This window comes from Homo sapiens, chromosome 9, assembly GCF_000001405.40.
Source record: "Homo sapiens chromosome 9, GRCh38.p14 Primary Assembly".
NCBI classification, from domain to species: Eukaryota; Metazoa; Chordata; class Mammalia; order Primates; family Hominidae; genus Homo; species Homo sapiens.
In genome coordinates, this window is record NC_000009.12 from 74,924,788 (window position 1) to 75,057,112 (window position 132,325).

The following is a 132,325-nucleotide window of genomic DNA, read 5'->3' on the forward strand; positions in this document are numbered from 1 at the left end:
CCATTTGTTTTATTTAGCTGATCCCTCAAGAACTAGAAAAGTGCCTGGTACATAAATAAATGTTTGTTAACTGAGAAATAAATGAAGCATAATACCTACCTCAAATGATTATTATGAGGATAATAAGATAGCACACATAAAGCATTTAACACAGTACTTTAAATAAAGTACCAAAATTATTTGATTCTAATTTAGTTATTTTTCAATAATAAGATGGATGAATACATTGTGGTAAATTCATACTGTAGAATTCTATGAAGCCGTGGAAATAAATATTTATATGAATTAATATGGATACATCTCAGTAACATAATGTTGGGTAAAAGAAGCAATGCAAAATAAAATTATATATATATATATTTGTGTGTGTGTATGAGTATATGTATATATTTAACACACAAAAACTAATCTAGACCAATGGACATCAGAATATTAATTACCTTTGTAGGTGGGAGGAGAGTGAGAGAATGCACGAAGCCGGCATCTGGGGTGCTCAAATGTTCAATTACTTAATCTGGGTGGTGCTTACACAACATTTTCACTGCTTAAGAATTCATTGAATTATATACCCATGATTTGTATGCTTTTTGTGTATACGTTATATTTCAATTAAAATGTTTTCTTTAAAAATGAGAAAATGGTCTTTATGCTAGGAAACACTAAGCATAATTGAGGAGAGAGAAATTAATTGAAAGTTTATGTAATAAATGTCAAAACTACCAGTCTTCCTTTTTTTTTTTTTTTTTTTTTTTAAATGGAGTCTCACCCTGTTACCCAGGCTGGGGTGCAGTGGTGCAATCTTGGCTCATTGCAACCTCCGCCTCCTGGGTTCAAGAGATCCTCCTGCTTCAGCCTCCCGAGTAGCTGGGACACAGGCACATGCCATTATGCCCAGCTAATTTTTTGTATTTTTAGTGGAGACGAGGTTTCACCATGTTAGTCAGGATGGTCTTGATTTCCTGACCTCGTGATCTGCCCGCCTCAGCCTCCCAAAGTGCAGGGATTACAGGCGTGAGCCACCGCGCCCGGCCCAGGCTTCCTTTTACTTGAATCCCAGAACTTAGTCAGCCAGGGCTTTCCCCTCCAGACAGGTTAGGTGATTCTTCTCTGGAGACTTTGACAAACTAGGAAAAAAGATTTGATATTACGGTCAGGCGCTGTGGCTCACACCTGTAATCCCAGCGCTTTGGGAGACCGAGGTGGGCGGATCACCTGAGGTCAGGAGTTTGAGACCAACTCAGCCAACATGGTGAAACCCCATCTCTACTAAAAATACAAACATTAGTCAGGCATGGTGGCAGGCACCTATAATCCCAGCTACTCAGGAGGCTGAGACAGGAGAATTGCTTGAACCCAGGAGGCAGAGGTTGCAGTGAGCTGAGATCGCGCCATTGCACTCCAGCCTGGGCAACAAGAGCAAGACTCTGTCTCAAAAAAAAAAATAAAAGACTTGATATTAGGAGAGGAGTTCTCCAACATAAGGCTTAGCAGATCACTCTGTAATGAAGGCTCCAGCTGACAAGCCTCACACATGCACACAGCATTAATTAGCTTTTGTTTTTTGTTTTCTGTTTTTGCTTTTTTGACACAGACTCACTCTGTTGCCCAGGCTGGAGTGCTTGAGTGGGGTGATCTCAGCTTAATGCAACCTCTGTCTCCCAGGTTCAGGTGAGTCTTGTGCCTCAGCCTCCGGAGTAGCTAGGACTATAGGAATGCACCACCACGCCGGGCTAATTTTTTTTTTTTTTTGTATTTTTAGTAGAGACGGGGTTTTGCACTGTTGGCCAGGCTGGTCTCGAACTCCTGGCCTCAAGTGATCCACCCACCCTGGCCTTCCAAATAATTTGCTTTTTAATGTGCAAATCTTAAATATGCTCAGATAGCCAAAGGCTACTGGATATTTTAGAAAAAATTTAATATGAAGTAAAGAAAACAAAGCAGGGAGGAAAAAATTGTCAAAAAATACATCATTCCTGTGAGACTACATCAAACAAAAAGCTTCTGCAGAGCAAAGGAAACAATCAACAAAATGAAAAGGTAACCTATTGATCAGGAGAAAATATGTGTGAACCATATATCTGATGAGTTAATATCCAAAATATATAAGGAACCCACACAACTCAATAGCAAAATAATAATAATCATAACCTAATTTAAAAATGGGCAAAGACCTGAATAGACATTTCTCCAATGAAGACGTAAAAATGTCCAACAGGTAGGAAAATGCAAATCAAAACCACAATGAGATATCACTTCACACCTGTTAAGATGGTCATTACCAAAAAGGCAAAAGATAACAAGTGTTGGTGAGGATGAGGAAGTAAGGGACCGCTTCCACACTGTTGATAAGAATGTAAACTGTAAAAATGTAAATTTTTACATTTTACATAAAAATGTAAAAATGTAAATTTTTAAGTAGTTTTGTAGAGACTCGATCTCACTATGTTGCCCAGGCTTGTTTCAAACTCCCGTCCTCAAGGGATCCTCTCACTTCTGCATCCCAAAGTGTTAGGATTGGAGGCGTGAGCCAAGTGCTCAGCCTATGTGGAATCTCAAAAGAGTTGAATACATAGAAACACAGAGTAGAACGGTGGTTCCCAGGGGCAGAGGAAGTAGACTGGAAATAGGGTGATGTCGATTGTTTTGAAAACACTCCCGAACCGGTTTTCCCTCTGCTCTCCCCCGACAACAATCAACACAGACGAGTTCTGTGACCCCAAAACATGCGGAGATTTCTCCCCACCTGCAAGCAAGCAAGCAAGCAAGCAAGCAAGCAATCATTTCAGCAGCAGACACCAGCTGGGTGTCCCCCAGTTGAGTTCTGACACGGTCTTCCTGGAGATAGCGTCAGATCCCACAGGTTGAGGGCTCTCCCCGCAAGACTGTCCGTCCCCTCCTTCCCTCCAGTTACAAGTCCGGGCCTTCGGAACTTCTGACTGACTAGCTTCAAGTTGGAGTTCCTATGAGTCCCTCTTTGGGTTAATTTGCTAGAGCGACTCACAGAACTCAGGGAAATACTTACCTTCACCAGTTTATTACAAAGTAGATTTTAAAAGATACAAATAAACAGCCAGATAACGACATACACAGGGCCAGCTCTGAAAGGGTCCTGAGTGCAAGAGCTTCTGTCCCTGTGGAGTTGGGGTGTGCCACCCTCCCAGCACACGAATGAGTTCTTCTTCACCTTCCTGTTGGCCTCCAAGTGTTCAGTTCCCCGGAAGCTCTCTGAACTCCCTCGTTTGGGCCTATTACGGAGACTTCATTGGTTGTTCATGGTTGAAGCACGAACAATCGTGGCGAAATGTGATTGGATAGCCGGGCGCGGTGGCTCAGGCCTGTAATCCCAGCACTTTGGGAGGCCGAGGCGGGTGGATTGCTTGAGGTGAGTAGTTTGAAACTGGCCTAACATGGTGAAACCCTGTCTCAACTAAAAATATAAAAATTAGCTGGGCATAGTGGCTGGCGCCTGTAATCCCAGCTACTCGGGAGGCTGAGGCAGGAGAATCGCTTGAACCCGGGAAGCAGAGGTTGTAGTGAGCTGAGACCACGCCACTGCACTCCAGCCCAGCAACAAAGCAAGATTTCGTCTAAAAAAAAAATTAAAAAATAAAAATAATTGATTGCACAAAAAGGGTGTGATCTAAACCCAGCAAGGTCTGTCTGTTCAGTTCAGATTCTTCTTGCTCTCCGTGCAGCATTCCTTCCTCCAGAGTATGCAGCAAGACCGTATCTGGAATGAGGGTCTTACGACCCACAATCAGATTCGAGTGCTGCCTTGGGACTCTAATGAAAAGAGGGCAGGAGAAGGTCAGAGGGAGTGATTCTGTCACTTGAGGCCTACTTATGAGTCTTAACAAAAGACCGTAACAAGGGCTATGGGAGTTATGAGCCAGGAACTGTGGATGAAAACATATATACATATTAGGCTGGTGCAAAAGTAATTGCAGTGTTTAAGTTCTGTGAGCTGCACAGTGGCTTGCACCTATATTCCCAGTGCTTTGGGAGGCCAAGGTGAAAGGCTTACTTGAGGCCAGGAATTCGAGACTAGCCTGGGCAACATAGCGAGACTCCTGTCTCCACGGATAATGAAAAAATTAGCCAGACATGGTGGTTTGCACCTGTAGTCCTAGCTACTCAGCAGGCTGAGGCAGGAGGACTGCTTGAGTCCAGGAGTTCAAGGTTGCAGTGAGCTATGATTGTGCCATTGCACTTTAGCCTGGGTGATGGCATGACCCTGTCTTAAAAAAAAAATTAATTAATTTAATTAATTAATCTTCCAGAAAAATCTTCCAGAAAGTAGGGCAAAAGACAATAATTTGAAAAATAAATGGAAAAGCTATGAAAACTTGTAGACCAGCCCAAGAGTCCTAAGATAGAGAGAAGGGAAAAAACAGAGTCAAGGATATTATCAAGAAATTGATTCAAGAAAATTTCCCAGCATATAAGTCTAAATTCTAAATTGAGCATCCATCACAATGGATGAAAAGGAATTCAAATTATTGTGAAAGTCTACAACAGTGGGAAAAAAAAAAGCCCCTATAAGCTTTTGTGATAAAAATGTCATACAAAACTGAAGAATCAGAAAAGTATTGGATAACTCAATGGCAACATTGGAAACTAGGAGACAATGGTCCAGTGGCATCAAAAGTTTGAGGAAAAATTATTTCCAATGTAGAGTAACACATTCAGCTAGACAATAAAATGCAAAAGTGAATAAAAATATTTTCAGGTGTTCAGAACCTGAGATTTTCCTAACATTCTCACCTCTTAAGATTTACTAGAGGACTGGCTCCACAAAAACAATGGAATAAACTGAAAATGGAAAGTATGGTGTTCAGGGAACAGGGGAGCCAATATGAGAAAAAGTAAAAAGAATCCACAGGGTGAGAGGGAAAGGAGGCCCCAAAACAAGGGCTGTGCAGTAGGTGCAATGAGCAACTAGACAGAATTGAGCAGGCATGGAGAATGTGGGGAGATTTTCTTCAATAAGTTGCAAATGATAAAATACCTAGAACATGTTGAAAATAATTTACTAATCGGGGTGGGGGGAGATTGGGCTTGAAATACTAGAAAATACATAGACAACTAAGCAAGTTAAAAAAAAAAAAAACTAATTCCAGGAAAAGAATAATCATGGTGATATGGGTTGGCTGTGTCCCCACCCAAATCTCATCTTGAATTGTAGTTCCCATAATCCCCACATATCGTGGGAGGGACACAGTGGGAGATAATTGAATTACGGGGGCGGTTACCTCCATGGTGTTCTTGTGAGAGTGAGTGGGTTCTCAAAAGATCTGATGGTTTTATAAGGGTTTTCCCCTCTTTTGCTTGGCACTTCTTGCTGCCACCATGTGAAGAAGGACATGTTTGCTTCCCTTCCACCATGATAGTGAGTTTCCTGAGACCTCCCCAGCTCTGTGGAACTGTGAGTCAATTAAACCTCTTTCTTTTATAAATTACCCAGCCTCAGGTATGTCTGTAACGGCATGATAACAGACTAATACACATAGTATATTACAATTTCCTATTCTGTGCGGATAAGGAATCTTAGTATACTACGTATTCTCCTGTGAGTAGCATTTTCATAATACTGAAAATCCTGAATACGGAACTAGCCAAGGTTACAATATATCTATATGGAGAAATGTATGTGTGCGTATGTGTGGTGGGGGTGGCAAAAGGAGCTAAATTCTCAGCTTCCATGGTGAGTTATCAAAACAAAATACCTGAAGCTAACCAAGAAATAACAATAAAAACATGTTATTGAGGGATATAGAGCCATAAAATAAAATAATCAGCTGAAGGAATTGAACCTTGAACAAGCCAAGCAACACATATAAAAATGAACTTTAAAAAATAACAGTGAGCCGGGTGCAGTGGCTCACGCCTGTAATCCCAGCACTTTGGGAGGCTGAGGCAGGTGGGTCACGAGGTCAAGAGATTGAGACCATCCTGGCCAAAATGGTGAAACCCCGTCTCTACTGAAAACACAAAAATTAGCCGGGCGTGGTGGCAAGTGCCTGTAGTCCCAGCTACTCGGGAAGCTGAGGCAGGAGAATCACTTGAACCCGGGAGGCAGAGGTTGCAGTGAGCTGAGATTGCACCACTGCACTCCAGCCTGGTGACAGAGTGAGACTCCGTCTCAAAAAAAAACAAACAAAAAAAACTACACAGCAATGAAATCAGCCAGCCAGGAGATGAATTTTTTAAAATTGTGGGCCGGGTGTGGTGGCTCACACCTGTAATCCCAGCACTTTGGGAGGCCAAGGCGGGTGGATCATCTGAGATCAGGAGTTTGAGACCAGTCTGACCAACATGGAGAAATCCCATCTTTACTAAAAATACAAAATTAGTCAGGCATGGTGGTGCATGCCTGTAATCCCAGCTACTCGGGAGGCTGAGGCAGGAGAATGATTTGAACCCAGGAGGAGGAGGTTGCAGTGAGCCAAGATCACACCGCTGCACTCCAGCCTGGGCGACAGAGTAAGACTCTGTCTCAAAAAAAAAAAAAAAAAAAGTGTTTAAAAAAGAAACATCCTTGGAACACTAGAGGGCATTGGAAAATAAGAAATAAATACAAATTTAAAAGAGAAACATCTTGAGGTTTAGCAGTTTCTTCTATTTTATTTCAATTTCTTACCTTCTATTAAATTCAAGTAAAATTGCATGTAATACCTTTTATTTTAAGTGGCTTATTGCATGATAAGCCAATAAGCATTTTACAAAATTCTTTCTGTCTACCTTTCCTCTATGCATCTATATATTTCAATTCACCAATCCCTCTGTCCATCAAGAAGTTCTAGATGTGATGCTCATCTAGTGTTACTAAACATTACTTCTAAATTACAGTGATATCATAAAATTCTTTTTTGTATTTATCTGTGTTGCTTAAATTTTTACAAGTATGTTTCTTTTCAGTAAAGTCAAAGCCATTCTATTTTAAAATATTAAGAGATTTCAAGCTCACAAAAGGTCACAAGAGTATGTTAAAACAACACAAGAGTGTTCTAAACAACGTCATACTGAACAGGCAAAAACTGGAAGCATTCCACCTGAGAACTGGAACAAGGCAAGGATGCCCACTCTCATCACTCCTATTTCAAGTAGTACTAGAAGTGCTAGCCAGAGCAATAAGGCAAGAGAAAGATAAAAGGCATTCAAATAGGAAAAGAATTCAAACCATCTCTCTTTATGGAAAATGTGATCCTATAGCTAGAAAATCCTGAAGATTCTGCCAAAAGGCTCCTGGAACTGATAAAAACTTCAGTAAAGTTTCAGGATACAAAATCAATGTACAAAATAAATAGCATTTCTATATACCAGTTACGTTCAAGCTGAGAGCCAGAGGAAGAATGCAATCCCATTTAAAATAGCCACAGGCACAAAATAAAATACCTAGGGACACATCTAACCAAGGAGGTGAAAGATCTCTCCAAGGAGAACTAGAAAACACTGCTGAAAGATGTAAAACGTGGCATAAACAAATGGAAAAACACTTCATTTCTAATGAATTGGAAGAATTAGTATCATTAAAATAGCTGTATTGCCCAGAGCAATCTACAAATTCAACACTATTCCTATCAAACTACCAACATCTTTTTGCAGAACTAGAAAAAACTATTCTCAAATTCACAAGGAACCAAAAAAGTCCCCAAATAACCATAGCAATCCTAAGCAAAAAGAACAAAGCTGGAGGCATCACATTACCCATCTTCAAAGTACACTATAAGGATTAGGTAAACAAAACAGCGTGGTACTGGTACAAAAACAGACACATAGACCAATTGAACAGCATAGAAAACCTAGAAATAAAGCCACAACATTGGATCTTTGATAAAGCTGACCAAAATAAGCAATGGGGAAAGGACTTCCTATTTAATAAATGGTGCTGGGATAGTGGGCTAGCTACATGCAGAATGAAACTGGACCCCTACCTTTTACCATATACAAAAATTAACTCAAGATAGATTAAGATTTAAATGTAAGACCTCAAACTATAAGAATCCTAGAAAAAAACATAGGAAACACCATTCTAGACATCAGCCTTGGGAAAGAATTTATGGTGACTAAGTCTTCAAAAGCAATTGCAACAAAAACAAAAATTGACAGGTGGAACCTAATTAAACTAAAGAGCTTCTGCAGAGCAAAAGAAACTATCAACAGAGTAAACAGACAACCTACTGAATGGGACAAAATATTCACAAACTATGCATCCAACAGAGGTGTAATATCCAGAATCTATAAGGAACTTAATTGAACAAACAAAAAACAAATAAACCCATTTAAAAATGTGCAAAAGACATGAACAGACGTTTCTCAAAAGAAGACACACAAGTGGCCAACAAACATGAAAAAATGCTCCACATCACTAATCATCAGAGAAATTCAAATCAAAACCACAATGAGATACCATCTCATGCCAGTCAGTAGGGCTATTATTAAAAAGTCAAGGTCAAGTTCAGTGGCTCACACCTGTAGTCCCAGCACTTTGGGAGGCCAAGGCAGGTGGATCACGAGGTCAAGAGATCGAGACCATCCTGGCCAACATGGTGAAACCCTGTGTCTACTAAAAATACAAAAATTAGCTGGGTGTGGTGGCACGCAGCTGTAGTCCCAGCTACTTGGGAGGCTGAGGCAGGAGAATCACTTGAAGCTGGGAGGCACAGGTTGCAGTGAGCCGAGATCACGCCACTGTACTCCAGCCTGGCGACACAGAGACTCCGTCTCAAAAAAAAAAAAAAAAAAGTCAAAAAACGACCTGGTGCAGTGGCTCACGCCTGTAATCCTAGCACTTCAGGAGGCCAAGGTGGGTGGATTGCCTGAGCTCAGGAGTTTGAGACTAGCCTGGGCAACATGGCGAAACCCTGTCTCTACTAAAAATACAAAAAATTAGGCAGGCATAGTGGCACATGCCTGTAGTCCCAGCTACTCGGGAGGCTGAGGCACAAGAACTGCTTGAACCTGGGAGGTTACAGTGAGCTGAGATCGTGCCACTGCACTCCAGCCTGGGCGACAGACAGAGCGAGACTCTGTCTCCACACACACACACACACACACACACACACACACACAAAAGTCAAAAAACAACAGATGCTTGGCAAGGCTGCAAAGAAAAGGGAACACATATACATTGCTGGTGGGAATGTAAATTAGTTCAGCCAGTGTAGAAAGCAATTTGGAGATTTCTCAAAGAACTCGGAACTACCAATCAGCCGAGCAATCTCATTAGGGTATATATCCAAAAGAAAACAAATCTGTCTACCAGACAGACACATGCACTTGCATGTTCTTTGCAGGACTATTCACAATAGCAAAGACACAGAATCAACCTAGGTGCCCATCAATAGTGACTTGGATAAAGAAAATGTGGTACATATACACCATGGAATACCATGCAGCCATAAAAAAGAATTAAATCATATCCTTTTCAGCAAGATGGATGCAGCTGGAGGCCATTATTCTAAGGGAATTAATGCAGGAACAGAAAACCAAATACCACGTTTTCACTTATAAGTGGGAGCTAAACACTGGGTACTTAGGGATATAAAGATGGCACAGTGGAAACTGAGGACCTCTTGGGGGAGGGGAGGCAAGGGGCAAGGGGCAAGAGTTGAATAACTGTTGGGTTATATGTTCAGTACCTGGGTGATGGACTCATTTGCACCCCAGATCTCAGCATCATGCAATATACCCAGGTAACCTGCACATGTAGCCCCTGAATCTAAAAAAAAAATTAAAGAAAAAAAAAGGAGTGCTCTAAAAATCATGTGAATTTGGAAAAAAATAAATACAGGTTTAGCCACTTTCAAATATTAGTTCGATTTAACAAAAAAAATGATGAATTCAAATATATGTGTATACCTGTAGGTAAGAAGCAATAAGCCAAAATAATAACTGTGGTTGTCTCTGGGAAATGAGATTTTGATTTTTTCTATATCGTTTTGTGCCTTTGTAAATTTCCACAATGGGCACATATCATTTAAATAATCATAAAAACAGTATTCATTATATAAAAAATTAATAAATAGATTAGTTAAGTACAGATAGAGAGTTATGTACTAGGTTAACAACTTTGCCTGCTAGACTTTACAAATGCTTGTTTAACAATGGAACACAGTAATCAAAGAATACCCAGAAAGCTTAGGGTGGGAATGCTTTTAGACACTATTGAATACACCCACACTTTTGCACCTGCAGTTTTACAGGCTCAAATGAGAAAACCTATCATGTTAATAAAAATAAAAATATTGGAGGGAGCGCCCTTCCAGGAGAGGGGGTGGCTGCCGTAGTGACAGCCTGGTGCTGCGGCTCTTTCCCTGCAGTCCTGCTGAGGAAGCGTGCATCCCTGGTGCTTCCTTCTCTTCAGGCGGAGAACTTGGGATGTGGTAATGCCAGCCATACTTCTCAGAGCCGTGGCCAGATCTCACCGTATATTATCAAAAGCACATCAGTGCAGAAGAATTGGTCATCTAATGTTAAAACCACTTAAGGAATTTGAAAATACCACATGCAGCACACTGACAATATGTCAAAACTTGGATTTGTTCCTTCCTGATAAAACAGCTGGTGGTTTGAATAAATCTCAGATCCTCGAAATGAACCAAAAAAAAAAAAAAAAAGATCAAATACTAGCATGCTCTCTCCATTAAATGCTGCTTGTTGCCAAGATGAAAAAGCACACCTTCCAACCAGGAAATCCTTTGGTACTCACAGGAGAGTGACCCACAAACCAAATCTATTGGGTTCTAAATGGTTTATTAAAATATTAAAGAGGCATTTCTTATCTGTATCAATGGAAACATTTGTTCCAAAACAAGACTTTCCACAGATCAAGAGACCACTAAAAGCATCCAGGACCAGGCAGCCATCCAGGACCAACCTTCCCGTTCTGTCTGTGAACGAGGTAAAGTGGGGGTGGCCGCGGCTCTTGTGCTTAGTGATCATTGCCCACGCTAAACCAGTGTGCGTTTGCACCCCAGCCTTACCACCAACATAAGAGAAATGGCAGTCAACTCAGACTTCTTCATCAAGATCTTTGAAGCATAATAAATATTCAAAGGGATTCAAAATCTTAATTTTTAAGAATTAATGATACATATAAAAACAAAATACAGGCAATAAAACATGAAAATATAGTTTATAAAAGATTTAGTTATTGGTCTAAGGAAACTGAAAAAGAGGACTAGTATTAAGTCCAGTCTAAGAATGGAACTGTAAAAAAACAACACAAAACCCATTAGAAAAAAAAAAACTAGAAATTCTTCATCAAATTTAAAAAAAAAATAGTAACTCTGCAGACAGATAAGCCTTTATTAGCCTGTGGCAACTGTGTGTGAGGCGGTGAAATGACACACTAGGATAGACTCCAAAAGCAGCAGGGGAAGAGGGCCTTGCTTTTTTATCCTCTTAAGGTTTAAGGGGGTATTTTTTATTCATCTGCAAGGGGTTTATGGGAATTTTTCTGCTACAATTTGCATTTCTCCTTTAATAGTAATTTAAGGGTCAAAATCAAGCCCCTGGTAACCTTTGTATCTTGCATAATACCTAGAACTGTGCCTTGTACTTAAATGTTTATTAAATTGGAAAAGATCGGAAAGAGGCAAGAGGATCTTTAATGTCGATAGTCATCAACATTAAAGATATTTTAAACTTGATGAAGACTTCTGAATCTATCAGAAAACAGGTTAGAATGTCTGTCTTCAAGTCTTGATTCTGAAACGTAACCCCTGAGCCTGTTTAATTTTGGCTGTGTTTTTATTATGGTGTAGCTGACACCCCTTAGAAAGGTATACATACGTTTACTCATCCTCAGATCCTGAAGCTAGGAATTAACAAATGGTTTTTGTGTTGGATTCTGGAATGGTTTCAATTCTTGTATGGTTTCTGTGAACCCAGGATGTGAAGGATGGAAGCATTGTGCAAGTATTGTTCCCCCTTTCCTTTTGCTGGAGCTTTGGGGTAACCTGGGAAATTCAGTATTTAAGTGTCCAAGATGACATTAAGTGTAAAAACCTGAATTTATGGCAGATCCAAAAAAGAGAAAGCTCAACTCATTTTGTTCTTTTGTTACATCTAGCAGCACAGTGCATCAGGTTTCTTAGGAAGGAGCTGATACAGCCAGAGAATTCCCTAGGCTCTGTTTCTTTGGGCCATCCCTTAGACTTGGAAGCAATTTTCCTAAATACCATTTCTTATTTTTCTTTAGGATTTTTTTTTTCTACTTCCTTCCAGGAAAGGATTTGAAGTAATTTTCAACATTCAACATAGTTTCAAATGAGATAATAAATACTATCACATATTAGTCAAAGCAAATAGTTGACATGAACAGAGAAATAAATGTTATAAAATACCTGAAATGAATAATCTAGTCGAATGTTTTGTTTTGAGAGGCCCAGTAATTAAAAGAGGAAATCGTCCTGGGATTTATTGTTTGCTGTTTATTGTTGTGGGGGAGGGCAGAGTAAAAACATAAAAATATCTTAAGAGAAATAATTTTTTCCGGCGCTGAAATTAAGGAGTCAGTTATTTCGTGGGTCCTGTTATAGAAGATATTATATAACACGATAGACAATGACTTCAGTCGGAGTTTGGCAAAAAGAAGCCTATGCTGTCTTTCGGAAAGCACAGGAAAATAATAGAAAATCATATGTTTCTGGCTGGGTGGTGGCTCACGCCTGTAATCCCAACACTTTGGGAGGCCGAAGCAGATTACTTGAGGTCAGGAGTTCAAGACCAGCCTGGCCAACATGTTGAAACCCCATCTCTACAAAAATACAAAAATTAGCCAGGCATGGTGGTGGTGTGTGTCTGTAATCCCAGCTGTTTGGGAGGCTGAGGCAGGAGAATCTCTTGAACCCAGGAGGCAGAGGTTGCAGTGAGCCAAGATCAGGCCACTGCACTCTAGCCTGGGTGACAGAGCGAGACTCTGTCAAAGAAGAAGGAGAAGGAGGAGAAGGAGAGGGACATATGTTTCTAAAGTGACCTGAGATAACTTGAAGATTTTACTTTTCATAGAGAAAGCAGTCTTGGCATGACTAGGTAATATGTCCCCAGGACCAAGACTGACTTTCATCTGCCCCAAATTGAGGGCCACTCCATTTTCATACGGCCACCATAGTGCTGGTAAATCCTTTATACAACTCTTGACTGAGACAAGGAAAAGACTCTGCTTTGTGTCAGAAAGCATGTGGACTTTGTTTTGTTCCCATAGTTGCACCAAACTCATTTTGTTTAGCCCTGCAGAACAGCATGCATCTGGAGTTGGCTGAATGAGGTTTCAGTGATGCTCTCTGTCAAAATTAAATCTTTACCTGGCCTCATTTTCAGAGATCATAAACTGAGATATTCAACCCACATCCCATTGGCTTACAATTCCTAAAAGCAATAGTGGGTGCAGTGGCTCATGCCTATAATTTCAGTGCTTTGGGAGGCTGATGCAGGAGCACCGCTTGAGGCCAGGAGTTGAAGACCAGCCTGGCAACACAGCAAGACTCCCGTTTCTAAAAGACTTTTTTAAAAAAAATTAGCTGGGTGTGGTGGTGTGCACCTATAGTCCTAGCTACTCAAGAGGCTGAGGTGGGAGGATCGCTTGAACTCAGGGGTTCCAAGCTGCAGTGAGCCATGACTGTACCTAACTCCATCCAGCCTGGGCAACAGAGTGAGACTCTATCACTAAACAAACAAACAAAAAAACAATAATAGCAGTACTTCTTGTTAATGTCTAGTCTTTGAAGAGAACAGCAGAGGATGGGAAAGGCAGGTCTGAGTGGCGTAGAGCCTGACACCAGGGAGAGAGTTTCCAGGCTAATAGCACAGGGTGTTACAAAATCACTAGTGAATTGTTAACCATTTTTTTGAAAAATGAAATAGAATAGAAAATAACAGAATACACTGCTCATGATAAAGGTAAATATTGGTTTGTGAAGCTTTTGTGGCAATTATTGGTGTGTAAGCATATATGTGTATATGTACTGTATATAATTATTTCTTATCATAGGTTGTAGTAAAAAAAACTTACAAGGTAAAGCATAATACTGGTAATGTAAAAATATAAAAAATAAAAATATTGTCTTCAATTTTTAATAAGCATTACAGAATTTTGTATTAATGCTCTCTGTAATTCTGATAGTCACCATCTTTCATTTAAAGAGCAAGCCAATGTATTTTAATCAGTTGATTAAAAATATGAACTACTAGATGGAATAAGCTATGAATTCAATTGTTAAAATAAACATAGGACTGTTTAGGTTATCATTTGTTTCTTTAATATGTCTTGGCAGTTTCCACCTTTAAAAAAATTTGTCCACTTGATCTAAGTACTCAAATACTATTTTTAAAATTCTAAATGTTAAAAGCAATACTATTTTTAAAATTCTAAGTGTTCAAAAGACTCATTAAGCCTTAGAAATATTCTAATAAAATGTCCAGGAATAAGAAAATCTTGGACTAAAAACCAAAATGAGCAGGCAAACAAAAAACAGAATTAGCTTATTATAAGGACAAAATAATAATGTTTATATGTATTACACTTATTCTAGTAGTCCAGAGAGGGATACATATATTTTTATATACTGTCCTTTTCATATATTGTTAGATTTGTCAATATTTTGTAGAGGATCTGTGTGTTTATGTTCATGAGGGATATTGTATTGATCTATAGTCTTCTTCTTCTTCTTCTTCTCCTTCTCCTTTTTTTGAGACAGAGTCTCCCTCTGTCACCCAAGCTGGAGTGCAATGGCGCCCAAGCTGGAGTGCAATTGACTCAACCTCCGCCTCCCAGGTTCAAGCGATTCTCCTGCCTCAGCCTCCTGAGTAGCTGGGATTACAGGCACACGCCACCACGCCCAGCTAATTTTTGTATTTTTAGTTAGAGACGGGGTTTCACCATTTTGGTTAGGCTGGTCTCAAACTTCTGATCTCATGATCCGCCCGCCTTGGCCTCCCAAAGTGCTGGGATTACAGGAGTGAGCCACCGCGCCCGGCCGCTTTCTTCTTCTTGTAATATGTTTGTCTGGATTTGGTATCAAAGTAATGCTGGTTTCCCGAAGTGAACTAGAAAGTAATTCCTACTATTTTTCTGAGAAATAGTACATTTCCTCCTCAAATGTTTGGTGGAATTTTCCAGTGAAATTATATGAGTCTGGAGTTTTATTGTTAGAAGATTTTAAGCTATGAATTCAATTTTTAAAATAAACATAGGACTGTTCAAGTTATCTATTTGTTTCTTTAATAAGTCTTGGCAGTTTACACCTTTAAAGAAGTTTGTCCACTCAAATTTATAGGAATAAAGTTGTTTGTAATATCTGGGACACCAATGACATGAATATTGTACATTTTGATATTGTCTTAAAGGTTGATGAGGGTCTGTTCATTTTTAAATCTTTTTTCTTCCTGTTTTTCAAATGGTTTTCAAATAATTTCTACTGGCCTATTTTCAAGTTCACCGATTTTTCCTGTCTTCCTAATTCTGCTGTTTAGCACATGTACTGCATGTACTGAATCTTTTACCTATTGTAATTTTTTCTTCTCAAATTGCCATTTGATTTTTTCTTATAGTTGATTTTTCTGAAAAATCATATCTTTTCATTAAGTTTATTTTCTTTATGGATTATAAATCGCTTTAAAATCTTTGATAATTCTAACATTTGTGTCATCTTGAGTTTGGCATCTATTGATTGCCTTTTCCCTTGAAAACTAGTCACATTCTCCTAATTCTTTGTGTGTCAAGTATTTTGGATTTTGTCCTGGACATTTTGAATATTATGTTGTGAGAATCTGGGTCTTTTTAAAATCCTCTGGAGAATATCGATTTTTAAATGAGTAATCAGCCCAGTTAGGTTCAGGCTTTAAGTTCTGTCTGTTCTTCTGTGAACACGGTTCTAACGTCACTTAAGTTTTCAAAGCCTTGGCTATGCTGCCTTGGGACTGTCCCACACATGTATCACCCTCTGGCGTTAGTATGGAGCTTGGGCAGAAGTTTATATTGCAGTTTAGTTCTCAAAGGCTTTGCTAGGTGGCTTTCAATCTGTCTCCTGTATCTGTACCTCAGGGATGAGGCTGGGACCATTGCCAGTTTATAGACAGAATCATGGGACCCGTAATCCAGTCCTCTCTGCTCCAGAATTCCTCCTGCTCTCTCTTGCTCAAAGTAGTTCCCCCTTTCTTGGTCTCCTGGCCAAAAAAGATAGGTTTTTATCAATTTCTGCTGTTCATACTGCCCACTGCATTTCTGCTAGATGCTCACTCTTGCTTCAGAGCTGGGAGAGACAGGAAAAAAAATGAAACCAGAAAACTGAACTCTACATGAGTTTCTTTGCCCAGTTCGACTTCCATTCCCAATCCAATAATGCTTTCATTTACTTTTCAGAGACTACTGGTGTACTCTAGCCAGAGCTTTTACTTGTTTTTGTTGTTGTTGTTGTTGTTGTTGTTTGTTTGTTTGTTTTTATTGAGACAGAGTCTTGCTCTGTTGCCCTGGCTAGAGTGCAGTGGTGCAGTCTTGGCTCACTGCAACCACTGCCTCCTGGGTTCAAGTGATTCTCGTGCCTCAGCCTCCCAAGTAGCTGGGATTACAAGCTGCGCTACCACACCCGGCTAATTTTTGTAAGTTTAGTAGAGACAGAGTTTCACCATGTTAGCCAGGCTGGTCTTGAACTCCTGACCTCAAGTGATCCACCTACCCTGGCCTCCCAAAGTGCTGGGATTACAGGTTTGAGCCACTGTGCCCGGCCACTTTTACTTGTAAGTGGAGAGACACATGGGGTATAGTAACTTACTTGATCAACACTGAAAGTCCTTTTTTCACACTTATTTTTAAGCATTTTTCTATACCATTAAAATTTTTAAGAATACCATCTTATCATTTCATTATATTCCACTATATGTATTTTAATTATGCATCGATTCTCTTAAACCATTTTTGTTGTTGTTGTTTTTTGTTTGTTTTTGTTTTTTTGAGACCCAGTCTCACACTGTCACCCAGGCTGGAGTGCTATGGCACAATCACAACTCACTGCATCCCTGACCTTCTAGGCCCAAGTGATCCTCCCACCTCAGCCTCCCCAGTAGCTGGGACCACAGGCATGTGCCACCATGCCCAGCTAATTTATTATTATTATTATTTTGTAGAGACGGGGTTTCCCTATGTTGCTCAGGCTGGTTTCAAACTCCTGGGTTCAAGCAGTTGTCCCACCTCGGCCTCCCAAAGTGCTGGGATTACAGGAGGGAGCCACCATGCACAGCCCAAAAGCTATTTTTGTTTACTTCTAATATATTACTATTATATATAACACTGTGACATAAATTTGCATCTTGTTTTCTGATTATTTAACATATATTTTTAGATACAGAATTACTAGTTCAAAGATCACAAAGATGGGCTGGGTTCAGTGGTTTATGCCTGTAATCTCAGTGTTTGGGGAGGCTGAGGCAGGAGGATTACTTGAGGTCAGGAGTTTGAGACCAACCTGGGCCTGTCTACAGAAAAAAAAAAAAACATAGCCGGGCACGGTGGTGCATACCTGTGGTCCTGTGGCTACTCAGGAGGCTGAGGCAGGAGGATGGCTTGAGCCCAGGAGTTCCAGCTGCAGTGAGTTATGATGGGACCACTGCACTCGAGCTTAGGTGGCAGAGTGAAACTGTTTTTGTCTTTGATTTCCCTTGAGTTGGCCAGACTCTGTCTCTTAAGGAAAAAAAAGTCACAAAGCTGAAATTAAAGCACCAGCTAGTTTGTGTTCTTTTCTGGAGCCTCTTGAGAAGAATACACTTTCAAGTTCATTTATTTTATTGGCTGAATCTAGATCTTTGAAATTGTAGGGCTGAAGTTCCTGTTTCTTTGCTGACTGGCCGCTAGGAATCTCTCAGCTCCTAGAAACCACTCTCAGGTTTTTGTCCCCTGGCTCCTTCCATCTTCAAAGCCAGCAGGGGAATTACTTTCACATCAAATCCCTTGCACATTGTGCCTCTCCCTGTCTTCCTGTCTCTGACCACTCCATCCTTATTGAAAGGGCTCATGTGATTAGATTAGATCCACCTGGATAATCTCCCTATCTGAAGGTCAACTGGTTTGGGACAGTAGTTAGTCCATTCTTGCACTGCTATAACGAAATACCTGAGACTGGGTAATTTATAAGGAAAAGAGGTTTAATTGGCTCACAGTTCCACAGGGTATACAGGAAGCATAGCAGCTTCTGCTACTGGGGAGGCCTCAGGAAACTTATAGTCACGGCGGAAGGCAAAGGGGGAGTGAGTCATTTCACATGACAGGAGCAGAAGGAAGTGGGGTGGGAGGTGCCACACACTTTTAAACAACCAGATCTCATGAGAACTCACTATCATGACAGCTCCAAGGGGGATGGTGTTAAACCATGAAACCACCCCCATGATTTAATTACCTCCCACCAGGCCCCACCTCCAGCATTGGGGATTATATTTCAACATGAGATTTGGGTGGGGACACAGATCCAAACAGTATCAGGGACTTTAATTACATCTGCAAAATTCTTCACAGTAATGCCTCAACTAGCATTTGATTAAATAAGTGGATGTTACACCAGGGAAAGGGAATCATCCCTTAGGGACGATCTTAGGATTCTGCCACTACAGAGTCACATCAGAAAGACACAAGATACAACAATCAATACATATAAATTGCTAGAGTATTATTGTTTAGGTCTGTGGACTCAAGAGACTCCAATAGCTAAACCTCTTTAAAAGTGACCTTAATCAGAATGTTTGCCTCGGTTCACATCAGGTTTTGCCAGACATCACTAATAGTTATCTGTCAATCATACATCTATCAGAGATATAGCAAATACATACATTCCAAGTGCTACAGAGAAGGAAGAGGGGCCTGAAATGTTATTTAGTGTCCACTGAGTTCCCAACAGCCATCAGGTCATTCCATCCCCATTCTGCTTCTAAGATGGGTATCAGTGTCCTCATTTTCTGAGAATTCCGAGGCTCAAATTGTTTAGTGAATGACAGTGTTGCACAGCCAATACTGATTTCCAGCCATGAAACATGTAAACATTAAAGTCCACTGTCAACGTTAACCAGTATTCACACAATAAATAATAAAATATATTGAAAAGTGGGGCAAGGAGGAACAAGAGGCAACTTGAAGGGCCTCCAACAGCTAAATCTGGGATCTGTGCCACAAAATGATAGCAATGGATAACTCAGAATAAATTATTGCCCATTAGTCTATATTGGTATCAATAAATACCTGAATAAAGAAATGGGTGAAAGGAAAGCTCTTCCTTTATAGCAGGGGTCCCGAACCCCTGGGCCACAGGCCACTACTAGTCCATGGCCTGTTAGAACCCGGGATGCACAGCAGGAGGTGAGTGGTGGGCAAGTGATCAAAGCTTCATCTGTATTTATAGCCGCTCTCCATCGCTTGCATTACTGCCTGAGCTCTGCTTCCTGTCAGATTAGCAGCAGCATTACGTTCTCATAGGATTGCTAACCCTATTGTGAACTGTGCATGCAAGGGATCTAGGTTGCAGGCTCCTTATGAGTATCTAATGCCTGATTATCTGTCACTGTCTCCCATCACCCCTAGATGGGACCATCTAGTTGCAGGAAAACAAGCTCAGGGCTCCCACTGATTCTACATTATAGTGAGTTGTATAATTTTTTCATTATATATTACAATGTAATAATAATAAAGTGCAAAATAAATATAATGCACTTGAATCATCCCAAAACCATCCCCCACCCCCAGGACTGTGGGAAAATTGTCTTCCATGAAACTGGTCTCTGGTGCCAGAAAGGTTGTAGACCACTGCTTTACAGAATTCCAATTAATGTAGAAGTCATAATAAAAATAAAAAATTTTTCCTGATTTCCTCCCTCCTCCCACCCTCCACCTTCCAATACACCTCTGTGCATCATTCCCCTCTGTGTCCATGTATTCTCATCATTTAGCTCCCACTTATAAGTAAGAACACGTGGTGTTTGGTTTTCTGTTCCTGTGTTAGTTTGCTAAGGATAATAGCCTCCAGCTCCTGGATACTAGGCTTAATACCTGGGTGAAATGAAGTAATTCTGTACAACAAACCCCTATGACCCGTGTTTACCTATGTAACAAACCTGCATATCCTGCACATGTACCCCTGCAATTAAAAGTTAAAAAAAAATTTTTTTTATCAGCATGCAAGAAGAATAGAGTATCTTTCTTTTCTCTTTTTTTTCTGAGATGGACTGTTGCTCTGTCACCCATGTTGAGGTGCAGTGGCACAATCTCAGCTCACTGCAACCTCTACCTCCCGGGTTCAAGCAATTCTCCTGCCTCAGCCTCCCAAGTAGCTGAGACTACAGGCACACACCACCACATCTGGCTAATTTTTGAGTTTTTAGTAGAAACGGGGTTTCACCATATTAGTCAGGCTGGTCTCAAACTCCTGACCTCAGGCGATCCACCTGCCTCAGCCTCCCAAAGTGCTGGGATTACAGGCATGAGCCACCACACCCGGCCAGAATAGAGTATCTTTCTATACTCCTATAGACAAAGATATTACAAAATTATCATCCTATGAAAAGATAATTAGAGAGTAATCAGCCAAAATAGGTAAGGAGAGAAAGCATTATAGAGATCTGTCAGGTAGTTATATAATTTTTAAGTAAGCTATTTTTCTAAATTAAAAAAAAAATAGGAAATTACCATTTGACATATACCAGAGCAGTAAGGCAGTAAGGCAAGACTCATCAATCCTAAAATTTGTGGGCAGAGTATAAGAAATGGAGTATTTACTGTCTCAAAATATTTTCCCAGAAGGTAATAATTAATTACAAAAGGGAAAACAGTAACTTTACAAAAGAGAAACCTGGCAGACACCATCTTAACCAAGTAATCAATGTTATGATTACTGATCAGACAAGCTGAGATTCTTGTGCCTGTTGACATGATGCACTGATACATCAACATCACTTCCATGGAGTTCTTACCAAAAGGCATATTTTTAAGAAATATCAGACAAACCAAAATCGAGGGCTATCCTATGAAATACCTGAGCAGTGCTCTTCAAAAGGTACCTAGGTCATGAAAAGCAAAGAAATTCTGTTTTTAGATTAAAGACGACTAAGGAGATATTATAACTAAATATAACATGTGAACCTGAATTTGACGCTGGGCTAGAAAAAGAATAGGACAATGGTGAAAGTCGAATAGTCCATACATTTTATAATTGTTTTAGGTTTTTGACATATATCCTCTAAGAGTTGTCTGAAGTCATTCTTTCCATGTCCTCAAAATCACACAAGAGAATTTTATCAATGTTAATTTCCTGATTTTCATAAGTGTACTGTGGTAATTTAAGATGTTACATTAGGGAATTGGGGTGAAGGGTTATAACACATTTAAAAACCCACATTTTACCTCAATTTATCCACAATGAAATTTTGCTGTTACCTCAAGTTTACTTAGTAAACAACTTTTTTAAAGGACGGAATTATTTTAACTCTTTCTGTTTTCTATATATAGACTGCCCCTGACTTGATGGTTTGACAGGATTTTTCAGCTTTACCACAGTGTGAAAGTGATATAAATTTAGTACATTTAACTAACCATGGGGTTATGTCCTGATAAACCCATCGTAAGTTGAAAATATCATAAGCTGAAAGTTTCAATTCCAATTTCTATCCTGAAACTTCTAGAGGCAGTTAAAACTTTAACTATAGGCAGCATGTTTATTCTAATGATTTTTTTTAACCTACCTTAAGGTTATTATGAGAACTAAACAAGATGATGCAAGTAAAGTACTTATAACATTGCTTGACAATAAACAGTCTCTCTGAGGTAGATACTATTTATTATTTCTCATTTTACAGGTGAGAAATTTGAGGCTTGGAGATGAAAAATAACTGGCTTAAAGATACATAGGTAGGAAGTGGCAGTACAAGACTTTGAACCATGTCTGACCACAATGCAATACAGTTTGTCTTCTGTTCTAAAGCATTCTTATTAATGTCAACCCATTCTTAAATCCTTCATTACACAAAAAAAATCAAGTTTTTCTCTTTCCCTCTCAATGGCATTTACCATTTGTCTTGAATTTTGGATCTAATGTCATCAACAACAAAAAATGCAAGCAAGAACCAGTTACTCAATTGCAAAACCAACATTCTGGATGCAGTACAAAAGTTAGTTAACTTAATCACTGATACTCACATCACAAATTGCTTACTTTATTTCTTTAACAATGAAATAGTAATAACACAATAATTCAGTTGTAACAAAGCCACCAACAGAGCAAAACAAAAACAAAGCTAATTAAGAAGCATTGCTTCAGCTCAAATTAGTTATCTCCTTTAAACAGGAAAAACGACCATTAGTCTACTGGTTCTCAACCCTGTCTGCACATGAGAGGAATGGAGGGAAACAGGACAGGTGTTTAAAAAAATAGTTATATCCAAGACCCACCTCAGAACTATTAAATGAGAATCTCTCAAGAGTGAGGCCCAGGCAAAGATTTTTAAAGTGCTGTCAGTGTTGAAAACTACAGGTCTAAAGTAATAAGGAATAAAACCATGCCTCGAAGCAATTCAAAACCAAGAAGCTGATTATACAATAAATTTTTTCCTCTAATCCTGGGAAAACAGGGGGAAGCAGGCACCGATTCAGTTTTCATTTTTCTTTATCCATCTTCAGTTGCCCATAGTAGAGCTTAACCAACATCAAATATTGGAAGCTTTGCAAACACGCTACCCAAATTGAAATTATCACTACTTTACATTTAGAAAGCTCTTTTAAAACAATAGCTTTTACAACAATCCCGCCCATCTTAAGTTTGCATAGATGTTCAAGTCAGCTATTTGTTCAACTAACAGAGTCAATAGAATGTATTAGAAAGTACTTTATTAACAAGTTATTATAAAACAATATTCATTTTATATACCACAAATAAACTTTTTGGTGCAGATAGGAGGAATATTTGAGTTTTTCCCACCTATTTCTAAAACTGCTAGAATTTCTTTTTATAAGATCAGTACCTTCAATTCTAGAATTTAAACAAAACTTTTTGCTCTAAGAATGCATACATAAAATACTTCCCCTACAACTGTACTCTATCCTTGACAAATCCTTATTAAGAGGTTCAGTAGTAACTGTAGGTATTTAATGTCAGAACAATCTTTCTTCATTTCTCAGGTTTGGAAATATAACTTCAAGTATGGAAAATAACTTTTCCCTTAAGAATACGAGAATTCACTTAGAGACATCTCCTCAAATCAGCCAATCCCACTGCTTCGGCTCCTTACATCAGGACTCCATGTCAACCTCAGCCCCTTCATTCCTGCCCTGAAGTGTTGCTTCTGTCAGGGTGTCTTCACTTAAATCTTCAATGTCTGCCAGATCAATAGGAGGCAAAGGATTCCTCCAGTACTGGAAGGTATTATACTGCCAAAATTCTTCATTGTGCTTTAGAGAAAAAAGAGAGATCAAAGAGCATCAATAGCTTAGAAAAAATTAAGTTTTTTTCAGAAAACAAATTTGTTTTAAAGGCAAACTCATATAAGATTTTGTAATCTTCTATTTTGTATTTTTAACAAATATACATTTTAAATTTTGTCTCATCTAAGTACTTCATGTACTCGATGAAATCTGTGCATTTTAATATTTACAATTTGTGAAAGTATTTGTTAAATTTAAAGGAATTTCCTCCAAGAGCATCTCTTTCCACAGTTTTTCTCCCATTTTTCACCTAAAGAAAATTATCTAAAAAGTCTTAAAATTTTTTATCTTTCAAGAAGGAAAAGAAGAATTTATTTTAAAAATACAAACACAGACACACTCCTTATAACTTACTTTTGGTCTTGTTCTTAAGGTCTGGTATTTTAGGAGATTTACTTTACATAGGCCAAAATATTTTGAAATCTTCCAAAAAGTATTAGGTTATAAACATGACGAATAGCAAGAAAATGTTAAACTGATCATTTTATTAAAGATAAAAAAAAAATCAATGCTCAGTAGCCACATGACCTAGTGGCTACTGTGCTGGACAGCACAGGTCTGTAAGAAAGTCTCATTAGGAAGTTCACTGTCTTCTATGCTGAGCCTTAAAGAATTAAGTTTTGGGGGAATTTCTTAATATTGGGATAAACACACAATAAGTCAAAAGATATTAAGAAAAATTTCACTTTAATATTTTGGAAAATCTACTGTACAAATTATCTACTTATAAACATGGACCAAAAAAAGGTCTTTTAATTATGTTAGTAAAACATAGTGACTAAGGGCACACAAACTTTGCCACCAGACAGACCTGGGTTTGCAAGATAACTCCACCGCCCACTAACTCTGATCTTGACCTTATTGATAAAATGGAGGACTGTTGTAAAAATTCAGGCTTGGCATAGTAATTGCTCAATATTGCTAGGTATTATATCCCAATAAGCCTATGAATCATTAATCACTGTCTCCTTAGAGCATTTCTGCTTACTTTCTGTTAAGAATATCTAACAGTTGGCTGGGCATGATTACACCTGTAATCCCAGCACTTTGGGAGGCAGAAGGATCGCTTGAGCCCCAGAGTTTGAGACCAGCCCTGGCAACAAAGCAAGACTCCATCTCAATTTATGAAAAACAAACAAATAAACAAGAAACTAACAGTTAACACTGACAGAGCAGTGAATCTACATAGTGACACTAACATGAAAAAAATACATGAATATTTAATGAATACCTGATTTTATTTCTGTAGTCAAAAAACATCTGAAACAGGAAATACCCTGAAGTTCCGGGACAGAAATGACGTAACATTATCCTGCCTAGATTGTATTCTCAATGTAGAAAAAAGGTATTTGAGGTAGTATTTCCTAAATGAAGTCCCAAGGGTGAGGGCTGGGACTTAAGCCCTATTCTGAGCACAAAAGAAACCAGGCATTTACTGTATTGAACTGTTTACTTCTTTTTGTTATATTCAATTTTCCCTTGGTAATCAGGTATAAAATCCTTAAAACAAAAAGCCTGTGTCTTTGGAGGCAGGAAGGAGAAACAGAAGCTGGAGAGAGCATGATTGTAAAAGAGAAGCGCCTCCAGAACAAATCTAACAAAAAGAAGGAATAGGAGTGTTACTGGGCTTTCCTCAAAAGAGGGCCTGACAGTGGCTCACGCCTGTAATCCCAGCTATTTGGTAGGCAGAGGCGGGAGGATCACTTGAGCCCAGCCTGGGTAACATGGCAAAACCCCATCTCCACAAAAAAAAAAAAATTAGTCCAGCGTGGTGGTGTGCACCTGCAGTCCCAACTATTCAGGAAGCTAAGGTTGCAGTGAGCTGGGATGGTGCCACTGCACTCCAGCCTGGGCATGGGAGCGAGACCCCAAGACCCTTTTTTAAAAAACAACAAAGAGAACAAGGGTAGTCTTGGTGAAGAAAGAACCCCTGGAGCCAACCTTTTTCCCTGTCATGCGCTTGCAGCGACTATAGGAAGTAGAGAGCTGCCAGATCTAGTTACTGCTGTGGGGGAAAAGAGTTGAGTCTAAGACTAAGCAAGCATCACCGTTTCAGGCTACTAGAGAACTCTTACGCTTTGCCTACTGCCATTTCCATATTTCCCTCTTATCACTGTGTGGCATAGTATAGACAGTGTATTCTGTATTCTGGTAGGAGACAAGCCTATGCATGAGTGGAGTACTAAAATGGTCTGAAGAGCTTTCAAAAAGTTTTCAAACTACACAGTCCCTAATCTCCATATCCATTATGGATGGATGGTTTAGAAGACTATCCATCTGTTTTCAGTTGATTTTGAATATCTGAGAGCAATCTGAAGAAAAAGTTTAAATAAGGCTCATGTTTCAACCATAGGAAAAAAAAAAAAAAAGTCTTTCCCAACTATAAAACTCTCGTTATTTTATTGGATTTTTCACATGAACAAGTCATGCCTAAGAAATTTCATTTATTTTTTTGGAAAGGTATTTGAAAACCCTGACATAAGATACTTGAGAAAATAGAAAAACGTTGGGAGGATGCTATCAGACAGCTGAAGAGAATTTGGTGAATTCTGAGAAACCTGTACTTGGTTCTTCATCTCCCAAGTCCCCTGCCATTCAGGATTGTGAAAAAGTAGTATGAATTCCTAAGTCTAGACCAAAGCTGTCCAATAAATATATAATGCTCCAAAAACATAATTTAAAATTTTCTAGTAGCTGTATTTAAAAAGTAAAAGAAACTTCTGGTATTAATTTTAATATATTTTCTTCAATATAGCCAAGTTATTTCATGTGTAATCAATATAAAATTGAGCTATTTTATCTTCATTTATTAAATCCACGAAATTTCGTGTATATTTTAAACTTAGAGCACATTTCCATTTGGACTAGTCACGTTTCAAGTGTTCTTACCGGCTAGCGGCCGGGCAGCAGAGATCTAGGCAAACCGAGGCATACCTAGATCTTCTCAGGATTCTTACATGCAGAGATGAGGCAGGCTCATGTCTTGAATAAAAACCCGCCAATGATTCTCATATACGCCTTAAGGCCCAAATTAATTTTCTTTTTTCTTTCTTTTCTTTTCTTTTTTTTTGAGACAGCGTCTCACTCTGTGGCCCAGGCTGGAGTGCACTGGCCCAATCTCAGCTCACTGCAACCGCCATCTCCCAGGTTAAAGTGATTCTTGTGCCTCAGCCTCCCGAGTAGCTGTGATTACGGGCATACACCACCACACCCAGCTAGTTTTTGTGTTTTAATAGAGACAGAGTTTCACCCTATTGGCCAGGCTGGTCTCGAACTCCCGACCTCAGGTGATCCACCCGCCGTGGCCTCCCAAAGTCCTGGGATTCCAGGCGTGAGACACCACGCCCCGCCCCCAAATTAATTTTCAATGATACTTTTGCCTAGGATCAGATTTAACACTATGAGTTAAAACAAAGCTTTGACCAAGGTACGGTGGTCCATCCTTTTCTCCAGAAGCTGTACCAGCCGGTAGGACGTTCAATTAATCAATGGCTACCACACTGGTCTCCCTCTAGAAAAAGAACTCTATCCCGAATTCTAGACTAATCATCGTTAAACCCAGGAAGGCCCTCTACACCTTTATCTGTCGTTTGTCTTTGGGCTGAACCTATGCCCTGACGGTCTGCGTTCTCGCCATGCTCACAGCCCGCCACGACCCACGGTCCCGTTTCCCTTTTACGGAGCGCGGCGCTGACGCCGCAAGGCCACTTCTATCGCTCCCGACCACGGTCTGTTTCCCCCTCGCCCAGCCCAGTGCTTTCTGCCCATCGGACTCTCGGGGTGTGCTTCTGGCGGTCGGCGTCCTCTCCCGGAGCGGTGACCCCTTCTTTCAACCCCCTCAGGCGTCTTAACCTACACAAGTCATGAGTGGGAACCGGGGCGTTTTGTGTGTGTGGGGAAAAGGCAAGCCCCTTCGCCCCTCAGCCCACCCGCCCCCAGCCCCTACCTGGCGCGATGCGACCCCCCAGTCTCCCCGCGGGGGTCCTGCGCGCCCCGCCCCGTCGTCGCCACCGCCCCCCGGGAGCCGGGCGCCCGGGAGCTCCTCCCCCGGCCCCGGCAGTACGGGCGGCGGCGGCAGCGGCGGATCGCCTGTCTCCAGACCGTGGTCCTCACGCTCCTGGCCGCTCGGGGCGCTGTTGTCCCCGCTGTCACGGCGCTTGCTGGGCGAAGCCGAGGGCTCTGCCATGGTCCCTGCGTCGATTTTGCGCTTTCGGTGCTGCTCTGGGACGCCGAGGAGCTGCCCAGCATGCGCGACCCCGGGCGGCCGGATCCAGAGAGGCGGTGGCGGCGGCTGCTCAGCGAAGTCGCAAAGCAGGAGCCGCTTCCAAGGCACGTGGAACGTCACCGGCTCGGCCGCACGCCGCTTGGCCATGGGCCCAGAGGCTCGGGCGGAGCCCGCCAGGCGCGGGAGACCGAGTGCCGATAGCTGCGGGGGGCGAAGAGCGAGGACTGAGCGCGTGAGAGAGGGACAGGCCGAAGTCGGGCGAGGAGGCGACAGGACGCTGGAGGGGGTAGGGCGGGGCAGCTCGCGCAGGGCCTAGGGCTGGGGCTCCGGCTCGGAGGCAGCTCCCGCGCTCAGCCCTCGCCGCCGCCGAGATGCGGCCCGGACGTTGAGAAGCAACCGCGAAGCGGCGGAGATTCGAACCTGCGCACAACGTGCGCGCGCGCACTCTGTCTGGCCAGGCGGAGCCGCTGGTTGGTGGAGGCTCGCGGGGCGCGCTCCCGAGCGCCCTCGCGACCGGAAGTGCGCGCTCGGGGGTAGGCGGGAAGGCCGCGGCGGGATTAATTAAAGACCCGATCAAGCGGCCCGCAGAGGGGCGTGACCTTGTTTCCTCAGGAGTGTGGCGGTGGTCTTACTACTATGTTCGTTATAGCGCGGTACGTTCTAGACCCTTCTATAGGAAATTTAAAACCTTTAAAATGTGTATTTCCTTCCTCCAGTCAGTGACCACGGGGGCGTCTCCATGAGATTAAGACAAAGATTATAATAGAGTTCCAGACTATCCTGGGCAACATAGCAAGACCTCGTCTCTACAAAAAATCAAAAATAGGCCAGGCTTGTTGGCCTGCCCCTGTGGTCCCAGCTACTCGGGAGGCTGAGGAGGAAGATTCACTTGAGCCTGGGAGGTGGAGGCTGTAGTGAGCCAGAGATCGCACCACTACACTGCAGCCTGGGCAACAGAGCGAGATGCCGTCTCAAAAAAAAAAAAAAAAAAAAGGAAAAGGATAATACAAGCTTTAAATAAAACTAGTGTTTAAGAAGCTTCACAGTAGGTTGTTATTCAAAACAAAAGACTGAAGGGAGTCTGGGCTGAGGGAAGTAGCTAAAGCTAACAGAAAACACAAATCGAAGTGTATGTTTTGCATGTTTTGCGCAGCTGCTGTGGAAGGTGAAGCAGGCCCTACATTCCTGGAAGATCTCTTGATTAAAAACTTATGGAGGAAGTTACAGACAAAATGTGCAGCTCATCCAAAATAGCTGAGTAGTTGGCAAGAACCAAGCCTGAAGCGCAGCTGTCCTTTCTAACTGAAACCTAAAATTGTTGGGCTCTTAATTAATGTTGGAAGGCTGAGTTCCCTGCTTACTATGGGCGGTGGTCAGATCAAGATTCTATGGCCATTACAGCAAAATAGTGTTGTCAGGTGAAGTGAGGTGGAGACAATTGCAGTATATTTACTATTTTATTATTTTTATTTTTTATTTTGTTTGAGACAGGGTCTCTCTCGGCCACCTAGGCGGGAGTGCAGTGGTGCCATCACGGCTCACTGCAGCCGGGCCCCACTGAGCTCAAGCGATCTCCTGTCTGGGCCTCCCAAAGTGCTTGGTTTATAGGTGTGAGCCACCGCATCTGGTCGTATTTACTATTTTAATAGTTTGATAAAGACAGTAACCAAGTAAGCAGAAATGGAAGGAAGAAAATAAGACTATTACCAGTGCTTTGAAGGGAAAAACTATCATCCTCTGTAGAAAAAGTGTGCAAGAAAGATAATTCTATTTTAGTGCTAGGTACTATCTCAGTACTAATTTACCCTGTACCCCTGCATCTCAAGGTGGTTGTGAGAGGACAAGTTAATTATTAGTTATTAACAAGCACAGAAATGTACCAAGTTAGGGTAGTAAGCAATAGCTTTTCTGTTTGGTTTTTACTTTTCTTGTTTGAAATTGGTAACCGGCCGGGTGCGGTGGCTCACGTCTTTAATCCCAGCACTTTTGGGAAGATGAGGTGCACAGATCACCTGAGCCCAGGAGTTCCATACCAGCCTGGCCAACATGGTGAAACCCCATCTCTACAGAAAATACAAAAATTAGCCAGAGGTGGTGCCTTGCACCTGTAGTCCCAGGGAGGCTGAGGTGGGAGGATCGCTTGAACCCTGGAGGCAGAGGCCAAGATTGCACCACTGTACTTCCAGCCTGGGTGACAGTGTGAGACCCTGTCTCCAAAAAAAAAAAAATAAATTGAAAACCCGTCTGTCTCAAACAGAGGAAGAGTTTTGCCATTTTTAAATCAGCAGGAAAGATCTTAATCGTAGTCATCAAGTGCTGTTTGAAAGGTTTTGAGTACCCCCAAAATAATAAGTTTAGCTAATGGTTGGTTCTTTTGTGTTCCTCTTTACAAACGCTCATTTTTTCAAAATTGTGAAACTTATCATATATGCAAAAGGTTGTATAAAATACACATGTAGTTAAAAGAATGATAGTAAGACATACAGCATTCTGTTTCAGAAATAGAATACTACCTATACTAGAACATGACAAGCTCCCTATGCGTCCCTTCCCCACTGGCACATACCCTTCCCTTTCCCTCACTCCCGGTAATTACCGTTTTACATGTTGAGTTAATCATTCCTTTGCTTTTTAACTCTTCCATTTGTATGTCTGTATGTATATTGCTAAATAACTTTTTTTTTTTTTTTTTTGAAACGGGGCTTGCTCTGTTGCCCTGGCTGGAGAGCAGTGATATGATTACAGCTCACTGCAGCCCTGACCTCTCAGGGGCAAGCAGTCCTCCCACCTCAGCCTCCTGAGTAGCTGAGACTACAGGTGTACATCACCACACCCAGCTAATTTTTAAAATTTTTTTGTAGAGCCAGGGTTTTGCCACGTTGCCCAGACTTGTCTCAAAGTCCTGAACTCAAACAATCTGCCTGCCCTGGCCTCCCAAAGTGTTGGGATTACAGGCATGAGCCACCACACCCAGCTTAATATATTTTCTGAGACCAGGTCTTGCTCTGTTGCCCAGGCTGGAATGTAGTGGCGTGATCACTGCTCACTGCAGCTTCAACTTCCTGGCCTCAAGCAATCCTCCTGCCTCAGCCTCCCAAGTAGCTGGGCCCATGGCTTGTGCCACCACACCCAGCTAATTTTTTATTTTTAGTAGCAACAAGGTCTCACTATGTTGCCCAGGCTTGTTTTGCCGGGCTTTTTTTTGTTTTTGTTTTTAAAACAGCTTTACCTAGGTCTAAATGACACACAATAATGTGCATATAAAGTGTACAATTTGACATTCATACACCTGTGAAACCATAACCACCATCAAGATGATCAAAGTTTTGAGAGCAGTCTTTGACATCTTGTTCTTTAGGAGTGTGTCAACTATACTTGGCCCTTTGTTCTTCCATAATAGCATCCTCTGTAACATTTAGTTACCCTTTTGGAATTTTGGTTATAATTGCATTGAGATTATAGATCAATTTGGGAAGAATTATTATCTTTACAATACCAAGCTCATTTCCTGTTCAAGAATATAACTATTTAAGTTTTTAAAAATCTTTCAATAAAGTTTTATATTTCTCAACATAAAGAGCTTATATCTTTGTTAAGTTTATCCCTAGGCACTTTATAATTTTTGTAGACAATATTCTTTTTCTTTTTAAATAACATTTTCTGAGTTTTTGTTGCTGCTCTGGGTTCTTTTTTTTTTAAGGCCCCAGAAGTAGAATTTGAAATTAGTTTACCCTAAGTTGTAAGTAGTACCAGATCCACTTGTTCAAGGAATTTGTCCATTTCATTCATCACATTTGTTGGAATATTTTCTTAGTTTCTCTTTTTCCCATTTCATTGGCTTCTACTAAATTTGGATTTACTTTGCTCTTCTTTCTCTAGCTTCTTCTAATAGAACCTAGGTCACTGATTGTAGTCTTTGTTAGTTTCTTTTTGGAGACAGAGTCACTCTGGCTGGAGTGAAGTGGCACGATCTTGGCTCACTGCAGCCTCTGCCTCCCAGGTTCAAGCGATTCTCCTGCCTCAGCCTCCCGAGTAGCTGGGACTACAGGTGCATGCCACCGCACCTGGCTAATTTTTGCATTTTTAGTAGAGGTGGGGTTTCACCATGCTAGCCAGCTTGGTCTCAAACTCCTGACTTCAGGTGATCCACCCACCTCGGCCTCCCAAAGTGCTGGGATTACAGGCGTGAGCCACCGTGCCCAGCCGTCTTTGTTAGTTTCTAAAATAAACACTTAAAGCTGTAACTTTCCCTGTAGCACTGCTTGGGCTACATCCTACAAATTTTGGTATGTTGTATTTTTATTATCTTTCAGTTTGAAATACTTTCAAAATTTCCTTTCTTGTTACTCTACCTCCTTCCTATCGTTATGAATTTCATTTTAAGTTAACCTATTGGTATTTACTTAGCTATACCTCTTTGAATTAATAATGTGGTTGCCATAAGGACTGTTCATATACATCTTTATTTTTTCACAGTCTAGTTCGAGCTAACATTGTACCACTTTATGTAAAACATAAATACCTTGCACCCCTCCCCCTGCCCTATCTAAATGCATTTTTTATTGATGTAATAGGATCTTCTACCTATTCTACATATCCCATAATTTTGTGGATAATAACTCAGAAGTCATTAGTTACAACAAAACAACAAAGAAGGGAAACTTTTTTTCTTCTTACTGAAAAAGGAATACACACAAACTTATTCTGCTTATCTTTAAACTTGTGTGTTTCAGACTAACTGAAGCCTCACAGCAGTGTAGGGTGGGGAAGTAGTTTAAAATTTTTTAATTGCCAGAACTTTTACATATCTCATTTGATCCCAAAAACTTTGGGGCAGATTATTGCCAGTTTAACAGATAAACCTCTCCTCTGAGCATCAGATCCATGTGACTTCTCATGAGTCTACCTTAACCACCTTATTTAAAATTGCAACTCACTCTACATTTCTCCTGACTCTTGATTCCCCTCTTTTCCCATAGCATGATTACTTTCTAATCTATTATATATTTCACTTACTTATTACTCTTATTGTCTCCCTTTCTAGAAAGTAAGCTTGTTGAAGGTAGGGTTCCAGTTTGTTTTTTGGGTTTTGTCCCCAGTCATATACTCAAAGTGACTAGCATGGTAGGTGCTCAGTAAATATTCGTTGCCTGAATGAGTGTCCATTATTTCCATCTGGGTGTTCTGTAGGCATCTCATATTCCATCCTCCAGTGTCATCAGTCATCTATACAGGTACCCATACCAGAAATATAACTGTATTCTTTCATAATCACATTCACTCAATTTATTCTTTGAATACATATTTTAAGCATCTGCTACAGACCAGGCACTGGGTTACAACAGTAAAACAAAAATCCCTACCCCATGACTGTCCAAGGAATCTTGGGGGAGACAGACAATAAATAAGCACATCTATCAGGTGGTGCTGAGGAAAAATAAAAATAAGGCAGGATAAAAGGTCAAGATGGGCATCTCTGACAAGACTTTTGGGCCAAGACCTGAGGAAAGTGAGGGGGGGCAAATCATGTGATCCTAGTCAGATGTAATAGCAAGTATGAATGTCCAAAAGTGTAAAATAGCAAAAGCATGAGCAAAGGATGGCAAAAAAACAAAAACAAAACAAAACAAAACAAAAACCCAGTGCTGCCTTTTCCTCAATGTTTTGTTTTGGGTAGTGTCTGTTTCTTCAAGTTCACTAGTTCGTTCTCTTGTACCTTATCTGCTGTTAACCCCACACACTATTTTTTCATCCTACACAATGTACTTTTCATCTCTAGTTCCATTTGGGTCTTTTTTTCTATCTTCCAAATCTAGGTAACTTTTTGAACATATGGAATACAGTTATTCTGTTTTAATGCTCTCTGCTAATTCTGACATCTGTGTCAGGTCTGGTTTGGGTTCACCTGATCTTTCTCCTCTCTATGGGTCGTGTTATCCAGCATACCTGGTATTGTGTTTGTCAGCATACCTGGTAGTTTCTGATCAGACACCAGATATTTTTTTACTTTGTTGGGTGCTATTTTTGTATTTCAATAAGTATTCTTGAGATTTATTCTAGGATGCTGTTAAGTACATAGACATAGTTTGACCCATTTGGATCTTGCTTACAAGATTTGTCAAGTGGGACCTGAGCTTTTTTAATCTAGGGCTAATGACTCCACATTACCAAGGCAAGACTTCTCTGTACCACACCTAGTGCCCTACACATTTTGAGGTTTTATAGTCTGGGTGTGAGAACAAACACTCTGGCCCTGTGTGGGCCCTGGCTACTGTTCTGATACTTCAGGTGCTTTTTTTCTCTGGCCATGGTTTGTTTTCTCACACATGCACTGATCAGTAGTACTCTGAAGATTACTCAAGGGGCACTGTCCTCATATCTCCAGTGTTCTATGTGCAGCTACCAATGTTTGTATCATATTGGTTATTAAAATTTTAATAAGTGATTTTGTGTGGATAAGGATATGCAGAAACAGATGCTCTCTTTGTTTTAAAGTGTAAGTTAGTATAACCTTTTAAGAGAGCAATCTGGGCAGGGTGTGGTGGCTCATGCCTGTAATCCCAGCACTTTGGGAGGCCAAGCCGGGTGGATCACTTGAGGTCAGGAGTTTGAGACCAGTCTGACCAATGTGGTGAAACCCCATCTCTACTAAAAAATACAAAATTAGCCAGGCGTGGGGGCATGCGGCTGTAATCCCAGCTACTTGGGAGACTGAGGCAGGAGAATTGCTTGAACCCGGGAGGCGGAGGTTGCAGTAAGCCAAGATCGCACCATTGCCACTACAGCCTGGGCAGCAACAAGAGCGAAATTCCATCTCAAAAAAAAAAAAAAAAGAGCAATCTGACAATATCTGTAAAAATTAAAAAATACACACACACATTCTGAAACTGTAACTCTAGGAACTTATACTCCAGATATACTACTGACAATAGACATAAACAACTATGTACAGGATTATTACATTGTGGCATAATGCTACATAGCAAAAGATTGAAAACAACCGAATGTTACTTATTAGTAAAGTATGGCCTATATTATGTATTATATTAATAATATTAGTATAATACATATAATATGGATTTTATGTATAATGGAATGCTTTTTTTTTTTTTTTTTTTGAGTCAGAGTCTTGCTCTGTCACCCAGGCTGGAGTGCAGTGGCGCGCGATCTCGGTTCACTGCAATCTCTGCCTCCTGGGTTCAAGCAATTCTCCTGCCTCAGCTTCCCAAATAGCTGGGATTACAGGCATGCACCTCCACGCCTGACTAATTTTTGTATTTTTAGTAGAGATGGGTTTCACCATGTTGGCCAGGCTGGTCTTGAACTCCTGACCTCAGGTGATCTGCCTGCCTCGGCCTCCTAAATTGTTGGGATTACAGGCGTGAGCCACCATGCCCAGCCTGTGCTTTTTAACTGAAGTAAATTTGTATTTATGGGTATAGAATAATTGTCAAAATGTAATAAAAAAGGTGCACAGTAGACTCTATTGGTCACAAATATATAGGCATTTCTCACAGATACTGCATGTTCAGTTCCAGACCAACACAATAAAGCAATTATCATAATAAAGTGAGTCTCACAAATTTTTTGGTTTCCCAGTGCAAATAAAAGTTATGCTGGCCGGGTACAGTAGCTTATGCCTGTAATCCCAGCATAAGGGAGGCTGAGGTGGGTGGATCAGTTGAGCTCAGGAGTTTGAGACCAGCCTGGGCAACACGGTGAAATCCTGTCTCTACTAAAATACAAAAAAAAAAAAAAAAAAAAAAAAGCCGGGCATGGCAGTGTGCACCTGTAATCCCAACTACTCAGGAGGCTGAGACAGGAGAATTCCTTGAACCCAGGAGGCGGAGGTTGCAGTGAGCCGAGATTGTGCCATTGCACTCCAGCCTAGGTGACAGAGCAAGACTCCATCTCAAACAAAACAAAACAAAAAAACACAAAAATTAGCTGGGCTTGGTGGTGCACACCTGTAATTTCAGCTACTCAGGAGGCTGAGGCAGGAGGATCGCTTTAACCCAGGAGGTAGAGACTGCAGTGAGCCGAGATGGTGCCACTGCACTCCAGCCTGGGCGCTAGAGCAAAATCCTGTCTCAAAAAATAAAAAGTGATGCTTACACTATACTATAGTCTATTAAGCGTATAATAGCATATCAAAAAAAGTATATACTGTAACTTACAAGTAACTTATTGCTACAAGATGCTAACAGTTATCTGAACCTGCAGTGAGCCGTAGTCTTTTTGCTCATGGAAGATGTTGCCTCAATGTTGATAGCTGTTGACTCATCAGGGTGGTGGCTGCTGAAGGTTGGAGTTGTTGTGCAATTTCTTAAGACAACAATGAAGTTTGCTGCATCAATTGATTCATCCTTTCACAGAAGTATCTGATGCTGTTTGATAGCATTCTACCCACAGAAGAACTTTTTCAAAACAGTAGTCAGTCTTCAAACCCTACCACTGCTTTATTGACTACATTTAAGTATTATTCTAAATTACTTGTTGTTATGTCAATAGTGTTCACAGCATCTTTATCAGGAATAGATTCCATCAAGAATTTCTTTGCTTAACTATAAGAAGCAACTCTTCACCTTTCAAGTTTTACCATAAGATTGTAGCAGTCCAGTCATATCTTCACTCGTAAGCTTTTTTCATGTCATTCCATTGGGTGCTCAAGAAGGGTGGGGGCATACATAGCAGGAGTCTGCTGTGATCCCCCCTGTAAAGCAAAGATATATAGTATAGCTGCCCCTGAGGTGGGGATAGGCACAAAAACCCACCTGTTTCCCTGGTTCATTTTCTGCCGAAAACGGAAGCCTTAAGCCACTGATGGAGGGTTAACAGACATTTTCTCAGGGCAGAAAATGCTTTTGTGGGAGGAACAGAGGCAAAACGTCTCTGCCTCAGAAGGAAGGACAAAGGCAAAGATCTTTCATTTAAGGAGAAAAAGTAGAAGCACAAATCTTAGTTTAGAGGAGAGAGACAGAAAATAGTTTGGGGCCTAGCATCCTCCACTGATACTACTGGGAGAGGAGTAGGAAATTCCTGCTGAAGACCAGTCATAAATACAGGGATAGGAATGCTAAGAAGGACACAATTCTGAGGCCAGGTGTGCAAAGCCTGCCTATGACTGAGGCTGAGCTAAGACAACAAAGATTCCTTATTGTCTCTACCATGAGCCTAGCACAGACTAACAAGAAAATGCAGTCTACCTCTGAGGGAGGGGCAAGAGCATGGAGAGAGAATGTCTTGGGAGCAAAGGCATACAGAGACAGCTGGAAGGTGGAGAGGGAGCTGAAACATTGAGGAAAATACCCTCTGGCATCCTGTCCTTTAAGCGCACAGGAAAAGCTCACTGCTAGAGGAATTTGAAATCTGTGATGTGCTGCAGATAACAGTAAGAAAACATAAACTCAGTTTCTTACAATACTGACTCAACCTCCCATACCAGCCTAACAGGCATGTATTTATAGCCAGACATAAATACTGTTTACCTCAGTTTCTGTTTTTTTCTACACACGATAAATGAAATTCAATATTATAAGACTCAAGGGAAAAAAAGAAAAAAAAAAACACCTTGTCAAGAGATAAAGCAATTAATAGAACAAGACTTGGAGGTGACTCAGATAAAATTTGAATTATCAGTTAAGGACTAACATTAATATACTATATTGAAGGATATAGTGAAATAGGTGGACAACACATTGACGCAGGGTGTTTTAGCAGAGATGAAAACTATAAAAAATAAATGGAAATGCTAGAAATAAAAAGCATGATATCAGAGATGAAAATCCCTTCAACAGGTTCATTAGTAGAATGGAGATAGCTGAGGAAAGATTCAATGTATTGGAAGATACATTTAAAAAGTCATTCTGAAACACTAAGAAAAAAATTACAAAAAAAAAAAAGCCCAGCGTGGTGGCTCACACCTGTAATCCCAGCACTTTGCGGGAGCAAGACGGGCAGATCACTTGAGGTCAGGAGTTGGAGACCAGCCTGGCCAACATGGCAAAACCCCATCTCTACTAAAAATACAAAAATGAGCCGGGCATGGTGGCAGGTGCTGGGAATCCCAGCTACTTGGGAGGCTGAGGCAGGAGAATTGCTTGAACCCAGGAGGCGGAGGTTGCAGTGAGCTGAGATCCCGCCATTGCGCTCCAGCCTGGGTGACAAGAGTGAAACTCCGCTTCCAAAACAAACAAAAACAAACAATAAAAACAGTGCCCAGGAGCTATGGAATAATAACAAGCAGTCTAACATACATGTAATAAAAGTCTCAGAAGGAGAAGAGAAAACAGGAAAGAATATTTTAGGAGATAATGGCAAGGAATTTTTCAGAAATAATAACAAAACATCAAACCACAGATCTAACCAGTTTAGAGAACCCCAAACAGGATAAATACCAAAACCAATTAAAGCAGCCAGAGGAAAAAAGAAACAGAAGGACAAAGTTAAGAATTATAGTGGAGTACTCATCAAAACAACAGTGACATTTAAATAAATAAATCAACCCCCAATTTTGTATTCTGTGAATAAATCTTTGAAAAATAAAAGAGAAATAAAGACTTTTTAGACAAAAGCTGAAAGAATTCACTGTCAGCAGACTATGATATAAAGTAAGTTCTCTAGGAAGAAGTGTGATGGCAGATAGAAACTTGGATGCGTACAAAGAAATGACTAGTGCTTTATAACAAGTTATCCCCAAACTTAAGTGAGTTAAAACAACATTTTCTCAAGTCTGTGGGTTAGAAATTCACCATCAGTTTGGCTGGGTGTTACAGTGTCGCTCATGTGGTTACAATTATGTGGTTGGCTGGGTGTGTGATTATAGGAAGGCTTGCCTGGGGTGGAGGATCCACTTCCAAGCTCATTCAATTCATATGACTCTTTGGAGGAGGCCTAACTTCTTCACCAAGTGGGATTCTCCATAGGGGTATTTCAGTATCTTCATGACATGTCATCTGACTTCCCCCAGTGCCAGAGATCTGAGAGAAAATGGAAGGTGCCATGTCCTTTATGACCTAGCCTTGGAATCACACATTTCTACGACATTCTATTCATTTAGTAAATTAGTACAGCCCACAATCAAGGGAACGGGAATTAGGCTGTTCCCAAGGTAGGAGTATCGAAGAATCTGTGGACATATTTTTAAAGCAACCCACACCAGAAACTATTCAAAAATGATGATAAATATAAAAGATTTTTTTTGTTAAAGAATTTAGTCTAAAGCAAAAATATTACCACTGTATTCTGGGGTTTATTACACACATAAAATTAAGATGTATGACAACAGCATAAATGATGCAAGAGAAATTGGAAGTATATTGTTGTAAGGTTCTTCTAACTATACATGAAGTGGTACACCATTTGAGGTTTGTATAAGTTGAACATGCATATTTTAAAACCTGGAGAAGCCACTGAAACCTTTTTTTAAATAAAGAGCTGTAACTAATAAGCCAATAATGGAGATAAAATCAAGAAAATACTCAATCCAAAAGAAAGTGAGAAAAAAGAAAATGGGACAAGTAGAAAATAGCAAAATGGCGAGATTACATTCAACCACATCCATAATTACTGTAAACTAATTTCCAATTAAAAGACATCAGATTGAATTAAAAAACAAGACCCATCGGTCTTCAAGATGGCTGATTAGAAGCATCTGGTACTCACCTTCTCCATAAAGAACCAAAATAGTGAATAGATAATCACAGTTCGAATAGATTATCTAGGAGAGAACACTAAAATTCAACAGAGAAGTGAACAGGAAACACCTAAAACAAGGAAGGAGAGGGAAGTGAGGCAGCCTGCTCAGCTGGGATTGGCTGGGAGCCTGTAGAGACTTCCCAATGAAGGGAAAGGGTAAGGGATAGACCCCCCAGCAGTCCACATTTTTATTGCAGACTCCTACAATCCTAACCACAGGAGAGCCCCCTCAATCCTTGTGGGCCCTGAGACTAACATAGGGAGCTGCTGGAAGACCATCTGATGGTATTGCTCCAGAAAGGGAGCTAAGGCTGAGTCTTGCATACCCTGAGTTCTAAGCAGCTACAGCAAGGTCCCATTTTGAGAGCCAGCACCTCCATGCGCCACCAGGCAGCCTGGGGACAGGTTTGCCTAGACTGGCTCTGTACCCCCTAGTCCCCGAGCACACTGTCAGGGGCCCTGGGGATTGCCCAGCTCAGCCCACCGCCATTGACGCCTGAGCACTCCTCCCAGGATCCTGAGGTCATCAGGCCCACCCAACCTGCCACTACCATCACAGATGTCACCCACCTGTATATGCCACCCTGTGAGCCTAGGGACTGGCCCTCCCAGCCTGTCACAGCCACTGCCAATGCTAGCATGGACCACTCGGGAACCAGAGAACTGTCCCACCAGTGCTACTGCCTTGGCTTATGCCATGCTGACTATCCAGGGGCCTGACAAACTGCCTACCTGCTCAGCCCACCATTGTCACTACCCAGCACCCAAGCAAGCCAACTGGAGGGCCAAGAATCTGCCCATCTGAACCTGCTAATATACCAGTGACAGCATACCCCACCCGGGGGCCCAAGGACAGGCATGCTCAGCCCACTCGTGCCATCACCGAGAACTGAGGACCAGCCCACCTATGTCCCTGTCCGCAGCAAAACTTCACCACAGCCTCCACTAAATGGACCCTAAGCCACTGAGAAAATCACAGACACCATTGACACTATTTATACCTAAAGAAAACATACAGAGACTACACTACTGCACACACTGAGAATCAAAGCCACAGTGCCCTACCCAACCAACACCACATATACATCTTCAGGAAAAAGTCCTCCACTATGAAAGCAAATCCAAAAAAATTCGAAGAAGTTACTGTTAGAACAGATGTGCCGAGAAAAATGTAAGGACACAACAAACATGAAAAAGCAGGGAAATATAACACCTTCAAGGGCACACAATAATTCTCCAGCAACAGATTCCAATGAAAAAGAAATTTATGAAGTACCAGAAAAAGAATTCAAAATAATGATATTAAAGAAGCTCAGTGAGATAGAAGAGCACACAACAAATACAAAAAATAATGAGAAATTTACCAAAGACGCAACGATCATGAAAAAAAAAAAACACCAAATTTTGGAACTGATGAATTCACTGAATGAAACACAATATACATTTAAAAGCTTCAAAAATAGATCAAGCAGAACAAAGAATTGCAGAACTTGCAGACAGGTCTTTTGAAATAACCCAGTCAGACAAAAATAAAGAAAAAAGAATGAACAAAGCCTACATGACATATGGGACACCATAAAATGACCAATATTCAAATTTTTGGTGTTCCAGAATGCAAAGAGAAAAGGGATAGAAAATCCATTTAATGAAACAGTAGCTGAAAACTTCCCTGGTCTAGTAAGAGATTTAAAGATCCAATACAGGAAGTTTAGAGATCCCCAAACAGATGCAATTCAAAGAGGTCTTCACGACACATGGTCGTCAAATTTCAAAGACAGAGAATTCCAAAAACAGCAAGAGGATAGTGTCTAGTCACTTATAAGGGATCCCCCAACTGACTAAGCAGAATTCTCAATGGAAACCCTACAGGCCAGGAAAGAATGGGATGGTATAGACAATGAGCTGAGAGAAAAAACTGCCAGCCAAGGACGCTACACCCAGCAAAGTTATCCATCATAAATGAATGAGAAGTAGTCTTTCCCAGACAAGCAACAGTTGAGGGAATTCATCACACTAGGTGAGCCCTACAAGAAATGTTTAAGAGAGTCCTGGAAGGAAAACAATGATACACACCACCACAAAAACACAAAATTACAAACCCCACTGGTAGAGCAAAGACACAAATGAGAAAGGACTCAAACACTACCACTACAGAAAACCACCAAATCACAATAATAAATAAGAGAGAAAGGGAGGAACAAGGGATATATAAAACAAGTAGCTATCAAGTAATAAAATGACAGGAATTAGCTCTTACGTATCAATAATAACCTTGAATGTAAACAGATTAAACTTTTCACTTGAAAGTTACAGGCTGGCCAAATGGATTTAAAAAAAAACGTGGCCCATCCGTAAGCTGCCTAAAAGAAACTCGTCTCACTTGTAAGAACATATACAGACAAATGAAAGACATGGAAAAAGAGATTCCAATCAAATGGTAATCAAAAAAAGCAGGGGTAGCTATACTAATGTTAGATAAAACAGACTTTAAGTCAAAAACTGTTAAAAGAGACAAAGAAGGTCACTATATAATGATAAGTGGATTAACAGAGCAAGAGGATATAACAATTATAAATAAATATGTACCCAACATTAGAGCACCCAGATATATAAAGCAAATATTAGATCTAAAGAGAGAGATGGACTGTAACATAGAGTTTGGGACTTCAACATACCACTTTCAGAATTAGACCAACTATATGGAAAATTAACAAACATTTACACTGCACTTTAGACCTAATGGACCTAAACAGAACATTTCATCCTACAGCTATAGAATACACTTTCTCCTAATCAGCACATGAAGCATTTTCCAGCACAGACCATATGTTAAGCCACAAAACAAGTCTCAACAAATTTTTAAAATAGAAATCACATCAATTATCTTCGCAGACCACCATGGGATAAAACAATAAATAAGTAGCATGGGCTGGGCGTGGTGGCTCATGCCTGTAATCTCAGCACTTTGGGAGGCCGAAGCAGGCGGATCACCTGAGGTCAGGAGTTCGAGACCAGCCTGGCCGGCATGGTGAAACCCCGTCTCTACTAAAAATACAAAAAATTGGCCGGGCATGGTTGCGTGCACCTGTAATCCCAGCCACTCGGGAGGCTGAGGCAGGAGAATTGCTTGAACCCAGGAGGCAGAGGTTGCAGTGAGCTGAGATGGTGCCACTGCACTCCAGCATAGGCGACAGAGTGAGACTCCGTCTCAGAAAAAAAAAAGAAGAAGAAAAAAAAAAGAAGTAGCATGAGGAACTTCGGAAACTGTACAAATACACAGATATTAAATAATATGTTCCTGAATGACCACTGGGCAAGGAAGGAGTTAATGAGGAAATTAAAAAGAAAACTTTTTTTGCAACAGGATCTCGCTCTGTTGCCTAGGCTGCAGAGCAGTAGTACGAACATAGCTCACTGCAGCCTCAACCTCCCAGGATCAAGTGGTTCTCCAGCATCAACCTCCTTAGTAGCTGGGACCACAGCTGTGTGTCACTATGCCCAGCTAATTTTTAATTTTTTGTAGAGATGGGGTGTTGCCATGTTGCTCAGCCTGGTCTCGGCTCCTGGGCTCAAGTGATCCTCTTGCCTCAGCTTCCCAAAGTGCTAGGACTATAGGCGTGAGCCACCACACATGGCCAAAAAGTCTCTCGAAACAAATAAAAATTAAAACACAACATATTGGCTGGACACAGTGGCTCATGCCTGTAATCCCAGTTCTTTGGGAGGCTGAGGCAGAGGATCACTTGAGGTCAGTAGTTTAAGATCAGCCTATGCAACATAGCAAGACTACATCTCTACAAACAACATTTTTTAAATTAGCTGGGCATGGTGGTGTGCACCTGTAGTCCTAGCTACTTGGGAGGCTGAGGCGGGAGTTCAAGGTTAAAGTGAGCTACAATCACACGACTGCACTCCAGCCAGAGTGATAGAGCAAGTCCCTGTCTCTAAAACAGCAACATACAAAAACCTATGAGATACAGCAAAAACAATGCTAAGAAGGGAGTTTATAGCAGTAAACACATCAAAAAAGTAGAAAGATTTCAAACAATCTATTGATGCACTTCAAGGAACCAGGAAGGCAACAAACCAAACCCCAAATTAGTAGAAGTTAAGAAATAATAAAGGTCAGAGGAGAACTAAACAAGCAGATAAAAGAGTAAGGCACAGTGGTGCAAGCCTGTATACCAGCTAATCTGGAGGCTGAGGAGGGAGGATTGTTTTCACTCAGGAGTTTGAGACCAGCCTGGGTAACATAGCAAGACCCCATCTTAAAAAACAAAACAAAACAAACAAACCTGGCCAGAGTAATCAGACAAGAGAAAGAAGTAAAGGGCATTGAAATTGGAAAAGAGAAAGTCAAACCATCGACGTTCATTGATGATATGATTGTATACCTAGAAAACCCTAAAGACTCATCCAAAAAGCTCCTAGATCTGATAAACAAACTCAGTAAAGTCTCAGGATACAAAATCAATGTACACCAATCCGTAGCACTGCTATATGCCAACAACGATCGAGCTGAGAATCAAATCAAGAACTCAATCCCTTTTAAAATAGCTGCAAAAAATAAAATAAAATACCTAGGAATATACTTAACCAAGGAGGTGAAAGATCTTTATAAGGAAGACTACAAAACACTGCTGAAAGAAATAATAGATGACACAAATGGAAACACATTCCATGATCATGGATGGGTAGAATCAATATTGTGAAAATGACTACACTGCCTAAAGCATTCTACAGATTCAATGCAATTCCCATAAAAATATCATCATCATTCTTCACAGAATGAGAAAAAACTCCTATAATTTATATGGAAGCCAAAGTGAGCCTGTGCAGCCAAAGCAATACTAAGCAAAAAGAACAAATCTGAAGGCATCACATTACCCCACTTTGACTGTACTATAAGGCTATAGCTACCAAAATAGCATGAGACCAGTATAAAAACAGGCACATAGACCAATGCAACAGAATAGAGAGCACAGAAATAAAACGAAATACTTACACCTACCTGATCGTTGACGAAGCATACAAAAACATAAATTGAGGAAGGGATACCCTATTCAATAACTGGTACTGGAAAAATTGGCAAGCCACATGTAGAAGAATGAAACTGGATCCTCATCTCTCACCTTATACAAAAATCAGCTTAAGATGGATCAAAGACTTAAATCTAAGACCTGAAACCATAAAAATTCTAGAACATCAGAAAAACTGTTCTGGACATTAGCTTAGGCAAACACTCATGACTAAGGCCCCAAAAGCAAATGCAACAAAAATAAAAATAAATAAATGGGACCTAATTAAACTAAAAAGCTTCTGCACAGCAAAAGAAATAGCAGAGATAACACACAGTGGGAGAAAATATTTGCAAACTATACATCTGAAAAAGGACTAATATCCAGAATCTACATTTGGATATTTGAACAAATTTGAACAAATCAGCAAGAAAAAAAAAACAAATAATCCCATCAAAAAGTGGGCAAAGGACACAAATAGACAATTTTCAACAGAAGATACACAGCCAACAAACATATGAAAAATGCTTAACATCATTAATTATCAGAGGAATGCAAATTAAAACCACAATGATACCACTTTACTCCTGCAAAAATAGTCGTAATTAAAAAGTCAAAAAACAATAGATATTGGTGTGGATTTGGTGAAAAGGGCATATTTTTACACTACTGGTGGGAATGTAAACTAGTACAACCACTATGGAAAACAGTATGGAGATTCCTAAAGGTAGAATTACCATCTGATCCAGCAATCCCACTATTTGGTATCTACCCAAAGGAAAAGAAGTTATTATATGAAAAAGACACGTGCACACACATGCATGTTTATAGCAGCACAGTTCACAATTGCAAAGATAATGGAACCAACCTAAGTAACCCACCAACCAACAAGTGGATAAAGAAAATGTGGTATATATACACCATGGAATACTACTCAGCCACAGAAAGGAAAAAAATAATGTCTTTTGCAGCAAGTTGAATGGAGCCGGAGGCCATTATTCTAAGTGAGGTCATCAGGAATGGAAAACCAAATATGGCATGTTCTCACTTATAAGTGGGAGCTAAGCTATGAGGATGCAAAGCAGAAGAATGATATAATGCACTTTGGGGATTTGGAGGGGGTGGTGAGGGATAAAAGACTACATATTGGGATAAAAGCAGTGTACATTGCTTGGGTGATGGGTGTGCCAAAATCTCAGAAATCACCACTGAAGAACTTATCCATGTAACCATGGATACTTTTGGTTACTTTTCCATGTAACCAAAAACCACCTGTACCCCAAAAACTATTGAAATAAAGAAAAGTTGGCTTTTAAAAGAGGATAAACAAAATGGATACTGTTAGCTAGACTAACCAAGAAAAAAAGAGACAACCTAAATAGAATAAGAAATGAAAAAGGAGACATTACAACTGATACCACAGAAATATAAAAGATTATCAGATATTATTAACAAGTAAACACTAATAAACTGAAAAACCTAGTGGAAATGAATAAATTCCTGAAAATATACAACCTACCAAGATTGAATAAAAAAGACAGAAAACCTAAACAGACCAGTAACAAGTAATGAAGCTGAAACAGTAATTTAAAAAATCTTCCAACAAAGAAATGTGCAAGACTGGATGGCTTAATTGCCAAATTCTACCAAACTTTCTAAGAACTAACACCAATTCTCCTCAAACTATTCCAAAAAATTAAAGAAGGAATTCTCCATAACTCATTTTATAAGGCCAGCATTACCTTGATACTAAAACCAGACAGAGACTCAAAAAAAAGTACAGGCCAACATCTCTGAAGAACATGCACACAAAACTCCTCAATAAGGCTGGGCGGGTGGCTCACACCTGTAATCCCAGCACTTTGGGAGGCCGAGGCGAGTGGATCATGAAGTTAGGAGATCAGGACCATCTTGGCCAATATGATGAAACCACGTCTCTACTAAAAATACAAAAATTAGCACCTGTAGTCCCAGCTACTCAGGAGGCTGAGGCAGGAGAATCACCTGAAGCCGGGAGGTGGAGGTTGCAGTGAGCCAAGATTGCACCACTGCACTCCATCCTGGGTGAAAGAGAGAGACTCCATCTCAAAAAAACAAACAAACAAACAAAAAACTCCTCAACAAATACTAGGAAACCCAATCCAACAGCATATCAATCCAACAGCATACCAACCATGATCAACTAAGATTTATCCCAGGGATTCAAGGATGATTCAACATATGCAAATCAATAAACGTGCTACATCACATCAACAGAATGAAGGACAAATACTGTATGACCATCTCAATAGATGCAGAAAAAGGATTTAATAAAATTCAACATCGCTTCATGATAAAAATTCTCAACTAGACATAGAAGAAATGTGTGTCAACATAGTAAAGGTCATATATAACACACAGTTAACATCATACAGAATGAGGAACAGCTGAACGCTTTTCCACTAAGAATTGGAACAAGACAGGGATGACTACTTTCAGCACTCCTAGTCAACACAGTACTGGAAATCCCAGCCACAGCAATCAAGTGAATGAAAGAAATAAAACACATCCAGCCTTATTGGCAATTTATATGCCTTATTGGCTCCATTAAACTTTTTAAAAACTTTAAATAAATAAATAAAAGCAATCCACATTGAAAAAGGGGAGGTCAAATTGTACCTCTTTGCAGATGATATAATCTTGTATCTAGAAGAACCTAAAGACTCCACCAAAAAAATGATTAGATCCGATGAATAAATTTGGTAAAGTTGTAAGATACAAAATCAGCATACAAAAATCAGTAGTGTTTTGGTTTTTTAAACTAGAGATGGGGTCTCGCTATGTTGCCTAGGCTGGTCTTGGACTTCTGGGCTCAAGTGATCCCCCCATCTTGGCCTCCCAAAGTGCTGGGATTACAGGCATGAGCCACAGTGCCCAGCCTCAAAAATCGGTAGTGTTTCTACACACCAATAATACACTAGCTGAGAAAGAAGTCAAGAAGGCAATCCCACTTAAAATAGTTACAAAAAAATTTAAATACCTAGGAATAAATTTAACCAAGGAAGTGAAAGACCTCTACAAGGAAAACTGCCAAACATTGATAAAAGAAACTGAAAAGGACACAAACTAATGGAAAGACATCCCAAGCATGTGGATCAGAAGAATTAATATTATTAAAATGACCATACTGCCCAAAGCATTCTACAGACTGAATACAACCTGTATCAAAATACCAATGCAATTTTTCACATAAATAGGAAAAAACACTCCTAAAATTCATATGGAACCAAAAAGAGCCCAAATAGCCAAAGGAATCCAGAGCAAAAAGAAAAGAGCTTGAGGCATCTGATTCTTCTCTTTTCGCCTTTATTAGTCTTGCTAGCGGTCTATCAATTTTGTTGATCTTTTCAAAAAACTAGCTCTGAGATTCACTGATATTTTTGAAGGGTTTTTTATGTCTCTTTCAGTTCTGCTTAGTTATTTCTTGCCTTCTGCTAGCTTTTGATTGTGTTTGCTCTTGCTTCTCTAGTTCTTTTAATTGTGATGTTAGGGTGTCAATTTTAGATCTTTCCTGCTTTCTCTTGTGGGCATTTAGTGCTATAAATTTCCCTCTACACACTGCTTTAAATGTGTCCCAGAGATTCTGGTACGGTCTTTGTTCTCATTGGTTTCAAAGAACATCTTTATTTCTGCCTTCATTTTGTTATTTACCCAGTACTCATGCAGGAGCAAGTTGTTCAGTTTCCATGTAGTTGTGCGGTTTTGAGTGAGTTTCTTAATCCTGAGTTCTAATTTGATTGCACTGTGGTCTGAGAGACAGTTTGTTGTGATTTCTGTTCTTTTACATTTGCTGAGGAGTGCTTTACTTCCAATTATGTGGTCAATTTTAGAATAAGTGCGATGTGGTGCTGAGAAGAATGTATATTCTGTTCATTTGGGGTGGAGAGTTCTGTAGATGTCTATGAACAGACATTTCTTAAAAGAAGACATACAAACGATCAACAGGAAATGTTCAACATCAGTAATCATCAGAGAAAAATCAAAATCATAATGAGGGGCTGGGCACGGTGGCTCAAGCCTGTAATCCCAGCACTTTGGGAGGCCAATGCGGGCGGATCACAAGGTCAGGAGTTTGAGACCAGCCTGACCAACATGGTGAACCCCCATCTCTACTAAAATTACACAAATAATTAGCTGGGTGTGGTGGCGTGGTGCCTGTAATCCCAGCTACGCAGGAGGCTGAGGCAGGAGAATCGCTTGAACCCCAGGAGGTGGAGGTTGCAGTGGGCTGAGGTCACACCACTGCACTCCGGCCTGGGCAACAAAGTGAGACTGTCTCAAAAAATATATATATTTTTAATATAATATGCAATATATTTTATATAAGCTATGTAATATAATCTATATTATATATAATCTATAAGTTATAATCTATACTATAATCTATAAATTATAATCTATATTAATCTATAATTATAACCTATATTATATAATCTATAATCTATATTATATAATCTATAGTTATATAATATATATAATTATATATAATATAGATAATATGTAACATACTATCTAGATTACTTTATAATATAGATTATATAATATATATATAGTGTGTGTGGTGTGTGGGAGTGGGGAGCAGACTTGTCTTGCTGTCTTTGTCAGAAATTCTAAGGGCTGTGTCTTTGTGGATTACCTTCTTTTGTTCTTCCTGCCAGAGATCATGTGAGGAGGATGTTGGGGGTAGGATTAGCTTGAATTTTTTTTTTTCATTACACTCTTCTCCTGTCTGCTCCCTGCTTAGCCCTCTGTTTTCTCATTCCTCTGGAGTTATCTTGGAGCAGCCCCTGTTGTTAGTTGGCTGGTCTTCAAAACTCTCATGTTTAGGGTTGACAATGTTGGGGGTAGGGGATCCAGCTTATTCTTTTATTTTCAAGTCCATTCTTGGGGCTGGTGGGGAGGCAGAATGCCCCTCCCTAAGCCCTTAGTGTGTGCTGAGCTTGCTTTTTGATGTTGGCAGTGGAGGGGGAACCTCCCCTCCAGTCTCCAGGGTGGTGACTGAGTTTCCTATATCAAACCCTTCAATGGGCACAAAATGGGAGTGCTTGATTTCAGGTTTTATTTTTTTCATGAATGTCCAAATCTGTGTTTCTCCCTGCCCTCCCAGACTGTGTGGTCAGTTGAAAGTGTCTGGTTTGTGTTCGTCTCTCCCTCATTTCCGGAGCAAGGCCTGAGACCCTGCCACATCTCCTATGCTCTGCATCCATGCCTCCTTTGGACATTAAAGGTTGACTGATGCAATAATAATAAATCATAATGAGGTCTCACTTTACATTAGAATACGTATTATTAAAAAGCAAAAAAAAATTACAGATGCTGGTGAGGATGTACAGAAAAGGGAACTCAAACTGTTGGTGGAAATGTAAATTAGTTCAGCCACTATGGAAAACAATAGAGAAAAAAACTAAAAATAGAACTACCATACCACCTAGCAATTCTTCTACTGGGCATTTATCCAAAGGAAATCAGTATACCAGAAGGATACATGCACTCCCATGTTTTTGACAGCTCTACTGACAGCAAAGATAAGGAATCAACCTAAGTGTCCATCAACAGATGAACAGACAAAGGAAATGTGGTCTAGATACACAATGGAGTACTATTCAGTCATAAAAGAGAGTGAAATCATGTCATTTACGGCAACATTGATGGATCTGGAGGACATTAAGTTAAATAAGCCAGGCAGAGAAAGACAAATACTGCATGTTCTCACTCATATGTGGGAGCTAAGAAAGTTGATCTCAGGGAGGTAGTGAGTAGAATGATAGCCATCAGAGGATGGGAAGGGCATATGGGTGGGAGTGGCTATGAAGAGAGGTTGGTTAATGGGTACAAACATACAGTTAGATAGAGTAAGTTCTAATGTTTGTTACAAAGTTGGGTGACTATAGTTAATAGTTAACAACAATGTATATTTCAAAATAACTAGAAAAGAGGACTTGGAATGTTCCTAATATATAGAAATAAATATTCAAGGTGATTGATACCCCAAATACCCTAAATTGATTATCACACATTCTATACATTTAACAATATCACATGTGCCCTATATAAATATGTACAAATACTATGCATTAATTAAAATTTAAAAAGCAAGACCAAGGTATGTGCTGTTAATAAGAAACCCATTTTAAATATTAAGGTAGGTTAAAAGTGAAAAAATAAGGGAAAAAAACAACAGTGCATGCAAATACTGGTAAACTCCAAACAAGGTCTGTCAGTAGTTTAGTAATAGTATTGTACCAATGTCAACTTCAAGGTTTTAATAATATGGTTACTTAAAATGCTATCTTTGGGGGAAGCTGGGTGAGAGTACACAGAACTCTCTGTATTATTTGTGTAATTTCTCATGTCTTTACTAGCATCTAGGAAACTGTAACAGACTAACTTATTAGATTGTAAATAGGGTAAACTCAAATAGCAGACTTAGCAATTTTGTTGAGAAAGGAAGGATGCTGATAGACATGGATTTCTGGATTAGGAAGGACAAGGCTCTGCAGGCCGGTTCAAGAAAATAAGACTCCCAAGATCCAGTAATGAATACGATTGCCCTACTTCTTCCCGTTTATATGCTGAGCTGCTAGAAGCAGGACTGAAAGAAGTCACCCAAATAATAACTTCATTGTTGCTCACTCTCTTCCAGGCAGAAAGAAGAAATGTTATGACAACAGAGCAGCAAGTCCCATGGTCCTAGCTAAAAGGCGGTACGGCTGTGACTGCTGAGATGGAGAGTCCTCAAAGGTAAATTAATGTGTCAGCAATGAAGGCTTTGCTATTTAATATAGAGCTTTGAGTGACCTGAAGACAGAAGTTAATTTGGTTGAATTGAGCATGGGTGGCCACTTAAAAGTGAGTGAAGGAAACACCTTGCCTAATAGTATAAAGGCAAACACCTGGTTCCTGTCAACAGTCCAACCTGGCTTATAATGAGGACAGGGCTCTGGGTGCCAGGGCAGCCAAGGCTGAAAGACTGCAGGGCAGAACACAGTGGGGTGAGCATGGACAGAAAGGAAGTTAGGATCATAATCCTGAAAAACAATTCTGAATGCCATAATCTCAAATATTGAAATACTGAAAGATCAAAGTCCCTGAAGTCTAAAAATCCAGAAAATTGCAATCCCAAAATTTCAAAATCTTGAAAACATAATGTAGGGAAAAATATCTTAAAAGTTATTTAAAAAGCATTTATTTACATTTTAAAAAGGGGATTTGAGAAACATAAAAACACTAGAGAACACTGTGTAGACCACTTCACACAATGAAATAGGCAATAACATACTTTTTGCAAGCATAAACACTCAGGCATACTAATGACAATTGCGTGGATGTAACAATTATGAGCAGATAAACTGTATTCATAAAGAAATGGGTGAAAAAGCTAAATATATAGAAGCATACACCCAGCTTTATAACTGCAGTCATCTGAAATACAGTGATAGACAACCTAAGTCTCCTGACGAGATCAATCAAAAACTTCAATGGGGGGGGCGGGCGTGGTGGCTCATGCCTGTAATCCCAGCACTTTGGGAGGCCGAGGCAGGCAGATCACTTCAGATCAGGAGTTCGAGACCAGCCTGACCAACATGGTGAAACCCTGTCTCTACCAAATATACAAAAATTAGTCGGGTGTGGTGGCAGGCATCTATGATCCCAGCTACTCAGGAGGCTGAGGCAGGAGAATTGCTTGAATCCAGTAGGTGATTACAGTGAGTCCAGATCACGCCACTGCACTCAAGCTGGGGCAACAGAGCAAGACTCCATCTCAAAAGGAAACAACAACAAAAAAACAAAAAACAAAAAACAAAACTTGGCTGGGCATGGTGGCTCACGTCTGCAATTCCAGCACTTTGGGAGGCCAACATGGGCGGATCACCTGGGGTCAGGAGTTCAAGACCAGCCTGGCCAATATGGTGAAACCCTGTCTCTACAAAAATACAAAAATTAGCCAGGCGCGGTGGTGGGCGCCTGTAGTCCCAGCTACTTGAGAGGCTGATGCAGGAGAATCGCTTGAACCCAGGGGGCGGAGGTTGCAGTGAGCTGAGATGGTGCCACTGCACTCCAGCCTGGGCGACAGAGCAAGACTCTGTCTTGAAAAAACAAACAAAAAAACCAAAAACCTTCAGTGGGTCACCACCACATACACATTAGCCCAAAGAGCCAAGATTTTCAGAAATTTTATCTTTGACAAATGCAGATGTACAAAGAGGACATCTCTTCCTTTACTGAGGAAGTTTCTACATTTTTACATACATGCATAATGCTTACACATGGTTAATGCTGTGATAATGTAGTTTGTGGTGTCAAATTTCTGATGTCGAAGGCAGCAGCAGAAAATTTGTCCCAGCTCTGAGAGGGACTAATTTGCCTTCTCTGTTCTCTATAGGCCCCTGGCTGATTGGACGGCTCCTGCCAACACTGAGGACAGATCTTTCCCACTTAGTCCACTGAGACTCACATACACGTCTCCCCTAGAAGGACTCTCACAGATACACTGAAAATAATGCCTTACTAGGTTTCTAGGTATTCCTTAATCCAGACAAGGTGACACCTAAAACTATGTCCATAAGTCCACTTCTTGTCAATTTGGCACCTATATGAATCCCCTTAAACTGTAATTTCCTAGTAGAGACAATAACAAGGTAATAGTTCTGCCTGTCGTGATGCAAGTACACTGCATACAACTGAAAACACATTAATCCCTTCCCCAGAATTTGTCTCACGGGATTTCAAAGATTTTAATCCATTGAAATTTTAGATGTTAGGGACTTTAGACCTTAAGGATTTTGGTATTTCAGGATTTCAACATTCAGGATTATGTATTTTGAGATTATGATCAGCACCAAAGTAAGGGGTCTTGGAAGCTGGACACTCATTGGATGCTGGAGATAGATGGGGGAAGAAGTAGCAGCAGTGCTCAGGTACTGAACCTGGAGACAGTGGTCAATGGAAAAAAATGCTGAGAATCAAATTTCTTTCCCACCACCACTGAGAAAAATAAAAACACAAGAGAACACTTTGCAGGCCACTCCACACATTGAAATAGGCAATAACATTTTTTTGCAAGCATAAACACTCAGGCATACTAATGACAATTGTGTGGATATAACAATTATGAGCAGATGAACTGTATGCCCCACCACCATTGCTCCTACTGTCATTGTAGACTAGCTTCCTCTGCCACCTGGAACTCCCAACTGGGGGATAACCTGATCTTTTGGAATCTGTGCTGTAGCACCTGATGCACATGTTAAACTTCTTGGTCTGTGTTCCTACAGGAAAAAAGGCACTTTAATTCAACTGACAGGGTTTGGACAGGGCTTGGAGTGGGGAAGGAAAACTGAAATTGTTAGGGGCCAGGGAGAGCTGAGCAGGCACGTCGAACAGTCAAAGCTTTAATCACTTACTGAAATAGCAAGAGGTTAAACTAGAGAAAGTGCCAACTCTCTTCTGTCCTATCCCAGCCCCCAAGTTTTTGATGAGGAGCTGGACCCCTCAAAAATAATGTCACCATGGTTCTTTGGACATATTCAATGTATGTATAATAGAATTCGTGGATTTTATGCCTGCACTTCTTGGTCTATATCTCATTCCATCTCACTTTCAAGGAATACGGCACAGACTGACCTCCCTCCCCAGGTGGTCCAGTATAAGTAATATAGGCCTCCAAGAGGAGAAGTTTCAAAGACTTAATGGCTGCCTGAGTACTCAGAGAGGCAACAGCTCAATACTAACAATCACAACAGCTGCCTGACCCAGCCACCACATACATCTTTATATGTTAACAAAAGAAGGCAGCTATTAATCTGCTAAGCTTTTGTTGAAACTTAATGTGACTTAACATGGGTCTTCTGACTCTTTGGCTTGACATCCCCATTTTGGGATGGGTCAACTTCGACTTGATGACTAACAAGGTGAAAAGTATCTAACAAGCCTTGCTAGTCAAAGAGAAATAGCATAGCTGGCCTGGCCCTAGCAGCTTTTTGGTCCTACATGAAAAAATGGCAGCTATCCTTTTGGAGGTAAACTGTACGGCCAACTCCACTGCATAAAGCAATCCCATTGGTTCAATGGGGCCCTTGACTTAGTTTCCCCTAAATTTCTGGGTCTACTTCATGAATTGTTTGGCTACAATGAAACATAATGGAGTCCAATGAGGAGCTGCTGCTGCTGTTCAGCTTCAGTGCCAGCTATGTAAATCCAAAAGCAGATGTGGCTGCTCCTCTCAATTACTAGAACTCAAGGCAGTCCTCATGGCTCTGGCCAATACTCTCCCTGATGAACCTCACTATGTTTTAATTAGGTTTGGAGCTGTTGCCAATGGCCTATCAGGTCTGCCACATGAAATCATATAGACTGTCAGATTAAAAACACTTCTCTTTGGCCATTAAACTCAGAGAAATTGCTTAACTGTCCCAATAATTAAGTAAATGAATATTCAAATTAGATAACACTTCTTATACAGGCATACCTTGGAGATACTGCAGACTCAGTTCCAGACCATCATGATAAAGTGAGTCACACACATTTTGAGGTTTCCCAGTGCATATAAAAGTATGTTTATACTATACTGTAGCGTATTAAATGTGCAATAACATTTTGTCTAAAAGAACAATGTACATACTTAATTTAAAAATACGTGATTGCAAAAAAATGCTGACACAGAGACATGACATGAGCACATGCTGTTGGAAAACGACACCAATACAGACTTGTTTGATGCAGGGTCGCCACAAACCTTCAATTTGTAAAAAATAAAAAAATTAAAAAAAAATACAGTATCTGCAAGGTGCAATAAAGCAAAGTAGAATAAAATGAGGTATGTCTGTACTGACAAAAATGAAAAGCTCAGCAATATCCAGTACTGGCCACAGAATGGATATACGTTACTTTTAAACACTGTTCCTGGCATGTAAATTGGTGCAGTCCTTCTGAAAGGCAACTTTTCACTGAAAATGCACATACACACTGACTGAAAGATCCCACATCTAAATAGGTATCAAAGAGAAAGAATCAAACATATATAAGAGGGATGTGCTAGCAGGTTAATAAAAGTGGGAGTAACATGCCATTAAATTTTACTTATGCCCTCACCCATTACCTACTATTATACTTCATTATAATTCCCAACAAACTTTTGGAATCTGTATCTGTACCTACCATTTTTTACTGTTTTCCCCAGGATTCCACGGAAATCTTTTTCAAAGGGTCACTGTAAGATAATTAAAACTAATGTCCTGTTAACAATCCTCATTTTTTCCATCACTATATAGCAGTCAACACAGACTGAAATTACATTTATGGTAATCGTCTATCATGTGCTTTCATACACACAAAAATATATATAAAAGCTCATATGACCTAATAAACCATCTGAAATAGATGGTATTAATCCTCTCTTACAGATGAGGAAATAAGCCAAAGAGTGGCTTGCCTGAGATCACAATCATTCAGGAAAATGAACCCAGAAGATCTAAGTGCTCATCCCACTGATGGCTGGTCCTAGAACTGTCTTCTACTAGTTCCTTTTATAGTTCTTTTTCCATTATTTAACAAAACTGAAAATCAAGATTATTCATTTTCCTCAATGGATTCTAACTTTATTACAGTGAACTTGAATGAAACAAAGTGAAAATAGTTAGTATAAGGCCTGGCATATTATAAGGCGAAGTATTCATGTTACTGACTTCTTAGAAGCATATAAAAATAGGCTAATCCAAGAGTTCAAAAGTATATATGCTCAACTCATTAAAATCCCCACATCTATAGTTACATTAATTTAGATGAAAACCAAGCAACTATCGTTTCATAGCAATTGGCAGACTTTAATATTCAAGAAAAATTAATTTCATCATACACATTAAAAATATAGGAAATTTCATGCAGACATGAAGCTTCCAATTCAGCTTTTGTGGCAACTTTTAGAATGAGAGTTACATATAAATACAGTACATTTTACAGTTACCAAACTTCATAATTTTATACTGTGATTTTTACAGCTTCTCCTTATATTGTACATGTTCCACCTTGCTCACTTGATTAGCATACCCTATATCTGCACTGCTTCAGAATATAGAAATTAAACAAAAAAACATAAGCACAGTGGACTATCTCCTCCCATTTCATAAAGTAAATGAAAATGTTTGTGTATAAAGCTAATTTAAGAAAAACATTTTAAACTTTAAGGCTTACATACTTTAGTAGCTAGGACTAAAATTAAGAAATACAAAGCTAAATAAATCCTCCAGTGATACTTCTATTATTGATTGATACCACATTTTCAAGTTTAGAATATATTAACTGCAAAAGCTGTAAGAAAAGAAGTGATGCAAATTTGTATAGAACATTTAAAAAACAATATTCATGATATGAGGGATAAATTAACAAATGAAGTAACTGATTTCAGAATTAACTAAAACATATGCTATAATTTAGAAATTTAACATTATTAAAGAAAACCTAATAGAAAAAAAATTAATTAATAAAGCCAACCCACCAGTGTCAACCTGTTTTTGCCTGTGACAAAAACAAAGATCATTTGTTTTGATACAAGTTGTAAAAAAGTGAATACTAGTCAGTGAATAAAAAGCATGTCTAAGCCATTGAAAAACAGCATGCATTCCTTTCTGTTCGATTGATTTTTAAAAAATACTTATGTACTTTGCAAGTTTTCTTCTTTTAAAACAATAATTTGAGTTTTTTTTTTCTTCCTTGCCACTAAATTCAAACTCATTCATGTAAGTAATAAGAATTTCCACCAAATGAACATCTGCTAAGTATTGAGGGACACAAAAAAGAGAAATCTTAAAAAAAAAAAAAAAAGGTTACAGTCTTCCCAATTTTGACATGTCAGATTAACTACATGAAACCCTCTATTGCATAGTGAGAGTAAAGGTCACAAAAGTCCCATCACTGTACACGGAAAAGGTCCCCCCAACTAGTAAGATGCCAAATAGGGTAGTGACTCCCCAGCCTAAGTGACAACAAAGGTCTAAAGATTTACAAGTAACTTTTCCTATTAAAACATGACATTTATGCGACCAGCACATTACTGAGATTAAATCCATCTAATTTAAATTGCCACAGAGGTCATTTAAAGCAATCACAATCATCTGTGAAAATATTCAAGAAGAGTTCTTCCTTTTCTCCAAGAAAAGGCTAAAACATTAGTCATCTCTACTTTCCAAGCTACTGGAAACAGAATATCATACATTAAAAAATACAAAGGAAAACTCCCTCCAATAAAGATCTGCTAGAGGTAGAAATTTAAAGCAGCATATACTGTTTAAGCTCCATCTATCAGGGAACAAAATTGGTATTAATCTGAAATTACATGATGGCTGCTGCTTACAATATTGAAGACACAGACCACGGGCAGTAATATATCCCTGAATTTCATAATCAAAATTCCCCACATTAATACTATTATGACAGTTTTTCCTAGTATATAATTTTTTTAATGAAAAAAGTGCTTGCTTTCATAATCCAGATATTCTAAAGAAAAGACATTATTGTAAACATCACACTGTCAAACTCTGTATTCATTTAGAGTCTGAAAATCACATATTTCAAATGGGTAAATTTTATTCTTATTTTCTCTGTTTCCTAGCACTACTTTTAATAAAGGCTTTTTATTTCTCACTTTGAATGTTGAGATCTCGTATATTTCAAAGTGATCCATGATGAGTATGCTTTCATAAAGTGTTCAGTTTATTGTGGCCAAAAGACTTTGATATTTCTGTTACTTGAATATATTTTACCGGCCTGTGATGCTATTAAATTTAACATTTCATAAAAAAGAAATGTTTGATGCTTCTTTAAGTTCATCTGAGCCAGAAAATACAAAATTAAATTAATCTGAATGATAAAATAGACACAGGCCAGGCGCGGTGGTACATGCCTACAGTCCTAGCTACTCAGGAGGCTAAGGCTAAGGCAGGAAGATCGCTTGAGTCCAGGAGTTTGAGGTTACAGTGAGCTATGATCGTGCCACTGCACTCCGGCCTGGGAGACAGAGCGGGATCCTGTCTCTGAAGAAAAAAAAAAAAAAAGACATATTTTACGCATAGTTTTCTTAGATTGAAAGTGAACAAAGTCCCAACTCCAGATGTTGAATATGACTGAGGATCCTTAGACTCTTCTAAAAGTTACATGTGCAATGCATACAAAACAACAAAAAAAGGAAGATTATTATGTACTTCAATACTATTAGTCATTAATTCGGCAGACTTGCAATGGACAGCATCATGAAGACACTGGAGATTAGGTTTTTTTCCTACTGAAACACAATTCTGGGCTTCAAGGAAAAAGTATACTTCAAGACATTTCCTCCATTTTTACTTGTGTAGTACAAATCTGCATGGCATAGTATATTTCTGAAAAAGCAATAGACATATTAAGAAAATAGACACTATTTCTAAATTTCGTTAGGAATAAGAAGGCACCACTGATTTGAGGTTGTGTCCTGTCATCACTGATAGTTGATTTTGAGTCGTTGATTTCAGCATTTGTTCTTACTAAACTTTTTTCCAGGTGGTATCACTTGAGACCATTATTGTGGCTTACGGACCACAAACAAGACACATTCATAGTAGTATTTCATCATAGAGAGATCATTCACAGTATATGTTGACAATACAGATTCTTTTTCCACCTGCAATGCAAACAATAATCATAATACTATGACAGTCATCATGACCACACCACTAACAAATTCTGAGCACATATGTATCAGTGGCAGGCACTATTTTAAGCATATTCATTTATTACATACAACTACCCCCATAAGAGAGGTACTATTAATATTAGTAGTCTCACTTTACAAAGAACAGTCACACTAGTAAGTGGTGGAACTGAGATTCAAACTCAGGCAGTCTTGAGCTCTGAACTACTATAATATGTTGCTTCTCGTCATTCTTAAAAACAAACCTATTGTTTCTAAAATGGAATGCTTCTAAATAAATGAACTGAAACACAATAGCCAAAATATCACAAAACTTTATAGTAATGCACATGATTAAAAAAAGATGAAGCAGTACACAAGGACATATTGTGAATATCCCTCTTACACCTGCCCTCCGACCCCCTTTTGTTTTCCCCAGAGCCTACTCTACTTTCTATCAGTGAGAGTCTGTAAGATCAGTATTATAATGATCGGCTACCATTTATTGAAAGGCTATTTCACCAGAAAGTAGTTTTCCCTTTATGTACACATTATCCCAAATCCTTATAATTCTGAAAACTAAGGAACACAGGTCAAGCATCCCTAATCTGAAAATCTGAAACGCTTCAAAATCCAAAATGTTTTGAGCGCCTACATAATGCCACAAGTGACAAATTCCACATCTGACTTCATGTGGCAGGTGGTCAAAATTTTAAAATATTGTATCAAATTACCTTCGGGCTATGCTTATAAGGCATATATAAAACATAAATGAATTTCACATTTAGACTTCAGTCCCCTCCCAAGATATGTCACGTATATGCATATATTGCAAAATTGGAAAAAAATCCAAAATCCCAAACATTTCTGGTCCCAAGCATTTTGAATAGGGGATACTCAACCTGTATTATCTTCCCTTTATAGATAAGAAAACAGAGAATTCAAATAGTCACTAACAGCCATGATATCAACACTTCTGTTGAGGTGCTTTGGGAGTTAAACTTTGGCAATATTTTATTCCATTCTTACCTCTACCTTGAATCCATACTGCAGAACAACGTTTTTTATATCCTCATAGCTCAATTCTATGGAAAGTTCATTTGCCAGATTTTCAAAGTGGTACAGCAGAGGACCTATGGTTTAAAGATACTATGAATTACTTGAATATAAACATACACTCATAGCTGTGTTACACTGAATTCCAAGTTGAGTAAGTTAGGTACTGGATGAGACAAACATAAAAAGTCTGGGCATTTGCTGAAAATGCCCAGACCTCTGAAAATTTGGCCTAGTATCTCAAGAGTTGGGCCTACACTCATGAGGAGTGAGTCCCTCTGGCATACCTGCCTTGCACTGTGATTCACACCATGGGCCTTCACCTTTAACTTGCAAGTTACTGAAGGAGTAGATGAATCAGAGAATGCTAAGTCCTCAAATTCCAAATGTATTCTGCAATTATAATTCCATAAGCAAATGCAAAACTGCAGTTACCAACTGTATATCATATGAAAACAAAGGAGGAGCCTCAAGTTAACCTAGGTAGTAAAAGGTGGACAGGAGTTATATGGAAGGTTTCCTGAAAGGAAGAAGTAACATTAGAGCTGGCTTTTATTTTTTTAAGTGCACTGTTCATATCCCAGCTCTAACATCTAATAATTGTGTGTCTGTGGGCAATTCAATAACTCCACTTCATCTACAATATGACTTTTTTTTTTTTTGAGACAATCTCACTCTGTTGCCCAGGAAGGGTGGGGTGCAGTGGCATGATCTGGGCTTACTGCAACCTCCACCTCCCAGGTTCAAGTGATTTTCCTGCCTCAGCCTCCTGAATAGCTGAGATTACAGGAACCTGTCGCCACGCCAGGCTAATTTTTATATTTTTAGTAGAGACAGCGTTTCACCATGTTGGCCAGGCTGGTCTTGAACTCCTGACCTCAAGTGATCCACCAGCCTTGGCCTCCCAAAGTGTTGCGATTACAGGCGTGAGCCACCGTGTGTGCCCTGTAGTATGACTTTAATGTGAGATAATATGTATTACACCTGTCATAAACAAGGCACTAAGTAAATGGCAGGTATTACACTGTTTATATGACATCCTCCCTTTACTATTTGCTCATTCTATACATTCAAGAAATGCACATATGATTTAAAGCATGATTTTCAAATCTTTCAATCTATCATTTTGCCCAATCCATCAACCTCATCCAGGAACCATTATCACTTAACACAGTTATATATACCTCAGGCTAATCTAGACAATCTTCTCTTTACCTTTCATTGGGTTAATTATAAATCCTGCAACCAGCTCTCTACTCCTACTCCCCATACAATGTGCTAATCATGGAAGACAGAAGTATTTAATAACAAGACAAAGGTTCTGCTACCAAGAGGCTTAACATTCTGTGGATCACAGGGTAAAAAAGTTTTTCTTTCTCTCTCCTTTCTGTATCCTACATAAACGACTAGAAAAAATGACCATGAATATAATGTATATGTTAGTGCTACTTACAAAAGATAACAATGGTTCCTTATCAAACTACTCTATCAAGCTGAAATTTGTTATATTAGTACCAGTAAAAATGATTGTTTTCTACCATTTCCTGAGCACTGCTGTTTCCTAGACTACCCAAAGCTTTTATAAGAATGCAGAGCCTCACAGCAGAGTCTTTCCAGCTTTTAAAGATTATGCTGTTCCTGTTCCATTAAGAGCCTCCAATAACATAGTTTTATTATCTCTACATACATACATATATTCCAATGATTTTTACATACTTAGACCATTTTTACCTCTAGTCATGGTGTGTTCCACCTAGAAAGCTCCAACCCTCCAACTCAAGCTTTAGCCGTGCTTCAAAACCTTGCTGAAATCCATCCAAGTCTTCATCCCTACTGCTCATTCTTCTTAATGTGGCATATTTTAACACTCATTTAATGCTGTGTTGCATTGCTCAGTGAAAATTTTTCAGGCAATTAGCACAGTTTTCTCACTAGATTACAAGTTATGTAAGTCAAGGAACACATCTTAAGTTGCTTTTGAACCCACCACAATGCCTAACTTAGTGCTGAATTTATAAATTTTACCAAAGACAACAGCTGGAGTGTATATTTTTAGTCTTCTAATACAATGGTACTTTGACAAATATCCTTGTGCATATTTTAGATTATCCCTTACAAAGATGTTTCTTGAAGGCCAGAGAATAAACATTTTTACTGACCTGATTCAGAATGCCAAAAATGCTTTCCCAAAGAGTTATAAGTTTTCACTCACAATTGCAATAAGTACTTATTTCAGCATCTTATATTAAATTGTGGGAATGCAATAGTACAGTCACTTTGGAAAACACCTTGCCAGTTTCTAAGTTATAGATACACTCACCATATGTGACCCAGCAATTCTGTTAGGTACGTATTTACGCAGGATAAATGGAAATTTGCAGCCACACAAAGATTTATACTCATATTTAATGCAACTTTATTCTTAATCATAATAATTTGGGAATAACCCAAACGTCCACCAACCAGTGAATGGATAAACAAAATGTAATATATCAAATGGAAAACTAGTCAACAATAAAAAAAGACCACCACAACAGTACATGCAACAAAATGATGAATCTCAAAAGTGTTATGCTAAGAAAGCCAGAGACAAAAAGCAGCATACTGTATGATTCTATTTATATGACATTCTAGAAAAGGGAAAACTATAGTAACAGAATCCAAAGTAGTGACAGCATGGTATTAGGAGTAAGAGGAGAGAATGGAGTACAAGGGGACATTTTGGGGTGATGGAAATGGGAAGATTCCCTGTCTTGATAGTGGCCATGGTTACACAATTATCCAGTTTTCAAAATGCATCAAACTGTACATTTGTAAAAAGGGTGAATTTTATTATATGTCAATTATATCTCCAAAAAAATCCAACTTAAAAAAAAAACACAACAAGAATTTTTATTAAACAAAATATTTGCTAATTTGATATGGGGAAAATTATATATAATTTGAATTTGCATCTCTTTGAGGCTGAGCAGTTTTTCATATTCACGACCTAGTTGCCCATTCTTTAAACAAATGTTTACCAAGCACCTAGCTAATGTCTGGCACTGGATATATATGAAGATGAATAACAGAGACACATTCCTCAAAGGGTTCTTTATTTTCTCAACTCTCATGTCTCTTCGTTCTTTTTTTCTTTTTTAATTTTTAATTATTTAACTTTTTTTTTAGAGACAGTGTCTTGTTATATTACCCAAGCTGGATTAGAATTCCTGGGCTCAAGCAATCCTCTTGCCTCAGTCTCCCAAATAGCTGGGACTACAGGCATGCAACACCACACGCAGCTTTCTTCATATTCTTTTAGTGGCCATAACAGAAGGAGCAAAGATATGTTTTTTTCTTTGATTATAAGATCAAAACTAGGAAGCTGAGATAACATGAAAAAGCATTAAAAAATTAAAAAATCACCTATAAGTCTAACATTCAGAGTAAGCACTTGAATATTTATCTCCTTGCAGTCTTTCCTTGATGTACAGTATATTCCATATACAGTTTTACATCTTATACTTCATTAGGAACATTTCTCTATTTCATTATTTCTAGAAAATAGTTTTACTGTATGAATGTCTTATGACTGTCCACTCCATTACTGTTAGAAATATAAGTTCACTCTAAGTTCTTGCTGAGTATGTCTGTCCATTTCATCAGTCTTTAGTCCGCCCATATCTGATTATTTGCCTCTGACAGACTTCTAGAAGTATAATTAATCTAATAAACATAGGTAATAGTGGATTAATTATGTAACAGGACAGATGGCAAATAGTTGAGGCTTTGTGTCCCACTTACAGTGTCTAGCATATATTCTTATTTGTGTTTTTCCCCATTACCCTTTAAGAATGTAAGAAATACTTGTAGTGGTAGGGCCATACAAAAATAGGCTACAGGCCAAATTGGGCTGTAGTTTGCCAACCCCTGACTAAATGTATGAATATTTAAGGTTTTCCCACACACTATTTTATAACATGTTACTGTTTTTCTAGAAGAAAGTCATATCATTTTACATCCCCACTAACAGAACAAGAGCATATCCCATCTCACTGTACTTACCTAAGCTTTAAGTAAGCAAATTTAAAAACTTAGTGAATATGATAGGTGAAAAATGGTAGCACATTTATGTTTATTTACTTAACAGTGAGAATGAACATTTTTTTCTGTATATAGGTTGTTTACATTTATTCTTTTTTTCATTTTTTTACTGAGTGTTGGAGTTTTGCTCTGTCACCCAGGTTGAAGTACAATGGCATAGGCATAGTTCACTGCAGCCTTGAATTTCTGGGCTCCAGTGATCCTCCCACCTCAGGTCCCAAGTAGCTGGGACTACAGGCACAGGCCACTACACCTGGCTAATTTTTAAACTTTTTTTTTAGAGATGAAGGGTCTTGCTGTGTTGCCCAGGCTGGTCTAGAAATCCTGGCCTCAAGTGATCTGCCTGGCTTGACCTCAGGAGTTGTCAGGATTACAGGCATGAGCTACGTCATCCAGTTTTTTTATTATTAAAATAACTTGCATATTTATGTTGTACAGCCTATTTCATTGCTGGGTAGTTTTCTCTTTGTTCCCCCTTTAAAGAATTTTTTTAATCTAAAAATATAGTTTACTGCTGATATGGTTTGCCTTTGTGCCTCCACCCAAATCTCATCTCAAATTATAATCCCACATGGAGGGAGGGACCTGGTGGGAGGTGACTGGATCATAGGGGTGGCTCCCCCCATGCTGTTCTCAGGATACTGAGTTCTTGCAAGATCTGATGCTTTAAAAGTGGCAAATGCAAATTCCTTTGGGGAAAAACACTTCAACCCAGGCCTTAAGAAATCCAAAGTGCGATTTCTCATGAACAATCCCCAATAAACACTCAAAGTCAACAGCACAGAGAAACAAGGAATCATGAACAAGAACCAAGAAAAGCAAGAGAAAGCAGAAAATGACCTGCAAAGACTTGAGATGTCAGAATTATCAGAAATAATATGCTCAGTATTTTCAAATAAAAGACTATCGGTCAGAAGAAACTATCCAGAGTGCAGCATGGCGAGAAAGATAGCAAGAGAAGTGGTTGAGATATATGAAAGCTACCATGAGAAGTTCTAAAATATATTTGATTGCATTTCCAGAAGAAACAGAGAAAAAGAATGAGGCAGAGGAAGTATGTGAAGAAATAATGGCTATTGTTACATATTTTAATGCTAAACCTATGATTGGTGAGAGGGGATCCCCCCGCAAAGCTGAGAATTTTTCACAACTGATAAGGTCAATTCATAGACTTAAGAAGCCTAACAAACTGTGCACAGTATTAAAAAGAGAACTCCACACCTAGATGTAATATTAGACCTGATAAAACTACAAGGTAAAAATCTTAAAAAAACAGAATACCTTCAGAGGAGCAACATTTTAAAAAGCTGAATTCTCAACAGCAAAGACGGAAACTAGAGGCCACTGGGTGTGATATATTCTAAGTGTTGAAAGCTACCTGCCACCTTAGTATTTTATACTGAGTGTTGCATTGGAACTAAAGTTATCAGTATGAACTTACGATTTTGTCTGTATGTTTGTGTGTATGTATGTGTGTGTGTTTAGTTTTTCTTAAGGCCCTCCTTTGATGATTTTTACATACACGCATATACATGATTTTTACAGACGGACATATACATATATTTCCTACCCTGTTTGCCAAAAAGGCCTAGACAAAATACCACTTCGGTGGTAGGAACTAGATTTTCCATTTCTACAAACCATTCCCCATTAAAAGGAACTAGGAATCCTTGGAAATAATGGCTGGTCAGACAAAGTACAAGATGGGCTTGGAATATCTGGTTGTTTCACAAAGGAGGTACCAAACAGTGACAGGGATATGTCGAAAGAACAGGAACTAGCTTAAAGGGGGTTGCCAAACCACTTGCCAAATCTGTGACAGGCGGATTTAAACCATTTACACCTGTAAGGCTCTAAAAGTTCTGGTTAAGAGAGAAAGATTGTTTGACTGGATAGTAAAAATGTACTGTAGGCTGTTTGTAAGAGACACACCTAAAACATAAAGATTGCCACAAAAAGGCTGAAAAATCTAAAAAGTTAGGCATAAAGATTTAAGAGACAGAAAAAGATACAAGAAACAGTTATTAATTTTAAAATAAGCTCATATAGTGATATTGACATGCCCACTCCAAGAAATGTGACTTGCATCTGTGCAAAACATCTGGAATTCAAACCTTGGTAAGTTTTTTTTTCTTTTTTTTTTTCCAGAGGGAGTCTCGCTCTGTCGCCAGGCTGGAGTGAAGTGGCACAATCTCAGATCACTGCAACCTCTGCCTCCCAAGTTCAAGCAATTCTCCTGCCTCAGCCTCCCGAGTAGCTGTGACTACAGGTGTGCGCCACCACACTCAGCTAATTTTTGTATTTTTAGTAGAGACGGGGTTTCACCATGTTGGCCAGGATGGTCTCAATTTCTTGACCTCGTGATCCGCCTGCCTCACCTCCCAAAGTGCTGGGATTACAGGTGTGAGCCACCATGCCCGGCCAAACCTTGGTACGTTTTATAGGCAGGGTAGGGGTTGGAGATGGCTTGGGCTGACGTTCACTGCTTGAGCATTTTCCAAAGTTTTTAATTAATCCCCTTCTTTTCTGCCCTACATTTCGCCCCCATTCTATATGAGGACACGCTTTCCTAAATCCTGCTCCTTTCCTATTTACTTTTTCTAGAGAATTAAACTTATGGTCTCTCACCTGAGCATGGAGTGGAAATGGGCATATAAGGTAGGCATCTTGATTATAGAGGAGTCAACTGTTCAATATATACAGATTTTCAAGTTAGGTTTTTCCATACAGCACCTCGTTTTCCAGAGTTATTCGGGTAAGGTGGCTCTCACATGTGTTTTTCTTCGCAAAACTTACCTATCTACCCCAACTTCTAAAAACTGGCACATTATTTTGTCCCCCAGTAACATGCCTGCCATTCTTTGTCCATGTGTTTTATATCTTTTTATATTTTTACTACTACTATAATGAGGAAAGGGCTGTATGTGTTCAGTCATCTATCTTTTAAAGGGAATCTCGTTTTAAAAAATTCTAGGCCAGGCACAGTGGCTCACGCTTGTAATCCCAGCACTTTGGGAGGCTGAGGCAGGTGGATCACCTGAGGTCGGCAGTTCAAGACCAGCCTGGCCAACATGGTGAAACCCCATCTCCACTTAAAATACAAAAAACAGCCAGGTGTGGTGGCGCACGCCTGTAACCCCAGCTACTTGAGAGGCTGAGGCATAAGAATCGCTTGAACCCAGGAGACAGAGGTTGCAGTGAGCCGAGATGGTACCACTGCACTCCAGCCTGGGTGACAGAGTGAGACTCCATCTAAAAAAAAAAAAGAAAAAAAAATTCTGTAGCTTCATAATGCTCTAAAATCTGATAAGACCTATCTTTCAGTACACTTTACAAAGATCTCCTTTGGTACTTTTACCAGATGTAGTTACATTTTAATTCTTCAGATGTAGTTAGATTCATTTTATTAATTCTTCCAGATGTAGCTAAATGCCTGCCCTCCACTACCTGACTCCCAAATTTATCAGTGGATACATACACACACACTTTCTTTTTAGAAGAAATTATAAATAAATGTGTTTAAGGAGTGCTGGTCAGGATGAAAAACTGAAAAAGGGAATTCACAGGCATTCTTTTGTTCTTTGCCAAAATCATAGCCTTACCCAAAGGACATATGCATAATAGTTCCCTTAAAAGGCTTACTAGCTTTCCTTAAACTGGGTAGTGTTAAAGAGTCCATCAAATCCTCCTTAATTAAAGCATTTGTAAATTAATGATCCCCACCAAATCTGATTTCATGCAGTTTGGGCAACATTTTCATATATAATTTTACCTCCAATGTCATTTGTTCCAGAATGGCTGGCCATTACATTTCCCATTATATATGAATATATTGATGTTCTAGTCTACCTAAGCAGGGTTAGGGTAAAATCATCCCCAAGAGGTTGATCTCTCAGTTTACAGGGTAAATTAAGCCTCCAGGTCTATATAATTAAAGCCAAAACCATAAGAATGTTATGAATTTACCAATATAGATGGCACTTCATCATCTCTTCGAGACATCTTAGTATGTTCCCTTTTTCAAATTTTGAAACAATACATTCATACATACATGTAACAGTCATTAATACCCATTGTTTGCCAGGCTTTGTACCAGGTGACTAGGAAGCATTAGATCTTTGCCCTTATGGAGCTTAGAGACTAGCAGTGGAAACAAAAGCATATGGGTGCTAATACCAAACTGAAGTATATGTTACAGCAGAGTCTCTTAGAACATAAGAAATACAGAATACTTAACCCAACCCGAAAGGATCACCTGAGCTAAGTGTTTAAGAACACATAAGGACTAACCAAGGGAAAACAGAAGAGAAAGAAAGGGCTAAGTCAAAGGACTGGCACTTGAGGTCAGAGAAGGGGTGGTAAAAAATAATCCTGAAGGTAAAAAACATAATCCTGAAGAGTTTAGGTTTTCCAGAAAGCTAGAATTTCATGCAGGGAGTCTTACAGGAACAGATTTGCATGTTAGGAAGGTCACTGATGATTATGTGGAGAAATGAAAAGGGCCGAAGACAACTTGAAGGCAGGGGCGTCCTTAAGGAAATTACTACAGTAATCCTAATGCTAATCCAGGCAAGAAACCATGAAATTGGAGCAATGGTTCTCAACTGGGGATGACTCTGCCAACACCCTCCACCCCCGGAGGGCAACATTTTTCAATATCTAAAGACATTTTGGTTGTCAAAACTGGGAGGTACTACTGGAGTCTTAGAGGCCAGGAAGGCTGTTAACCATCCTACACTATACAGGTCAGACCCCCACTTCCCTCACCACTCCCACTGAAGAATGATCCAGCCCAAATGTCAAAACCACAATCGAGAAACCCTGGAATAGAAGGATATTCAAGAGCGATTAAGTAGCTTTAGGAGATACAACTTTTAGACTGACTAGAGACAAACAGCGAGGAAAAAGAGAGGTCCTATTGACTGTTTGTGTCCCCCTGCCTCCAAATTCACATGTTGAAGCCCTAATCCCCAGTGTGGCTGTATTTGAAAGTAGGACTTCTAAGGAAGTAATTAAGGTAAATGAGGTCGTAAGGGTGGGGTCCTCATCCAATAGGATTAGTGTCCTTATAAGAAGAGACACACCAAAGAGCTCACTCATGCTCTCATTCACTCCTTCTCCCTCTATGCACAACCAAAGAAAGGCTATGTGAATACACAGCAAGAGGGTAACCCCTGCAAATCAAAGGAAGAGCCCTCACTAGACACCAACCTGGTGAGCACCTGGAATTCCAGTCATCAGAACTGTGAGAAAATAAACTTGTTATTTAAGCCACCCAATCTGTGGTATTGTTATGGTAGCCTGAGTGACCTAATAAAAGGGGTAACGAAAGGCTCCCAGTATTTTTCTTCAGGGTAACCTGAGTAGATGATTAATAGAAAAGATATTGGGAGGCATGGAATCATTTTCTGTTTTGTTTTGGCTTTTTTTTGAGATGGGGTCTCAGGGCATGTTGCCCAGGCTGGTCTTGAGACACAAGGATTTTGAAGTATCTGTGGTACACCCAAGTTGGACATACTGGCTTGGAGCACAAGAGAGATGTTTGGACCAGAGATACAGATTGGGAATCCAAAGAGTAGGAAAAGCCATGAGATTAGGTAGGAGGAATATGGAGTCAAAAATGAGTACATGGCATAAAAAATGAAAAACACAGATTAGATGCCCAGAACACAGTAACATTTAAAAGAAAGCTGATTCTGAGACTTTTTTTTTTACATTCTTTAACTTATACATGCAAAAGATGTGTAAGTTAATACTTTATAAAGTACTAACCTTCCAAATAACTATTTTTAAGGACTGTGTTTCTCCATTATTACAATTTTCAAAATTGTTTTGAGACTCCATAATGGAATTAGCTCTCCTAATTGACTTCCTGTTAACCAACATGCTCCATTACTTCTGATGCCCATGACAGATCATAAGTCACACTATAGTACATCTACTCTTATCAAACAGTATACTTATCAGGAGCCAACTTTATGTGCTTCAGGTAGTTACAATTATTGTATTATATAACTTAATAAAATATTCATAAACCAATAAAACAAATGTTAAAAAAAAAGCTGTTTCTATGAAAGTCACATGCTCTGGAAATACATAAAACCTTACCATAACTCAGTAATGGGGGTCAAAAAATTTAATTATATAAACACAGGGTCATGTTAATGCTAACTTACAAATTAACTGAGGGTAATCAAGAAATTGGCTCTGGGCTTCAAGCCTGTCTTTGCCACATGTAAGCTACAGGACTGTTCTGCTAGTTATTTAACCCAAGACTCTAAGTCTCTTCAACTATAACATAGTGCCATTTCAATATAGGGCTGCTTTGAGATTCCACAAGGTATTTATAAGGGACCAACACAGTACCTAACCCACAGTAAGCAAATACCCAGTAGGTAATATCTTTCCATTTTTCCTTGGGAAAAATTTCCCAAGGTAACTACTTTTAAAGAAGACTTACAGTTTGGGATATTTATTTTATTATGATTGCATTGTACAGCTGCTTTCATCTGGTCCTAAGGAATTCTTAAGAGAAGTTTGCAAAAGACTTACTACTACCTCCAGGGCTTAGTCCCAAATGGCAAAATTTCTGGTAAATTAAAATTAAAAAGAGAGTAGGTGTCAGAAATCAGTCACAAAACTAGACCCACCCGGAAGGCCAAGGGCTCAAGACCATGTACGTTATGTCCTTTTATGTAGTATAATAATCCTTATCTTGAAAACCTTTATGTTCTAGTCATGATGTCTTTCTGAACACAGATTATATATCTCACGAAAGAATACATGTATATCTACCTGAATATTATCATTATACCCCCTTTATTTTAAAAAGGAGTAAAATGGCAATTTCCTTTAGATTCTGGACTGGAGGGACCATGTTATAGTCAACATTTAATTTCTAACATCGAGTAGTAAGTAGAATGCAGTAAAAAAAAATTTTGCATAAAAAAAATTGTGTTTCTATTCTTTCTTAAACTCAAGGTAATCACAGAAGTTATCACACCTACACCCTTCCCAGTATATGGATGTACTAGGGAGGAAGATTCCATGGAAGAGGTAAAATCTCCCCGCATGCTTCATTATAGAAAGAAAAAGAGAACACTCTCTTCCTAACAGAACGGACCACTGTCTCAGCATGTGGGATGGTGATAATGAGGGAATGATTACCTACCATCAGATCAACAATTAGTATACACTGAAATTACAATGACTGTGAGACTGACCTAAGTGTGAATATACAACTTCTGAGCTTCCACTGCCTTTGGAGGGATCACCACCAGGATGCAGTCTAAAGGAAACTGTAGTGGTTTTAAAACATTTACAACATAATTCTAATGTTCATGCACATTTGAGACTGTGAAGTTAAATGTAATACAGCTGTAAGTACTCAGATTAATATACAAAATTTTAGTAAATACTAAAAAACTTACCTAGATTTATCCAAATTCCACCTGGCTTGAGTATTTTCCATATTGTATCAATATAATCAATTACATTGTGAGCTGTGTCTATGAAGAAACAGGTAGCAATACAGTCCCAGGTATCTAATGAAGAAAAATCAAATTACTGCATCTGTTATGTTATTTTGCTTTTTTCTTTTAATTAATTATTTAAATCTGCCAGTTACCTTTTACAGAGTATTAATATTTGACAGAGATACAGAAGCTAAACTTCTGATCAACATTATAATTACAGTAACCAAACAGTCATTTATGGGAAATACTGATATCAATAATCTGATTAAGTAATCAATTTGGAAATCATCCCCAATAACACTAATATTATAATCTAATCTCTACATATTATTACCAAATGGTATTTGTTAGAGTTTTGTTTATCCTCTATTCAACTTCTAGCCTTCATTTAAAATCACTTAAAACAAAATAATAGTCATTCAAATTTAAACTAGTGTTAACCACCAATTCTGGCAGGTTTCAGAAAGACTGCAGGCACCAGTTGCCAACTGAGAAATGAATGACATCCAAATACTTCAACATCTACCACAACTTCGAATAATTACCAGGGAAAAAGGGGAGCCAGGGGCAGGCAGAAGCAGTGGGTGGGAACCCAGTAGAGAACACCGTTTGCCTCTAGGAGGTATGGTGTCTATACAAATGCTGGTGCAATAAAGGCACTTGATCCCATGGAGGACTACCTTCATCATCTGTTCTCTCAAACCTTGCTCCAGAAAAAGGGGACTTTTACTTGCCTAAGTGATGTTTTCCATTATTTCATTCCTTATCCACAACACCTAACATCTTCCATCTCTCCCTTTCTTCCTTCAGAGTACAGGTTGTCCCAGTCTCAGAGTTCAGAGAAAAATAAACAAAAACTTTCTATGTTGTAAAATAAATAAATAAATAAAAACAATCTATGTTGTTGCTATCCCTGCTTTAAGCCCTCCAATGGCTTCCTGTTTCTCTGAGTACAATTCCAAGTCCTTGCTATGGCCTGCCAACAAGTTTGCCTCATCAAACCCTCTCGAGGCTGACCTCTCACCACTGTACCCATTGCTTACTACAGCCTAGCTCCTCCTTGAGCAGAGCAAGCACTCACTCTACTCCCTGATCCTCTTCCCTTGCCATTCCCCATCTGCAAAATTTTGCCTTCAAATATCTCAGTGGTTTGTCTGTGTACTCTTTCAAGGTTCTCTACTAGACATTTTTTTTTTTTAGTTTCTACTCTTAGAAAGGCTTTCCCTGACAACTCTATATAAAGCAGCAGCCTCTCCCCAGTCACTCTGTAACCCGTCTTCCCTGCCTTATTTTTTCTTCCTTACAATATTGTATTTGTTATTGCCTCACTTTCTCTATTGGAAGTTCTCTGTGGACAGGGATTTTGTTTTGTTCACTGTTCTCTTTTGACACCTAGAAAAATACCTAGTACTTAGTAGGTGCTCAACAAATACCTATTGACTCAATGATCTTGCTGAACCCTCGGTATTCTATTTTGCTTTCCTTTTAGTGCCAATCTCCCTCTCCACTTTCCCTATTACCATCTCCCTTTCTCTCCTGCCTAGCTCAGATTTCTTCAACAGTTTGCCAGGCTGAAGTCAACTGTGCAGCCTGACTATACAAGTCCTCCATGATCTGGAACAAATTCACTTTTCTAGCAATAGCTCCTATTAAATCTCATTAAATCTCCCATTAAATCTTTTCTTTCCCTGCCAGTACAGCTGTGCTGCCATCCCCAATCACCTTGTTCATATCTTTGTACTTCTGTCTGCCTCAAATGCTATTCTCTCAACCTTCAAGTCATAGCCTCACTATGAACAGCTTCCTTCTTACACTAATAACCTTTCATTTTTTTGGTATTCATTACTCATTTAACCTTTGTTTACATGGTATCTCTTAGTATTAATGGGCCCAACAGATTCTAAATTTCTTGACTGTAGATATCTTACACTTCTTATTTCCTATCACTGCCTTGTACACGACCTTGAAAACATTCTAAATTGACACTGACATATGCCTTATGTTCTACCATCAAAATGAATGATCTAAACCTTGGCTTAGGATAAAACTAGCTCATTAAATTTAGAATAAAGGACAAGACTTTTTAAACGCTTGATTTGGACTTACTGCATTCTGAATAAATCTCTTGAAAATCTCCTGCTGTCATAGAAAAGTTAGAACCAGGAGGAAGACTGTGGGGGTCAACATCAGGGAAAAAGATGGGTCGAATCTGATCAGCTGATCTCCGGTTATTGCTAAACTGATGGATCCAAGGATAAAGTTTATATTTATTAATTTCAGAACATCTGCAAAATATGAGTATAAAATCAGGTGTTAACTAAATATTTTACCAAGAAAATCCACTTTAAATACTAAAAATATACTGTTTAATTGAAGATTTGCATATATAATTAATATTTAAAGAGTCACTATTACAGCTTCCCTAATTATCTGAAAATGTACATATACATGTAGATGAGCAACCAATCAATGGATTAAAGACAGAAAAAAAAAGTAAATTCAGAGATATAAATGTGCTGTTCATTCAGATTTTTAAAAATGTATTTCTAAACTTCAAAACCAAGTAATAACAGTCCAACGAGGTTTTTTAAAATGGTACTGGTTTCAACTAAAACAGTTTGCTATTTTTTGTATAACCCTCTTCTTTTTTCCCTTTTTCACCAATCCCCTAAAACTCATACTGCCATCCGAGACAACATATTATTTAAACAAGGCAGCTACTCAATGTACATCTTCTGGCTTTAAAAATAACAATTGTTTTCCACTGCCTTCCAAAAGAGGCCACAGAAGTTCTGAGAGATCTTTCCAACTCAGTCATGAGAGCATACTTGGCCATTTTATAAGAACTTGATTAAGGAGAAAAAGTTATAATTGCTAAACTAAACTCTTATTTAACTAAAGAAACAAGGAAGTAAAGAAGCTTAAGGAATAAATTTAGAAATACTCCTTCCTGGTTCATACTTAGTCCTGAAGATTTTGTACAGAAATCATTTCATGGAATGCCCAGTCACTTTCTATAAAGTCACTTACCCATCTTGTTTCAACACTCTAATAACTAGGCAATTGGTTCAAGTGATAATTTGTGTAAGTACTTTGATTTTAACATAAGACACATTTGTGATATATATAATAATCAAATGCTATGTACTTATCTTCAAATTCAAAATTGTTCAAGAAAATAGGTAAGTCAATCTGATTCTGAGAAATTACTATTTCCAGCAAAAAATAAATTAAATACCTGTTGAGTACAAAGTTGGAAGAAAAGAGCATAAAAAAACTCCATTCATTTCCTTGACAAGCATAACCTAGCATAGCTATTTCCCAGGCCAGTCTTCCTAGTCCAGCACCAGGTACCAGAATATTTACTTTAGAAGGATCCCTGAAATGAAATAAGGCAATTATGTCCAACCCCTCAAAGAAAAAAAGGAAAAGACAAAATCCACATTAACAACTAAAAACTTACTCATTTACTCAATAAGAATAAGCTAAGACTCTGACTTCTCACAATCAAGAAATACTTCTAAATATCAAAAATAAAAGGTATAAGGAATTATTATGTATGTTCCGATATCAGATGAGGGTTTTACCCCTCAAAAATTATTTTTCAGAAAAAAGGAGTCCCCTTACATCTCAAGACTTATAAAGTCACTCATATTCCTAATAGCTGTCACCCTGAACAACTATCTTAGAAAGACAAATTATTCCAAAGGGATCCCAATTAAATATGAAGAGTTTGAACAAAAGTACTTCATCATATGGGACAATAAATACAACATAACTTTATTTCTAAATTTTATATGTAACTCAATTGTTTATGTTAGATTAAACAGATGTAGAGTTTAATGTGTCAGGTATATCTCTAAATCCCTATATATTTTAGTTGACAGAAGAATTTGGGGGAGGGGATATTTTCATGGGGAAAATGGGAAACGGCCCTCTAATTAAACATACATGATAACAAATATATTACACCAAACCAGAGGTTCACAACCAAACTGATCTCTACCTACTAGCACCACACTGCCATTACATATTTCCTTCACGTAAGATCCATCATTCCACTTTCAAACCACTAAAAGTTTTACCAAAACAAGGCTTTTTCTCAGGAATTTTGGCAAATCAATATAATCCCGAGGAAACTAAAATTGTAGTCTTATAAGAAGCCAAAGGAAAATGTATACAATCAGCTAATATCATGTCAGGAAGTAAAAAGAAACTTCACTACTGTATTTCCTAAATTTGGTTCACAAATCAAATCCAATTTCCAAATCTACTCCTACTAATGATTTTTTTATCTTTAACTATGTGGCCTTTAAGTTTGGCATGCTCCAAGCAGCAACAGGGCACTTTACTAGTAGCCCATATAACCTTTGCATGTCCCACTTCAAAATAAGAAAGAACACTATGGGGCTTTTGAAAACTCATAGCTCTAGGACTCTGTGCTATTCCTTATATAAGGGAACTGCCATGATGGCATCCTACTCAGACCTAACGCTCTCTCATTTCTCACTCCCTACCAGACCCACCGAAACCCCTACTCTGGAGAATTACCTTTCTTTTCTCAGTTCCCATCTGTCCAATCATAACATGCATTTCTACCCTTACCCCAGCAAGTGGCTGTTCTCAGTTTAGAATTTTTTTTTTAATTATCTGATCAAACTCATGCAACAGAAAGCAAAAGGATTTGGAAGTAAATTCATATAGTATTTAAATCTTTATATAAAAATAACCAGCAATCAATTTCCAAATGGCTGATGACCCCAGTAAAATATTACCATGCAGGAGTTAGAAATTATGCTACCCTGAAGGGAAAGCTGTGACATAATGTTAACAACAATTATTTTGCTAACTTACAGAAAGTTAACTTAATGACTGCTTTTATCAAATTCTCCTTAACTAAACAGAACCATAGAACTCTCCACCTCAACCTAATGGCAGAAAATATATTAACAGTACCTTGTATTAAAACTGCTATTGAAAGGCTACCCATCAAGTCACAGAATGAAGAATATATCAAAGTCCTATCTTAAGAGTTAACAGACACTAATATAGATGTAAATTACTGGCATTATGACAAAGAGGAAGTGGACATGTAAGAAATGCATTAAAACAAACCCTCTAGAACTGAAAAAATGATCAGGAACTATGCAATGAATGGGTAAGATGGAGAAAATTTTTCCCTAAATCTTTGTTCTTAGCTAGATTTTCTTCATTTGGTCTTTACACAAGGGATATTAACAGCATAATGAAAAGTTCCTCTAACTGTGATGTGCATGAAACTAACGCACTCTAAGTGGGAATTTCTGCTATGAATCCGTATGAAGTCTAGGGCATTTCTATGAGGTCATTTCTGTGGAGAAAAAGAAACACAAATCTAATACAGACCTTAATGGTGAGACAACCTTAAACCAGGCTGAATTTTTTTTTTAAAGCCAGAATAGAAAGGCATACAATATGTGGCTCAGTAATCAAATGGTGCCTACTTGAGATTCTTAGTGAAAACAAGCAAGCCAACAAGTTTACCTAGTTAATAAGGCCCAAATGTGGAGAAGCAGTAGTACATTTACTACAATGTGACCTCCCTAATAACAGGAGGAAAAGTTTCAACAGTTTATTCAAGACAAACAGGAACGGAGAAGGGATACATCTGTAAGGACAGAGTCCATGTGTCTAAAGAGGCCATAGATCACACTTCCATCAACCTTTCTGCTCCAGCTTTTTCACCAGCAGTAAACATTACTCTTGACAGAGGTTTCCTTTGTTACACACAGAACGATCTTTGCACTGCAGTTGTAAATTTTAAAACTCCAACACAAAATGCTGTCTTGTTGGGTCATTATGACACTTGGCTGACCCCTAGTGGTAGAAGTAAATACAACTTTTAAGTACCTACAGTGGTTCTCTTTGAATCATAGTACAGTACAGTAAAAGCCACTAACTACATGTGGCTACTGAACACTTAAAATGTGGCTATTGCAAATTGAGACGTGCTGTAAGTGTAAAATGAACACCAAATTTAAAGACAGTACAAAAAGGAATGAAAAACATCTCATTAATAATCTTTTATTACATTGAAATTTTCAAAATAAAAATAAAATTGCTTCTTTTAAAAAATATGGCTGCCCTGAGCACACTGCCTGTGGCATAGCCCTGCTCTGCAGAGGCAGTCAAAAAAAATTTTTTTTTAATATGAAAAAGAGATCTAAAGCAAATATGGCAAAATGTCAAGGTTTAACAGAGCTAGTATTGAATTTCTTTTTTTTAAATTTGAGACAGTCTTGCTCTGTTGCCCAGGCTGGAGTGCAATAGTGCCATCTCAGGTCACTGCAACCTCTGCCTCTCAGGCTCAGACGATCCTCCTGCCTCAGCCTCCCAAGTGGCTGGGACTACAGGTGTGTGCCACCATGCTCAGCTAATTTTTTTATTTTTAGAGATGGGGTTTCGCCGTGTTGCCCAGGCTGGTCTTGAACTCCTGGGCTCAAGTAACCTACCCACCTTGGCCTCCCAAAGTGCTGGGATTACAGGCATGAGCCACCACACCCAGCCAAAAATTTTTTTATTCATCATAGAAAATTGACTATAAATCAGGAGTGTTTAGCATCTCCTAACTTACCTCTTCATCAACTCCCAACAAAGAACTCTTTATTTCAGCCAGACAACTTCTCACTGATCCCAGAAGACTTTCTTTAGAGCTCTTACCCACAGAAACTCAATTACCTTATTATTATAAATTATCACTTCATCTATATTTCCTAAATATCCCAGGCAAAGTTCCCTGAACTCTCTTCTCTATGCTTTCAATAATTCATTCACAGTTCTATTATAGTTTACATACCAAGGTTCTTCACTTCGCGTCATTCACTTAACACAGGTACAGCAACTATGGCTTGCAGGCCAGTCACCTGTCATTGTAAATGAAGTTTTACTAAAACGCAGCCATACTCACTCATCTAAGAATTGTTTATGGCTGCATTCCTGCAACAAGGCGCTAAGCAGTCTCAACAGAGACGACATTGCCGGCAAAGCCTAACACATTTACTGTTTGGCACTTCAAGAAAACATTTGCCAACCCCTGATCTAATACAATACCCCTGAATCTCCTTCACAGCAGTACACAGAGCTTCCTTAACTCACTGCATGACTGTAACATAATTTATCAAAATCTCCTAATTAAGGATATTTATATTGTTTCCAATCTTTCACTATCATAATGTTAAAACGAATACCCTTAGCATGAATAACTTTTTATTTTGAAAAATTTTACTTCCCACACTACACTAATGTAGTGGCATAAATAACTTTCACATGCAGAAATATATATGTAGAACAGCTTCCCTTAAATTGAACTTCAAGAATCAAGATATGCATTTGTTTTTTGTTTTGTTTTGTTCTGTTTTGCTATGAGACGGAGTCTCGCTCTGTCGCCCAGGCTAGAGTGCAGTGGCACAATCTTGACTCACTGCAACCTCCGCCTCCAGGGTTAAAGCAATTCTCCTGCCTCAGCCTCCCAAATTGCTGGGACTACAGGCCCGTGCCACCACACCCAGCTAATTTTTGTATTTTTAGTAGAGACAGGTTTCACCATGTTAGCAAGGCTGGTCTTGAACTCCTGACCTCAGGTGATCCACCTACTTCAGCCTCCCAAAGTGTTGGGATTACAGGCGTGAGCCACGGCGCCTGGCCAAGATATGCATTTGAATTTTGACAAATAAGCCACATTGTTCTACATAATTTTTTGCTAATTTATTCTTCCACCAGCAACATATTTATGTTTCCTCACACCTGCACTAATAGTTATCTTTTAAATCTTTGCAATAAAATAAGTAAAAAATGGCATCTTAACGTGGTTTTTACATTTGCATTTCCCTATGAGATTGAGTGTCCTGTATTTCTTTTTCTGTGATCTATTTACAGGATTTGTCTACTGGGTTATGAATGCTGAGTGGTTTTTCTACTGTGTTATTCTTCTAGATCTGTAAGCACTTGAAATCTTGACTTGAAAGAAATATGAAACACATACCTGTCTTTGGTCTCAGGATGAGGGAGAAATCTATCTTTAGTCTCTGAACTACCACCTGCACTATTTGGCAGTCTACATTTTCTCCAATTTCCTCCATTTTCTTTTTAAAAATGAGTTCTCCTAGCTAAAAGAATCTTTTCATGAACTATAATTTACATTATTTATTTTATCTTAAGTGGAAAAAAAATGCTTCGTTAAAGCTCAGAGTATTTTTTTCCTAATGCCCAACTATATAAAAGAAAAAACGAATTCAACCAGTCAGTAGTGCATCAGTATCTTTTTGGAGTGTTTGTGTATATATATTAAAATGCAAAGACATAACAGATTTTCCCCCACAAATCACTTCAAAGTCTTCTAAAATTGAATGGGCTAATGAAATTAAGATCTAAAAAATATAGTCCAGCAACTTTTAGACTCAAAAAATGTGATTTTACATGTTAGCCTTCCTTCCAGATAGGATGCAAACTTAAGAATCTATATTTCCTTACCTACTATAAGCTTTACAGCACTGAATTCTTATATTTAAATTATTAGACATTCACTTGGAAAAATTTTTTTTTAAATTTCAATACATACAGGTCTGACCATCAATTAAGAAGAGTTATTACATTATGTTTATGTTCATACGTGAGAAAAAGGTTTAAACCCTAAGCTCATTCTTTAAATTAAAAACATATATATCATAAATTTCAATGAGCAACTGCTCACTAGAGTAGTGTTCAAATACTATTTAAAACAAAAACCAGAGGATACGAAAACAGCATTTCCTTAATTAACAAACAGACTCTATACAAAAGCAAGTCGATCTGTGGCTTCAAAGCTGCTTGTGCTTGCAAACTCAGGCATATTAAAAACTTGAAACATAGACAGATTGGAGAAACTGATATATGTGTTTCCTTAGGAAAAATATTTTAATGACCACAAATATAGTTAATTTTACACATATTTCATTAAGTATATGATCTTTTTTTTTTTTTTTTTGAGACGGAGTCTCGCTGTCACCCAGGCTGGAGTGCAGTGGCGCAATCTCGGCTCACTGCAAGCTCCGCCTCCCGGGTTCACACCATTCTCCTGCCTCAGCCTCCTGAGTAGCTGGGACTACAGGCACCTGTCACCACGCCCGGCTAATTTTTTTGTATTTTTAGTAGAGACAGGGTTTCACCGTGTTAGCCAGGATGATCTCGATCTCCTGATCTCGTGATCCACCCACCTCCGCCTCCCAAAGTGCTGGGATTACAGGCGTGAGCCACCGAGCCCGGCAAGTATATGATCTTCTATAGGCAGTTCAATTAGAAAAGGCCTTCAGTGAAATTAAAACACACACACACACACACACACACACACACACACACACACACACACAATAAAAGGCTAGCTGACATAAATTTGTGTTAACTCCAGCCTGAGTATAAAGACATTAAATTCCCCATGTACTTACTGTGGCATAAACAGAGTCCTAGAAATTTACCTGAAAGACACAAAGTTGACCAGAATTTATCTAGAATCAACCTGGATTCTGAAGGGCTACAATTAATGACCCTTTTCTTCCTTTTCTTTTTTTTTTGTGACAGAGTCTCCAGCTCAGGCTGGAGTGCAGTGGCTCTATCTCGGCTCACTGCAACCTCCACCTCCCGGGTTCAAGTGATTCTCCTGCCTTGGCCTCCCAGGTAGCTGGGATTACAAGTGCACGCCACCACACCCAGCAAATTTTTGTATTTTTAGTAGAGACGGGGCCTCACCATGTTGGCCAGGGTGGTCTTGAACTCCTGACTGCAAGTGATCCACCCACCTCAGCCTCCCAAAGTGCTGGGATTACAGGCATGAGCCACCACAGCTGGCCTAATGCCCCTTTTCCAGGCTCTAGGGTTTAATTTATTCTGACAAAGCTACGATTTTAATATTGATGCAGCCTTTACTGTGTTTTATTAGGTTTCCTGTTTAGGTTTTTTTGATAGCTCACCTTATCTACTATAAGGAAATCAATCTAAATCAAGTAAGTAAAACAAATAACATAGGAAGAAATGTAACAAAAAACAGTGTAATAGATATTACATTTCAGTGTACTTCATTTAAAGTTCATATATACCTATCCACTTTTATAACAATTACTTTCAGGAAAGGAAACTGGGTAACTGAGGAACAGTTATGAGGAACAGTTATGGAAAGGAGACTATATATCCCTTGAAACCTTTTAAGTTTTAAATCCTGCAAAATGTTTTAGTTATTCAGAACGGTTTTAAATTATTTTTATTTAAAAAATAACCTATTAGTACCATTTAGAGTTAACTCATCCTTTCCTCACCAGTTTACATTTTGTCAAGTAATAATAACAACGGAAAAGGAACAGTGTGTGCTAGTTCACTAATTATCTTATAATTATCTAATAATGCCATGCCTTTTTAGTATTGCTGACACTGTTATACTAATTAATGGTATCATACATGATTCTATAATCACTGAGTATAAACAAAGTCATGTTTTAAGTGCCAGAAATGATGTTGATATAAACATTTCACATTCAGCCTCCAACATTCACTCAAACTTTGGTACATTTCTATTAAAAGCCTTATCAATTAAAACCTACAGATATTTTGAATTTTGAGGTATACCTGGACTTTATAGAAAGTATTAAACTTGTATCTATTACTTTATAAAGCAGGGCACTGAATATATTGAGAGAGAATACCAGCTAGAAACTTTAAGAATATAACATCTTTTTGGAAACAACAATGTTTATTTAAACAATTATTTACCATGACCAAGTGGTATTTATCCCAGGAATGCAAGGGTGGTTCAACACAAGAAAATCAATTGATGAAATATATCACATTAATGGAAGAAAAAACATATATATCATCTCAACTGATGCAAAAAATATATTTGACAAAATTCAGCACTCTATCAGAAAAACCTTTAGAAAACTTTAAGAAAATTTGGCTGGGCGTGGTGGCTCACACCTGTAATCCCAGCACTTGGAGAGGCCAAGGTGGGTGGATCAATTGAGGTCAAGAGTTTGAGATCAGCCTGACCAACATGGTGAAACCCCGTCTCTACTGAAAATACAAAAATTAGCCAGGTGTGGTGTTGGGCGCCTGTAATCCCAGCTACTCGGGAGGCTGAGGCAGGAGAATCACTTGAACCGAGGAGGCAGAGGTTGCAGAGAGCCAAGATCATGCCACTGCACTCCAGCCTGGGTGACAGAGCGAGACCCTGTCTCAAAAAAATAAAAATAATAAAAAAAAAAAAACTAAGAAAATTCTTCAACACGATAAAGGGTATTTACGAAAGTCCCACAGCTACTCAATGGTGAAAGACTGAAAGCTTTCTCCCTAAGAACAGAAACAAGGAAACAAAAGGCATTCAAATTGGAAAAGAAAAGGTAAAAACTCTCTTTTTGCATAATGTGATCCACAAAGTATCCCTAAGAAAGCTAACAGAGCTAATAAAGCAAGATTGCAGGGTACAAGATCAACACACAAAATTCAGTTGTGCTTCTATTACATTAGCAACAAAAATTCTGAAAAGTAAATTAAGACAGCAATTCTATTTATAATAGCATCTAACACAGGGATGTCAAATCTTTTGGCTTCCCTGGGCCACACTGGAAGAATTGTCTTGGGCCACACATAAAATAACACTAAAAACAGCTGATGAGCTAAAAAAAAAAAAAAAAAAAAAAAAAAAACCCTCATAATGTTTTAAGAAAGTTTATGAATTTGTGCTGGGCCACATTCAAAGCTGTCCTGGGCCGCATGCAGCCCACTGGCCACGGGTTGGACAAGTTTGATTTAAAAGAATTAAATACATACAAATAAATCTTTATAAATTTTTTTTTCTTGAGACGGAGTCTCACTCTATTGCCCAGGCTGGAGTGCAATGGCACAATCTCAGCTCACTGCAACCTCTGCCTCCTGAGTTCAAGCAATTCTCCTGCCTCAGCCTTCCAAGTAGCTGGAATCACAGGTGCACTCCACCACGCCCAGCTACATTTTGTATTTGTTGGCCAGGCTGGTCTTGAACTCCTGATCTCGTGATCCACCTGCCTCGGCCCCCCAAAGTGCTGGGATTACAGGCATGAGCCACCACGCCTGGCCACATATGAATAAATCTAACCAAAGTGAAAGACCTATACACTGAAAACTACAAAACACTGCTGAGAGAAATTAAAGCTCTAAATAGATGGAAAGACATACTGTGATAATGTGTAAGATTTAACATTGTCAAGACCTCAGTACTACCCAAAGCAATCTATATATTCAGCACAATCCTTAATGAAAATTCCAACAAACTTTTTCGCAGAAATGAAAAAACCTGAAATTCACAAGAATTACAAGAGGCCCCCAAAATAATCTTGAAAAACAACAAACGAGGACTCACACTTCCTGACTTTGAAATTTATAAAACTATGGCAATTAAAATAGTATGTTATGGCATAAGGACAAACACACAGACCAATGAAACAGAATATAGAGTCCAGAAAAAACCCACATACATGGTCCACTAATTTTCAACGAGTCTACCAAGACCATTCAATCGGGAAAGGACAGTCTTTTTTTTTTTTTTTTTTTTTAACAAATGTATTGGGAAAACTGGATATCCATATGCAAAAGAATAAAGTTGGATTATTACCTTACCCACATATAAAAATTAACTCAAAATGGATCAAAGACCTAAACTTAGGAATTAAAACTATAAAAACCTTATTTTAAAAAGTTTTTTCTTTTTAACTTTAGAGGTAAGTCTTTGCAATGTTGCCCAGGCTGGGGTGCAGTGGCTATTACTAGAGGTGCAATCACAGCACACAGCACACTACACCCCTGAACTCCTGGGCTCAAGCAGTCCTCCTGACTCAGGGACTACTGGTGTTTGCCACCATGCCCAACCCAAGTATTTTTTTTTTCTTTTCGGTGTAAGTAAGTAACCCATACCAAGTATTTCTTAATGTTGCAAAGATATTCCTACTACTCTGATGCAGGAAAAATATTAAAATCATCAAACATAAAATAAAAGGTGAGAAGCATATGAAACTTCAGAAAGCAGTAATATTCCTATATTGCCATATTTCTAGATGCAAGGCTTATGGACAAATAAGTGATTAGTAGAAGCAGCTAATACATGCAAATATATTACAAATTAAAATCACTTAAATGATTCAGTCAGCACCACCCTTCTCCCCACCCCCCAGCCCACTAGTGGCCTAATAAGACTAAGGAGAAATGATTTTTTTCTGGTCATTAATATTACTTTATTGTCTACTATTCCTTTACATACAATGCCTGGCATTCAATAAAAAAAATTAAGAAACATGCAAAGAAGCAAGAAAATGTGGAACTTATTGTTATAAGGAAGCCTTCAAGAAAACAGTCGCACAAACAGAATGTAAGAATCATTAGGTAGGGATTTTAAAATAACCATGAAAAGTACGTTAAAGCACGTAGTGCAAAAGGTAGATCATGTATACAAAGAGATAGGGAATTTGGGTACAGACAGAGTATATGTGTAGGGGTGTGCATGTATATGTAAGTGCTAGAAATTTTTTAAAAAATCAAAAAATGAGTATAAGAGATAAAAAAAACTCTTTCTCTCTTATAAAAAAAGGAAGAAATTCTTTTTTTTTTTTTTTTTTTTTTTTCTGAGACGGAGTTTCGCTCTTGCTGCCCAGGCTAGAATGGCATGATCTCAGCTCACTGCAACCTCTGCCTCTTGAGTTCAAGGGATTCTCCTGCCTCAGCCTTCCAAGTAGCTGGGATTATAGGTGCCCACCACCACACCCAGCTAATTTTTTGTATTTTTAGTAGAGACAGGGTTTCACCATGTTGGCCAGGCTGGTCTTGAACTCCTGACCTCAAGTGATCCACTCACCTCAGCCTCCCAAAGTGCTGGGTTTATAGGTGTGAGCTATCACCCCAGGCCAAGAACTCTTTCAAAGGACTTATCAGCAGATTAGCATAGTAAATAATCAGTGAAGTTGAAGTTAGGTTAACAGAAATTATCCAAACTATACTATAAAGGGCTGGGAGGAGAAGGAGTGGGTAGAGTCATGTGAAACCTAAGAGACGACATGAAATGGTTTGATACTTAACATACATGTAACTGGAATACCAGAAGAGAAAGAAGTAGAGGAAATGATAGAGAAATAATGTGAAGAGACATAGCAAAGAATTTCTGAATTGATGATATAGATCTACCTAAACCCCAAGACATTAGCAAATCTTAACCAAGATAAATACAAAGGAAACCACATTTAAGACACCTCACAGTCAAACTGCTAAATAATAAAGGTAGAGGCAGGGTGGGGAGAATGGTGGGGAGAATGGGGAGTAACTGCTTAATGGGTATGAGGTTTTATTCTGGGTTGATGAAATGTTTTGGATCTACACAGTGGTGACAGATGTACAATACTGTGAAGTACTGAATGTCCCTGAATTATTTAAAATGATTACTTTTGTTATATGCAATTCACCTCAATAAAAAACTGAGGGCAAAAGACATAAATATATAATTCTCAAAAAAAAAAACATGTAACATGACCCTTTAACATATGAAGATGTTCAGTTTCACTCATCATAAGAGAAATGCAAATTAAGACTATGCCAACATATAATTTCCCACCCATCAGGTTGGCAAAAGGTCAAAGGCTTAAAACTACAGTATTTGTCAGGGCTGTGCATAAACAGGCACTTTGATACACTGCCAGTAGACAGACAAAACAGTGCAACCCTTATAGAAGAACATAGTAATGACTGTGGCAGACAGACCCTGTAGTGGTGCTCCCACGCTCCCTACCTCCTGGTCCCCATGTCTTGTTTCTACCCAACAGAATATGGCAAAGGTGATGAGATGTCCCTCCTGTGATTGTCATTATTATTATTATTATTGAGACAGGGTCTTGCTCTGTTGCCCAGGCTGGAATGCAGTAATCTTATCACTGCAACTTTGAATTCCTGGGCTCAAATGATCCCCTTGCCAGGCATCCACCTCCAGAGTAGCCAGGACTATACAAGTGCATGCCACCTCACCTAATATTCAAATTTTTAGTAGAGATGAGGTCTCACTACATTGCCCAAGTTGGTCTTGAATTCCTGGCCTCAAGTGATTCTCCCATCTCAGTCTCTCAAAGTACTGGGATTATAGACATGAGCCTTGACACCCAGCTCTGTGACTGTTCAACACTGTAAGACGGTTGACAGCTTGCTTGATCTAGACACCCTCCTTGCTGGCTTGATGAAGTGGTCCTTTTGGGAAAGACAAGGAACTGTGGGTTGCCTCTAGGAGATGAGGCAGGCTTCCAACTGACAAACAGAGAGCAGCTAAGACCCTCAGTCCTACAGCCACAGTGAAAACAATTCTGCCTCACTACTACAACTGCAATTAAACAAAATGAAATATGAGTGACAGATTCTTCCCCAGTCAAGTCTCCAGGTGAAAACACAGCCCGGCAGACACGTGGATTGCTGCCTTGTAAGCTCCTACACAGAAGAACCAGTTAAGCCAAGCCCAGACTCCTGACCCATAGCAACTGAAATCAATGTGTTATGCAGCAATCCCACTTCTAAGAATTTAAATTAAAGATACTCTCCTGCACACATACCCGATGAAAGGAACTGAGATTTTTCTGCTAGCAAATGTGAGCTTCAAGGTCTTGATGCCAAACACTATATATCCTTGACCATTTGAGATGTGACTGAATATCACTTATATCTGAGCTCTGAATGTACATTAATATGTTGGGTCAGTTAAGAGCCCAGGTACTGAGGGTCTTCAAGTTTTTGGTTTTTTTTTTTTTTTTTTCTTTGAGATAGCCTTGCTCTACTGGCCAGGCTGGAGTTCAGTGGCATGATCTTGACTCACTGCAACCTCTGCCTCCCAGGTTCAAACAATTCTCCTGCCTCAGACTCCTGAGTAGCTAGAATTACAGGTGTGCACCACCATGCCCAGCTAATTTTTGTATTTTTAGTAGAGACGGGGTTTCGCCATGTTAGCCAGGCTGATCTCGAACTCTTGACCTCAAGTGATCCATCCGGCTCAGCCTAAGTGCTGGGATTACAGGCGTGAGCCACCACACCTGGACAGGTCTTCAAGTTTTAAGAATTTTTTAAAAATTTGAGCTCCATTTTTCTTCAGAATGATCCATGCCCAAATACAGAACTATGTTGACAGTGGGTTACAGAGTTTGCACGGCAAAGTTCAAGTTGTTACACTGTGTTTTTAAAAAATCTTATCTACCCCGTCTCTACTAAAAATATAAAAAAAAAAATTAGCCAGGCGTCGTGGCGGGCGTCTGTAGTCCTAGCTACTCGGGAGGCTGAGGCAGCAGAATGGCGTGAACCCGGGAGGCGGAGGTTGCAGTGAGCCGAGATCGTGCCACTGCACTCCAGCCTGGGCGACTGAGCAAGACTCCGTCTCAAAAAAAAAAAAAAAATCTTATCTATATGTACTGTTAAATCAGAGACCATGAGATCTACTTATCAGAACCAGGAAGATAAATTCTTCAGAGCTATTTCAACTGATACTTCTTTTCCTCAAAACTTGGTGGACTGTCGGGGAAAGGGCCCCACAATTTTTTGTCTTTGATATTAGCTCCAATTCTCATAAGTATATACAGGCCCTATAATTGCAGCAGAAAAAGATGCATGATGGAAAATCTCCATAACCCATGCACGGAGACCTGAAAAATCATCCTTACTGGGTATAATTTATTATGGTGCAATTAAGTGCCAACTGATATTTCTCACCATGGACTGGTCAGGAACTGCTGCAAAGAAAAATAAACAGATCCTTCTGCATTATTTATATTCTAAAATGTGGTAAGGGGAAATCAGGAGAAATTTCTTCTGAAATTATATTATGGATTTTTTAAAAGATTATCAAATAAAGTTATTTTTAAATAAAAATTAAAGTTATACCTCCAATAATATAAAAATACATATGCATAAAGTTATTAATTTTAGCATTATGTATAATTGCTAGATACTGCCAACTACCTAAATAACCTAACGTAGGAGAAAGTTGGTTGAATAAACTATGATACATCCAAATAACAGAGTAATCTTCAGCTGGGAAAAAAAAAAATGACTGAAGATCTCTGTGAAATGACAGCATAGCTATTTCCAGGATACACTAAGTGAAAAAAGCAAGGTACAGAATACATGTATGCTATATTATCTTTTGTGGATGACCAAAGAGGGTAATTATAAAGAAAAACAAAAAGGCCAGGCACAGTGGTTTATGCCTGTAATCCCAATATTTTGGGAGGCAGAGGCAGGAGGATCACTTGAGGCCGGGAGTTCAAGACCAGCCTGTTCAACATAGCAAGACCCCTGCCTCTACAAAAAATACTAAAAAATTAGCTGGGAGGCTGAGGTGGGAGGAGTACTTGAGCCCAGGAGTTTAAGGCTACAGTGAGCTACGATAACACCACTGCACTACAGCCTGGATGACAGAGCAACACTTTGTGTCAAAAAAAAGAGAGAGAGAGAGAAAAAAAAAAAAACCACATCCACTTACTTAAAAAAAAAAAAAAAAAAAAACCCCAAGAATAAAAGGATGAATAAACAAGATGCCAATGATACTGATTATCCAAATGGGGTATAGAATAAAGGGAGGGAATAAAACACCAGGAGGCTGAAGATTAAAGGGAGAGCTAATTTGGGTAAACTGCAAAGAATAAATTCACTATACAACCTTAGTCTAAGGGAAAAATAACTATTAGCAAATCCCGAACTCCTTTTAGTAGGTTTCTTTTTCACAGAGGTATGGATGAAGCAATTCTGAAACCATTCTGTGTGTACTGTAGACAACTGGGCGAATAAGTAAACGTATTGATGTTGTTGGAAGTGAGGTAAACAGATACAGAAAAGAGGGAAAACCAAGGATAACCCTATAGAGTTGGGACTGGAATTAAGAGTTATCAGTATGAACCACAGTAAATTATGAAACTTGAATATAGACTGTAAATTACCTAACAGTATTCAGGGTTAAATTTTCTCAATGGTTTCAGACACACACATACATAATGCAAGGGAAAGAGGGAGGGAGGGAAGACGGAAGAGGAAACAATAAAAGCAAATGTGGCAAAATGTTAAAAACTGGTGAATTCAAGTAAAAAGTATAAGTGAATTCAGGAGGTCTCCATATAATTCATGCAATTTATCTGTAATTTTAAAGTTATTTCAAAATAGTTAAAATAGCCAGGCATAGTGGTAGGTGTCTGTAATCCCAGCTACTCGGGAGGCTGAGGAACAAGAATCACTTGAGCCCAGGAGGCGGAGGTTGCAGTAAGCAGCGCCACTGCACCCCAGCCTGGGCAACAGAGTGAAAAATAAAAATAATAAATAAATAAATAATAATCAATAAAATAAAATGTCCTAACAAAAAATAAAGAGAGAGAAGAGACACATATGTATTGAAATTTCTGAAAGCAAATACTCAAACGTAAAGTTGTCAATCAATACGGAGGCAAAGGAGAGGAGGAAAAGGAGCCTCTCTAAAAGATCTTTAAATAAGACTGAATTCCATCCAATAGCTTTCGTTAAATATATACCCCTAAATCAGGGGTTCCTAACCTGGGACAGAGGTTAGGTGGATTAAATTCTATCCATCAAGAGGTCTGTGGATAGAATTCACTGAGTCTCTGAAGGGAATGGGAAAAAATTACATTTTAATTTCAGAAACTGATTTTTTCCCCTCAATTACGGATGCAGGCAACAAACAATAGTTTTAGCAATACCTATGACTTTATCACGAAGAGAAATCACACATATTTTCACTTCACATTAGCTGAAGTTCTCAAAACAGTGTATATCCCATTCAGCATTTTCATAATACATTTCATAATTATACTTGCAGCTAAATTGTATTTAAAGTGATATATGATTTAAAAAAACATGCATCACAAATTTACTTTTTAAATATTTTGATAACTGTATTTCAAAATCAGTTTTCTTTGTAATCATATGCACTTAAATTTATTCACTTAAAATTGTTATTCTGGGCCAGGTGAGGTAGCTCACACCTGTAATCCCAGCACTTTGGGAGGAAGACACAGGCGGATCACTTGAGGTCAGGAGTTCGAGACCAGCCTGGCCAACATGGTGAGCCCATGTCTCTACCAAAAACACAAAAATTAGCCAGGCGTGGTGGTGTAAGCCTGCAGTCCCAGCTACTTCGGAGTCTGAGGCATGAGAATCACTTGAACCCAGGAGGCAGAGGTCGCAGTGAACCAAGACCACACCACTGCACTCCAGCCTGGTCAAGAGAGTGAGACTGTCTCAAAAAAATAAATAAATAAATAAATAAATAAATAAAATAAAAAAAAAATTATTCTGAAAAGCAGACCATGGGCTTCAGACTGAACAATGGTTCCAAGGCATAAAAAAGTTAAGAATCTCTGCTTGCTCAGAGGTACAGATCCCTCACTTGTTTACAACTATGTCATAATGAGGGGAATTAAAAGTTTAGTTTTTTTGCTTTGCCATAAAGCAAATTATAAAAAGATACACATCATTGATAATTTTCGACCTAACCTTATTATTTAATTTCTAAGTAATTTCCCCTAAGCACCAGCATAAAAATTATTCAAAATAACAACTGTAATCTCACACAGAGCATCCAATAACAAATGTTAACACTTACACATGTAAAACATACAGGCACACAGCAACTATAACAATGAAGCGAGACTGTGAAACATTTTATCAAGAAACTCAAGTGTTCATACACTTTAAAAACTTGGTTAAAAATGAGGTACTATTTACCATCTCTCTTTTGGAAAATTTTTTAAAATTTCTTTAATGATTGGCTGGTAACAGGCATCCCTTTCTGCTTTCCCAGTTTCACTCCAGTCTCTCACAAACTGTTTCAGCGTGGATTTTAACTTATCCATGTCAAATGTAGATGCTGGCATAATCTTTCCATTCCCCTGTTTAAAAAACAGACATCAATTAGCTTCTGAGAGAGTAATCCACTTATATTATGGTTAAATAGACATGCTACTAAGGGGCTATATAGGTGGTTTAGTGGATAAATCACTAGCCTCTCACCTCAACTGGGGTTCAAGTGCAGCTTGAGATCCTAAATGAAAAGAGTTTGGTGGTCTCACTGCTACCCTCAAAAGATTAAGGTCCATTAATCATAAAACCACCATATAATTAAGCAGTCTTTACTCAGGAGAGGACCAAACTGAGCTGCTATGGAGACCGAACATCCTCTCTAAGAGAGGGAAGAAAGTCCCTCCAGGTCATTGATGGGGCAGCATGGAGAGGCTCACACTGGAGTGGCCCAACTGTATCCATCCTGTGGATACAAAAAGAGGACTTCAGTTTCTATGTACTGCCAGTCCCTTGAGATTTATAAGTGAAAACAATTTCTTACAATAAAAGATGAACAGCAATAGATACAAGACACTGAAAAAATATGAGTTAAGCAAGGGAAATTAATTTCTAGCTAGTAAAGTTGCTTTTAAAAATTTAAGTCACTAACCCTGTATTCCAAAACAGAACATTATGTCAAAATGCATCAAAATCTCAACAGTTATATTAGTACTTAAAAAAGGAAAACAAGTGAACAGATCCAGTCTCTGGCTATTAAGCCTAATCAAATGACTGAACATTTAAGTTAAAACTTTCTGAGTAGAGCAAATAGCCTGTGCCAGATTATAAAAATGAAATCCAGAAAATAAAAGACCTCAAAATACAGAGGTTGACCCTAAAATAAACAGAAATAGAACAAACTTTCACATACATCTTCTCCATATTCTTTATTTTCAAACATATGTATGCAATCATTCACAATGGTCAGTAGTATTTCTTGATTATGATCAATGCATTTCCGGATCTTGTCCAAGTGAAGAAGAAACTGAGGAAGTAGTTTCTGTTGGTTAGCTGGAAGTGATCGAAACTGTCTTTCTGTTCGGTTCACCCGCTCATGCATACTGGTGCTAAAACATAAAAGGTGTTTTTTAAATTCACAAAAGAATTCTCACCAGAGGCCAATCTTACTTTAAGGTTGTCTTTCTGTACAATTATTTCCTTATTATGCTGGATACTGTCCTATCATTTACAATCTCTTGGCTTTAAAAAGGCATTAACTTATAAAGTTGTAAATGTTTTTACTTTATTACAAGTCCTTCTCTAAGCAACCAAAATACAAATGGTTTATCACTAGTAAAAGTAAACATATGCACCAATTAGAAGAGGAAAAAGAAGATTAATGTACAATTAATTTATTTTTGTGTTTTAAACTTAAAATTTTCAGCAAAACCAGCTTTAGATTTTTCCATCTTTAAGTAGCAAAATAAATACTGCTATGAAATTATAATACACACAAAATATGTCCTGAAATTAACTAAAAGCTAACCAGGTTGATTTTTTTTAAATATCATAGAAGATCTTATATACTACAAATTACTAAGCAAATAAAAAATTAAAATTCTATAGTGTTTTACTTAACAATACCCACAATTTGCATTCCAAAAACGAACCCAAAGGTCACTTTGGGGACTACTTATTCATAAAACCAGAAAATAGAACATAATTTTTACTTATATTTACTTATTATTATTATTTTTGAGAGGGATTTTCGCTCTTGTCGCCCAGGCTGGAATGCAGTGGCACAGTCTCGGCTCACTGCAACCTCTGTCTCCCAGGTTCAAGCCATCCTCCCACCTCAGCCTCCCAAGTAACTGGGACTACAGTCATGTGCCACCACACTTGGCTAATATTTTTGTATTTTTTTGTAGAGATGGGTTTCATCATGTTGCCCAGGCTGGTCTCAAACTCCGGGGCTCAAGCAATCTGCCTGCCCTGGTCGCCCAAAGTACTGGGATTACAGACATGAGCCACCATGCCTGGCCATAAGAACATCATTTTTTAAAGTTAAATATATACTCACAGTATATCATTTTTATATTGACAAGATGGCCAAAATTTAAAATCCTGACTATATCAAATTTTGGTGATTGGTGAAAATATGGTGTAATTAGGACATTTACACACTAATGGTAAGTGCATACATCAGCGCAACCACTTTGGAAAATTAAATTTAGAGCATTACCTAGTACAACTTAGCATGGTACTTGCCTTATGACCTAGCAATTATATCCTAGAAACTCTTGCAAATGGGCCCCATGAAACATGAACAATCTTTGTCATAGCACTGTTAGAGATAAGAAACAGGTGGGCGCAGTGGCTCATCCCTGTAATCCCTTGGCACTTTGGGAGGCCAATGTGGGCGGATCACTTGAGGTCAGAAGTTCAAGACCAGCCTGGCCAACACGGTGAAACCCCATCTCTACTAAAATATAAAAATTGGCTGGGCATGGTGGCGCCCACCAGTAATCCCAGCTACTTGGAAGGCTGAGGCAGGAGAATCGCTTGAACGCGGGAGGCAGAGGCTGCAGTGAGCCGAGATTGCACCACTGCGTTCCAGCCTGGGCGACAGAGTGAGACTCCATCTCATAAAAAAAAAAAAAAAAAAAAGGAATAAAATATCTGGAAACAACCCAAAGGTCTACTATCAGAAATTATCATATAGTTACTATAGAATGAAGAAATTACAGTATAGTTATACAGTGGAATGCAGCGAAATGAGTAAATTACAGCTCATACAATAATATGTGAAGACTAAACGCTGATCTTTTTTATATTTTCTCTCTTCTCCAAGTTCTTCACTAAGAGGCCTGGGGAGTCATGCCTTACTAATTACGAAATCTCACTGGACAGGTTTTTATTAACCCTATATAATACGACTTACTTTCCAACCTGACTCTGGTATGGCATCTTATGACAAATAGCAGACTCAGAAGGAAATCAGAATATTTTACCCCAAAATATATTTGACATTTTGAAATGGCTGCCACATGGCCAACGGATTTCAATGGCCCCACAAAGCCATGTTTCCTAGGGGAAATATGCATCTGTCAAGAATCTCCATTAATGCAACCAGGCCTTCCTTTCTAGGCCTTTCCTGGATCCAGGAGAGATTAACTGAGAGCCTGATAACATTAAAGTCTAAAAAGTGACATTTAGTATCTCTTCCCTCTGAGGGCTGCTACCTAGGAGGCTTCAATTAACTTAACAAGAACCTTGGCCTTCACAAGCCCCTTAACTCAAGCATTCCTTTCTACTTACCATAGCTTACCTCTATCAACCAACTACCAGCTGAAGAATCCTTAAAACCCACCTATGACTTGTAACCCCCTCTTTAAGATGTCCTACCTTTTGAGTGAGATCAATGTATACCTTGCATGTAATTCCTGTATCTAAAATGTATAAAACCAAGCTGTAACCTGACCACCTGGGGTGCACTTTGTCAGGGTTGTTTGAGATCGTGTAACCACAGGCTGCAGTCACTATCATATTGGCCCAGAACAAACCTCTAAATATATTTTGGCAGAAATTGGTTACTCCCATCACCATCTGGATAACCTCAAGAACATATACATTTGTTGAAAACAATTGCAGTAAAATACATAATGTACAATTGCATTTCATAGAAAACTAAATATTATTTAGGGACTGAGCATATGTGGAAAAACTACACAGAAAGCAAAGAAGTAAAAATTCAGGTTAATGATTCTGAGGGTGAAAGAGACAGGATAATGTGTTTTAAAAACTAGGTGATTTATAAGTGTTCACTGTAATATTCCTTACATTTTATATCTATATATGTATGTGTATATGTTTAAATGTTCTTTGGTATTAATTCAATATTAAATGAAAATGGAAGTATTTTTCATTTTCTATTTCATTTTTCTTCTTTTTTTTTTTTTTTTTTGAGATGGAGTCTTGCTCTGTTGCCCAGGCTGGAATGCAGTAGCACGATCTCAGCTCACTGCAACCTCCCCCTCCCAGGTTCAAGCGACTCTCCTGCCTCAGCCTCCCGAGTAGCTGGGACTACAGGTGCGCGCCACCATGCCCAGCTGATTTTTGTATTTTTAGTAGAGACGGGGTTTCACCATACTGTCCAGGATGGTCTCGATCTCTTGACCTCGTGATCTGCCTGCCTCCGCCTTCCAAAGTGCTGGGATTATAGGCGTGAGCCACCGCACCCAGCCTTCATTTTCATTTTCAATTTCACTTTCATTTTCAATATCTTTGTCATTTGGTTTCTTAAATCTTCATTCATCCAAACAATTTTCTTATTTTTACCCTCTGCCAAATTATTCCAACTGCCAAACAGTAATGAACTTCAGAAGAAGCTCCTGACAAACAACCAAAAACCTGGCTGGTCGCGTTTTTACAAGCTTGTGTTTGGTGGCTTGGTGTGGGGGGCCCTTAGGGATAAGGTGAAGAGATCAAGTTGTCAGAAGCTCCACTGACATGCCCCTCTGGGGAGAGTATAATAATGAGCTTTGAAGTCAGAAAGATCAGGGATGAAATCCAGGTTATGACACCTATTTGCCACATGACACCAGGCAAATTACCGCCTTCCTTTGTCCAACTCTCTCATATACAGAAGCAAGATAAGAATGAACAATGATGATGATCATGGAAGCTGCCATTTGAGATTTAATAAATACCAGGGACTAAACCAAGTCAGTTAATACGGATTATTCTGAAAGATCTTCATAATTAGGTAGGTAGCATTACCTTCCTCTGCCTAGCAGACAGGGTTTCATTGGAAAAATAACGTACTCAAAAGATTTAGCCCAACAGCTGAAAACACAGCAAGCGCTCAAAATATATATACTATATATATACCTACTGTTCAATATACTATATAGAGTATATATACATAGTATATACATAGTATATATGTATATATACATAGTATATACATAGTATATATACTACTATATACATACCATATATATTATATATAGTATATATACTACTATACATACCATATATATTATATACATAGTATATATCTACTATATACAGTATATATACTATATACATACTATATATAGTATAAATAGTATATATAATATAAATAGTATATATAGGATAAATATATATACTATATATATATATCTACTGTTCAAAAAAGGAGTAGGTATATCTCATTTATATTACTAAAATGTTCAAAGCATGAACAATGTAGAAATTAGAAGTACTCAGGAAAGAAGGCCTAATAATTCCTCTTCTAGAGGGAACCACTTCTAACCTTTTGGCACATTTCCGTTTTGCTTAACACAAAGTTGCAGTGGCTCATGCCAGTAATCCCAGTATTTTGGGAGGCCAAGGTGGGAAGCCTGTTTGAGGCCAGGTGTTCAAAACCGGCCTGGGCAATATAGCAAGACCATCCTCTCTACAAAAAAATAAAAAAACAAAATGAGCCAGGCGTGGTGGTGCATGCCTGTAGTCTCACCTACTTGGGAGGCTGAGGTAGGAGAATTGCTTTAGCCCAGAAAGTCAAGGGGGCAGCGAGCTATGATTGTGTCACTGCACTACAGGCTGCGTAACAGAGCAAAAACCCTGTCTCCAAAAAAGAGAAGAAAAAAAAAAGTCATCTAGCATCTTACTTTTTTTAAGCTGAATACTGACAAATTATAATTGTCTATATTTGTGGGGTACAAAGTGGATGTTCATCATTCCATCTTAGGTAACCATCAGTGACTTAGCTATTTCCCAACTACTGGGCATTTAGACACTCACTTGTTTTTGTGATGAACATTTTGTGTTCAAAATCTGTCTATAATTTAGGAAAAAAATTAGCATAAACTCTCAAAACCAGAATTACCAGGTGAGAAGGAATACTTTTTTTTTTTTTTTTTTTTTTTTTTTGGAGATGGAGTCTCACTCTGTCACCTAGGCTGGAGTACAGTGGCATGATCTCAGCTCACTGCCAGCTCTGCCTCCCAGCTTCAAGCGCTTCTTCTGGTTCAGTCTCCCAAGTAGCTGGGACTACAGGTGCACACCACCATGCCCGGCTAATTTTTATATTTTTAGTAGAGATGGGGTTTCACCATGTTGGTCAGGCTGATCTTGAACTCCTGACCTGAAGTGATCTGCCAACCTTGGTCTCCAAAAATATTGGGATTATAGGCGTGAGCCCCTACACCTGGCCAGGAGTTAGTATTTTTAAGGCTCTTGATATAAAATGATGTGCAAAAAGACTCCATAAATTTACATTCCTAACAGCAGAGTATGACATTAAAGGAACTAAAATGGCCACATCAAGTTAGGCAAACAGCAGAGCTTCAACAGTTGAACAGCCTCACAGAGCTTTCTTCCTAGTGTTTACTCCCGGGCTCTGGATGCCCCACAACTTCCCTCTCACCATACTCAAAACTCATATCCAAAGTGAACTTAGCACATGCCCCACAAAAACCTGCCCTCCTTCCTTCATGGCTAAGATTAACAAATGCACCCAAGTTAGAAATTAAAGGAGTCATCAGCCGGGCATGGTGGCTCACGCCTGTAATCCCAGCACTTTGAGAGGCTGAGGTGGGCAGATCACTTCAGGTCAGGAGTTCGAGATCAAGAACATCCTGGCTAACACAGTGAAACCCTGTCTCTACTAAAAATACAAAAAATTAGCCAGGCATGGTGGCATGCGCCTGTAATCCCAGCTACTTGGGAGGCTGAGGCAGGAGAATCGCTTGAACCTGGGAGGCAGAGGTTGCAGTGAGTTGAGATTGTGCCACTGCACTCCAGCCTGGGTGACAGAGCAAGACTCAAAAAAAAAAAAAAAAAAGAAAAAGAAATTAAGGAGTCATCCTAAATGCCTCTTCTCCTAGTCCCACAATCAATAAACCCAGGATACTTTTCAATTCTACTTCCTAACTCCTCCCCTGCCCTTCCTGCCCCACCTCTAATCAGAAGAATTATTCTAAAACACAAGTGTCATCTTGGTCATTATTCAATATCTCCGTATTTCAGCATATGTAAAAAGCAATAAATGTTCAGTTATATTCCCACGGGTGCCACTTTTGGTTTTCCATGGAGACTACTTATCACCAAGTAATATCAAGGTTGCAAGGGTGAGTTGAGATAAGTTATAGATTGGTTACAAGAGCTGTCAATTTTTGATACAGAAGTAACTACACAGAGCAGGATGAGATCCTTAAACCCCTGGTTACTTAATGGTGTGCAAAGCTGCCATAACATACATCCACCAGTGACTCTTAAAATAGGTGGGATCTTACTAAAGTTGAGAATATAGTCCAATCCTTATTATACCCTTATAACTGGGGCTAACTTCACTATCCTGCACATGCTTACGCTATCAGAATTGCTTTAAGGCAGGGGCCCATTGGCTACCTGGTTTTTGTACAGTCTTATTGGTACAAAGCCACACTATTTGATTACACAAAGCCTAAGGCTCCTTCCATTCAAGGGCAGAGTTGATGAGTTGTAACAAGAGACCACTTGGCCTTCAGAGCTTAAAATATTTACTGCCTGGCCCTTTTAAGAAACTCTGCCAAACCTGCTTTGAAGGAGTATTTTACAAAAATCAGACTCTCCTTGGTTCTGAACTAAGTCAGCATCAGGAGGTGACATCCTCTTGCTGATAAGAGGAGAAAGTAAACTTAGTAGCCATTTTTCCCCAATGGTGGTATCTCTACCTCTAACTCTCTCTAGAAACCTGGTGTCAGCAGTGACCTCAACTCTGATTTAGTCACCTGTCATCAGGGTGAGCCCACACCAGGTCTGATCTAAAGGCCATGGTCACAGGCCCATTCCTCTGCACCTAGTTGAACTACTCTAGGAAATCCAAATAGAAAAAACATAACTTGTCAGAAACAAAGCCTGGCCTGTCTTGATTCATTTTAAATCTTTATTAAATACCTAACATTAAATTTGTGTTACTAGTATAACTCCTCATTAATGCACAGTAAAATTTTAGGTAACGATTTTGGATTTTAGGTCAGATTCTACCACAACTGGATTGTGTAACCCTGAGCAAGTTGCTTACCGCTTTGTGTCTATCCACATCCTCACCTGTAAAAATCAGTTCTAAATCTCAATATTAAAAAATCTCACCCCGTTATTTCTAAAAGTAAGAAGTTTCTGAAAAGACTTTCAGCTTTTCAACTCTAGTGTTTTCTATGTGCTGAGGTGCTTCATTCGTAACAAGACTGGGTTATAAAACTAACATTTTTGCTATTCAATACAAATGAGCTATATCCATTTTTACCTTAATGAGAATGTCATCTAAGCAAAATCTGTGGGAATCACAAAATTGAAACCCATTAGAAAGAGAAAATATTAATCAAAAGACATTCCTTGCTTTATGACCTTTTATCTAAATCTCCTACGTATTAACTAAAAGACATTTTGCAGTAAAATTGAACCCTGCAAAATCTGGACGTACAGCTGACCCTTGAACAATACTTGGGTTGGGGCACCAACCCCCTGTGCAGTCGAAAACCCACACCTAACTTTGATTCACCAAAAACTTAACTACTAATAGCCTACTACTGACCGAAAGCCGTACCAATAACATAAACAACTGACAGATATGTTGTATGTTAATATATTACGTACTATATTCTTACAATAAAGCTAAGAAAATATTAAGAAAGTCGTAGGAAAGGGAAAATACATTTACACTACTGCACTGCATTTATCAATACTATAAGTTTACATAATTTGATTACAAGATGAATCCTCTGTCTGAAATGGGGTTGGGGGGCAACCTCCAACTGCAGACCTCTATCTACAGTACATATCAAACAAATCAACTTTTTCTTGTAATGTCTTTTTTCTCTGCTTCTTGGGAGCACCTGCAGCATCACCAGTGGCACGTCATATGGGACCCATGGTGTTATTTAAGGTTTATGGTATTGCATTAAATTTGATGAAATCTGTTTACTGCTATATGCAATTTACTTGACAGACAAAAGCAGAGTGATTATTTTAAGAAGATACTGGTAACATCTGAGCTTACTGCAAAAGCAACAGGAAGTGGCTACAAAATTATTACAGTAGTACAGTATCTACTACAGATAATTTTATGCAACTAAGATTTAATGCTACATCTTTGCTTGTTTACATTTATCTCAATTGCAAATAGCTCCATGTAAGATCTGTGTTTGTGTAAGTTTTGATAAATTTTAACTTTTTATAATAGATTTGTGTATATTTTATGGTAGTAAATGATAAACTAGTATCTACACATATGCATTCATGGCATAATTTTTTCTTAATTTTTTCACTATTTCTAGGCTATGCAAGTTTGCTAAGTTTTTCAAATTGTTGCAAATGTCAAAACAATTTTCCAATATGTTTATTTCAAAAAATTTGTGTATAAGTGGACCCGTGCAGTTCAGATCCATATTGTTTAAGGGTCAACTGTACTTGCTAAATGTGTAGAACCGGATTGTCCATCACAACCTACTTCGATAATGGAAAAGCTTTTATTTGCACTGTCCAGTACAGCAGACTCTAGCCACATGTAGCTATTGAGCACCTGAAATATGGGTAGTGAAACTGAGCAACTAAATTTTAAAGCTTATTAAATACTAATTAATTTTAGCTTAAATTTATCCAGATATGATTAGTGGCTACAGTTTAAGTCTAGAAGATCACAAAATATTAGAATGTAACAATCCACTGTTCTCTGCTACATAAACTTTCTGTACCCCTAGGCTTTAAGTGACATTTTAAAAAGCATATTTTTGATGTTATACTATTTTCAGCCCAAGTATTTGAAGTGTTTCAAGAGAGTATATACAAATAAAAACTGTTTTTTTTAAAAAATGAAATGTCCTGAATCCAACATTACGCTGGTAAAGAAGAGAGTATAGGAAATAGTATCACAACCACTAGAATATTCACACAAGATCTCTTCTCTATATTGCCACACTTCAGTTCCTGATCAACCCCTACCCCAACAAAGTCCCATCCCATACTTACCCATAAATATCAATTTTAAATTGGTCCTAATATATTAAAAGTAAGTACAACTACGCACTTAACTAAATGGGTCCACCATATTCCCAAGACATTTCCCAATATTCTTTCTAGATTTTTCAAGAGCAAAATGTACCAGACTTTTCTGTATCTCCCACTCTTAGCTATCTGATGTTAGCTGCCTTTCCTAACTTTATGGTTCTTTCCGTCACAATTCCTGCATCAAATTCAATTCTCTGATGGTCTGACGCCTTGCTCCCTCTGTTACTACTAAACCTGGAGAAATAAAATATCCAAACTTCTCTTTTGGGCTCCGTAAAGTAATGCTGTCCCTGGTCCCTATTTCTGGGTTTAATCAGTAAATTATTTCATCAAGATCTTCGAAGTTCAAAAGTTCCTATCACATATACAATCAGATTCCAAATAACTTTAAGCTTTCACTAAGCAAGCTTCTAAATTCAGACTAGTAAACTAATTTAACTATCAGTCAAAAACTTGACAGACTATTTGGGAATGAGAAATGTATTTCTTTGCTACTATTTGTTTTGTTAAAAATAGAGCTTAAACAACATATGCCAAGCACTAGTGACATAAAAATAAAAAAGACTCAGCCCCTGCCCTTGAGGAGGTCACAGCAAAGCAAGAGATTTATAAAAACAACTATAATACATAAGATGAACAATATAAAAAAACTTTGCATAAAGCACAGCAGGAACCCACCTATGGGAACAGGTTTACCTGCGTAGGAGGTCATGTCTGTCTGATTCCAACTGCAGCCTCAGAACATAGTCACCGGTGGACTCATATCTCTTACGTGAATAAAAGTGTTATCTTCACCTGAAAATCCAGTTGATTTAAGTCCCTTTCAGCTCTTGGAATTATAATTTTGTGATTAAGCTACTTTAACATCTATCTAGAAGAAACGTGGAAGTTAGGGAGCTGTTTTTATGAATGAGGAGCATAAAGGTCCTACCACAGTGCCTAGCACACCAGGGAGAATTAGATACAGATTTGCAGAAAAAAAGAACGTAAAGGCAGCTCTTATTGTGACTTCTCTCATCTCTCCTAATAATTAGCAAATTTTAGAATATCCGGACCACTTCCGCCCTTAATCACCCACCAGTTAAAGACACTGAGCAGCATCATTCAATCGCTCACACAAAAGTGCAAGTGCGTTCACAGCGCCAAAGAGGGGTGGGTGGAAATCTTAAACTGCTCTTACAAGCACTGGTAACAGTTTGGGAAAATACGTCCTACAGCATCCCACGCGTAGGTGAACTTGGGCTCTCCGTGTGTTCAGTTTGGAGGACATCGACCACACACACCAATCAGCCCAGCAGTGGACGATTGTACCACCATCGTCTTCTATCTGAAATTGTTACAGCGCTTCTCTGGTCACCCCCATCGGCCTCAAAGCCAAACCTTTACGAGGACGGAGGCAGGAGAGCTAATCTGATCCTGAGGTCAGAAGACACGAGGCTGTGCAGCAGACGGCGCGGCGGACACGCGGGTGTGCAGGGCCGGGAGGGGCTGGGGTGGTGCGAGGTGACTCGGGGCCCGGAGGTCAGCTGCAGCAGCCGGGTCCCGACGCCTCGGAGGCGTGGCGGCGGGACGGCGAGCGCCCCCGTTCCGGCGGGTCCGCCGCCACCAGTGGGCGCCCCGACGGTCTGGGCCGGGGTCCGCCACGGGCTCCTTACCCGTAGTAGCGGAAGGCATTAATGATCTTCCAGAAGTGCTCACGCTCAAGCCTCTCCTCCTCCTCCTCGGTGCTGCGCGTGGCCGCCGCCGCTGCCGCCGAAACCGCCGCGGCCGAGCCCCAACGCCCGGCGGAAAACTGCACTTCCACCTCCTCGCTGCCACCGCCTCCTCCCCCGCAGCCCTCGGGCAGCCGGGAGGTGGGCGGCGGAGGGCGACGCCGTCGCTGCATCGCCGCCGCGGCCCTCGGCCTGGCTCGCTTGCGTCTCTCCGCGACCGACAGCGTGGTGGCGGCTGCTTGGCCTTCCTCTAGACGGCGCCCGCCGCGGACATGCCCCCAGCTCGCGGCGCGCTCCGCCCCCGCCACCCTCAGGCCTCCATCCGCGCTGGGCTCCGCCAGGTCTTCAGGGCTCCCAGAACCAATGCGCATGCGTGTGCCTTGGTACGCGGAGGGCCCGTGCGGTCTGCGCTCATTTGCTGCCGGGCTTCGGAGACAGCGCGCTGACGTCACAACCACGCTTCCAAGGGCGGGGCCAAGGCCCCTTGGTGGGAGGCGGAGGAGGAGCTCGTAGGTGGGGTGGGACTGGCACTGCCGTTACCTGTGCGCGGCCGCGTGGGTGGGACTTAAAAGCCGGCGAGTGCCGGATTGTTGAGCTGGAGGCTGAACGCGGTCCCAGGCACTAGCAAAGAAGGGAAAGGCAAAAAGGAAAAGTTCGGCTTTGATGATTTTATTCGGAATTTTTATTTCAGAAAGTCTAGAAGGAACGTCTTGTATCCACCCTAATTTAAGTTTTAATTCACTTCCTAAATGAATTCCTATTTTTAATTACTTAAGGGGGTCGGAAGTGGGCGCCATCATCTTTTCACTTTTTTTTTTTTCCCCACTCTGTCGCCCAGGCTGGAGTGCAGTGGTGCGATCTCGGCTCATTGCAACCTCTGCTTCCTGGGTTCAAGCGATTCTCCTGCTTCTGCCTCCCGAGTGGCTGGGATTACAGGCGCGCGCCACCACGCCCGGCTAATTTTAGTATTTTTAGTAGAGATGGGGTTTCACCATGTTGGCCAGGCTGGTCTGGAATTCCTGGCCTCAGGCGATCCACCCTCCTCGGCCTCCCAAATTGCTGGGATTACAGGCGTGAGCCATCGCGCCCGTCCCATCTTTCCAGTCTTTAGGGGCTTGCGGCAGTCCTAATTCCTCCTTTACTGAGGATGGCAACAGATGAGGAAAATGCAAGGACCTTCTATCCAGCACCTGGTCTTGGGAAGACCATTACACCTACCAGCATCTAAGGGTGGCTCTTGGGAAATAACTTATTCTGGGGCCGGGCGCGGTGAATCACGCTTGTAATCCCAGCACTTTGGAAGGCCTAGGTGGGCGGATGACGAGGTCAGGAGATCAAGACCATCCTGGCTTACATGGTGAAACCCCGTCTCTACTAAAAACACAAAAAATTAGCCGGGCTTGGTGGCTGGCGCCTGTAGTCGCAGCTGCTCTGGAGACTGAGGCAGGAGAATGGCGTGAACCCGGGAGGCGGAGCTTGCAGTGAGCCGAGATCGTGCCATCCAGCCTGGGCGACAGAGCGAGACAGCGTCTCAAAAAAAAAAAAAAAAGAAAAGAAAAAGAAATAACTTATTCTGTTCAATTTAATCCACCACCCAGCAAATGAGTCTTACAAAGTAATGATAAAAGGGAAAGATTGCTTTATTCGAGGGGTTAAATATGCCCAGTGACCACAAAGTCTGTTAAAAAGTTACAACCATATTGAAAGTGAAGTGGCTTCATATTTTCATAATTTAAATTAATAGTTGAAATAAAGGTAATGCTTAAAATGACAACATTTTTATATAAAAGTTTTCTAAAACGTGAGTCTATTAATAGTAATGCAGTAATACATGTTTCAAAATTCAAAAAGAAAGTGCAAAGGATTACAAATATGAATTGGAGACAGTCTCGCTCTGCTGCCCAGGCTGGAGTGCAGTGGCACGATCTCAGCTCACTGCAACCTCCCGGCCTTCCAGGCTCAAGCGATTCTCCTGCCTCAGCATCCCGAGTAGCTGGGATTACAGGCATGCGCCACCACACCTGGCTAATTTTTTGTATTTGAAAATACTAAAGTAGAGACGGGATTTCACCATGTTGCGCAGGTTAGTCTCCCTGAACTCAGGCAATCCACCTGCCTGGGCCTCCCAAAGTGCTGGGATTACAGGCGTGAGCCGCCACGCTCGGCCAAGTGTGAATAATTGTTTTACCTGTCCCTAGCCAGCTATGTTCCTCTCCAGACACAATATACCAATTCCTTGCCCATTCTTCCAGATTTTCTATCTAATGTCTATTTTTCCAAACACTAATTGTTCGGAAGTTATGTATAAACACTCATAGTAGTAGCTGTTTCTAATACTGTTCTCATGTACACATGCACAGAAGTTTTACATGTTGTAATTCATTAAATGTATTGATATAGGTCTGAATGACCTAATTGATAAAGGCCAGAATGTCATGGATAAAGATAATCAGCTCCATACTTTGAAATATCCTCGGAGGTAGAATAAACATTTTCAAATTAAAGTTATGTGCAGAGGCTTCCTTGACTCTGTCTCCTAACTTGGTGAGTCTTAGAGTCTGTGTCATGAAGGTGCTCAGCTTTAAACTCAGTTGTGATCTTACAGGTGAGGAAACCAGGGAATCAGAGATATTAAGTGATCTTCATACACCCACCCTCCTCTCATACCTATATTTATCAATATTTGTTTATGACTGTGACTGTACTTTTTAAATATTATGCTAGCTAACATTTGTTTAATTAATATTTTTCAAATTGTTTTCCCAGTTTATCACCTTATTTGTCCCTTAGCTCTGTGAACTAGATGTCATTATTATCTTGCTATAAGAAATGAAGAAATAGACTCAAAGAAATTAATTTTCCTGCCCAGGGACACATAAATAGCAGAGCTGAAGTTAAGTCACTCATTCATTTATTCTTTTTTTTTTTCAACAAACATGTTGATTGCCTTCTATGTTTCTTTGCCCTGAGCTGAAGGCAGCAGAAGCTACAAGTATGGGCCTCTCACTCTCACTTCACCACCTAGTAATTCCATAACCTGTATGAAACATTATGTAAAGCTTCAATTGCAATATTTCTTATATTTCTTTTTCTTTTCTTTCTTACTTTTTTTTGAGTGGGGTGGGGTACAGAGTCTGGCTCTGTCACCCAGGCTGGAGGGCAGTGATGTGATCATGGCTTACTGAAGCCTTGACCTCCTGGCCTTACGTGATCCTCCCACCTCAGCCTCCTGAGTAGCTGGGACAACAGGCATGCGCCACCACTCCTAGCTAATGTTTTTTTAAATTTTTAATAGAGATGAGGTCTCATTATTTTGCCCAGGCTGATCTTGAACTCCTGAGCTCAAGCGATATTTCTGCCTTGGCCTCCAAAGTACTAGGATTACAGGCATGGGCCACCAAGCTCGGCAATTGTAATATTTATGAAATAGACATATTACCCTTTTTACAGGGTCATTGGGAGGAATACATGAGATAAAGACTGAAAAATGCCTGGTATATAGGCTCAATAAATCTTAGTTACCTTCCCTACTCTCAGTTGTCTTTAGAATAAAGTTTTAGCCTTGTTTTAAAACACTTTTCTTAGGACTTCTTTGACTTAACTTCTTTGCAGTGAGTTTCTTCCACTGATATCTTCCCAAACCATAGAGTGATTTGAGCTGAAAGATTTGGAATGTTTTTATCAGAAGGAGACCAATTAATCTCCAGGAATTAATAAGTAAAAAGCACCATCGTGCTTTTGTTAGTTATTCTGAAGAACTGTTGGTTAAGCACTTAAACTGCTTACATACATTTGCACACTGCTGCTGGAAATGTAACACGGTGCAGCCACTCTGGAAAAGAGTGCAAAGCAGGTTTGCTGTGCACTGGTTACCAACTGAGTCTGGTGAGACAGAACACCCATGTGTACAAGTTACATGAAGTGAATTTATTATTTACAGCTAGGCAACAAGGGAAAACCGAAGCATAGGATTCACTGTGAGCCAATCTCCCGAGACTCAGGAAAGTTGCCCCGGAAGGATGGAGTCTCATTTGTGTGTACCCCATTTGTACCACAGCTGAGTGACCCTGGAAAGCAGACCATCTTGGGTTTTATATTCTGGAGGCAACATGACATGTTGGGCTAAAATGATGAAGGACATCCTGTTTCTAGGAGGGACTGGAACAGAGCCTGGGCTGTTTCAGCCAGTCCCTCCTTATCTCAGGATATTGCATTCCTAGCACATTCTACAGTTATTCTTGAGAACTATTAATACAAGTGAGAAACTGGGGAGAAGTTGATCAGTCCAAGGCCACTGGGAACTGTCATGCAAAGAGTATAGTGATTTTTTTTTACAAAACTGAACGTGCACTTACCATACAACCCAGCAATTACGCTCTTAGACATTTATCTCAGATAAATGAAAACATGTACACACAAAAACCTGTACATAAAAGTTCATAGCAGCTTTATTTGTAAAAGCCAGAAATTGAAAACAACCCAAATGTCCTTCAGCAGATGAATGGTTAAACAAACTGTAGCTACTCAGCAATACAAAGTAATGAACTCTTGATATATGTAATAATTTGGAAGAATCTCAAAGGGATTATGCTGAATGGAAAAAAGGGCAATCTCAAAGGGTTACATACTGTATGATTGTATTTATTTTACTTTATTTTTTTTTTTTTTAGAGACAGGGTCTCACTGTTTCACCCAGGCTGAAATGCAGTGGTGTGACAGTGGCCCAGTGCAGTCTTGAGCTCCTGGTTCAAGCGATGTTCCTGCCTCAGCCTCTGTGAGTAGCTGGGACTACAGATGTGCACCACCACACCTGGCTGATTTTTTTTTTCTTTTGTGAGACGGGCCCTTGCTTGGTTGCCCAGGCTTGTTTTGAACTCCTGGCTTCAAGTAATACGATTACATTTATGTAGCATTTTCAAAATGACAAAATTATAGGGATGGAGAACAGATGATTAGTCGCTTGGGGTTGGCGGTGGTGGGGAGTAAGGGCGGTGTCTATGTTTATGAAAGGGTAGCTCAAGGGAAACTTGTAGTAGAACTGTCCTGTATGTTGACTATAGCAGTGGTCACACAAATCTACACACGAGATACAATTGCATAAAAATTAGGGCGTTTCTCTCAGCCTACTTTGGCTCAGGAGACCGCCCCACAAAATATAAAATAAAATTTAAAAATTAATATACACACCAACCCACACGCAAATGAATACCACTCACAAATTCATCCATCTGGTGAATTTCAGATAAGGTCCATTAATTATATCAATGTTAACTCACCAAACTCCATGCTCTATTGTCTGAACCAGGAAGACTCAACTTGTTTTCCCAGTCATACCAACGAAGTTACTCCCTCATTATTTTCAAGGATGTTTCATAATCAATAAATGTTTGTAAATAAGGGCTTTGAAATGTGCAAGTCTTCTCATCTATTAATCCTAAGTATATATACATATTTTTAAACATTAACGTTTAGCAGCTACTAAATATATTTTTATTAGCCTCACATTTCCCAGCTAAATGCCTCATTGAAAGTTTGTAATATATATTATGTTGGTTTTAACTGACCTTTTAACTGCCTTGCCTAGTAGACTGTATGTCTGAGGGCAGAAGGCATATCTGTTTTGTTCATGCCTGTATCCCCAGCATCTAACAAAGTGAGATTTTTCTATAACCACTTTTTGAAATGAATAAATGAATTTACAAGTGCCAGACACTGCACTAAACCCTGTAATATATCATTACATATAACTTAATACAATAGTATCATCTTTTTTGTTTTTTGTTTGTTTTTAAACAAGGACTTGCTGTGTTGCCCAGGTTGGAATAGCTGGGACCCCCCCGACACACACTTTTTAAAAAACCAGTGAGCACACTATAATTAAGTACCTTGCTCAAAGTCATACAGCTGTTAATAAGTAAAGCCTCAATTTGAAAGCAAGCCCAGGAAATGATTAACCACTGGATCTACTGCCTCTGCTGAAGTTTGTCTTGTCTATCTTTAAATAAGTTTCATGAAGTTGTTTTACTTTTGGAAATCTTATTAATTTGTAAATAATTGTTTGCAGTGATTTAGCATTTTAGTTGGGTAAGAAAATATATATTTTGCTGACCAAAACTGAAAGACTAGATTGCCCACAGAGTATGTTTATAGAGAAAATAAACAATTTCTTATGCTTTATGTTAAAAATCTGGTTTATATATCAACAATGACTCAAACTACTGTTGAGCTAAAACCTCAAGGAAAAAGGCAAAGGCAAGTAGGGGCTTTTTTCACTTAATACAAGGGCTCCCTTATAATTCTCATCGTCATTCTAGGATTTATTATTTTTACTCTTGGGATTCCTCTATTAATTCTGTTCTTTATGCAAAACCTTTGCATAGAGTTCTAAGTCTTTGACTTAGATCTAGCTAGTTTTGTCTTTGTATTCTTTGTTCTAGTCCCTGGATCCACATGAAGGATATTATAATTTGCTCTTAAAATAATAAGAATGCTCTCCACTATGGAGCTAGGGATATGATTCCTGTAAATGGTCACTTTGTGCCTTTGGTGAGTTTTTTTATTTAAATATTTTGTACGATAATTAAATTGTTTTTTGTCTTATTACTCCTGGTAACTCACAGAACACCTTTAGTGAATTTTTATATTCTTTCTTAATCACAGGAACCAGAACCCAGTTGCAGTGTTTGTATGCACATAGTTTTAATGCTCTCAATGGTTATTCTCAAACTTGGAATGAAAATTCTATTATTGTTGTTAATTTTTGAGGGGGTGGTTAAAAAGTGAAGTGAAATGGATTTTGTGTAACTGATTAGTGCTAAGTTAGTTTACAGAAAAACATCACAGGGTATGTACTGCTAGGAATAAGTCTCTCTTTCTAGGGATCCTATAATGGTCCCTACAAAGATATCTTCCCATCCCATAACCTTTAAATCTTTTTGTTGCTGTTGGGGAACATTTCAAGTTAAAAGAATACACTGAACTGACGTTATTCAATGCTTTCTCATGCATGCTTAGGGTATTAGCCAAACAACTGCACCCAAATAAAACATTTTGGGAAGATATGTATGTATGTATGTATATATGTATATATGTATTTATGTATGTATTTGAGACCAGGTCTTGCTCTGTTGCCCAGCCTGGAGTGCAGTGGCATGAATATGGCTCATTGCAGCCTTTACCTCCTGGGTTCAAGCCATCCTCCAGCCTCAGCCTCCCAAGTAGCTGGGACCACAGGCATGCAACATGATGCCCTGCTAATTGTATTTATTTTTTGTAGAGGCAAGGTCTCACTATGTTGCCCAGGCTGGTCTCCAATTCCTGGACTCAAGTGATCCTCCCATCTTAGCCTCCCAAAATGCTGAGATTAAAGGTGTGAGCCACTGTGCTTGGCTGAATTATGTATTTATTACTTCCCCAAGAAGCATCAAAATAGTAATCATGGGGGGAAATATCAGAATTTGGTTGGACTTCCTCATATTTATCTTACAGATTATTTTTGTTATTTTAAGTTACTTTTAGTGGCAAAGATGGGAGTACCACAGGATGTTCAGAGCAAAAGATTTGTGTTTTGTCTGAGACCCTCACACAAGTAAGAAAGATACTTTCTACTTCCACCTTCACTGCAAAGCCAGTCTCCAAGATCTTGGCCTGTTTTTATCATCTGGCCCTGATGTTTTCTGAAATTATTAATAAAGGGTAAGATTGGGCTATCGTATTTGAATTAGCAGAATCACTCTAACACCCTATCGTGACTCCTGTCTCTCCATTTAAAATCCTTTCAGTCTCTGGAAGGTTCCCCTCTACCCAACGCTTAATGGGTGATACCTGCAGTCCACATTTGCTACTCAAAAGTATGGACCAGCTCATTTATATCTCCTGGGATACTGTTAGGAATGCAGTATCTCAGACCTCACCTACTGAATCTGAATCTGCATTTAAACAAGATCCCCAAGTGATTCACAGGCATGTTAAAGTTTTGAAAAGCACTGCTCCAGAAACAAAACAGAACATATACATCTCAATCCTTTTACTGATAGATTAAACCCTCATATGGGCCAGGCGCGGTGGCTCACGACTGTAATCCCAGAACTTTGGGAGGCCGAGGTGGGCGGATCACGAGGTCAGATGGAGACCATCCTGGCTAACACAGTGAAACCCCGTCTCTACTAAAAATAGAAAAAAAAATTAGCCAGGCATGGTGGCAGGTACCCATAGTCCCAGCTACTCAGGAGGCTAAGGCAGAAGAATGGCGTGAGCCCGGGAGGCGGAGCTTGCAGTGAGCCGAGATCGCGCCACTGCACTCCAGCCTGGGTGACAGACCGAGACTCCGTCTCAAAAAAAAAAAAAAAAAAAAAAAAAGGTGGGCTGGGCACAGTGTCTCACACCTGTAATCCTAGCACTTTGGAAGTCTGAGGTGGGAGGATTGCTCGGGGTCAGCAGTTTGAGACCAGCCTGGGCAACATGCAAGAAATTAAAAAATTAGCCCTAACTACTCTGGAGGCTTGAGGCAGGAGGATTACCTGAGCCCAAGAGTTCAAGGGTGCAGTGAGCTATGATTGTACTGCTGCACTCCAACCTAGGCAACAGAGAGAGACCCTGTCTTTAATAAAAAATTTAAAAATGAAAGAAGAAAGGCGAACAGTGGGGTAGAGATGGGAGAGTTTGCTTCTAAGAAGACAAGTGAAAATAACTTTATCTTCATGTTTAAACAGAAAAAAACCCAACTAAATCTTCTTCAAGGAATGCATTCTCTCTGATTTAATATATACCCACACTATAAACATAACTAACTAAATACGTGTATTTAATTAATGTTTGGCTTCAGTTTACTTTATTGTGTTCTATGCTGTATGCCAAACGAAATGCTAGTGTGTGCTTTACTTGCTAATCAATACGCTTACATAAAAATTATTTGGGGCAGGGCTTGGCATAGTACAGTCATTGGGCCAACACTTTTTAACTAATCTGCCAGCCTCCAGACTTTCCTCCAGTGCCACTAGATATAGAGTGACTTCAGATTATTCTTTTTTCAATAAATAACTTTTTTTTGTCCAATGGGAATTGATTATGTTACTCTTCTGATTCAAATCCCTCAATGGTGTTCCACTATTTATTGGACAGAGTCTTACGTTCCCTCACATAACATACAATGTCCTTCCCATGTGGGCCACGGGCCATCTTTCCAGTCAATCCCATGACTTCCCTCTCAACCCCTTACCTTATCATCCCCGAAAGAGTCACTCCTTCCTCAGTTACTAAGTTTCTCACACTGCTAAAATATCTGGTTTCCCAGTAGAATGTGAACTCATTTAAGGCATAGGTTGTCCCTGTTCATAGCACTGTCCCTTGCACAGTGAGGGCAATCTGTAAACCTACAATGAACATATATAGAGCAGGCATTGACAAACTTCTATAACAGGGATCCCTAACCCCCAGGCTATGGACCAATATCATTCGGTGGCCTGTTAGGAAATAGGCCACACAGGAGGTAAGTGGCAGGCAAGCAAGTGAAGCTTCATCTGAATTTACAGCCACTTCTCATCGTTCACATTGCCTCCTGAGCTCCACCTCCTCTCAGATCAGCTTTGGCATTACATTCTCATAGGAGCATGGACCCTATTGTGTACTGCGCATGTGAGGGATCTAGGTTGTGTGCTCCTTATGAGAATCTAATGCCTGATGATCTGCCATTGTCTCCCATCACCCCCAGATGGGACTGTCTAGTTGCAGGAAAACAAGCTCAGGGCTCCCATTGATTCCACATTATGGTGAGCTGTATAATTATTTCATTATATATTACAATGTAATAATAATAGAAAGGAAGTGCACAATAAATGTAATGCACTTGAATCATCCCAAAACCATCCCTCTGCAACCCGGGGTCCGTGGAAAAATTGTCTTTCACGAAACAAGTCCCTGATGCCAAAAACTTGGTAACCACTGTTCTACAGAGAATCAGTGCACAAATATTTTCAGCTTTGCAGGCCATGAGACCCTTACAACTACTCAAATCTGCTGTTATAGCATGCAAACAATCACAAAGAACACAAAAAGGAGTGATGTGACTGCGTTTCAACAAAAGTTTTTTTTTTTTTTAGATAGGGTCTCACTGTGTTACCCAGGCTGGAGTACAATGGCGTGACACTGGCTTACTGGAGCCTCAACCTCCCAGGCCCCGGCAATCCTCTTACTCAGCCTCCTGAGTAGCAGGGACCACAGGCATGCACCACCATGCCCAGCTAATTTTGCGTATTTTTTATAAAGATGAGGTTTTGCCAGGTTGCCAAGGTTGGTCTTGAACTCCTAGACTCAAGTGATCTGCTTGCCTCTGCCTCCCAAAGTGCTGGAATTACAGGCATGAGCCATAGTGCCCGGCCAATAAAACTTAAAACACAAAACAAAACAGGTGACTGATTGAATTTGGCCAATAGGACATAATTTGCTGACCCTAACATAGATGAATAAATGTTGACAGTAAACATGAATGCTACTGTAAATGACTTTCTCCTGTTTTCCCATACCACCTTGAGGCCTTTCTAGGCCTCAAATTTCATGTCTAGGTCATTCATTACTAACATATCTGCCAGATGATAGTTCCCCAGTGTCTGGGCCTATTGGCCCTTCCCCTCGCTCTTTCAAAAAAAAGTCTAAGTAGGAGAGTATGCAACCAAGAGCCATAGCAGGATATTTCCCACATACCAGAGAGTCTGAAAGTTCACCCTAAATTTTATAGTGTAGGAACCCACCTATGGACCCCTATGTGGGTTGAATAATTTCTCTTCTTCTGAACGTCAATTAGTTAAAACTCTGGATTTAAAATGTAAAACCTTGAAGCTGGAACCATAACTAGGAATGTGTCAGGATTTTATCTTCCGAAAATCTCTAGAAAAGTCAGTGTTTCTTGGTGTTGGTGGAGGGGGGTGGGCAGTGATATTTCTTTCTCATGTTTGAGGCTTCCACAGAAAGGGAGTTCAGTCAAGCGACAGTCCTTGGCTTCCTCTATTCTTTACTCATCCTGTTTGGGAAAGGTAGAGCAACTCGTCTGATTGGTACATCTGGAAAGAATAAACTAGGCTTGCTTGGCTCAGCCCCTGACCTTATTTTTTCCTCCTAGGATTACATTTGCTTATATCAAGCACAATTTCTTCTCTGTTACTCATTCCATAAAATTCTTCCTAGTTGTCCTCATTTAGTACTGCCTATCATGATGTGAGTAAGCCTGACTATTTCTGGATAGAGTTAGGAGGCTCATTTTACTCTCACATTAACATATTTCTTCCAGTGTAGCTTTATTGCCTGTGATTGAGCAGACATTTTGGCCACCATCAGTTTCTTCTTCGTCTTATTGTTTAATCTCTTCTGAGCCCAGTGGGAAAGAGGGGAGTGTATAAAGATATCTTCTTATATTCAGTATTCTTGATTCCCTGGCATCTGCAGCCTCACTGGCCAGGGAGAGATTGACTCTTCCCAGACTAGCTAGTTCCTAGAGATAGTCAACAACTCCTCTCTGCCTTTCATTGGCAAATTGAACAGTCCAGAACTCATATCCCCCAACCACCTCCTTTATCGAACTCTTATACACAAGCCAACTTTCCCCTGCCCTAATCAACCTAGGGTCAGGTACCACGCAACTCAGGACAGTCCCTACACCCCAGAGACAGCTGAAATTATTAAAACTAAGCAATCCTACATCTTCCTTGCCTTGCCTTTTTTCTTGCCTTGCTCCTTCCTTGCCTTGCCCCTCCCCTCTCCTTCCCTCCCTTCCCTTCCCTTCCTCTTCCCTCTCTTCCCCTTCCCTTCCCTCTCCTCCCTTGCCCTCCCCTCCCCTTCTCTTTCCTGTAGAAATGATGATAAAGGCTCATGCCCATGGTTTCCTCTTGCTTCTTCTGCCTCCTGACCGACACTGGTGCTTCCCCGTGTGGCCCTGTGTGGCTTGTTGTGCCCCTTCCCTCTTGGGAACTGTGAGTCACAAGCTGTCTCTTCATTGGCAGTCATCTCATCATCTGCTGGCCTCACCATACCTAAATAATAACATCTACATTTTAAAACAAACAGTTGTTACTGGGCCCCTCCAAAGGCCCAACAAATATCATTTTTCCCTTCGTTCCTGATGTGTTTCTTTTGAAATCAGGAAGATGGAACAGAATTACCTAAATATCTAGGTCCTGATTAGCAATAATTTGCCCAGTTTTCATTTGTTTTTGAGATTCTTACTACTGATTTCTTAAAGAAAAGTAACTTATCTTAAGAATTTATCAATCTGCATCTTAAGTATGAGACATTCTTAAGCTTTGAGAACTAAGAGAAATGTAATTCATGGTCCAAGCCCTCAGTAAACTTATGGCCCATTGGGAAAGCAAAACTAGAAAATGTTAGACAGTTGAGACAATTTAGTGTTAAAACAGTATGGATTAAGGAGGGTGTAGTGGGAATTAAGGAAAGGAAAGAACAGTTTGAAAGGGGCATGACAGCTAGATCTCAAAGAGTGAATTTAACTCAAAGAAGCAAAGAGGTAGGAGTACTCCTTGCAAGCCAATTCAAGTAGGTTTAAGCCAAAAGGCAGAAGGATTTATTGTTTGTAACTAAAAAGATCAGGCATAGATAGATCTAGAGGCTCAAATTATATCATCATCAGGAACTTCTCCCTTGCTATTTCTTGGCTTTCCCAAACACTATTCTTTTCTAAAAATTCTAACAGAAGCTCTAGGCAGGGCTGGATTGGACCAAGTTGCATCTTGTGCCCTTCACTCAAGTGCTGTAACCAAGGGACTGAGGTGCTCTGATTGGCCAGGTTTGGGTCACATGCTACCCTAGAGCTGGCTGTGGAGTCAGCCATATCCAAATTTATGGACTCTAAGTAAGGGTCTGATGGTTCCCCAAAAAATTCTGAGAAATATTACCAAAAGGTAAAACTGATTCTGGACAGCAAAATACAACAACCTTTGGTGTAGTGGAAGAACAATGACATGAGCAAGGAGTAAAGGAAAGTAAAGACCTGTCTGATTATAAACCATGTTAAGAAGCAGGAGAGACCACATTCAATAATTCAGGTGGTATAAAACTATTAGGAACTTTACAAGTCAAACCAAAAGTTTGGATAAATCACTAAGCAATGGAGATCGTTTTTTAGATTCTAAAGCACTAGAGTCATATGATGAAAGTAGTAGTATAGAATGATTCATTAGACAAGAGCCAGGGGATTAACTGTCATCAAGAAGACCAGATGAGAAAATTGTTTAAAGAATCCTGAAATGGCATGATAAAAGTTTAGGCTACACAATAATAGCAAAGGGAAGGGATTAAAGCAAAAATCCAGATAATATTTTCAAAGAAAAGACAGAGTTGAATATAGGGGATGAATAAGGGGAAAAATCAAAAGAGATGCCAGAGGATATAGCTAGAGTTACAAAGGCATTACTATTAGAAATTTATAAGGGAAGTAGGTTTCCCCTTCTTCTGATGCCTCCTGCCCCACAGGCCTGCTCTCTTATCCTCTGATTTCTATCAAATCTAGCAGACTGAATTAAGACTGCTAGGGGATCTAATGACTGAAAGATTATGGCCTCCCACCTCCATCACTGTATGTGATTCCAAATAAAAATACTAATTGTCAGGCCCGGCGTGGTGCCTCATGGCTGTATTCCCAAACCTTTGGGAGTCTGAAGTGAGAGGATCGCTTGAACTGAGAAGTTCAAGACCAGCCTGAACAACATAACAAGATCTCATCTCCACAAAAAGTTTAAAAAATTAGCCAGGCACTGTGACATGCATCTGTAATCCCAGCTACTTGGGAGACTGAGCATCCCTTAAGCCCAGGAGTTTGAGGTTGCAGTGAGTTCCGATGGCATCCCTGTACTCCAGCCTGGGTGACAGAGTGAGATTCTGCCTCTAAAAACAACAACAACAACAACAACAACAACTAAATGGTCAAGGAAGTCCAACAGGCCTGATTTCTCACATGATGCTACCATGATGCTTTGCTTACAGTTGCATATATGACATTTTACGATTTTTTTCTAACTAGAAATTGACTTGCTGCTGATACCCTAATTTAGGTAATCCATCACTACTTTTTTTTTTTTTTTTTGAGACAGAGTTTCACTCTTGTTGCCCAGGCTGAGTGCAATGGCACGATCTTGGTTCACCGCAACCTCCGCCTCCTGGGTTCAAGCGATTCTCCTGCTTCGGCCTCCCGAGTAGCTGGGATTACAGGCATGTGCCACCATGCCTGGCTAATTTTGTATTTTTAGTAGAGATGGGGTTTCTCCATGTTGGTCAGGCTGGTCTTGAACTCTCGATCTCAGGTGATCCGCCCGCCTCAGCCTCCCAAAGTGCTGGGATTACAGGCGTGAGCCACCGTGCCTGGCCATTACTTTATTTATTTATTTATTTTTTTGAGACACAGTCTCACTCTGTTGCCCAGGCTGGAGTGCAGTAGTGTGATCTCGGCTCAGTGCAACCTCCACCTCCCAGGTTCAAGTGATTCTCCTGCCTCAGCCTCCCGAGTAGCTGGGACTACAGGTGGGTGCCACCATACCTGGCTAATTTTTGTATTTTTAGTAGAAACAGGTTTTCACAACGTTGGCCAGGCTGGTCTCAAACTTCTGACCTCAGGTGATCCACCTGCCTTGGCCTCCCAAAGTGATGAAATTACAGCCGTGAGCCACCGTGCCCGGCCTCATCACTACTTTTATTGTAATAATTTTTCGCTCACAGGTTGGAAACATGTTTTTGGACTATAGATGTTCTCTGTGTGTGTGTGTGTGTGTGTGTGTGTGTGTGTGTGTGTTTTAAGGCAACTTTTAAAATGGTGCTTGAATACTACAGAATTTTTTTTTTTTTTGAGACAGGGTCACACTCCCATCACCCAGGCTGGAGTGCAGTGGTGCAATCATGGCTCACTCCAGCCTCGACTTCCCAAGTTCAGGTGATCCTCCCACCTCAGCCTCCTGAGTAGCCTCCCAGTGTACTACAGGCACTCACCACCACACCTAGCTAATTTTTAATGTTTTTAGTCTTGAACTCCTGGGCTCAAGCCATCCACCTGCCTTAGCCTCCCAAACTGCTGGGATTACAGGCATGAGCCACCACGTCCAGCCTATGGCTGAAATTATTTATAACTTCTGGCTGTTAAAAAAGTGTATCTAGGCTGGGCGTGGTGGCTAACACCTGTAATCCCAGCACTTTGGGAGGCTGAGGCAGGCAGATCACCTGAGGTCAAGAGATTGAGACCAACCTGGCCAACAGGGTGAAACCCTGTCTCTACTAAAAATACAAAAATTAGCTGGGCGTGGTGGTGCACACCTGTAGTCCCAGCTACTCAGGAGGCTGAGGCAAGAGAATCGCTTGAACCTGGGAGGCGGAGGTTGCAGTGCGCTGAGATTGTGCTACTGCACTCCAGCCTGGCGACAGAGCAAGACTCTGTCTCAGAAAAAAAAAAAAAAAAAAAAAAAAAAAAAGGTGTATCTATCTAGGTCGAGTGCAGTGGCTCATGCCTGTAATCCCAGCACTTTGGGAGGCTGAGGTGAGTAGATCACTTGAGGTTGGGAGATCGAGACCAGCTTGACCAACTTAGTGAAATCCCATCTCTACTAAAAATACAAAAATTAGCCAGGCATGGTGGTGCTCGTCTGTAATCCCAGCTACTAAGGAGGCTGAGGCAGGAGAATCACTTGAACCTGGAAGGCAGAGGTGGCAGGGAGCCAAGATCACACCACTGTACTCCAGCCTGGATGACAGAGTGACAGCCTGCCTGCCCCCCACACACATATATCTACCTAATTTTAGTAATTAAACTATTTGATAGGGATATCAATTATATAGAGGCAGAAGGAAGAGAAGAGAGAGAAAATGAAAGATGAAAAGTGCATCAGGTAAAGAAGTCTTCAGACTGGGAGAGGGCTGGCATTGGCACTCGGACAAATATATTCATCTTTCCTTCCTAGTTTCCCTTCTCTGGGCACTAGATCAGAAGGATAGATTCTTCATTTTAGGAAACTAGAGTGATTAGATGATTTGGTGGATAGAATGTAGAGAATGTAAGAGTGAGCAAAGAAGTAAAGTCTACAATGAAAAAGGAAAGCTGAGTGCCAGCTCACAATTTCAAAACCGTTGATTACTGGATTACTGGAACACACATTAGCGCAATATCCAAAGAACTATAAGCCAACAGCTGTACTTGAATGTCTTACCCTTAGCCTTCCACTGCTACAAATTTTAGACTTTTGTTTACATCTTTAAATAATAATAACTAATATGTAAAGGCCATGTGTCCTATGCCAGATTACTGTGATAAATGTAAAGTGTAGGATAAAAAATTTAATCTTCAAAGCAACTTTATAAAGCAAGTTTGTCATTATCTCTGTTTTATAGACAAGGTGACTAAGTCTCAAGACTTAGCTTCTTGAAATCACACAGCCAGATTTGATTCTGTTCTAAATGATGGACACCAAAGTTCTGCATTTTATTATTACATTATACCCTTTTCCAAATACACAGAGAAATACTGAAATTTCTTTTCTCAGGGAGACAATGTTCTAATCTGAAAACCAGGATTTTTATTGCTAAAGAAGAAGGGGCAGATGGAAATTGGGAGGGCTTCTCTGCCACATCCAATAAATTAGCACAATCATTTTTTCCTGTAGTGCTGGAACAGACCACTGTTTCTTCAGTTGAGTGCCAGATAAAGTAACTGACTTGCAATTAGGCATCACATTCTCTCAAGAGTTAAACCACATTTAGCACAGTGGGATGTTCATACTATATGTGCATTTGGGGGAGCTGATGGTTTGTCTTGTAAATTCACATCTCATCTCATGTACCTGCTAGACATGCGTTCATATTCTCTCCAACGCTCCCCACCCCTCTATCTGTCTCTCTTTCTCACTCTCTCTCTCTCTCTTTCCTCTAAGCCTATATAGTTGATTAGAATTTGATGCAATGGGATACACTTTTTTTTCCTGCTTTCTTTTCCATCACCTTGTGAAATAATTTCGGACTTTAGGATTTTCTAAGAGCAGTACAGAGGGTCTTCATATCATTTTCACCCAGCTTCCTCTGTCAACATTTTGCTTGATGATATACAATGATCAAAACTAAAACATTGGTACCATAGCACTACTACAGAATTTATTTGCACTTCACCAGTTTTCTCACTAAGGTTCATTTACTGTTCCAGAATCCAGTCCAGGATCTGGCATTGCCTTTAGTTGTTGTGCCTACTTAGTCTTCTCCAGTCTGTGACAGTTCTTCAGTCTTTTTCTTTCATGACCTTGACACTTTGGAAGAGTGCTGGTCATTTGTTTCATAGAATGTTTCTTAATTTGGGTTTATGTGCTGTTTTCTCATAATTAGATCAAGGGTACACATTTTCAGCAACAATACTATAAAAGTAGCGTACCCTTCCCAGCGTACACATTAGGGGGTACATGACAGAAATGGCATATTTTTAGTCAAATGAGTGGCACGATACAATTCACAATTTAAAATAAAAAGACAACTCAGGCAGCTATGTGCAGGGTAGGCTGGAGAGAGGAAGATTACTGTCAAAGCCACCAGTTAAGAGGCTGTTGTAATAAACTAGACAGGGAATGAGCAAAGGTGCTCTGAACAAAGGCTGTAGTTGCAGAGACAAATGAAAGTCTGAATATGAGATTTCTGAAGTAAAAATAATAGGATCTGGGGGCTGTTTCCATAAGTGGAGTGAAGAGAGAGAGGAAGTGAGGGTAATTACTAGGATATTAGGTAGATGGTTGACTCCATTGTCAATTGGTGGCCAAGATCTTTGTAATTTAGATTCCTTAGTAAGATTTTAAAATAATTTGCTAATGTGTGACTGCCTCCATGTTTGTGATAAAGAGAGGGGATGGGGCAGAGATGCTGAACAATTTATTGATTCTGTTTTCAAGTTCCAGGTTTGGAAATTAAGTATCTTTGGTTTATATCTATGAGTGAGGACCAGGCACAAGTACCAGCATCTCATCATTGCCCTCATTTTCTCTGGGTAAAAGATAACTTGACATGTACTTTAAAAATATTTGTTGAGCGCCTGTAGTCCCAGCTGCTCGGGAGGCTGAGGCAGGAGAATGGCGTGAACCCGGGAGGCGGAGATTGCAGTGAGCCGAGATCGTGCCACTGTACTCCAGCCTGGGCGACAGAGCGAGACTCCATCTCAAAAAAAAAAAAAAAAAAAAAAAAAAAAAAAAAAAATATATATATATATATATATATATATATATATATATATATATATATAAGTTGAATGTTGTATGAAAGAATTAGTACATCTGAGTCAGGGGCTGGCAACAGAATGTCATGGGAGCAGTTGTAAATTGTTCCACAGCCAAGGAGTCTTACACATAAATTACCTCTGGTGTTCCCCTGGAACACTGAAGCCAAGATGGATATTCAAGAGTAAAGTAATGAAAATTAATCTTTTTTGCTCATTGCTCTGTTAGAAATAGAGGGGAAATAAAACTCTTAAATTTCCCTAATTTTGGAGAAGCCTACCTGAGCTCCCATTGACCTAAAAACTGGACCTAAGGCTAACAATGTATCATGAAAGTAAGAAGGAAATTTAGCATTTGAAAGCAGTGGGTTATCATTATATGTTAAATATCTACATCCCCAAATAAAAGAGGTTTTTAACGTGGGGCTGCATATCAGAATCATCTGCAGAGCTTTTAAACCATACAGGTGCCCAGGACCCATCCCAAGCAATTCTGATACAGTAGGTGTGTTATTCAGAATTTCTTTGGTTAGGAGTGGCAGAGAGCAATTCAAATCAGCCTCAGCCAACAATTGGAAGGGAGTTGTGTATTAGTTATCTAATGCTGCCTGACAGGTTACCCAAAGCTTAGCAGCTTATAACACAGTCACCTTGTACTGTTTCTTTGGTCAGGAGTTTGGGAGTGACTTAGCTGGTGATTCTACCTCTGAGTCTCTCACAAAGTTGAAATCAAGGTGTCAGCTGAGCTTCAGTCATCTGAAGGCTTGACTGGAGTTGGAGGACCTACTTTTGAGATGGTGCCTGTCACATGGCTGGCAAGCTGGTGCTGGCTCTTGGCAGGTGGTCCTGCTGTTTTGCCATATGGGTTTTTGCGCAGAATAGCTTGAGTATTCTCACAATGGGTTGGCTGGTTTTTCCCAGAGCAAGCAATCCAAGAGAGCAAGGCAAAGCAGCTCAATACAATTTTACAGCTGGGATTCAGGGGTCCTCGAGTAGGAGAAGGTGGGTGGTATGCATAGGTTGGATGATCTAATGCCGCAAAGGCTGAGGGCCACCCTTATATGGAGTTTTAGGTACTAAGAGAAAATATACCACATGTTCCACTGTACCCATTTGTTTTTTAATAAGGTGAAAATAATTAAATAATTAAAATGAATATCAAGGGAAGCCTTGAAGAGGAAAGAATAATACTTTTTAAAACTCCAAGGTTATGGATGACCTCCTTTAGCCACAGTGATAGACTTAGCTCTGTCTTTTAACCTTTAACATCTTTAATATTTGCAGAACCCTTTAGAGTTTCTCAGGTGATTTCATAACTTGTTATTTGAATTTAAGAACAAATCTTAGGTTTGTAGGATGGAATGAGGAGAGTTGGGATTGAAAGATGGAGCTAATAATAGTGAACACCCACCAGGTGCCAGGCACTTGGCTAGATGCTCTATATTCATGAACTCTTTAAATAAAATACCATGAAGCAGAAACGAATAATTTTAATTTTGAGGGAAGCTCAGCTTCCTTAGGCTTAGGGAGGTTAAATGACATGCTCATGGCCAAGCATCGGAGTCAGGCTGAGAACCCAGCTTTCCCAGTCCCATGTGCTTTTCAACTCAGCTGCTTCATTTTTCAGCATGACCAGCCATTGCTGTCACTTCCCTTATGCTCCATCCCTGACTTCCTCTTCCTCTTCTGGCAGCAAAGGACTCCCCAAAAGACAGAGGACCCTACAAATGTAGACTGTTCCATGGTGGGCACGTCTATGCAAGTTTGCTGCCAAAGTCCAAGGAAGTTGGGAGGCCAAAGGAATAGGCTGACGAATTCCGTTTCTTAGAAAAAAAACATCTAGGCCGGGCGCGGTGGCTCACGCCTGTAATCCCAACACTTTGGGAGGCTGAGGTGGGTGGATCACCTGAGGTCAGGGGTTCAAGACCAGCCTGACCAACATGGTGAAACCTCCTTTCAACTAAAAATACAGAAAATTAGCTGGGTGTGATGGCGGGGGCCTGTAATCCCAGCTACTCAGGAGGCTGAGGCAGTAGAATCGCTTGAACCCGGAGGCAGAGGTTGCAGTGAACCGAGATCGCGCCATTGCACTCCAGCCTGGGCAACATGAGCAAAATTCCGTCTCAAAAAAAAAAAAAAAAGAAAAAAATGTATGTATTAAGGACTTAGGAACAGAAGGCATGTCTGTGTCTTGGGCAGAGGCAAAACAAGATGGTGGATCCCTGTGCAATTACCCCCCAGACCCAGAGCTCATATTCCCTAGGGAAAGAGTGGTTCAGAAGGGATGTGTAGGACAATCGAAGTATGACAACACCAAGATTGTTTGATCTAAGGGCAGGATCTATGGTATGTACCTGCTCTTACATAGGGACAGTAGATAAACTGAAAATCTTAGAGCCCTTCTTGGACCTGGGGTTAATCAGAAGCCAACATGGTGGATTAGACATTGAAGATGGAATTGCTTTGGCCTCCACACAGGTCCAGACTTATTATGCCCTAAAAAGTTTTTTTCCTTTTGTTTTGGTAACTGCTTTATTGCAAGCCTATTGGAAAGAAAAAAAGAGACAGAGAGAGAGAAGGAAGTATATTGGATTGGAAAGGATAAGTAGTTCACAATTTATACTGAAATAAACCAAACAAGTCTGGCTCTAACACTGACTACTTGAGTGGCCTCAAATAACATCTTGGTTCCTCATTTTCCTTTGTTGTCAAGTGTAGTAACACTTCTTAGGGTTGCCCTACCTTTCATGGATATAGTAGAATAGGTGGCATGAATGGTGGAAAGCGCTTTGTGTTCCTGTAGGTATTTGGGTGAAATAAATCATTTTCAGGCAGTTTATATTATCTCTATTACTAATGTCTCAAGCTTTTTAATCACTCTTTTACCTTACAAATATGCTTAAATGTGATTTGAGTCAAAGTTTCCAACTGCAAGAAGTAAACATTACTTCTTCACATGGTTTGTGGCTTACTAAAAGCAATAATAGTAATAGCTGGGCATGGTGGCTCACGCCTGTAATGCCAGCATTTTGGGAGGTCAAGGTGGGTGAATCACTTGAGGTTAGGAGTTTGAGACCAGCCTGGCCAACATGGTGAAACCCCATTCCTACTAAAAATACAAAATTAGCTGGGGGTGGCAGGGGGTGCCTGTAGTCCCAGCTACTTGGGAGGCTGAGGCACAAGAATCTCTTGAGCCCGGGAGGTGGAGGTTGCAGTGAGCTGAGATCGCACCACTGCATTCCAGCCTGGGCAACAGAGTGAAACTTCAACTCAAAAAGAAAAAAAAAGTAATAATAATAATACCTGAGATTATCCAATATAGATGTCAACTTTCAACTTTCCCACCAAATGAATCTGCTATTTCTAGCAGCTGTAGACCAGCTGAACAACACGTCCTAAATCCAGTATTATCAGGGTGATCATAGGCGAGAACAAGGGACCTTCTTTTCTGAGCCTTGCAACACCTCTGCAGGACAGTAAGGACCACATAAAAATAGAGGTCTTGAGGAGCTCTCATCTTACATGCTCCACCTATCTAGGACTCCCAAACACTCAGCTAGTCATGTCCTTAGTGAAGTCTGTGGAGCCCTAATTAGGGAAAAGGAGTCAAGCTAGCGGGAGCAGAGGAAGGCAAAAAGAAAAAGCAGATAATCTCTAAGTCTGCCTTTCTTCACAGTCCAGGACACATAACCCTCCTGCGCAAATAACTCACAATCTTCCTGTGCCCAGACCCTTGGCTGATAGAAAAATGCAAGTTAGCTCACTGCAGCCTTGGCATTATCGGTACTGCATGTAACTCTCTCCAGCACAAGTACTATCCTATAAAATCCCCAGCAAGCCTTTGTCTCCTTGCAGTCAGCTCCTCTCTTGCTGACTTGCCCATTACTTCCTTGCAACATATTTTCATACTTTCTCTAATAAATCTAGCTTTCTTTATTTATAACTGTCTTGGTAAATTCTTCTTTACCACCCACACCACCAACCCCATAGTTGGCTTTCACTCACAACAAAATCTTATTCTTCTGACACTATCATTTTACTCCTGCCAATCTGATAGACAGTCACTTCTGCCAATAGAGTCCAGTGGTTAAGAGCACGGACTCTGAAGTCAAATTTGAATTTGGCTCTGCCAATACTTGTGTGGCCTCGGTCAAGTTACTTAACATCTTTGTGCCTCATTTTCCTCATCTGAAAAGTAAAAATATCTCCTATTAGAGGTTTTTTTTTGTTTGTTTTGTTTTTGTTTGTTTTTTGTTTTGTTTTGTTTTGTTTTTGAGAGGGAGTCTCACTCTGTCGCACAGGCTGGAGTGCAGTGGCACGATCCTAATAGAATTTTATGAGTATTAAATGAGATCTATGTAGGGAGCTTAGAATGGTGGCTGGTATATGATAAGCACTCTACAAGTTATAGCTATTTGAGGTATAACTTGAGATATAGCTACTTGAAGTATAATCTGAGTTACCTCCTCAGAACTTCAAGACTTAGGTAAATGGCTGTTTAAGTAGAAAGTCTAATAAGCATTCACAGGCCGGGTGTGGTGGCTCACGCCTGTAATCCCAGAACTTTGGGACGCCGAGGTGAGTAGATCACTCGAGGCCAGGAGTTCGAGACCAGCCTGGCCAACATGGCGAAACCCCATCTCTACTAAAAATACAAAAGTTAGCCGGGTGTGGTGGCATAAACCTGTAGTCCCAGCTACTTGGGAGGCTGAGGCACAAGAATTGCTTGAACCCAGGAGGCAGAGGTTGCAGTGAGCTGAGACTGGGCCATTGCACTCCAGCCTGGGCAACAGAGCGACACCGTCTCAAAAAAAAAAAAAAAAAAAAAAAAAAAAAAAGCAGCATAGATGGAGAAGACATGAAGATCAGCATAGACCTAAACCAAATAGCATTAAGTACTGATATCATCAATCTTTGATGCCTTTGTGCTTTATTCTACCATATCCATCCACCATTTGTAAAATAGGAAGAGGGACAAAAATGTGAGTATCAGGATAAGTGAGTCTCTGCAGAGTTCCTGCTGGGTCTCTCTTTTGCCTGGAGAAAGCACCAACTCACTCATGGAGATAAGTTCAAGGAGTGTCTTGAATTGAGTAGCTACAGATTCCAGGTACTCCTCAATCAGCCTCCTGTGATAATACAATTAAGTGAGCACAGCATGTTCCAAAGTTAAAGGGCTTCTTTGATTGGTTCTTGGATTCTGAACTGTGAAGCCTCTTCCTAGAATGTAGTGTGGGTAGCCAAGATAACAGAGGTGTAATTGCAAGCTACATGCATGATAGTGGCAAGCTAGGTCATAGAGTTTTGGGGCTAGCTTCATAATACAGTATAGCATGGTGGTTAAGAACTCACTATTTGGGCCATGCAAACTTGGGTTCCAAATCTGGCTCTGAAACTTGTAAGCCATGACATTTTGGGTAGTTACTTTACTACTCAAAGCTTCATGTTTATATAGTTGTTATAATGATTAAATAATGTATGTAAAGTATTGTCAAAATATACTTTCCAAAAGTTGAAAATATGACTCTCATACCAATATAAAGAGAACATGACTCAAAGATTTATTCACTTAGCCTGGTAAGATGGTAAATCTTGTTCAAAGAGAATTGGAGGCAGCAAAGTATTCGTGGTGGCTGAAAGAAGAGTGTTTGAATAAGATCATCAATTTGATATAAAACTGGTTAATGTGTAGAGCACTATAACAGTAACTTTTAGGATGATCTTTTCTACCAAAAAAATCATTTGCATCTCTACTGGACAAATTTAATTTGTATCACAATCAACAGTTCTCAAGTGGGGACGATTTTGCCCTCCAGGGGACAGTTGGCAATGTTTGAAGTTATTTTTGATTGTCACAACTCTGTTGGAGGTAGGGGAGGCGGGTGCTACTAGCATCTAGTGGGTAGAGAACAAGGATGATACTAAACATCCTTTGATGCACAGGACAGCCTCCCACAAAAGAACTATCCAGCCCCAAATGCCAACAGTGCTGAGGTTGAGAAACCCAGGCTGTCAGCTTCTGCAAGTTAATATCTACCTTTATGAGATTTAAAATATGCTAATTAAGAGAAAACACCAAGTGAAAGGTACACACTCATGAAGAATTTGATAACCATTGGGCAAGTTGGTTAGACAATGCTCAGATAACCCTGAAAGGACCTCTTTTGCTTATTTCCAAGTTTTAGAAAGTTTTCTTTTTTCTTTTTTTTTTTTTTTGAGATGGAGTCTTGCTCTGTCACCCAGGCTGAAGTACAGTGGCACCATCTCAGCTCACTGCAACCTCTGCCTCGTAGGTTCAAGACATTCTGCTGCCTCAGCCTTCTGAGTACCTGAGATTATAGGCACCTGCTACCACACCCAGCTAATTTTTTCTGTATTTTTAGTAGAGATGGGGTTTCTCCTGTTGGCCAGGCTGGTCTTGAACTCCTCACCTCAAGTGATCTGCCTGCCTTGGCCTCCCAAAGTGCTGGGATTACAGGCGTGAGCCACCACGCCAGACCCCAAGTTTTAGAAAATGTTCTTAACAGCACTTGACACAGTACCTAGTCCATGATAGGTGCTGAGTAAATGTTAGTTATTACTGTAAATTTACAGGCCACTAGGTAGAAGGTCAAATTTCCATTCAATAAAATAAGCACATTATTAGACTGGAGTCTGTGAAGAGCACTACAGTGGCCATAGCACTGTCGGAAATTATTTTTGTTAGATTATTCCATCATAGTTACTTTGAGGTTTTAAGAAAGTCCTTCAGTATAACCTTCAGACTAACAGATGGTAGATCATGTCTAAAAAGCAAGCCATATTTTAAAATTATCTTGAAATCCTGGACTCAAAAAAACCAAGCCCCTCTTTCTGCCTGAGAAACTGTACCCTCAAATTGAGGGTATCCAACGTATCCTTAGGAAACCCATTGACTGTCTGATGTAGAACAAGTATGGTAAGGTAAAATTTCAGGACTGCCGTCTGTGGCACTTGTGATTGGCCAAAATGTTTTTATTCTATGGGCAAATGGTATGTGCATTGAATCTGAGAAATAAGAGGTGGCAAAAGTTTCTTTTTTTAAAAGGAAAGGACAGCCACACAGTTGCCCAAGTCCATCTTCGATAAATCAGTTGGATAGTACACCCAGTAGTTGTCTTAGTCTGGGTCCAATCAGGAGAGAAAAGTCACTCAATAATAATGTGAACAGGAGGTTTAATATACAGAATTATATAGGCCGGGCAAGGTGGCTCACAGCTGTAATCCCAGCACTTTGGGAGGCCGAGGTGGGTGGATCACTTGAGGTCAGGAGTCTGAGACCAGCCTGGCCAACATGGCAAAACCCTGTCTCTACTCAAAATACAAAAATTAGCCATGCGTGGTGGCACACACCTGTAATCCCAGCTACTTGGGAGGCTGAGGCAGGAGAATCGCTTGAACCTGGGAGGCGGAGATTGCAGTGAGCCAAGATTGTGCTATTGCACTCCAGCTGGGGTGACAGAGTGATGACTCTGTCTCCAAAAAAAACGTAACAGCCACCGAAGGAAGAGCCTTGGTAGGAAGGAGAGCCAGACCTTGTTGGAGAGGGCACTAAAGAAAGTAGCTCTGGTGCCATGTTGGCATAATTTGCTGGAAATCTATTCTCTGGAATTTTGGGGAAATCTGCCCTCTGGGGTGCCATGGAAAAGCTGCTCATGGGGAGGTGTTTCTCTATAGGTACTCCACTGCAGCGGCTGGCTGTGGGGTGCTGCTCTCTGCCCTGCACTGCAGGAACTGAAAGCTGGGGAAGTCATGCTTGCTGCAGTCACCTGGCAAGCAAGCACACAGGAACCAAAAGGCAAAACCTTTTCCTCCTGCAGTGTGTCTCCAGAGCCTTCTACTGACAATGCTCAACATTATGCCACTTGGCAAAAGAAAAAATATTTAAAGGGCCCAGATTCATTTTCACAGATGAGGCAAAAAGGGAGAATTTGGAACTAAATGTCAGTAAAATCAATAACTGGTATAAGAGCGATTCTGCAATATTTTAGGGGCTGATAATACTGATAATTTCAGGCTTTTAGTATCCAAATAACAATTCAGTGTGGCCCCTTCAGAGCCTGGAAGCTGCTATTTGTCCACTATAGAGCCGGAATTCTGAAAATGTGGTCCGTGGGTAATGAATATCAGCATCTAGCTAGAAACATGCTAGAAATGCAAATTTTAGGGCCCTATCCCAAACCTACTGAATCAGAAACTCTGGCGTTGGGGACTAGCAATCTATGTTTTAATAAGCTCTCCAAGTGATTCTGACACATGCTAAGGTTTGGAAACCACTGCCATATGCGGGAAGTTCCAGGAATCTGCTTGTGCAAGCTTGACAGGAAGAGTCAATAGGATTTCTTTGTATGAGTTTTAGTTTCTCTCTTTCTTTTTTTTTTTTTTTTTTCCAGAGACAAGGTCACTGTCACCAAGGCTGGAGTGCAATGGCACAGTTGTAGCTCACTGCAGCCTCAAATTCCTGGGCTCCAGTGATCCTCCTGCCTCAGCCTCCCATGTAGCTAGGACTATAGACACAAGGCACCATGTGTAGCTAATTTTTATTTTTTTTGTAGAGACGGGGTCTCACTATATTGCCAGGCTAGTCTCAAACTCCTAGCCTCAAGTGATCCTCCCACCACCACCTCCCAAATCCTGGAATTACAGGCATGAGCCACCACCAGCAGCCTAGTCTCTATTTTTCTTCTTTTTTTTCATTTTTGAGACAAGGTCTTGCTCTGTCACCCAGGCTGGAGTGCAGTGGCACAAGCACAGCTCACTGCAGCCTTGACCTCCTGGGTTCAAGCAATTCTCTCATCTCAGCTTCCTGCACACCCAGCCTTGTCTTTATTTCTAATCTTGAAGAAGACAACCTAACTTTTCTAGGATCTGGAAGTGGAACGTATTACTTTGTCTCTACTTTTGCATTTCTGGACTCAGGAGCATGAATGCATCAGATATGCTCACTGTGGTAAGAAGTTTTGCTTTTGATGTTCTCTTATCTGCATGTCATGCTACCCTGATTAGGACCCAAAAGCTGCATTGCAATTTTCATCTATTTCTGTGTGGGCACTGGAGAGTAATGCCTTTTTTGCCTTGTCCATATATTTTCAGCTATATCACCTTTTATGACCTGGCCTAAGAAGTCACATAGCTCACTTCTACCATAGCTGTTTTTTTTTTTTTTTTTTTGAGACGGTATCTCACTCTGTTGCCCAGGCTGGAGTGCAGTGGCACGATCTCTGCTCACTGCAACCTCTGCCTCCCAGGTTCTGAGATTCTCCTGTCTCAGCCTCCTGAGTAGCTGGGACTACAGGTACATGCTGTCAAGCCTGGCTAATTTTTGTATATTTAGTAGAGATGGAGTTTCACCATATTGGGCAGGCTGGTCTTGAACTCCTGACCTCAGGTGATCCACCTACCTCAGCCTCCCAAGTGCTGGGATTACAGGCAAGAGCCACTGCAGCCAGCCTTTTTCTGAACTCCCCACCATTGATGGCATATTGAAAGAACAGCTAGAGCCACAAACCACAGGTCAACACAGCCAGATGGTGGCATGGAGCTCCAGGACCTCACCACTGTTTCTTACCCCATGGATAACCTGATGAAATGGCTTGCATCCTTGACTAGGCTCCAAAAGTGTGGAACAGAAAGCTTCATTTTGCCCTGACAGAGCTCTTGCCTTTCCAGGCTCCTTGATTTGCTCCCTTAAAATAGGGAAAGAGAGATGATGTATTCTAGCAGGCTATTTTTCTGCCATTCTTTGTGTTGGGAACAAGTCCCCTGAAATCTGGCCATAAACTGGCCCCAAAACTGGCCATAAACAAAATCTCTGCAGCACCGTGACATGTTCACGATGGCCATAAAGCGCACACTGGAAGGTTGTGGGTTTACTGGAATGAGGACAAGGAACACCTGGCCCACCCAGGGCAGAAAACCGCTTAAAGGCATTCTTAAGCCACAAACAATAGCATGAGCGATCTGTGCCTTAAGGACATGCTCCTGCTGCAGTTAACTAGCCCAACCTATTCCTTTAATTCGGCCCATCCCTTTGTTTCCCATAAGGGATACTTTTAGTTAATTTAATATCTATATGAACAATGCTGATGACTGGCTTGCTGTTAATAAATACGTGGGTAAATTCCTGTTCGTGGCTCTCAGCTCTGAAGGCTGTGAGACCTCTGATTTCCCACTGCACACCTCTATATTTCTATATGTGTGTCTTTAATTCCTCTAGCACCGCTGGGTTAGGGTCTCCCTGACCGAGCTGGTCTCGGCACTTTGTCTAAAATGAAAAATGTATGTGTGCATGCTTGTATGATGTCAGGATTGTGGACTTGTCCTGTCACCAGGTAGTTGCATGGTGTTGGACAGCTTTAGTTTCAATTTCAATACTAAGATATAGTGTTGGACTAATACCTCAACATTTTGTGACTGTCATATATCACAAGCATATACTTAAAAGATAAACCATTTGGCTTGAATCTCATCCTTTAGTGTAATGGTCTGTGCATCTTTCAAACCTTTGAAATCGAACTCATGTTTAATTTAATACTAAACACAATGAAGCCTTCCTACAGCAAACTCATCTTAAAGGGACTGGGGTTATTTATGCACAGAAAGTGAAGACTTCAGCACATGTGCTCCTTGTCAAATATGTATTGTATCTTTCTAAATAGATAACAGTACCACCATTAACTCCTGTAATAAAGAGTAACTGTAATGTGAATCAGTGCATACAGAAATGAAGCACTGGTATTCTTATTTCAAATTCCTATTTATTTCTCACTGATACTAGTGAGCAAAAATATACTTATTTCT

At 39.7% G+C, this 132,325-nt stretch overlaps 2 protein-coding genes, 1 long non-coding RNA gene and 1 pseudogene across 7 annotated transcripts, besides 7 other annotated features; 2 read left to right on the forward strand and 2 right to left on the reverse strand.

The window, feature by feature from the left end:
- On the forward strand, window positions 10,267–10,907 carry LOC100133316 (required for meiotic nuclear division 1 homolog (S. cerevisiae) pseudogene; annotated as a pseudogene).
- C9orf40 (chromosome 9 open reading frame 40) lies at window positions 21,796–28,125 on the reverse strand. The gene is made up of 2 exons (NM_017998.3): window positions 27,399–28,125; window positions 21,796–23,419 (listed from the first exon to the last, which is right to left on the reverse strand). The coding sequence occupies exons 1-2, from the start codon at window positions 27,822–27,824 to the stop codon at window positions 23,261–23,263; spliced, it is 585 nt and encodes a 194-aa protein (NP_060468.2). The 5' UTR covers window positions 27,825–28,125; the 3' UTR covers window positions 21,796–23,260.
- Window positions 27,017–27,086: an enhancer, noted in NCBI's record as "active region_28468". NCBI's record gives its function as "activates an Ori minimal core promoter by ATAC-STARR-seq in GM12878 lymphoblastoid cells {active_cell/tissue: GM12878}" and the evidence as "EXISTENCE:reporter gene assay evidence [ECO:0000049][PMID:35858748]".
- Window positions 27,417–27,626: a silencer, noted in NCBI's record as "silent region_19951". NCBI's record gives its function as "represses an Ori minimal core promoter by ATAC-STARR-seq in GM12878 lymphoblastoid cells {active_cell/tissue: GM12878}" and the evidence as "EXISTENCE:reporter gene assay evidence [ECO:0000049][PMID:35858748]".
- Window positions 27,897–28,106: a silencer, noted in NCBI's record as "silent region_19952". NCBI's record gives its function as "represses an Ori minimal core promoter by ATAC-STARR-seq in GM12878 lymphoblastoid cells {active_cell/tissue: GM12878}" and the evidence as "EXISTENCE:reporter gene assay evidence [ECO:0000049][PMID:35858748]".
- Window positions 28,178–72,595, forward strand: CARNMT1-AS1 (CARNMT1 antisense RNA 1). The gene is made up of 5 exons (NR_121183.1): window positions 28,178–28,330; window positions 51,075–51,172; window positions 66,378–66,498; window positions 66,834–66,887; window positions 71,211–72,595. It is a non-coding gene; the product is annotated as a CARNMT1 antisense RNA 1 (long non-coding RNA).
- Window positions 40,014–40,586: an enhancer, noted in NCBI's record as "H3K27ac-H3K4me1 hESC enhancer chr9:77579717-77580289 (GRCh37/hg19 assembly coordinates)". NCBI's record gives its function as "activates a minimal SCP1, AML or CMV promoter by ChIP-STARR-seq in primed H9 embryonic stem cells {active_cell/tissue: H9 hESC(primed)}" and the evidence as "EXISTENCE:reporter gene assay evidence [ECO:0000049][PMID:30033119]".
- CARNMT1 (carnosine N-methyltransferase 1) lies at window positions 56,003–103,643 on the reverse strand. 5 transcript variants are annotated; one of them, NM_152420.3, is made up of 8 exons: window positions 103,225–103,506; window positions 92,466–92,661; window positions 91,481–91,644; window positions 74,943–75,083; window positions 73,811–73,989; window positions 71,660–71,773; window positions 60,120–60,223; window positions 56,003–59,081 (listed from the first exon to the last, which is right to left on the reverse strand). In NM_152420.3, the coding sequence occupies exons 1-8, from the start codon at window positions 103,452–103,454 to the stop codon at window positions 58,980–58,982; spliced, it is 1,230 nt and encodes a 409-aa protein (NP_689633.1). In that variant the 5' UTR covers window positions 103,455–103,506; the 3' UTR covers window positions 56,003–58,979. The 5 variants fall into 5 exon arrangements, 4 of the variants coding, with proteins under 4 accessions (NP_689633.1, NP_001307426.1, XP_047278722.1 ...); NM_001320497.2 differs by lacking the exon at window positions 103,225–103,506 and adding an exon at window positions 102,266–102,364; NR_135282.1 differs by lacking the exon at window positions 74,943–75,083 and having other exon boundaries at window positions 56,007–59,081; window positions 103,225–103,643.
- Window positions 99,295–99,344: an enhancer, noted in NCBI's record as "active region_28469". NCBI's record gives its function as "activates an Ori minimal core promoter by ATAC-STARR-seq in GM12878 lymphoblastoid cells {active_cell/tissue: GM12878}" and the evidence as "EXISTENCE:reporter gene assay evidence [ECO:0000049][PMID:35858748]".
- Window positions 102,338–102,387: an enhancer, noted in NCBI's record as "active region_28470". NCBI's record gives its function as "activates an Ori minimal core promoter by ATAC-STARR-seq in GM12878 lymphoblastoid cells {active_cell/tissue: GM12878}" and the evidence as "EXISTENCE:reporter gene assay evidence [ECO:0000049][PMID:35858748]".
- Window positions 103,038–103,727: a silencer, noted in NCBI's record as "silent region_19953". NCBI's record gives its function as "represses an Ori minimal core promoter by ATAC-STARR-seq in GM12878 lymphoblastoid cells {active_cell/tissue: GM12878}" and the evidence as "EXISTENCE:reporter gene assay evidence [ECO:0000049][PMID:35858748]".

Excerpts from the sequence above, each read along its gene's own strand:
- C9orf40 (NM_017998.3), bottom strand. The coding sequence starts at position 27,824 with ATGGCCAAGCGGCGTGCGGCCGAGCCGGTGACGTTCCACGTGCCTTGG. Across the intron at positions 23,420-27,398 it reads GGGGGGTCGCATCGCGCCAG|CACAATGAAGAATTTTGGCA; the intron begins GTAGGGGCTGGG and ends TTTTCTCTAAAG.
- CARNMT1 (NM_152420.3), bottom strand. The coding sequence starts at position 103,454 with ATGCAGCGACGGCGTCGCCCTCCGCCGCCCACCTCCCGGCTGCCCGAG. Across the intron at positions 91,645-92,465 it reads ATAAAGAATATGGAGAAGAT|GGGAATGGAAAGATTATGCC; the intron begins GTATGTGAAAGT and ends TTTTTTAAACAG. Across the intron at positions 73,990-74,942 it reads TCCAACTTTGTACTCAACAG|ATGTTCTGAAATTAATAAAT; the intron begins GTATTTAATTTA and ends CATATTTTGCAG.